Source organism: Stenella coeruleoalba, assembly GCF_951394435.1.
Source record: "Stenella coeruleoalba genome assembly, chromosome: 3".
Lineage (NCBI taxonomy): Eukaryota > Metazoa > Chordata > Mammalia > Artiodactyla > Delphinidae > Stenella > Stenella coeruleoalba.
In genome coordinates, this window is record NC_137148.1 from 94,518,326 (window position 1) to 94,662,504 (window position 144,179).

General features: G+C 37.8%; 4 protein-coding genes across 5 annotated transcripts in view; 1 reads left to right on the forward strand and 3 right to left on the reverse strand.

Moving 5' to 3' along the window:
* Positions 1-2,275, reverse strand: part of LOC307184863 (uncharacterized protein) — a gene marked incomplete at its 5' end in the record, with an annotated part of 9,506 nt that extends 7,231 nt beyond the window's left edge. Inside the window, one exon of the mRNA XM_079918634.1 lies at positions 2,228-2,275. Within this exon, the coding sequence (XP_079774760.1) occupies positions 2,228-2,275 (48 nt within the window). The remainder of the gene's footprint in view (positions 1-2,227) is intronic.
* Positions 2,276-8,382: 6,107 nt separating this feature from the next.
* CDO1 (cysteine dioxygenase type 1) lies at positions 8,383-20,857 on the reverse strand. The gene is made up of 6 exons (XM_079917403.1): positions 20,588-20,857; positions 20,245-20,450; positions 16,892-16,969; positions 15,140-15,294; positions 9,986-10,155; positions 8,383-9,117 (listed from the first exon to the last, which is right to left on the reverse strand). The coding sequence occupies exons 2-6, from the start codon at positions 20,412-20,414 to the stop codon at positions 9,088-9,090; spliced, it is 603 nt and encodes a 200-aa protein (XP_079773529.1). The 5' UTR covers positions 20,415-20,450; positions 20,588-20,857; the 3' UTR covers positions 8,383-9,087.
* Positions 20,858-27,085: 6,228 nt separating this feature from the next.
* Positions 27,086-46,402, reverse strand: ATG12 (autophagy related 12; the record flags this gene model as incomplete). Of its 2 annotated transcripts, XM_079918579.1 has the most annotated exons (4): positions 46,014-46,391; positions 37,575-37,711; positions 29,098-29,160; positions 27,086-28,436 (listed from the first exon to the last, which is right to left on the reverse strand). In XM_079918579.1, the coding sequence occupies exons 1-4, from the start codon at positions 46,174-46,176 to the stop codon at positions 28,377-28,379; spliced, it is 423 nt and encodes a 140-aa protein (XP_079774705.1). In that variant the 5' UTR covers positions 46,177-46,391. The 2 variants fall into 2 exon arrangements, with proteins under 2 accessions (XP_079774705.1, XP_079774706.1); XM_079918580.1 differs by lacking the exons at positions 27,086-28,436; positions 37,575-37,711 and having other exon boundaries at positions 29,099-29,160; positions 46,014-46,402.
* A 73-nt stretch (positions 46,403-46,475) lies between these two features.
* AP3S1 (adaptor related protein complex 3 subunit sigma 1) lies at positions 46,476-116,549 on the forward strand. The gene is given in 7 exon segments (XM_079918578.1): positions 46,476-46,751; positions 70,890-70,981; positions 74,328-74,439; positions 90,548-90,619; positions 106,242-106,349; positions 115,831-115,924; positions 115,927-116,549. Coding segments are annotated over 7 exon segments (576 nt in total). The 5' UTR covers positions 46,476-46,682; the 3' UTR covers positions 115,956-116,549.
* Positions 116,550-144,179: the final 27,630 nt, after the last annotated feature.

The window sequence follows — 144,179 nt, forward strand, 5'->3', positions numbered from 1 at the left end:
ATATTTCAATCATATTTTTTCCCAAATTTCTATTGTCCTCAAAGTTTCTAAAAATACCAGGGTATCCAATAACACTTATTTATCTTCTACCTGACAAAGATTTGAAGGCTTCCCATGATTCACACGTTATACGTGGTAGTTAACTACCGTATTTGTTGATGATGATGCGCATTTTGAATCTCTGATAAGTGCCTGTTGTCTGCCAGGGACAAAAAATGACCACTGTATAAGATGCCATAATGAGGAGGTGCATATTTTCAGAAGGAGGAGAAACTAAGCGCATCTCTCAGCTCTATAGTCAAGCGCATCTCTCAGCTCTATAGTCGGCAGACACCCACCTGATCCCTGTGAAACAGGAGGGAGGGGGGCAGGGCACAACCCTTTGTGAATTACAGAGCTGTCGTGGATATGACGGAAACTAGTTAGAACCTACAAGACCCAAGGTGGTGGAAGATTCAACTCCCAGCAGACCTTGAGCCTCATTATATGCTCACTGTAATACATTAACATATGCTAAAGGACATGCCCACCAGCGCCAAGACAGTTCCATGGCCGACCATAAAAGGCCAAAAAGTAGGTGGTGACCTAATTGCTGGAAATCCCGGCCCCTTCCCTGAAATAGTTGGAATAATCCTCCTATGAAATCACCCAACCCATGAAAACTAACCGCCCTATATTTCGGGGTCTCTCGCCTTCTGAGATGGCCCACTTCTTACACTATTTGTGCTCTTTTGCTCATGATTTGGGTCTTTTCTGAGTTAGAAACCTAGGCGTTCATAGCAGTTTCTTGCCCCAGGGTCCTGGACTACAAGTCTATGAATCTGAACCTAGCTTGAAAGAAAATCCTTTTGACTCAGCATTCAGGTCACAGCAGCCAGGCTCTTATCCAACACCAGAAGCTGTATTACTTTATTTTTCTGTGAATCAAATTAATTCCAACTCTTGGCCAATATTCTACCGTACTGGTGGGAAACTCACTTTTAGGTTTTTATTGGAGGCAGCTCCTTCCCCCACTCAGGATTACACAAGAATTCAGGAAGCTTATGTGCCACTGAGAAAGTAAATACTTCTAGCTTTCAGTTTATCCTTGTAGTCACTGATAGTCTTATTGCTTAAAGCTGTATTGTCCCTGGAAAGATCCTGCTCCGTGCTAGTGATCAGAGTCTAGCCTTCCTAAGGGCACCATAGATCCACTCTTTTCAAAATACTCCCAGGGAATGGGGCACAAGCCCTTCAAAAAGGAACCATGTCCTTTTCCATTCAGCTACCATCCACAGTCCCCACCATACCCAACTCCTGAACATTCTCCATAGTCTCTTCAATCAGCTTAGACTTTAGGCTGTTGGGAAAAAAATAAAATAAAAAAGCCCAGGACAGGTTGTTCTGAAGTCACTTCTTTATCCCCTGAGGCAAGAGAACTCAAAGGCAGACACAGTCAGAAAAAAAAAAACCAAACTCAATGGCCCATATTCTTTCCGATTTCTGTAAAGTAGCAAAAATAAGACACAAATTATATTCTGAAAAAAAAATTGTCTTCCTACAACTCGATATAATATGAATTAGCTGGGCCCATTGAAGAGGACTCTGTCTTAGGGGCTGTCCAATGCCTCAAGAGTCTGTTATCTGGTAGTAGAACAAACACAAACAAATTCCTATAACCTAGAGCAGAATGTGGTAAATGCTATGCTGAAGAAAAACTAATCAGTTGATCTAAGGAAGAAATGAAAAATTTTATTTGAGCCAAATATGAGGATTATAACCTGGAAACAGCATCTCAGAAAGCTCAGAGAACTGTTCCACCCTTTAGAAGTGAAGGCACAGGGACTTCCCTGGTGGCACAGTGGTTAAGAATCCGCCTGCCAATGCAGGGGACACGGGTTCGAGCCCTGGTCCGGGAAGATCCCACATGCCGCGGAGCAACTAAGCCCGTGAGTCACAACTACTGAGCCTGCTTTCCAGAGGCCGTGAGCCACAACTACTGAGCCCGCGTGCCACACCTACTGAAGCCCATGCACTCCAGGGCCTGTGCTTCGCAACAAAAGAAGCCACAGCAATGAGAAGCACGCGCACCTCAAGGAGGAGTAGCCCCCGCTCACCACTAGAGAAAGCCCACATGCAGCAACGAAGACCCAACACAGCCAAAAGTAAGTAAATAAAATAAATAAATTTATTAAAAAAGAAAAGTGAAGGCACAGTTAGATAAGTTTTTTGAGACAGAGGGCTGTACTTTAAATGTTGTATTATCGAGTTTACACAATCCAGATCTAAGCCTCATCGTGGCCTCTTATAAGATCAAGAAGAAATGTTATCTTTTCAGTTGTCTTGTTGATGTTAGGAGAATGTTGCTCTTTATAGTTGAGCAGGCATTTCTGCCGACGGGGGAGGTTTGGCTGATACATAATGCAGATACACAATGCACAGTAGCGGGGAAAGAGGAGGCCAAAGGGCAGAGAAAATTCTTTCTGTTAAAATTTTGCTTGACTTGCCATAAAATGTGAACTTGATTTCACAGCTACAAGAAAGTGAAAATGAAATTCTATGGAAGCCCAAAGATGGAGAGATTTCCTCTCACTGGGGTACTTCTGAAGGAATTGGTATTTGAGCTGGGCCTGAGAGAAGGAAGAGTTGCTGTTACCCTCAGAAGGGAGGGTACTGGGACAGACCTCATTTTAGGCAGGAGACAGGAAAACAAAGTCAGTGAGGTAGGAAAGTGTTATTTGGCCAGAGCGCAGGGAAGCCTAAGATCTGAATGGAAAATCTGGCTCAGCTTGGGTGGGGAAGGGGGCAGTTAGAGCAGGAGACGGGCAGGAGATATATGAGGTGTGGTCCCAGCAGGAGCTGGAATGCAGTTCTAACAGACTTATGCAGTCATATAGATTTAGGAATGAACATTAAGAGAAGGATTTGAGGGCTTCCCTGGTGGCGCAGTGGTTGGGAGTCCGCCTGCCAATGAACGGGACGCGGGTTCGAGCCCCGGTCCGGGAAGATCCCACATGCCGCAGAGCGGCTGGGCCCGTGAGCCATGGCCGCTGAGCCTGAGCGTCTGGAGCCTGTGCTCCTCAACAGGAGAGGCCACAACAGTGAGAGGCCCACGTACCACCAAAAAAAAAAAAAAGAGAAGGATTTGAGTAACTCACAACAGCAATGCCAAGACCCCAACTCCTCAGTCTGATTTTATACAGGCCGGGTAGGAGTGATGGGGTAGTGTTGTTGCTGGGAGACCATGGTCTACCAACTCCTAATAAGCCCTGAAGAGAAATGCCTGATCCTACCTCTTAGTGACTTTCTGGTCACTTTAGAATATGACAGTTTTGACACCTTTTGTTTTCAACTTTAGGATTTAGCTATATTCTGGGACAATGAAAAACACCCACTTGCCTCCTATAACATAAAGCTGTACTTCTGGTGGAAAAATGTTATTCATGGGTCAGAACTGATGAAGGATATTTCCTTATTGGAGGTTTCCTTGGTTCCTTATGGTTTCACTCATAAATCTATCTGTAAATTCCTGTCTTTGGAGTGATGGGGTAGGATACAAGTTTCATTAGTAAGTGAAAGAAAAACAGCTAGAGTTGAATCGTTTAAATTAGTGTTATCATGGGTGAAAATGTGATGGTTGCTATGATCTTTCATTCATTCCTTCATTCATTAACTCAACAACTATCTGTTGACCTCCCAAGTAGTAAACACCTGTTGATTTTATCTGCCTAGCCTCTAGTCTCCCCTTTCCCCTTTCTTCTCATAACAGAATTCTGATTTCCCTTGGTGACCTTGCCCCCCACACTAATCCATTTCATTTGGTAGAACCGGTTCCATCCCTGAGTCCAGAGACAAACAGATGACTCAGGCCAGGGCTGAGCTCATATCCTGCTGTCCATAGCGACTTGGTCAGGGATGGGAATATGAGGCAAATCAGAGCCCACATAGCTAAATCCATAAACGTCTATGGAAAGATTGTACCCTTATTCTGCCAAAATTGAAATGGACATTGTAAGCCTGGAGATATTGGGAATCACCTTACACCACAAGGGTAGACTTCAGAGTCAGGAGTGCGGAGAGCAAGGTAAGAGTCCTGAAAAGCTGTTTGAAGCTTTTGACTCCCTTGCCTGAGGACTCCCTGGACTTGACAGTTACATGAGCTCATTTTGTTCAAGTCAGTTGGGTCACATGTTGTCACTTGCAATTGAGTGAGTCCTAGTCAAAACAACCTCGAATACTGGTCTGGTGCCATGGGGTATAACTATGAACATAGTCCCAAAGATTATAACCTGTGCTCTTTCAAATAAGTAGGAATAAAGCACAGCTCGCTCCCAACCTTTGCTGACAGAATAATTAACTGGATCCACCTGGGGAAAATACAACTCTTTACTGTCCCGTTCAGCCTGAGTACCTCCTGAGTATTTATTTTTTAACTATGAAGTCAGGAACCAGTTGACAGATTTCAGACAGGAAAGCCACAGAATCACCACTGCGTTGTTCACTTTCTGTCCCCGCTTAGTTGTTTTTCTCTTCTGCCAAAGGTCCAACGTGTTCCGGGCAGAACCAACATCTATTTTGGTTTTCCCGTTGCCTAGCATTGTGTCCTTGGGTAAACTATTTTATCTACATCTGCCTACATGTCCCCATCTCTGAAATGGGGAGGGGAGAAATAATATCCCTGTCTCACTTTAAAGGATTTCTCTGAAGTGACAATAACATTTTTCTATATATGCAAAAATCCAATAACAGTGAAAGGATATTTTAACAGTCCAGGCAAACCTTGTCTTTATTTTGAATTGGCTGAATAGCCTTAGATATAGTGGTATATGCCGTCAAATATTTAGCAGACTCTCTTGACGTAGAGAATTACATACTTTGATTTGTAGTATTGACAGATTGCCACAATGTAACTATTCCCATTATGGCCAATTTTAATCTACCAATCAGCTTGTGAGATTCCTCAATATCAGCTCCCACGGGGCTGTGTGAACCCGGCCCGGCACGATGCTGCTCTGGGACAGCGGTTAACCCTAACCTCACCTGCCTCATTTTCCTCACGTATCAAAAGATTTGTTTGACAATATGCTCACTCAAGTACGTTTCATCTTCGTGATTCCATGCTGGCACTATATTTATCAGTTAGATGAATCCTGCATAGACTCATTATAATCATACTTTCATTCACTGAAAGGTGCATCATAGTGATCTATTGCTGTAATGACACTTTTTTTCTTATGACATGTCCAGGAGGGCTCTTGGCATGGAAGGCTAATCAATGTTCAATTGCATTAGATTACTTTCTAGCTCTATATTTCTCCCCTTCATGTGCAAGGAATTTTTCTGGTTGCACTTTTAGGTAAATATACATGCCACTGCATCATATGATATACAGATTTAAATATGTCAAGCAGATGACCGTCTCCTTGTATAAGTATATCCCTCAGACTACTGCCTTAGGCTTAAGTCAGTGCTCAAAATCACATTCAGCAGATCTCAGTCTCTGAGATTCTTTACATCTCTTTGTGAATTACTTAAGAAATAAACAAAATGCCCCTCATTAAGCAACCTGAGGCATGTTTTCAAATAGCACATAAAGCCATCACATCCTCAATCATTCAAAAAGGTCAGTGACAAAAGCAAACAAAAACCAAATGTCAGGAACGCATCAGCTTTCGTATGGAGCATGGGCAGAATCCTAAATTGATCATTAGTTGTCTCACGAACACAGGGCTTTCCTATTTGTGATAAGTAATCTCTGTGAGTGTCAAGCTTCTGACAGTTGGAGGCTTCAAGAGAACACATTTGACCAATGAATAGGTGGAAGTGGCTGAATTGAAGTGATGACATCAGGTGACAGCTTCTGCACTCAAGTGGTCCTCTCCGGCCAGGGCAGCTTGCCATGACCTTCCACTATTACCTCATTTTTGGGGGCTGAGTTATCTTGGTCATTTTGTAATAAAGACATGTCAACTGATATTTGTGAAATGACGTCACATACATGGTTATTCATTGCAGAATTGTTTGTAACTGTTGAAGGTTGGAAATCACGTCAAAGTCCATCAATAGAGGACTGGTGGACTAAACTATGATACATTCATACAGTGTAATACCACGCAGCCAGCCATCAGTACAAAAGAATGAGTTAACTGTTTGTATTCGGATATGGAAAGATCTTATAAGTGCACCATATGGACTTTAGAATGCTACCCTGTGTAAACAATGGGGAAAAGTAAATGAGGAAACACAAGAGAGTGGTAATATAGGTTAGGTTACATGGAGAGAGGAAAACTGAGAGCCTGGGGATTGGATGAAAAAGATACTTTTCACCACAATGCCTTTCATATCGTTTGTATTCTCTATGATAGGAAGTCTTATCTATTCCAGCACACACACACACACACACACACACACACACACACACACACACTTTTCTCACACATACACTTTCTTTAAAGAAATAACTTATTGTGGGAAAATACACGTTTACTATTTTAATTATTCATAAATGCCCAATTCAGTCATATCAGACACATTCACGATGCTGTGTACCCACCATCACTGTCTATACCCAAATCATTTTCTTCAACCCCAACAGAAACTCTGGACCTGTTAAACCGTAACTCCCATTTCCCCTTACCCCTTAGCCTCTAGTAACCTCTAGGCTACCTTTTTTTCTCTACGAATTGACCTTTTCTACATATCTTGTATAAGTAGAATCATATATTATTTGTCCTTCCGTGTCTGGCTCATTTCAGTATCCCACATACACTTTTCAAGAAAACATCTATCAACTAGGTAAAGTTGTGAAAGTCTGCAATGTCTTTAGAGAGAACTGACCTTGTGAAATGTGTAGATATGTCTCAGACAAGGTTGCACCAGCGTCTGCTGATTCCTAGAAACCTCACTGTAACTTTTAAAAGGTTAGCTAGTAGCCCAGCTTGCTAACACCTTCCTTGCTCAGAAAATGAAGTGAAACAGCCACCATTTGCCACGAGCCTTGGGAAAGCCTCACACATGGCAGAGCTCTTTAATTGGGGCCTAAAGGCCTTCACGGGGTCCAGGAATCTTTTCTGAAATTGTATGCAAATTTGTTGTGTGTGGGCCTTTCTGGAGAGTTCTTTAGCATTTGAGATTTCTAAGTGGTTGCAGTCAGAAAAAAAGACTAAGCACATTATTAAATGTAATGCTGTCCCTTCCCATGAAACACAGGTAACAGGCCTTCATTCATCAACCAGTTTGTCCAAGTATATGGTTAATGAACCCACACCAAAAGATAAGCCTCTGACATGAGCCTTGCACATGACACCATGAAGCTTCTGACTTCTGACCAATAGAGCTGTAGGAAAATAAGTTTGTGGTAGTGTTACAGCAGCAGTAGAAAACCAGTACAGTACCTAATTCACAAGGAAGTTTTCTGGAATTCAGTTTGTTAGTACATCTAAGCAACTTGTAACAATGCCTAGTATATTGTAAGTACTCAGTAAATGTTCACATCCTTCTCAAAGGTGAGAGGAAGCACAGGTATAATGATGTAAATAATTCTATGACATGGTATAAACACCACAATCAATGGCCTAACCAGAACCATCTTCAAAGGACTTTACTTTCTAATTAAGTTCCCAGAGATAATAAATTCCAAGATTACGACAGATATTCCTAAGAAAATTGCCTAAAGTGGGGGTAGCAAACTCAAATGCACATGTGGGCTTTGTAGGTAACATGAATAAGGGAAACAGGCAAGCTGGGGATTGCAGCAGATCAGGGAGGCGGCCCCGTCCAAGGGGCAGATCCCAGCCCCATTAAGTGATAGCAGTGAAAACGCAATGCAGGTTCAGTCTTGCCAGATACTTCAAAGTCCATTCCTTCTTCTGTGAAATCTCTGGTTTTTAACTGTTGGAATCCAATTCATATTTAAACATATACAGACCTCACACACAATTTTCAGGCTAAATTGATTGTCTATGAGCTGCCCTAGGGCCAGAGACCCTCGGGTTGGTATCTCTGGCCAGTTAGTGAACACATATAAAAGCCCCAAAAGGTAAGCTCCTTTTTTTTTTTTTTTTTGCGGTACGCGGGCCTCTCACTGTTGTAGCCTCTCCCGTTGCAGAGCACAGGCTCTGGAAGCGCAGGCTCAGCAGCCATGGCTCACAGGCCCAGCCGCTCCGCGGCATGTGGGATCTTCCCGGACTGGGGCACGAACCCGTGTCCCCTGCATTGGCAGGCGGACTCTCAACCACTGCACCACCAGGGAAGCCCGGTAAGCTCCTTTTGAATGCAGTTTTTGGCCTTCTTATATTCTTACATCATAAAAGCATCTTTTGCAGTGCTTTTGGTAGTCTGCATGAACCTAAGAAGCCGTGAATTATATGAAATTCTTATGTGAAAGAGAAAGACAACTTCAAATTATGTTCAAATCCACTTTTATTAAAATTATTTGGCAATTCTGGCAGCAGTACAAAGTTTTTGACCACTGGACACATTAGACATGAGTTTAGAATTTTGGTTTGTTGTGGGTTTGGGTACCTGTATTTTTCTAAATCTTCTGCCCTTCATTTCATTACCAAATGGCAAAGTGCCTTAAGTTTCTCTATCTACAATACCCTATTATTTATAGAACAGGAATTTGTAAAATAAGATTGAAAAAATAAAATGCACAGATTCAAAAACTTCTCTTCAAATATTAAGAACATACAAAGTATAATGAAGACATCTACATTTAGTCCTCCAAGTAACAAGGTGGGTGGTTTGATGTCTTGTTTTTATTTATTGCTAATTATAGTTCAGAGACCAGTGTTTCCAAAAACTATAAAAACCTTCATCCACATTCCCAGTATAGTTCCAATGGGTTTAGAGGGTACAATGAGTGGAGCACTTGATTTGGCCTTTAAAATCACAAGCCTTTTTATCTTTAGTGGGATTTTTTCTTCTACAGTAGCTCAGGGCACTATTTGCTTACTTAATGCCTTATAATTAGCATCTGCCTTATAGTAGATCTAAGTATTGGCCTTGTAAAGTATATTACTGGACAGCAAATGGAAGGAGGGCTTCCTGTCCAAGGCAAAACTTTCACCGGACCTTAAAGTAAAACCTCAGAGGGTCTGGGGCTCCTTAGTTGTTCTCCAGTGATCCTGAAGTTGTCTGTAAGAAAGAAAAAAAGAAAGCTGTGTAAGAATCTTTACACGAGACATTTCTGCTTGTTCTAAGTAGTCCTGCTTTTCTGGCAGTATATGAAAATCCACTGCATGGCAATGGAGCCCTGTTGTTTCCTTCCTGTGATAAGAGTATCTCTTGGGGCTCGTAATGCAGGAAATAAGCAGAGCAATCACTTGAGAAAATTCTGCCCTAGCTTCTTTCAAAGGCTGTACTTTCATAAGACTGATAAGGATGTTCAGTCTTTGTTTTCATGCATTGTGTATTTCTGGGCATTCCCATGACTAACTAAAGACCATTCCCCCAAATGGCCAATTTATTTCAGTGATAGAAGATCGCCACACCATATTATTGTTGGTTGCCATCACTACTCAAAGACAAAGCAGCTTGGCAATCAAAACAGGCAAGTTTCTTTATTTATTATTATCAGAATAGGGTCTCAACTTTGCAAAGGTTAACTGTGTAAGTTATTTGTGTTATCTCAGCAAACTGGAACTATGAACATTAAGTCATAGTAGTAGCAGTTTTATCAATATAGTTCTCACTCTTATTTCCCTAATAAATGAAGAGAAAATATTTTCTTTAGGAATAAGCATACAGTTTGAAATTTTGAATAAGCAATTCTTTGCATCTAATTTAAGTATTATTTTATAAATTGAAAATACAGTCTCCAAAGTTAAAGAAAATAATAGAATATAATGGGCCTTTTCTCCAAGTTAAGACTTATCTCAAGAATACTTAAAAATACTTAAAACTTAAGATATTTAAATAATACCTAGAACAAAAAAGCAATGCATCAGTGTAATGCTGCCAACCCACAAAGCATTTAAACACAGGAGAGAGAAATTATACTTACAAATGGAGTCCTGATTCCAAATTTGCTATGGAATGTCATGGTGACTTTGTTTTTATGTCCTGTTCTTTGATCAAAGGCATGGCACGTATCAAAAGGCGGACTGTACAAGTGAAGGCTCACGGCAGGTTCTGTATGGCTAATATTCTCTACTCGATGTAAGCCAATGGAATCTAAACAATATTGAAGAGGGATGGGTAGATGAAGGAGCTTAGATGCTAGCTGTAGGTAAAAATCTGGTCAATTGCCCAAGATCCTAAATCAACTGATACATATGAATTATTAAAAGTTAGTTAGAATTGAACTTCCAGTTAAAAATAGTAAATGACACGCATTCTGCTTTCTCCTAAAAACTTCCCTACAACTGCAGTAAAAGAATAAAAAAGACATCAACATACAAAGATAAAGGGAAAAGAAAAAATTTTTTTATTAAAGTTTAAAAAAAAATCTTTAAAAATTTGAAAGCTTAGAAGTAGATGGATGGCTTTGCAGAGGAGAGAAAGCTAAATCCTCAGCTACCCTTGGAGATGGCCAAGAAATAACCTGATTTATATCCTGAAACTAACAGCTCAGGAACTGGCAGCACATGTACTTCCTGAAATGGAGGTGAACATGGGCTATAAATACAAGAACTGGTTGAAGCCTATTTAAGTTTCGTCACAAAGCTTTTTCACCACCTCACCTTCCCTCCATCCCTGGTAGAAATCAGAGATCTATTCTCTAGAAAGAGTACAACAGATAAACTCAGGACTGGTGGATACCTGGTGAAAAACAGGTGACTTAAGTGAAAATTTACACACTGAGTGGTAAGATCTCCACTTTCTTCATCACATGGCTGCCAGAATGCTGCCAGACAGGAATTTCTTCTCCAGGCAGGAGATGGGAAGCAGCTTCTCTGAGAATCTGATCAGCTCAAGAAAAAAGTCCTGAGGATATCACCATTGATTGTTCCTCAAGGAAAAGATTTACCAGACGATCCTAGAGCGAAGTCCAGTTGACAAACACCATCCATGTTTGAAAGCTACCAATTAACTTTTTTGTCTCTGGCTTTTAAATATTAGCACATAGTCAAGGCCATCACACATGTGAGCAGAGCCTCTAGTATAAAAGAGGCCAGAGCAACCTGAAAAAAGGCAACATGAAATAGACACTACTCAAGAGAAGCCTTAAAAAAACAAAACCAAAAACTTATCATTAATATCTTCACAGAGCTAAGAGGAAGGGAATTCCCTAGCAGGCCAGTGGTTAGGATTTGGAGCTTTTACTGCTATGGCATGGGTTCAATCCCTGGTCAGGGAACTAAGATCCCTGCAAGCCACACAGCGTGGCCAAAAAAAAAAGAAAAAAAAAAAAAAAGAGATGAGGAAAATACTATATAAAAAGGACTAGAGAATAAAAAGAGGTTTTAGAAATATAAAGATGATAGCAGAAATAAAAATCTGAATAGAGGGGTTGGAAGAAAAAGCTGACAAAGACTCAAAGAAGAAAGGGCCAAAGATAGAACATAGGAAAGATTAAAAAAAAACCCCCAAACCCCATAAAACTAGAGGGCTAGTTCAGGAGGTTTAATATCTGATCAACAGTAGTTTCAGAAACAGAACAACAACAACAAAATCAAAGAAACAACTTGAGAATATTTTCTTGAATTGAAGGACATGAATTTCTAGATTGTAAGAACCTACTGAGCTTCCACCACAATGAGTGTCATGAAACAAACTGCATCACTGTGATACTGGGGACAGAGAAAAGACACCCAAAGAGAAGTCCCCAAAAGTTTCTAGAGAGAAAAAATAGGATTCATACATAGTAAGATTCAAAAATCAGAATGATACCAGGCTTTGAACAAGAAGAATGGAAACTGAAAGACAAAAGATTACCTTCATAGTTCTGAGAGAAAATGACTGCCACGTCATGACTTCATATCCAGCTAAATTATCTATCAAGTTGCAAGGGTTGTATATAGAGATTTTTAGATATCAGAGGTCTCAGAAATTTACTTTCCATGAACCCTTTCCCATAGGGCCGTTGGAGGATATGTTCCACCAAAACAAGGCCACGAACCTAAGACAAAGCAGACGAGACCAGGAAACAAGGGAATAAGCACCAGAAGAGAATAAAGGGAAAGCCTGGATGATGTGAGGGGACCACAGGATGAGCCCTAGCCAACCAATCCACACTGAAGGAAGTCAAAAGGCCTGGGGGAGACGCCTTCAAGAAGATCAAAATAAACAAAATACTTGATTTTTATAACTATGTTGATAAGAAATTTATATAGTAAGGAGAGAGTTGGAAGATTAATCAAGGAAGGAATTCAGTGTATTAGTGTAGTTAGTATAGGCACCTAATTTGGCCTTATGCTTTACGATCTAGCTCCATGAGCTTGCACGACAAAGAAGAGCAAAGCCCAGAAGCAGACGACTTTGGTTCTACTCCCAGCTAGACTGACTACCATTGAACAACTCAGAACTTCTTGGATCTTCTGTCTTCGTCATTTAAAAAAATGGGGCCTGGGCTTCCCTGGTGGCGCAGTGGTTGAGAGTCCGCCTGCCGATGCAGGGGACACGGGTTCGTGCCCCGGTCTGGGAAGATCCCACATGCTGCGGAGCGGCTGGGCCCGTGAGCCATGGCTGCTGAGCCTGCGCGTCCGGAGCCTGTGCTCCGCAACGGGAGAGGCCACAACAGTGAGAGGCCCGTGTACCGCAAAAAAAACAAAAAAAACAAAAACAAAAAATGGGGCCTAATGCTCAGATCTGCAAACTCTTTGATTCTATAGCCTACTGCTTTTATAATACACTGGCTTGCTTTTGAACAAAAGCTAAACATTCTGAAGAACTGACTGCCCTTTATACAAATAATTTTTTTTTCCTCCAATTGCACCTCCAATAGACCACCCAATGCAAGCAAAGATCCCACAAAAACAAGTCACCCATCCTTTAGAAGTCCCCAAAGCTCACGTCTGATCCCTAAATGTTAGTAATCCCAGCATTATTATTATGTCTTTGCCTCCTTTTCCTTTATGCCAATGATGTACTACTCTCTGTCACAGTAATATCGGACTTTTCTTGGTGATACTTAGGGATGCCAGCTTGGTTGAGGCAATGTTCACCTTCTGCCTATTACAATAAGTAACTTGATCTCCTTGCCCCACTCTCCCTTTCTTCCACCCTATGACGCATATTGCTACTGGATTAATCAAGATATTCCCGAACAAAATTCTGCTGGCCAAAGAAAGTTTTTACTTTAAGCTAGTCTTGGAGGCTAAGGCCCTGATCTTACTTTACTCTCCTACTACTCCTATCCAAGCCCATTCATCTTCCCCTCTGGCTAGACCGTTCTTGCATAGTCTTCATTCTTTGCAACGTTTGAATGAACAACGTTCTTTGAACATGGGTTGTGCCTTCACCCATGTTCTCTCTTGTACTTGAAACACCTTTCCCCCCTAATCACTAACCACATCTAGCCCTCCTCCTGCATCTGTAAAAAATCAAAGGTTACAAGTTGGTGGCTTCTGAGTAATGCATCTACAGAAATATTTCGCCTGTCCTATCGAGTATTTTACTGATTGGCAAAATTTCCCGTAACAATCAGAATTTCCCACCTCTATGGAAAAAGAAGTCAGGACGATCTCACTGGAGCTGGGTGACCACGTTGGCCCTTTAGACAGGGCAGCTTGCACACCAGTTCCCACAGCCTAGTTCCGGCCTGCATCACTCACTCACTTTACCTGCTTGGCTCCTATAGACTTTTGCATTGAAGACCCTTAAAAAAAAAATCTTAGGTGTTCTCCAAGAGCTAATGTAGCTTTATAATGACTCTATGACTCTAGCTGAAAGTTATTACTCTGAAAGGCTTTTGGCTTCTGAGCAGTACCAGCAATCTTGTTCTTAGAAATCTGGTGTGCCTGCTACATACAGCAACCCTCAAATAAGAGTCTCCTACCATCTGAGAAACTAACTCCTTTGTTATGTGAATGGGGGAAAAACTTCCTATACAATCTGACTTCTGTAACTGACTTGCATTCTTAAACTAACTGAACAAGTGTAGGCCAAGTATCAAGGCCAATACTGAACATTAAGATCTGAGAAGAAAGAACCTGCTTTGCCAGAAAAACCTCTGTAATATTTTATTTTATATAAGTGGGACAGCATCCCAACTAAGACTATGGGCTTTGGCATCAAATTCTTTGGGTTCAAATCCTGAGTGACCTTGGACAGGTTATTTAATCTTCCTATGTGTTGGCAATTTCATCTGTAAATGGGAATAATATAAAAAGTTATCTCAGGGCTTTCCTGGTGGTACAGTGGTTAAGAATCCGCCTACCAATGCAGGGGACACGGATTCGATCCCTGGTAGGGAAAGCTCCCACATGCCTCAGAGCAACTAAGCCCGTGCACCACCAACTACTGAGCCCATGTGCCTAGAGCCCGTGCTCCACAACAAGAGAAGCCACCACAATGAGAAGCCCACGCGCCGCAACTAGAGAAAGCTCGCACATAGCAATGAAGACCCAACGCAGCCAAAAATAAATTAATTAATTATAAAAAAAGTTATCTCATGGAAGCTTTAAGGAGCTTTTTGGAAAGTTACTAAGTCCTTTAGGAACACAGATGTTAATCACTGCCTCTACTGAAGAGCATTTGGCTCTCCCATACCACATTTAGAAGAAAGAATGAATTCTTTGTAAGAGATCTAGCAATCATTGCTAAATAATGTGCTTCAAAAAGCTTCTCTTGAGAATACTCTTTTTAAAGTAAGCTGTATGCACTTTAGTAAAACAGGGACTAGCTAGCATTCTTAATCAGTTCCGGAACATTTCTTTACATTTTCTAATGAAAGACTAACACTTCCAACTTGGCCTCACGCCTTTATTAAAAGACTCTACTTATGTAAATTCATGTTCGATTCTAACTGTCCTAAGACTTGGTAGGTAAATGACTCTTCGGTGGACACTAACCTGCATGCATATGTTTTTAATAAGTGATTCCAATCCACACGCAAAGCTTTAAAAAGACAAAACCCACTGCTTTTAGATCACTTCCTAAGCAGATGAAATCATGACTCCACGATCCAGGTTCTATTGCACACATATAAGCAAGCAATATTTCAAGTGGGAGCTCAAGGTTTTTCCCACTTGTTGTTAGAAAAATTGGATGTTACCGTTGATGTAGGCACACTGGTTTTCCCTCAAGATTCTTTCAGACTTCTTGATCATCTCATTGGATTTTTTGTCAGGCCAGGCAAATAATGTCTCCTTTAGATTTCCCTGCAGCATCTTCAGAAAGCAGTGGGAGTCAGTGTGATCGTGGATACTGCTATATATACACAAAATGACAACTAAACTCAGTAGATGGTCCAGAACCCACACTTGTAACAATCTGTCCAGAGCTTACAGCTGCCAACTGTCAATAGGACGTCTCCCAGGCCAATATCCATTTCAGCTGGAGTTTTAAATGTCGTCAATTTATAATTCAACATTGTTCAGGGCAAAGTAATAAAATACTACGTCTTCCATATCAATGCATATAAGGGGTACAGTTTTGACCCATACCCTTACAGAAGAACAATTCATCTTTTTAAACCTTGTTGTAATACTCCTTTGATAACAGAAACACAAAACCAGTAATCATTTATCTTCTCCAAAATATAGCTTTTAATAACTCAATTAAGCTGGGCTAGAACTTGACTTAAAAACTACATTACAGAAATTTTAGAGTGGATAAAAATCCTTTATCTGTAACTGCATCACATTGAGAAGATCACATAACAGTGTTTTTTCCCCAGGCTTTTTCTTTTTTCTCCTTCCTCTGGGGGACAAAAGGTATGCACATGTGTGTTAGCAGCCGAAAATTATACTATAAAGCATATGAAATGTTAATATTTTATACATTTAGAGTATCCTATCTGTGATTACCTCCCAGTATTGATGGGAGAAAAAAAGCAAATTGGATCTGAGGAAAGAATTTATTCCTATAATCTTAAATAGTATTTAAGTTTATTACGTAGTATTAGCTATAGGGTTGATTAAAAAATATGAACCTGCAATTACAACATGCTATATGCTATAGCATGTATTTCATATGTTGAATTCTGTTACCCCGTATATGTATCATGAGAACTTGTTTTCTAATTCACAGAGCCTTGTTCTACTCCTGACATATAATCTGCTTTCAAGAAATATTGAGAGAATGAAAACAACCTCATTCTATATGAGTAAGTAAATGCACTCTATAGACCTAACTTTCCAAAATCTTGTAAATTCATGTTTACTTTTTCCCACCAAAAATGGGTCTGGATTATTGGCTTTTTTTTTTTTTTTTTACCATTCTCAAGAGACTGAGAAGGATCTGCTTAAAGAGGTAACAATACTTGACTGGTAGTAAGACTTGCAAATGTATAAACTAAGGAAAAATTAAGGGACCAAGTTTCAAGAATTGGTATTAGTCTAAGTTGTCTTATCTTCTGTATACAGAAAATAAACAATTAGCTTGAAGTAGAAAGAAATTTTCTGAATTTGTGATTTGCTTTTCTAGCTCCAAATCTGGATGCTTTGGTCTTTGGTCCGACAATTGTTTACACACTTCAAAGCACCACAAAGGTCAAGTTTTAGCACAACTTCATAGAAAGTTTAACTCCACAGAACACAGAGAGAATAATTAAGCTGGTTACTTACCTCCACCTCCTTTGATTTACTACTCATTTGGGGGGAAGGTCTGTCATAATACATGGTATATGCTAATCCCCTCACGCTAATTCCCATGAGAATTTTTGCTGGGATTAGGGGACATTGTGAACAAATAATTACAACATGCGATTTGTTAGTGCTCACAAGGCACGTGGCCAGCCTGGCACTGTACTTTTCACATGCTGGAATAAACACTGAATAAATATCTGAATGAATAGTTGTATTACCTGCCATGTCCTTCGCCCCAACATAGAATCATGAGATTAAATTTTCCATTTCCTTGATCCACAAGATTTCGGGTATATCTGAAAAGAACGTTTTCAGAAGTTTGAATTTGGTCGATGAGACAAATGGAAAAATAAGTGTGTCATATAGTATCATTCATTTACAAATGCTAATATTTTTACCTAGAAGCAACTTTGAATGTGGTTGTCTAATTAGAAATCGAGCACAAATGAAAGCAAGTATTTTTTCACAGTTCATTTAGACATTTTTGTATTTTGAATCACTGTGTTTATAGCTGCTCAGTTCTAATTAATGGCACGAAAAAGGTAAGAGAAAAAAATTAAATTCCTTGAGTCTCCATGTGACAGCCTCAAACTGATAAAAAGAATAAAAATTTCTCACAGAAAGCATTTTCAAAGGGCACTACTGCTCTAGGCAAGAATGTTGGCTATTGTCTTTTTTCCCCCTCCCTGTAGCTAAACCAGAATTTGAGAAACAAGGTTCCATTAAATAGCTGTTCTAGAATTCTCCTTAGTCTTACTAGAGTCCAGACACAAGCGACATCCACGTTCAAAAGCATCATGATGAAACGTCCTCCACAAATAGAGCGGGCGTTGACCTAAGTACCAGAACAAAAGCGACTACACTTGGGAAGTAAAATAACACTCTAAACCTTTTACAATGAGGAGAAATTAGTAATTAGCCCCCAGAAATCCCAAACCAAAACAACCACATCCACACCATCCCCCACCCCCTCCAAAAAATCAACTTTAAAGTTTCTATTGGTCCCACAGGTACTCTTGACACCATCTAATTAACAAAGTTCGATAATTATACATTTAGACTAATTTTTTTTAAACTTTTTATTGGAGCATAGTTGCTTTACAATGCTGTGTTAGTTTCTACTGTACAGCAAAGTGGATCAGCTATACATATACATATATCCCCTCTTTTTGGATTTCCTTCCCATTTAGGTCACCACAGAGCATTGAGTAGAGTTCCCTGTGTTATACAGTAGGTTCTCATTAGTTATCTATTTTATACATGGTAGTGTATATATGTCAATCCCAATCTCCCAGTTCATCCCCCCCGCCTCCCGGCCCTTTCCCCCTTGGTATCCAGACGTTTGATCTCTACGATAGACTAATTTTTAAGGAAAGGAATCTTTATCCCTTTTGTTTGCTCACATGGTCATCTGTTCACTTATGTCCCACATGCCCCTTGCTCCCCTATGCTGGAGGCCAGGTGCTGGCAGAGTAGGGTCACTGAGAGAGTTGATTAGTAAGTGCTTTTTAGATATCAGTTATCCTTACTTTGGAGCCCTTTCAAGGACCTAGCAGGCAGCTGTGCACACAGCCTTTAATTCACAGTAAATGGTTCCTGTACCAGGGATCCTACTTTTCCCTCCTCCAGCCCTAGGGTCTTGCTTCTCTGGGGCTTCTTCCAGACAATTTACTGCTTGGCCCCCAGTGGAACATATTTTGTCTTGATTCTTCTGCACTGGCCTTCCCAAGGTCAGAGATCAGATTCCTTCACAGTACTAGGACACTTATTACATGCGCAAAATACTACCACATTGATTTCTGCTCTCCCATCTCCCTCCCTCCCTACTCCAACTGCCCGCCTAGGAATGCACCCATTATTTTACTGAGCTGTGCTTCAGAAACCCGTGGAACAGGTCAATCCCAAGGTTTCAAGTGGTTTAGAGCTTGTCAATCAAGATAAATTCAAGGCCCCTGGAAATGCCCTTGTTCTATAAAGTCCATACAGCATACCCTGCTTAATTAATTTCACTTGGTCAGTAATAAATCTAGGCAGGAGAAAACTATTATGGCCACCTTGTGTCTACAGGGGGTTTAGCAGTGGTTTAGAGTGTGGGCTCTAGAATAATGCTAATTTGAATCCTGGAGCCGCTAAGGAACATTAGTATGACCTTGTGCAGGTAATCCAACCTTTTCATTGCCTACTATTTCTCACCTGTAAAACAGGGATAAGAATGGTACCTATCTCAGAGCTGTTGTGAGGTTAGCAGTTAATACATGTGTCAAGTGATTGTAAGGGTACTAGAGCCCATAACAAGCCCTCAATTACTTGGAGCTAATGGCAAAATTACTCTGGTAGCTTTATGGGCAGCCACAGAAGGATAGGAACCAAAGGAATTTCCTAGAACCACTTGCAAGTGGAAAATAGGATCCTAAGTATTCACTTTTCTATTTCAGTTCCTAAAGTACAACTGAAACAGCCCTTGGCGACAAAACTTTACCAAACACACTGTATATGCTGACGTAAAGTGACTAACTGAAACGGCTTCAGGCTTCAAAGGAAAGCCTCATCTTTTCTTATTCTTCTCTTTCAACTATGCTCCTTTCCCTGACCTCATCACAACCAACCATTAAGACTGAAGCACTGGTTACCCTTCGGAAAAGAAACCCTCATTCTTCAGGGTGATTAAATTTTACTTCTCTCCCCAGAGGATTGGTAGGCTGTTTCATTTTTTATTTAATCTCTAAGCCAAGGCATCTCACTCAAGCACCTCTGAGGAGCAGGGGTCTCCAATTTACATTCCAGACCCTCAGATCTAAGGATAAGGAAAAGCATATTGCTTGGGGGCTGAAAGAAAAGCACTCGTTTATTTCGAGAACCTGACAGTGGGTTTAAATAAACCCCCAGCCCGGGGAGTCCAACTGGTTTGGGAGAGGGGGCATCATAAACTGAAAAACAGCAGCTGACAACCCCAAGTCGTTATTTTGTATTAACAAAAATGCTTGTTGGCAGACGCCTGCTTGCAAGCGACCGAGGGAGAAGTGATGGAGAATTGGTGTCGTTTAACTGCGTCCTCCACCGTCACCCTTTTCTCCGGACCGCTGTTGGAGTGCTCTCCTGAGAACACCCCGGTTAGTCCAGACAGCCAGAGTCTGAGGGCATCCAGCCACCGGGGTCTCCCCGCATCTCCTCCGTGTTCTAGGCTAGCGACGGCTCCGCTTGCGGGGCGCGGGGGTGCGGGTGGCAGAAGGAGTGGCCGTTCGGAAGCCGAGGGATTGATCAACAAGAAAAGAACAGAAAACTTGCACCGCTCGGTGGCCTCCCCTCTGGGAGCCTGACGCAGTCTCCTGCCAGTGGGACACGCCTTCGGCCCAAAGCACCGAACGCCCGCCCCGGTGTTCGCGGGCGAGGAGGCGCGGCGCTGGGGTGCGGGAGACGGCCGGGAGCACTGGGAGGGTGGGCGCTGCGGGCGCCGGGCGGCCTGCGCTCTCCGGGAGTCAAGACCCGCTCCCCACAAGCCCGCGCCGGCGCCCGCTCGGACTCAAGGGTCGGCGCCGGAGAGTCTCGGCGATCAGGGCGAAAGCACGCTCACCTGTACTGGTCGAACTTGGCGTACACTGCCCACTCGGCGGGGCTGCTCTCGTAGGCTTCCAAGACGGCCTGCACCTCCTCCACATTGACCTCCTCGCCGGCGAAGAGCTGGTGCAGGATGCGGATCAGATCGGCCAGGGTGCGTGGCTTTAGCACCTCGGTCCGCTCCATCCCTTGCGGACTGGCGGCGCGCGTCTCGCTGCTGGGCTGCGACGGAGGAGCTGAGTGAGCCGAGGAGCCGGGGGTGAGAGTTCCTAGCTGCTAGCCAGACAGTTACACACAGCCACGAAGCCCCCAAATGCACGAGTGCCACAGCGTAAAGAAACCCCCGCCAAGATACCCACCGTGGCGGATCAGAGTACGGGCCGCGCACACAAATCTGGACCAAACCTGCTAGGTTCAGCCTCCCCGGGCCCTTTTTAAGCTCTCGGAGTCACCGGGAATGTACCAACGTCCCTCGGAGGGTGGGGAGAAGCGGGGAGCGACCTGAGAAGGGTGGCAGAGGCGGCGAGAGCGTGCGGGAAAGGCCCACGCACACGGCCCCGGCTCCTTCGGCACCCCGGCCCTAGCAGAACCCTTCTCTCCCGGGTCCCGGTGCTCGCGGTGGGCTGCGCGCAATCTCTCCCCCACCGTAACATGCCGTCTTTCGGCCGCCCATCCCAACCCCTCTTCCCCCCTCCCCCGCTCCCTGAGGCTCCTCTGTGCTGCCTTGGTTTGCGACGCTAGGACGTCGACAGAAGGGGTCTGGAGAAGGGGCGCAGTACGCTGAGGAAGGACACGGACGCTTCCTTCCAAATGGAGCCGAGGGATTGATTTTGAACAGTTTACAAAGGCTGAGTATGGAGTCCACTCCCAAGGTGGAGAGCTTCTGTTCTGTCGATTGAAACCATCGATAACATGCTCCAAGGCTAGGTGAAAATAAGTCAAAGTCTTCTTTTAAAAAAATTTAAATGTGCTGTGCTTAAACTACAGCTTGACAAGGGAGGCTGGGGTCTAGAGCAACACTGGTGAAACAATAGAAGGCCGGGTATCCCTCTTTGATTTTTAAAATCAAACATTTCCTTTAAATATTGATAATATATCCAGGGCAAAGACCTGATGTGTCAAGTAATGGGTCAAAGAAATGCTGATTTTTTTTGATTCCTAATACAGTAATTTAAAGTGTTCTAATCAGATTATTTAAATCCTTCAATTCTAGGCTTGTGCCTGAAGTAGCCTACCGGTAATACACACAAGAAAATGCATTTCTATGTTGTGCGTAGCACGTAGCAGCTTTGAGATTAACACAAGTTAAGTATGAATGAAAATAAGGAAAAAGTGAAGGACAGAAGAAATGCCAGTAGAGATTCCTTCTTTCTCACTATAGATGGATTCAGGGTTATTAAAGGTCTAGACTTCTGGAAGACTGGTCTGTTTCTGCCAGACTTTGCTCCAAGGTATTTTTATGTATATACATATGTATGTATATGTGTATATACTGTATATATTTAAGTTTACTAGTGCCATCTGCAGTCTTAAACGTCCCTGATTAAACTGATTACACTAAAACTATTCTAACATTGTTCCAAAAGGGCTACTACAGGTACAAAGCACTCCAGAGGCCTACCTTTTGTGATGTAGAGGTGGTTAATTAAAGAATTATGGGACAGAGTAACTCGTACCCTTTTCATCATTTACTCATAATTTCTTTATTCTCGTCAGTGTTTTCTATTGAGTCTCTTAATTACTTCATTTCAGCTATTTTAATCCACAAATATTGGGAATGAACAACAAAAATCGAACACAAACTTTTCTGCATTTCATAGTGGATTACACTTCTCTAAATTTTTCAGACCGTTCATTTTCTACTTTCTCTGGCTCCTTCTGACATTCAGAGACCTCAAGGATCTTTCCTAATATAGCCATATTCACACATTCATATTCATTGCCTCTCTAACGCCCCCAACACAATTTCATTGACCCTTTCTGTGTGGATGTCTCCCACATCTCTCTAATCTCACATGCTGAGAGTAATCTCTAATACCTTTTAGCACCTCAAATGAAATATACCACATTTAAAACTCCTTTCAAACATGCTTTTCATTTCCTGGAGGTTCAATTTCCACAATGAGGCTATCCGAGCTCAAGAACCTTATCCACCACTGCCTACTCTTTCCTGCTTCATTCTCAAGCTCTTTCAACCAATAGCTAACTTTTTAAACCTCCAGAATATCTTTTATGTTTTTCCACCTTTCTATTCTTATTGCCACTCCACTCAAGCCTCTGTTCTAATTTTGGGTGGATTACTATGCTGGCCCTTCCCAGTACAGATCCTTTACTCACATCCACTAATTATACTTAAGTTCAGACTGGTTATGTTTCCTGGTCAGAAACTTTCAATAACTCTTATTTCCTACATACTAGGTTTGTCAACCTGGCATTTAAAATTCTCCATGTTTTGGCTCATTTCCTTTTTCATCTTTTATCTTTACTTTTCTTCTTTACCAAATGTCTTCCAGCCAGATTATATTAGTCACTATTCCTTGTGGTTACCAAATCCATTCTTCTGCTTTAAGCTTTTCCTTCTGCCTAGACACTAGAAAGACATTTCAATATGTCCAGATCCTACCTTAAGGTCTTAGCTCAAATGCTTTCCTCTCAAATAAGTTATATCTCCTCTTGAACAACTAAGGCAATAATCAGTATCTTTCTTATGGCACTTACCACTTTGCAGCAGGTATTGTAGTTACTTAGGCGGATTATCTTGACAGTGAGATGTTTGGGACAGGCTCCTTTTACATTTCATTTTTGTATTCCTTTCTCTACACCTAGTACACAGTGCCTTGCATATGCATGAATGGTGACTCCAGCAAAAACATACTGGTAATTGGCTAGAGTAATTCAACTGCTAGTTTTAAGGATCCCTGGGGCTGTGCGTTCAAATCCAGCAGACTAGACTTGTTTCTCTCAAGGTTTTTTTTTTTGTTTGTCTTTCTTTCTGGTTTCTCTGTAAAGAAAACCCATATTCTTCCCCACAGAATTGCACATTGTAACTTAACTACTGTCCCTCCCTCCCCCCAAAGTGACTGACATTACAGGCTCTATTAACATAAGTAGGATACCTAGATTCAGAGGTGGTAGTTCTACCGCACTCTGCATTGCCCATGTCAATGATCATCACATTTTAAGACAGATGTTGACATGTGATAGATATCCAGAGAAAGGAGTTAGAATTATTAGAGGTTCAGTAATATTGGTCTATCCATCCATCTGACACATTTTCACAAACATGTACTATATGCCTGGCACTGCTTACAAAACTTAAGTCTCTGCCCTCAGAGGGCATATGTTCTAATGGGGCTGGGGGTAGCTACCCCAACAAATACAGTATATATGGAGAAATGGACACATAGTACCGTATACAATACACGAAGGAGAAAAATAAAGCAGGAGAAAGAAGGTAGAAGGTGGTGAGGAGGTGTCATGTGATAGTTGAACAGGGACTGAAGGATGTTAGTGAGAAATGCAATTGTCTGGGGGAAGTTTCCAGATGGAGGAAATGGTAAGCACAAAAGCCCTGGGATGGGATCAAGTCTAGTGTTTGGATAATAACACAGATGAACACGGAGGTGGGTGGTAAGCTGTAGAAATGGGGACTTCAGATCACATAGGACAATGAAAGTCTTCAACTTTTACTCTGATATGGGAAGCCACTTGGGGATTTTGACCAGGGAGCAGATAAAGGGAAGCCAATTAGCTGGCTATTACAGTTCAAGTGAAAGATAATGGTGGCTTGGCTAGAGTGGGAGAATAGATGAAAAATGGCTGGATTCTGAACATGTTTTGGTAAAGATGTCAGGATTTGCTGATAGACTGGAAGTGGGTTAGAGAGGGATTAATAATTAGTTGAGCAACTGGAAGGAATGGATTTGCCATGATTAAGATAGTAGAAGACTTGGGAGAACTGAGGTGGGAAAGGGGGAAAAGATATGCCTCATAGATCTAGATATATAATAGAACTGGGAAGAAATAGTTTTAGGAGGAAGGCAGAGGGAAGAGAGTTCTATAAAGAATAAATCCATCTCAAAATGGATAGGGCTTTCCTTATGGCTATCACTAAGTAACCAATAAGTTTCAGGTATATCTGCTCCATATGAGAACATAGAAGGAACTATGATTTATAAGGATTCCTCTAACTCAAGATTCTAATCACACTCAATATACATACATGTTTTATCCTTCCTTCATCCATATCATATAAGAAAATACAGGAAATTCCCTGGAGGTTCAGTGGCTAGGACTCTGCGCTCTCACTGCCGAGAGCTTGGGTTCAATCACCGGTCAGGGAACTAAGATTCTACAAGCCGTGCAGCGCGGCCAAAAAAAAAAAAAAGACAGGTAAATCTAATATTTGGTATCAAATTTTATCTTTTTACTTTCTATTATTTCAAAAAATCAACTTAAAGTTTCAAGAATTATTTAAATTCGTACCTGACAATCTACCTTCCAATCAGAATGAAAGTTCCAGAACAGGAATCTTATATCTTATTCCAATGCTGAGGACATAGTAGGCACTCTATGTGAATAAACAAATGGAAATTTATAGTTTCAAGGCTTTTGAAAGAGATTGCCAAAATGTCCCCTAAAATTGTAGTACCAATTCACATTCCATTCACCAAGAATATGACAGGACTTATTTCCCCACAATGTTGCCAATACTGATAATTGTTTTAACTATTGATACTATGAAAGGTGATACTCAGCATTTCGTAGTTTTTACCTGTACTTTTTTTTTTTTTTGCGGTATGCGGGCCTCTCACTGTTATGGCCTCTCCCGTTGCGGAGCACAGGCTCCGGACGCGCAGGCTCAGCGGCCATGGCTCACCGGCCTAGCCACTCCGCGGCATGTGGGATCTTCCCGGACCGGGTCACGAACCCGTGTCCCCTGCATCGGCAGGCGGACTCTCAACCACTGAGCCACCAGGGAAGCCCTACCTGTACTTTTTATAACTAATGATTAGCACTTTTCATGCTTTATTAGCCACCTATATTTTTATTTTTTGGAATTACATTTTAATGTATTGTGCCCATTTTTCAGACGTTCTTTTTTCTTATCAACTGAAATGAGCTCTTCAATTATTGGACATCAAAACCCTGTCATATGTTGCAAACATTTTCATCTTCTGCCATACAAAAATTAAAAACATGCAAATTTCCTTTATTGCTGCTTTAAATCATTCTGCAAACCACATCCCACTCAATATATAATGAATTCCTGATTATACGTGCATAAGGAAATGTACTATTATGTGTGTGGGTACCAAATAAAAAACCCCCAAACATCCTATTTTCAGGGATATGACAATGATGAAAGTGTGTTGGACATGCTTGTAAGGGAGTAAGCGCAGTAACTGCTGTAATAGTGGTGGTTTGCTGTGTTCTTATGAGGGAGAGAGTATCTCCTCCTTGAGAGATTCAGATAAGCTTTAAGAAAGTTAAAAAATAAATTAGGCAGAGAGGTAGGATTTGCAGTGGGGAGGTGTAGGAAACAGAAAAACAAACAAACAATGCACGTTCAGGAAACGGCGAATAATCCAGTGTGGGTTGGACAATTTTGAAGGAAAATAGTATTTGTAAAAGTAAACCTGCTGGACTGTTTTCTGAATACTTTCCTTCCATTATGTGGTCTGTAGCTGAATTCCCTTAGTCCAGAAGCTTACTAAGTATATTACAATCCTTGGAAAATGAAGCAGAAGCTGCACAAAAGGTGATTTTCATTATCATACCTCTGAACACTGTACTTTCCCGCTTTGGGTTACACACAACTAAACTGGTTGACTAATGCTATATAATTTAAAAGCATGGTCTGCACTTCTCTTTGAGTTTTCTAATCTTATCAGAGTAGATGATATTAAAGGTCCCTTCAGGGTTAAAACTTCTACAGAAATCATAGATTCCAGGAAGTATTCAATCTTATTTTGATTCCAGATAAACATTCTTAGCTTACCTTACACCCTAAATATGGGGAACTCACTGTGAAGGCCTCGGCACAGGCAGCTTCAAAGACGCAAAGCACACTATTCTAACATTATATACACTGTATGTAGAATGGGTCATCTTTGCACAGTAAGATAAGGCGTGGCATTACTGATGTTGATTTTCTCATTCATAAATATGGAAAACTTAAAATATAACCTGAGGGTTTAGTCCCCCCCCAAGCTCATTTAAACCAGACATCTGCAAAAATATTTTGTGAATTGTGTTCTAAGTTCTAATAACCAAATAACTTATGGGATCCAGGCTTATGAGTAAATGTTGTATAGTCAGCACAGAATAATGTAACTACGGTTTTAAAAAGTATAAAGCCCTACATATTCTTAAAGGTTGTGAGTGAAAAAAACAAAGTATACATATTTAGCTAACCTCAGATTGAGTAAGTTAGTAAATTATTTAGATCAGAAAAGAATAATTAAGTTGATGACACAAATTCAAACTCAAGTAGTTTTGACTATTAAGGTAATAGTCTATCATTTGAAACCTTAGCAGCAAACATAAGATACACATAGGTTAAACACATTTTTCCCATCTGTTAAATATATATGCATATAAATATATTCATATCCTTCAGTAAACTGAAAAGAGCACAAAACTAGAGAACAGATCCTTTCCATATTCAACTTATTTGACCTGCAAATAACATTCTTTCCAGCTTTCAACATACATACTAATTTCTTACTTAGCCTTTACACAATTCAACCTGTATTATTTCAGTGTTAATACTAGCTGCATTAATTTGTTAAACAGGGACATCATTATAAGGGGACTTAGGAATTTGTTCTCGGGCAGAAAATGAGAACTGAACAGTGATTTCATCACCTTAAACTGAATTGTTCCTTAGCATCCCTTAATGATAATGTATGGCAGATCATTAACCATAAAGTACATTCTAGGACTTAAAGGACATAAACGTAGTTCAAAGTCCTTTGACAAAATCATACCATTCTCATCACCTTTGAAAATAAACACTTAGAATTCTTGTATACACCTTAGATCCTGTTTGAACATTCCATTCAATTTATTGGAATTTTTTAAAAAAATGCTGCATTACAAATACAATACAGAATGAAGAAAAAAGGCTGAATTTTATTTAAAGCAATTATCAGTTTAATAGCATCAGTAAAAAAATGGTACTTTTAGTCATGGCATGAAATACACATAAAATCTAGCTATTTTCCAATTATTCTTTGAGCATTTTCAAGCTGGAAAATACATTATAAAAAACTGAAAGATGCTGCCTTGTTTACTCATTGAGTGCTTTTGACACTAAAAATAAGAGAGAGTTTCATACCACAGTTATAACCACTGGGACTCAAGAATCATTAAAAGATAAGATTGAAAAGAGTCAGATGACTCATTTGTCCAAAATTTGTAAAATTCCTTGTTTCCCAATAAAAGTTAAACCGAAACCCCGAATTTTCTCTAGAGCAATCTTCCAGTGTGTCAACATGTGTGCTCTCTTGGCTAGATGTTTGCTAGAGATTAGCAGGAATAGCTATTGTCTTCTGGCAAAGAGGTAAAACCAAACTGCCTAACTCTTTCTGTCAGCTGGGTTGCCCTCTACTGGACTATGCAAGGTAATAAAGCCAGAAGGTCAATGCAACTTTGTTTCACAAGGTAACACTGTAGATAGAAATGTAAATGAGAAAAGGCAAAACACATACCTCAAACAAATTGCACTCCCCTGAATAAGCCCCAAAAGAATCCTTTAGTAAACTGACTTTTATGGTGGGGGGGAATCAGCAGAGTGCTAATTTTTCAAGTAAACAGTTTCAGTCATTTTGAGAAGTGGTACAAAAGCAGCTTTATATAATCTTAGTCTCCTTTTCAACACTTTGGAGGCAGCTCTGGAGCAATAGTTGTAGTAATGGGTAAACCCTAATGTCAATCTTTTATGCTGATTTGTGTTTTAATACAAATCACATTTTTGTGAGTCCATCTACTCTGTGGATATTTTAAATGTATAGACATGGGTCACAGTAGATGCATGCTGAAGAGATCACATCCACAAGTCTCTTGCCACAAGATCAAAACTTTTCAGAGCTGTTTGCTTTGTGAAGATTCATTTTAAGTTATCAATATCTTTTCCTCTGTAGCTCATCCCCATGCCTGAGATTTGCAGTAATGCAGGACCAGTTTACCATCACTGCCAAAACACTACAAAAAGAAAAACGGCAATAAATTAAACTCAATTTTTGTTATTCTTAGATGAAACTAAGAAAAAAAATGTTATACTGATCATAAACATCCTCATACATGTACATGTATCTATAAGGCTAGTTCTTTCAACAGATGCAAGCTACTATTGGACACATATTAGTAATCATAAATGTTTAATAAAACTTGTCCTTTAAGCACCGTCAGCATAGATAAGCAGACATTTTAACCTTGTCCCTTCTCTACATCCGACTATAATGTATGTACTATTTTCTAGTAATTGTGCTGTAAGGATGCTGAATAAAGTCATTCCTACATAGTCTCCTTTTCAATTTCTTGGAGGGAGATCTGGATTACTGATTATAAAAACAATGTAGAAGATACTACATGTAGGTAAAAAAGGAGATCTTACTTTCTGGTCATATTTCATAGTCATCTTCTGTTTGTGTTATTCATCATTTAATTCTTCAATCACTGTATAATCTATTGAGATCCAACTAAGTTCAAGGTGTTAGAGATATAACAGAGAACAAGAAAGTAATCTCTTTTCTTGATAGACAATTAAGAATGGCTTATCATCTCTTTAAATGATGTGAGTTAGTGATCATACTATACACAGATGAGCATATTCCATGAAGAAAATAAAGCAGTAATGTTTTACCTCATAGAGGGTTCCAACTTCCTGGTCTGGGGAGGGGGCAAAGGACTGATTCACATAAATAAACTGCAAGAAAGAAGAAAATTATGGTGATTCAGTTTTAATGGTATCCAGATTAATCTGCATTTTTCTGGGTGCCAATCAGCCAGCTATTTCAAATTATTTGTCTTCAGAACTGAAGAAAGCTTCCCTAAACCCCTTCTTTCTAATTCTCATAAATTAGTCGATTAGTGAGATCTTTATGAAGAGCATGTCTTTCCTCTGGAGGAATAACAGAATTTTTGTTCCCAGCTTTTTATAACTAAGAAACTTTTGTTTTTACAAACAGCTTTTGAAGGTTTATCCAAGAAATTACATTAGTAAAAATATCAAGTTTCTCATTTATTCATAATTAAAGACAGAATTTCTCCTAACAAAATTTTACACACACAGCCTCAAATAAAAACATCTAATAATTGAGATAGTTGGTGCATTTTTCTTGAGTAAATGACATGCACGGTTGGAGGTTTTTGACCATTACCACCTCTGAAAACTCAGGCTGGGTGAGACCTCTGTAAAGTCACTTGCAGCCAAATGAAGTAGCAAAAATGTAGCATAATTGAAACCTAATGTCCTTACAACCTTGTTTATTAAAGAATTCATTGTTCAATGTTTCAGTTTAGTCTGTTTCTACTGAAACATTTTTAGTACCTAAAAAATTCCTGAAGATACTGAAACAAAAGATCAGTGTCCAAGTGACTTCTGATAGTTTTCTTTTTAGAAAGCAAAACATTACTTGCAGGTTAACATATTCAATTTTCCTTGTCTACAATCAAATTTTAAGACAAATTTCCTGGGCTTCACATAGACCTTAAAAGTATCTATCAGAATAGTTAGGTGATAGATACTATTTGGGACATCAGCTAGAACAAGAATAAATATCACTTATATTTCTCCTTCAGGCAATACAGTGCAGTAATTCAGAGTAGGGGCTCTACTGAGATCTAATTTCGGCTATAAATACAAATAACTTTTCTCAAACTGTGTCCTTGTTTGTAAATATAGAAAATAACAGGACCTATACTTCTTGAAGCTGCTGGGAAAAATAAAACGAGACAGTACACATCAAGTGTAAGTGCTTGATATACATACTCAATAGACATTAGTTAGACTTATTAAATTATTTAAAAAAGTTCATGCTGGTGGCGCTTCCCTGGTGGCGCAGTGGTTGACAGTCCGCCTGCCGATGCAGGGGACACGGGTTTGTGCCCCGGTCCGGGAGGATTCCACATGCCACAGAGCGGCTGGGCCCGTGAGCCATGGCCCTGGGCATGCGTGTCCGGAGTCTGTGCTCCGCAACAGGAGAGGCCACAACAGTGAGAGGCCCGCGTACCGCAAAAAAAAAAAAAGTTCATGCTTAAATATCAACTCATTATTAAGGCTGAGTAAGGTTCTAACATAATTTCAGAAACAACTGAAATCAGTGTGCATTTTAATGTGAATTTCCTGTGATAAGGATATAATAATTTGTGTTTAGCTCCTGACAGTTTAACTATGAGTGAACATAGATTTTACTCTTTGGAACATTTTAAATTAGGAAAAGGGCTCTGGACAACAATTTAGTTTATTTCAGCAAACAATCCCTGAGTGTCTATTATGTGCTAGGAAACGCACAAGGTGTGGAATTATGAAGATTAATATGATCTCTCCCCTCAATAAGCAAACATACCTGAATAGATAAGAATATAGATAGGGAAAATGCATCTGACAAGGTCTGTAGCACAAAGATGGGGCATTAGTTTAGCCTAGGCTTTTGGTCAGGAGAGGCTTTCTGGAAAAAAAAAATGAGGAACAAATTAGGACTTAACTAGGTGCAGAGAGTAATAATTAGGACTCTGCAGGCAAAAGAAACAAAAATAAGATGTGAGTGTTGAGGGGACAGTACAGCAGATACAGTAGAGAACTATAAGAACCTGATGGAATTCTGTAACAGGAGTTAGCAACTGAAAGTGACTTTAATTTAAAAAAAGTAATTAAGGTAGTTTAAATGGAAGTTCCATGGAGGTAAAAATTTCAAAATACAATCTTCAGCTAAATGCTAGAGCTTAGGAGGATAAAATTTTAAAGAATGATGATTTCTTTTTAAATCACCAGTCTTTATATAGATGTCTCTTTAGTTATTTTGGTTGTTATAAACTTGAGATTTTGTAGGGAGGGTTCATGGGAACAGCATTCTCTTGAGTTCTTGCACACTGCTAACAGTTTTGTGCCCTGATTAAATGTCAGTTTTGTAGTATATAAAATCCTTATCTCACACTTTCTTTGTATCTTTGCTGCTCAGCTTTGACGGTAACCTAATTTCCTAAGCCATGTCCTTTTTCCCCTAGATGTCCAAAGGATTTTTCTTTTTATTTCACATCCAGTAATCTTACCAGAATGTGTCTCGGTGATTATTACACTGGGTTGGTATTCTCAGGATCTTGGTACATTTTTTTAATACGTAGTTTCAAATCTTTTTAGAAGAAATTTCCCTTGAATTATAATTTTAAGTATTTGTTTTGTTCCTTTGCTTTGGTTTTCTTCTTCAGGGACTCCTATTTCTCTGTTTACTCTCCTTTGTTTATACTCAGTATTTGTCATTTTCTCAAATTCTTTTTACATTTCATTCTACCTCCCGTCCCATCCCCGAGCCTGAGCAACCAGATGCTGTTTAACATTTTTTTTAAGTTAAAAAAATTTTTATACAATTTTTAAAGGTCACTTTCCATTTACAGTTATTACTAAATATTGGCTATGTTCCCCACGTTGTACAACACATCCTTCAGCCTATCTTGCATCCTTCAGTCTGTATATCCCACTCCTCCACCCCCATATTGTCCCCCTACCTCCAAACTGGAAACCACTAGTTTGTTCCCTATATCTGTGAGTCTGCTTCTTTTCTGTTATATTCACTAGTTTGTTGTATTTTTTAGATTCCGTGTAAAGTTATATCACACAGTATTTGTCTTTCTCTAACTCATTTCACTTAGCATAATGCCCTCCAAGTCCATCTATGTTGCTGCAAACGGCAAAATTTCTCTTTTCTTATGGCTGAGTAATATTCCATTTGTGTGTGTGTGTGTGTGTGTGTGTGTGTGTGTGTACGTACACATCTTCTATGCATTTATCTGTTGATAGATACTTAGGTTGCTTCCATATCTTGGCAGCTGTAAATAATGCTGCTATGAACACAGGGGTGCATGTATCTTTTCAAACAAGTTTTTTTGTTTTCTTCAGATGTATACCCAGGAGTGGAATTGCTGGGTCATAAGGTAGTTCGATCTTTAGTTTTTTGAGAAACGTCCATATTGTTTTCCACAGTGGCTGCACCAATTTACATTCCTACCAACAGTATACAAGGGTTCCCTTTTCTCCACATCCTTGCCAACATTTGTTATTTGTGTTCTTTTTGATGACAGCCATTCTGACAGGTGTGAGGTGGTATCTCACTGTGGTTCTGATTTGCATTTCCCTGATGATTACTGATGTTGAGGATCTTTTCATGTGCCTGTTGGCCATCTGCACTTCCTCTTTGGAAAAATGTCTTTTCAGTTCTTCTGCCCACCTTACAATTGGGTTGTTTGTTTTTTTGATGTTGAGTTGTATGAGCTGTTTATATATGTTGGATATTAATCCCTTATTGGTCATACCATTTGCAAATATATTCTCCCATTCAGTAGGTTGTATTTTTGTTTTGTGGATGGTTTCCTTTGCTATGCAAAAGCTTTTAATTAGGTCCCATTTGTTTGTTTTTGCTTTTATTTCCTTTATTCTAGAAGACTGACCCAAAAAAATGTTGCTGCAATTTATGTCAAAGAGTGTTCTGCCTATGTTTTCCTCTAGGAATTTTATAGTATCCGGTCTTATATTTAGGTCTTTAATATATTTTAAGTTTATTTTTGTGTATGGTGTTAGTGAATGTTCTAATTTCATTCTTTTACATGTAGCTGTCCAGTTTTCCCAGCACCACCTACTGAAGACACTGTCTTTTCTCCATTGTATATTCTTGTCCCCTTTGTAGTAGACTGCTTGACATAAGTGCGTGGGTTTATTTCTGGGCTCTCTATCCTGTTCCATTGATCTATGTATCTGTTTTTGTGCAATACCATACTGTTTTGATGACTGTAGCTTCACAGTATAGTCTGAAGGCAGGGAGTGTGATTCCTCCAGCTCTGTTCTTCTTTCTCAAGGTTGTTTTGGCTATTCAAGGTCTTTTATGTTTCCATATAAAATTTAAAAATATTTGTTTTAGTTCTGTGAAAAATGCCATTGGAAATTTTACAGAGATTGCATTGACTCTGTAGATTGCCTTGGGTAGCATAGTCATTTTAACAACACTGATTATTCCAATCCAAGAACACAGTATATCTTTCTGTTTGTGTTGTCTTCAATTTATTTCATTGGTTTCTTATAGTTTTCAGAGTATAGGTCTTTTACCTCCTTAGGTATCTTTATTCCTAGGTATATCTTTTTGATTTTGAAAATTCTTCTTTTTTCCTTCTATTTTTCTTCAGCCATTACCTGCTGTTTATTTGCTCTTATATTCCATCTAGTTTAGTCTCCATTTCTGAAATTTAACCTGTAATTCTTTTCCTGAGCTCTGTCACTTCGAGTTTTACTATTGCTGATTTATGTTGTTCTTTCGTGTCTTGTATCATCTTTCTTTTGACACTTGTTTTGACATAATAAATCAGTTACTGACCTGCGTGTAAGCACATTTTTCTCTGGCATGCTTTCATTGTCTTTAGGGATGTTACTCTGTTTATTTTGCTTCCTTATAACACTGTGCAGGATTTAACCTTGATACTTCTCTGTTGCTTACTTGTATATGAAATCAGTTTTCCTCAACTTTTAGAATGAAATGAGTTAGTGTAGTTTTGCTAACTCCACAGTGCTCCCTCTACTGTTGTTTTTTGTATAGTGTTGAACAATATTATTCTTTATTTTTATTATTCTTTATTTCTTTATTTTTCTTATTTTTATTATTGCTTTCTTTATTTTTATTTTATTTTTATTTCTTTCTTTATTTTTATTATTATTATTTTTTTTGCGGTAGATGGGCCTCTCACTGTTGTGGCCTCTCGTGTTACGGAACACAGGCTCTGGACACGCAGGCTCAGCAGCCATGGTTCATGGGCCCAGCCGCTCCGCGGCATGTGGGATCTTCCCAGACTGGGGCACAAACCTGCGTCCCCTGCATCGGCAGGGGGACTCTCAACCACTGCGCCACCAAGGAAGCCCCTCTTTCTTTGTTTTAACAATTAACATTTTATTTATTTATGGCTGCACTGGGTCTTCGTTGCTGCACGTGGGCTTTCTCTAGTTGCGGAGTACAGGCTCTAGGCATGCGGGCTTCAGTAGTTATGGCGCGTGGCCTCAGTAGTTGTGGCTCACAAGCTCTAGAGCACAGGCTCAGTAGTTGTGGTGCATGGGCTTAGTTGCTCTGTGGCATGTGGGATCTTTCCGGACCAGGGCTCAAAGCCATGTCCCCTGCACTGGCAGGAGGATTCTTAACCACTGCGCCACCAGGGAAGTGCCGGAGGTCTGCTTTCTGAGCTTTCCAGGTTGTTCCTCTCCATTTTGACCTGGTCCTTCTTTTTCCTTCCTTTCCCTGCTTAAATGTGTTTCACTTCCAGAAGTTCCTCTTCAGTGTGGGATCTTGTCTTGGAAGGGAGCCTGAGTCTGTTTTGAGAGTTCTCAGGGGCTAGACTGCTCCAGTCCCTTAAGTCCTCCTTATGCAGATATATTGTAATCGCCTGCTATTGGAGAGAATCAAACACTCTCAATTTCAGCTACTATTCTTAAATTAGCCCACTGTACTTTCCAGTGAATATCTGTTAGCTACTTCCAGGTTCTCCCTTTCTCAGTGCTATCAGATGCCAATCCTACTGTTTATTTTTTTTCAGCACTTTTGCTAACACGACGCAGATCCTGTGGTCATTGGTGGGTATTCCCACCAACTTGAATCTTAGGTTTCAGGATACTTGTCATCTAAGTTCTGTTATAACTATACTGATGATGGGGTTTTGGTTTTGCTTTCTAGTTGACTACATTTTTGTGGGAATTCATGCCTTCTGACACCACTGCTATCTTCCTAGAATCCCCAGCATTACTTTTTCTTTTGACATTCATTTTGTGAAAATAAGGTAGGGTACAGCTCTATGAAGCCAGAAGATGTGAGTTCTAGTTTAATCAGGAAAAGTGACAAAAAGACTACTTTTGTTTATGTTTCCTATTGCTTAAATGGGAAGAGATAATCAGATTTGCTACAAAGCTTTAAAGTTGGACCATGTGAAATTGCTAAGTTTTTTTTGGTTAAAATGATTGATTGATGGCAGTTTTACATGGTTCAACCTAATATATATTGACATCAACCAAGTCCTTTCAGATTACTGAATACAAGCAATACAAAATGTCAAAACTCTAACATTAACATAGAACACAGCATTCTTTCACCTTTTCTTCTATCCACAAATTTCTAAAAGTAATGCCTTAATTACTTGGTACTCCTCTGGTTACCTACCTCTCCAACTCTTCATGGTAGACAGTTAGTAGAGATAACCTCTGCTCATTTCTCTTAAGTGTATGTCCTCATTACCCTAACTTTTCCATTTAGACTTGGACTCTAGGCAAGGTCCTCTGCTCCTCAGGGGTTAGCTACCATATGCAAGTGGATGACACTATAATATCCTTGCCCATCTCTGAAATTTAATTAAATTCTATATAGCACTCTTATAAAACAGATCTTTTCTCATTCCGAGTGATCACAAACAGAGATGTTCACCTGTAAAACTCAAAAATCCCCATCACTTTTCCCTTACAACTTCCTTTGGAGGAATCCCTGGTTCTATGCTATCCTTACCTCAAATAACTTCTAGTGATTAACCTATCTTGCACTTACTTTTGTACCCATGACATGACACTTTTGTGAAAGCCACTTACAACCAAAACCTTAGATCAGAGTTGTTTCCAACTCTTCATTGACAAAAAGAAATAAATTCCAACACACCTCACTTTCATAAATAATAAATTCCAACACACCTCACTTTCATAAATAATCACCCAATCCTTACACATAACTGTATTTAAAAAATACTTAGTGATTCTTCAATTATCTATCCACATATACATTACCTGAGTTAACAATGACCAAGATTGTGGTCTGGAGATAAAGGCGTTCTATATATTAACATAACATGTGACAAAATGTCAAATACATGTAGACATTTAAATTTCTGTGGCCAAATACCAAATTAAGGGGCTTCCCTGGTGGCGCAGTGGTTTAGAGTCCGCCTGCCGATGCAGGGGACACGGGTTCGTGCCCTGGTCCAGGAGGATCCTACATGCTGCGGAGCGGCTGGGCCTGTGAGCCATGGCCACTGAACCTGCGCGTCCGGAGCCTGTGCTCCGCAACAGGAGAGGCCACAACAGTGAGAGGCCCATGTACCGCAAGAAAAAAAAAAAAGAAAAAAAAACCAAATTAAAAACCTGTGGCATTTAAAATTTTAATCCTAACAACTCACCATGAAATGCTTAACACGTATCATAATATGAAATAAGTACACCTGAACCTTAAAAACGAGGGGGTTGGGGCGCCCACACTGCACAGTCAAAAATCTGTGTATACAAGGCAGATTCAACCAACTGCAGGTTGTGTAGTAGTATAGTATGTATTTACTAAAAAAATCCACGGATAAGTGGACTGCTACAGTTCAAACTCATGTTGTTCAAGGGTCAACTGTATACCTCTTAGTTCTTCCACAGCACATGGCAAAGGTATACTGATTACCTTGAGAATGGGAAGGAAGCAACATTAATACCAAAACAAAGAAAACCCCAAAACCTTCTATACCGATATTCTATGATAGATCTTTCTGCATGGGCATTCAGTGACTTTTTGAGGAAAACAACCAATACGGTAGGTTAAAAAAAAAAAAGTCAGTCCACATTTAAAAGCAAATCTAAAATTCATTTCTTTTCAGGGTTCTCCAGAGAATCCTTCAATAAAGCACGGAAATTCCACTAACAAAAGAAATAAAAGGACATTACTGAAGTAACATATGTGGTTCCATATATATTTCTACATACAACAGTTATTCATTGTTGCCTAGGAACTACAGTACCCCCTCCATATCTATGGGTTCTGCATCCTCCCTCGGATTCATCCAAATGTGATGGAAAATATTTGGAGAAAAAAATTCCAGAAAGTTCCAAAAAGCAAAACTTTAATTTGCCGTGTACCAGCAACTATTTATGTAGCATTTACATTGTGTTAGGTATCATAAATGATCTAGAAATGATTTAAAGTATAAGGGAGAATGTGTACAGATTATATGCAAATATGCCATTTTATATAAGGAACCTGAGCATCTGTAAAGGATGCTCCTGAAATCCCCCTTGAATACTGAGAGACAAATGTTTTGTGAATTTTTGTAGGGAAATGATCACCATTGTTTTCTTACCAACTGTTCTGAAGCCACCAGTTTAAGGAACTTTTTGATGAAGTCAATGAGTCCCTGGATGGTTCGGGTTCGCTCTACAGCCCATTTCTTTGTTTTCATTATAGGAGTGTCTCCCACAGCCTTTAGCAGGATGTCAACTGTAAAGGAAAAAAAAATACAGTTGACACAATCAAAACAGGAATTAGGGGCATCAATGTCCACACAGTCGAAAATCCACCTATAACTTTACACTCAGCCCTCTGGATCCACAGTTCTATATTGCGGATTCAACCTACAACGGATTATGTAGTATTCTAGTACGTATTTATTGATAACAGTCCATGTGTAAGTAGACCTGCTTAGTTCAAACCCATGTTGTTCAATGGTAAACTATACTAACAAGTACACTGAAACATCTAACGAGAATGTGATATAAAATACTTCAGAAAAGTTAAACTTTCAATCAACATACAGTTTATGTATTTATGACACTGGAGGTATGCCTGAGATGACAAATGGAAGATATGAAGAGATTCACTTAGAAGAATTTCACCTTCATCAAAACATTTATTTTTATTGGAAAAAAAAAAGGTAAACCTAAATTTCCAACAAAGATGTTTAGCGGAGATTGGTTAAGTAAAGGATATTATACTCTATGGTAGGATGTATATACTGTAGTAAAGATATAAAGCACACACTCTGAACTCCCTGGGTTCAAAATCCTGGCTCTGCCACTTGCTAGGTATGTACACATATATATAGATAAGCTCTTTAACCTCTCTGTACCACAGTTTATTCACTTGTAAAATGAGGATAATAGCAGCAACCTGATAAGACTATTATGAAGATTAAGTGAATACATAAAAGTGTTTAGAACAGTACCAGATCATAACTCGCTTATTAAACCTTAAGATAATTTAGCTACCATTAAAGATACTATAAAAGCATATTTAATAGTATGAAAAAATTATCAAAAAATACTAAATATAAAGCAGCATAAGATTTCAATTTCATTAAAACCATCACAGGCACATATTCACATAAATGTGGAATATGCACCAAAATGATATTTCCCAGTAGGGATATTATAGGTGATAATCACTTGATTTTACTTGTGCTTTTTGTAACCACCAAGTTTTCTACAATAAACTTTTAAATAAAGGAAAACAATAAAAATTATTAAAAAGAAAATAGAAAAACTAGGGGCCAAAAAGGTTTCTGAGAAATCAGAGGTTTCAATAATTCAAAATACAAAGATGCAAACAGAAAGACTATGAATCTATCTCCTGAAGTTACTTCATCAAAAAGAATTAGAAAATATAAAGAACAACCAAATGGAATTGAAGAATACAATAACTGAAGAGAAAAGTGCACTAGAAGGAATCAACATTAAACTAAATGAGGCAGAAGAATGTATTAGTTCTGACAAAATACTGAAAATCACTGCCATCAAACAGAATAAAGAAAATAGAATGAAAAGAAATGAGGACAGTTTAAGAGACTTCTGGGACAACATCAAATGTGGTAATATTCACATTATATCCCAGAAGGAGAAGAGAGAGAGATCGGGCCTGAGAAAATACTTGAAGAGATAATAGCTGAAAATTTCCCTAACCTAGGGAAGCAGTCACCCAAGTCCAGGAAGTGCAGAGTCTCATACAGGATTGACCCACAGAGAAATACATCATGATACATTGTAATCAAAATGACAAAAATTAAAGGTAAAGAGAAAATATCAAAAGCAATATACAAGGGAACTCCCATTAGGCTATCAGCTGATTTTTCAGCAGAAACTCTTCATGTCAGAAGGGAGTGGCATGATATACTTAAAGTGATGAAAGAGAAAAACTTACAACCAAGAACACTCTACCCACCAAGGCTCTTGTTCAGATTTGATGGAGAAATCAAAAGCTTTACAGACAAGCAAAAGCTAGAAGAATTCAGCACCACCAAACCAGCTTTATAACAAATGCTAAAAGAACTTCTGTAGGTGGAAAATAAAAGGCCACAACTAGAAATGAGAAAATTATGATATGGAAAAGCTCACTGGTAAAGGCAAACATATAATAAAGGCAGGAAATCAGCCACGCACAAAGTTAGTAGGGAAGTTAAAAGACAAAATTCGTAAAATCATCTATATCCATAATAGTCAGTTAAAGGATACACAAAACAATTAGATGTAAAATATAGTATCAAAACAGTAATCATGATAGGAGAAGAGTACAAATGCAGGGTATCTAAAGTGCATTTGAAATTAAGAGATCAGCAACTTAAAACAAGCACGTACAGATATAGGCTCCTCATACAAAAACCTCATGTTAACTGCAAAACAAAAATCTATAATAGATACACAAAAAAGAAAAATGAATCCAAACATAATACTAAAGACAGTCGTCAAATCATAAGAGAAGAGAATAAAAGGGGGAAAAAAAGACCTACAAAGATAAATCCAAAATAATTAACAAAATGGCAATAGGAACATACATATCAATAATTACCTTAAGTGAAAACAGACTAAATGCTCCAACCAAAGATAGACTGGCTGAATGGATACAAAAACAAGACCTACCTACCTTGCTGCCTACCAGAGACACATTTCGGACCTAGACACACATACAGACAGAAAGTGTGGAGATGGAAAAAAGGTGTTCCACACAAATGGAACTCTAAAGAAAGCTGCAGTTGCAATATTTATATCAGACAAAATAGACTTTTAAATAAAGACTGTTACAAGAGACAAAGAAGGACACTATATAATAATGAAAGGATCAATCGAAGAAGATATAACAATTGTAAATATATATGCACCCAACACAGGAGCACCTCAATATATAAGGCAAATGTTAACAAACATAAAATGAGTAACTGACAGTAACACAACAATAGTGGGGGACTTTAACACCCCACTTACAACAATGGACAGATTATCCAGACAGAAAATCAATAAGGAAATACAGGCCTTAAACAACACATTAGGTTAGACAGTCTTAACTGATAGTTATAGAGCATTCCAACCGAAAGCAGCAGAATACACATTCTTTTCAAGTACACATGGAACATTCTCTAGGATAGATCACATGCTGCAACACAAAGCTAGCCTTGGTAAATTTAAGAAAACTGAATTCATATCAAGCATCTTCTCCGACCACAACATTACCAGGCTAGAAATCAACTACTAGAAAAAAACTGCAAAAAACACAAACACGTGGAAGCTAAACAATATGCTACTAAACAACCAATGGCTCACTGAAGAAATCAAAGAGGTAATTAAAAATACCCAGAGACAAATGAAACCAAACACACAATGATCTAAAACCTGTGGAACACAGCAAAAGCAGTTCTAAAAGGAAAGTTCATAGTGATACAAGCTTACCTCAGGAAAGAAGAAAAATCTCAGACAACTTAACCTTACATCTAAAGCAACTAGAGAAAGAACAAACAAAACCCAAAGTTAGTAGGACGAAAGAAATCATAAAGATTAGAGCAGAAATAAATGAAACAGAGACGAAGAAAACAACAGAAAAGATCAAAGAAACTAAAACCTGGTTCTTTGAAAAGATAAACAAAATTGATAAACCTTTAGTCAGACTCATCAAGAAAAAAAGGGAGAGGGCCCAAATTAATAAAATCAGAAATGAAAAAGTACAAGTTACAACAGACACCACAGAAATACAAAGGATCATAAGAGACTACTCTGAGCGACTATATGCCAATAAAATGGACAACCTAGAAGAAATGGATAAATTCTTAGAAAGTTACAATCTTCCAAGACTGAACCAGGAAGGAATAGAAAATATGAACAGACCAATTACCAATACTAAAATTGAATCAGTAATTTAAAAACTGCCAATAAACAGAAGTCCAGGACCAGATGGCTTCACAGGTGAATTCTACCAAATACTTAGAGAATAATTAACATGTATCCTTCTGAAACTATTCCAAAAAATTTCAGAGGAAGGAACACTTTCTAACTCATTCTATGAGGCCATCATCACCCTGATACCAAAACCAGAAAAAGACATCACAAAAAAAGAAAATTGTAGGCCAGTATCACCAATGAACATAGATGCAAAAGTCCTCAACAAAATACTAGCAAACTGATCCCTACAATACATGAAAAGGATCACACATCATGATCAAGTGGGATTTATCCCAGGGATGTAAGGAGTTTTCAATATCTGCAAATCAATCAATGTGATACAAAACTACTAGAACTCTTCAATGAATTTGGTTAAGTTGTTCAACACAAAATTAATGTACAGTAATCTGTTGCATTTCCTTTTTTTTAGGCTGCACTGTGAGGGATATGGGATCTTAGTTCCCTGGCCAGGGATCAAACTTGTGCTCCTGCACTGGGAGTGCAGAGTCTTAACCACTGGACCACCAGGGAAGTCCCATCTGTTGCATTTCTACACACTAACAAAATATCAGAAAGAGAAATCAAGGAAATAATCTCATTTACCATTGCATGAAAAAGAATAAATTACCTAGGAATAAACATACCTAAGGAGGCAAAAGACCTGTATTCCAAAAACTGTAAGACACTGATGAAAGAAATTGAAGACAACACAGATAGAAAGATATACTGTGTTCTTGGATTGGAATAATCAGTGTTGTTAAAATGACTATGCTACCCAAGGCAATCTACAGATTCAACGCAATCTCTATAAAATTTCCAATGGCATTTTTCACAGAATTAAAACAAATATTTTTAAATTTTATATGGAAACATAAAAGACCTTGAATAGCCAAAACAATCTTGAGAAAGAAGAACAGAGCTGGAGGAATCACACTCCCTGCCTTCAGACTATACTGTGAAGCTACAGTCATCAAAACAGTACAGTACTGGCACAAAAACAGATACATAGATCAATGCAACAGGATAGAGAGCCCAGAAATAAACCCAACGCACTTATGGTCAAGCAGTCTACTACAAAGGGGACAAGAATATACAATGGAGAAAAGACAGTGTCTTCAGTAGGTGGTGCTGGGAAAACTGGACAGCTACATGTAAAAGAATGAAATTAGAACATGCACTAACACCATACACAAAAATAAACTCAAAATATATTAAAGACCTAAATGTAAGACCGGATACTATAAAATTCCTAGACGAAAACACAGGCAGAACACTCTTGAAAATAAATTGCAGCAATATATATATATATATATATATATATATATTTTTTTTGGATTAGTGTCCTAGAGTTATGGAAATAAAAGTAAATGTAAACAAATGGTACCTAATGAAAGTTAAAAGCTTTGGCACAGTGAAAGAAACCATAAACAAAATGAAAAGACTGGGAGAAAATATTTGCAAATGATGCAACAGACAAGGGATTAATTTCCAAAATATACAAAGAGCTCTTACAGCTTAATATCAAAAAACAAACAACCCAAACAAAAAATGGGCAGAAGTCCTAAACAGACATTTCTCCAAAGAAGATATAGACAGCCAAAAGACACAGGAAAGATGCTGAATATTGTTAATTATTAGAGAAATGCAAATCAAAACTACAATGAAATATCACCTCACACCAGTCAGAATGGCCATCATTTAAAAGTCTACAAATAATAAACGCTGGAGAGGGTGTGGAGAAAAAGGAAGCCTCCTACACTGTTGGTGGGAATGTAAATTGCAGCCACTATGGAGAACAGTATGGAGGTTCCTTAAAAAACTAAAAACTAAAAATAGAGTTACCATAAAACCCTGCAATCCCACTCCTGGCCATATATCTGGAGAAAACCATGATCGAAAAGATATATGCACCCGAATGTTCATACCAGTACTATTTACAATAGCCAAGGCGTGGAAGAAACCTAAGTGTCCATCAACAGATGAATGGGTAAAGAGGATGTGGAATATCATTCAGCCATAAAAAGAATGAAATAATGCCACTGGCAGCAACATGGATGGACCTAGAGATCATCATATTAAGTGAAGTCAGAGAAAAACAATTACCACATGATATTACTTATATGCGGAATCTAAAAAATGGTACATATGAACTCATTTACAAAACAGAAATAGAGTCACAAACAGAAAACAAACTTATGGGGGGGATGCGGGGATAGATTAGGAGTTTGGTATTTATATATACACACTACTATATATAAAATAGGTAAACGACAAGGACCTGCTTATAGCACAGAGAACTATACTCACTATCTTGTAATAACGTAAAATGGAAAAGAATCTGATTAAGAAAATATACATATATGTATAACTGAATCACTTTGCTGTACACTTGAAACTAACACAACATTGTAAATTAACTATACTTCAATTTAAAAAAATTTAAAAAAAAGACATCCACAATCAAAGGAAACATCGAAAGCAGAGGTGTTCTGCTGCCCCCTAAAGTCAACTCTATTCTATTACAACCTTCCTGTCCCATTCCTTGGTATTAAAAATTGGGTCCCAATGAGGTTACTGAGATCAATTTACTGAAGTTTACCCCTGGAATGAAGCCATCTAGAACACATAATGCACAGTTTATCTTCCTACTAAAGTTTATCTCCCTTCTTCCATTTAGTAATCCTACCCTCAGTTATCTAAGCAAAAGAGATGAACTGGGAGATAGCTAAGGAGATTTTGGTTAACTCACCTTCCATACCTCCCTGTCCCTGTTCCTTCAATCCCCTGGGGCTATCAATCAGTCAACTGCAACTGGGCATTGCAGGAAAGTGAAGAAGAAAATAGTGAGTTGTACTACTGAAGAAGAGAGCGACAGCAAGAAGCTAGAGAAGGAAAAATATTTATTATGATTATAGCTGTACTTTATTATTAATTTTTTTAATTCTAAAGGTGATTTGTTTGTAGTTCTCCACTCTAGCTACACAGGAGACTCAACTGGGGGAACATGTATAAGAAAACAGATGTCTACATCAACTAAATCAGAATCTTCTGGAAATAGGGCCTCGGCACTGCTATGTTTAAAAGCTCCCTCAGGTGATCCTAAAGTGCCGCCATAACTAACAAGCTTGGTCAGCTTCAGTAATATGTAGATTAAACCAAAGGTGGAGCATATGAAATAGTTAAGCTTTTTCCATGAGAAAAGGTCCTCAAAAAAGGATGACAACTTCAGGGTAGACATTAAATAGCTAGAAAGTAAGTTTTCTATCACAGAGGCTAACTCAAATGCTCACAGGAGTCAGAAGGTGAAAATTCGATTTTTAAATGATAGTTAAAAATCATAAATTGTGCAGACTCAAGAAAACATGCCATATAACCTCAGGCCATATCTGGGAATGTGGGCCTTATTTTTTAGCCACAGTATTACACAGCAATCTTCAGGCTCAAGTATGTAGTTAATTGTTGACTAAGACTGCTAGATATTAAGACAAACTCTTTGAAAGTCTGTTTCTGCTTATAGTAAATTGCAAGGGAAAAAAGGGAACAACAGTACTGATTCACTTCGCTGTACAGCAGAAACTAACACAACATTGTTAACCAATTATACTCCAATAAGAAATAAAAAAAATCTCTAAAACTCATGGGATTCATCTGACGAACGAGTCTAGTAGTTACCTACAGAAATAATTATAGTTTTTTGTTTATCTATTGGTGAATAATGTGGAAATGACAGAAAAGATTTCCCCCAAGTGTAGAGGCAGTCTGACTTAAAAGGGGGACAGTGCTGGGAGAGACAATTATCCTCCACAGCAGCAGAAAGTGAAGATGGATGAAAGGGCATGATATCACTGAGCACAACATGAGAAAACGAATTCCTGATTTTCTCATAGGCAACTCTACATAGAGTGCTCCACTTAGGAATTACTGTATTTTACAATGGCGAATTAATTCTCAAGAAATAAAGGGTTGAGGACTAATTCTCAAGCAATAAAGGGTCCAGTTCAAGCAACGAAATGATTCATTTACAAAGATTCCAAAACGGTGTTTTTGTTTTTTTTTAAAAAAGGCGATGCCTCTGCCTTTAGTTTTCCCTTAGCAGTCTTCATACCGGGTAAAACCCCAGTTTTTTGGTCCAAGGTGTGAATTCACACTCATTTGGTATAAAAAACAGAGACCTAATCGGAAGGTGTGGATGCTAATTCAGATTTGCCATAGACCATCCTTATCAGCTAAAATCATTATTCAAATAATTAGATCCCGCGTTAAGTACTTGGAACTATCCAGATCCCACAGAGTTCCCACCTTCAAAGAGCTCTCAGTCTGGTCATTTCAAAGGAAGATAAGAGTACAGCGTAATAAATGCCGTGACATTCAAAAACTGGGTACCACACCGCGAAGGTGCGTCCAGAGATAGCTTTCTTTCGAGGCACTTAACTCAAACGTCTTAAAAGCCGAAAAGTATACTTCCTCTCTCCTGACTAGTCAAAAACCTCGTCTGGAACCGGCCCTCCTCTAAATTTTGTTTCTTTATTAGCCGCCATCCCTATTCGAAGACAACCTCAACCTCCCGTCTCTGCCCAGAGTGAAACTGCTCTGAAAATTACTTTTCTTCTTGGTGTCACCGGCAGGTTCTTCTGTTCCCGGAGAGACTGCAGCGGAAGAAGGGGGCTCCGGAGTGGCTGTTTCTGGGGAGACCTCCGTGGGTCCTTCACCTTCAGCAGCAATTGAGGGAGGAAGCTGCAGCGAAGACTCCGGTTCCTCAGCCATCTTGCTTGGAGGGAGGTGAGGGCGGAAGTGGTGGCTCAGCGCATACAGTGGGCGGGCTTTGCGCCGGAGAGCGGCGCTAGGGAGGTGCCGGAGTAGGGGCGGGGAGAACCCAAACCACCACTGAGAGTCGGAATTGCAGGTTGGTCCTCTGCGTCGAACCTGTTGCAGTCCCCTGACCGCTGATAGATCAACTACTGTTTCTCCGCCCCCCACAACAGCAAGTTTCCGGAAAAGGTCGGTAGGCAACGTCCCCGTGAGCCTCCCGGAGCGCAAGCGCCCCTATGCTTCGAGCTCCGGCCTGGAGCTGTTTCCGCTTCCCTCCGCGCCGACCCCGCCCAGGCCCCGCCCTATCCAAGCCCTGCCCCGCAGCTCCGGGGGGCGCGCGCGCGCGCGCGTGTGCGGGAGGGGGCGGGTGGGGAAGGATCGCCAGCGAGATCCCGAGGCGAGGCTCGCGCGCCCGCCCCCGCCCTGGCCCCCAGCTCCCACCCGGTCGGCCCGGCTCAGCCATGATCAAGGCGATCCTCATCTTTAACAACCACGGGAAGCCGCGGCTCTCCAAGTTCTACCAGCCCTACGTGAGTACCCCGCTGCAGCCGATTCGGGCTAGGGGGAGTCGTTGGCGGCCGGCGGCGCCCTCAGGACGACCCCCTCAAGCGCGCCGCGGCCCTTCTCGCGCCCCGGCCGTCTCGCGCTCCGGGCTGTCAGCCTCCCGGTGGGTGTGCCGGGTGCCCACCTCCCGCCGCGCTCCCTTCCTCCGACGTGGCTCTGCCCAGGTGGCTCCTCCGCCTGTCTGTGGGCTGGGTGGCTTCCCGGCTGCGCGGGCGAGGCCCTGGAGACTTCCCGGTGCGGGGCCGAAGCCAGTCGGTCAGCCGCAGCCCCCCTGCGCCCGCGAGCCCACCCGGCGCTCTCGCCGATCTGCAGCCCGCGGCTTCTGTTAGCAGCCGAGGGAAACGGCGCGGAGCCGGTAGGTCTCGCAGCTCCACCTCCGTGACTCCCAGCCTTTCCTGGTGGACTTCTTTCTCTTCTCCTGTGGACGGATGGGCTACTGTTTTTCGCTGCCATCCTGTCGTCACGCAGGAACTTTGGTTTTCTGCGTTTGGAGACATGCACGCTCAGTACAGTCTCTCCAGTAGGTTGCCTTACGGGATCTACTGCCCCTGTGACTTTCAGGTGTCTCCTTTTTAACGAAAAAGATAAGTGAGGACCTAACGTTTTTATGTGGCTTTTCCCCCAGTGGCTGCAATTTATCTACTCCTGCAATAACTGGCGAGGATTGTAGTTTGACCAGTTAGAACTGTGATGCTATACCTGAAAGTTACCATTTCAGCGGCTGGTTTGGCATTTTTCTACGTAAGGGAGTTTGTCCTAATTTATAGTTTTTCTTTCTCCTTACGAAGAATAGTAATATCTGTTAAACTCTTTTAGAAGTGTAAATATTGTTGAAAAATGCAGAAGATTTTAAGGTAGTGAAGGTAAGTAATTTATCAGTGTTTGAGGGAGGGTTACAGACAGATGTGCTTATCTGAGGGCAAAATTCACCACTATGTAGAACACAATATTAGGCTCTCAGTGGTGGGATTAATGTAGAGATAATACCTATTGCGTAGTATTGGGAATTTTGCTTAGAGCCAAAAAATGAGCTTTCAGCTAAATACTGAAAGTGTGCCAAGGCTAACACTTTTATGCAGATAAATCCCAGATGGAAATCATTCCTGCCGTTAAAAATTAAATGTGAAATGTCACTGCCTAAAATGATAATGCAGTCTGTGGAGGTGTTAGCTGAAGTGAGAAATCTTGAGCTCATTCCTCATTTCCTTAAGTAGTTTTGCTTTTGCTGGCGATAAAGAATATTTTCTACTACTCCTGTTTGGTTTTAGTGTAGCATAATTTAAATACTAATGCTCTAAGAATTCTACATCATTCTTTCATCCAGGATAAAATTCTAGTTGATTCTTCTGAGTGGAAAAAATCCCCTTGACTTTACATTGCTACCCATTTGCCTAAAATATAGTACTGTGCTAGCCTTTATTGAAGGAATCTTTCTTTTAGCCATTTTGCCTGTGCCATCCATTTGCAGTGTAGAAACAGTGTGTTCCAATGGTGAAACAATTTTAAAATGTGTTTTTCCATATCTCCACTTAATAACTAAGCACTAATCAAAGTAGAAGGTTTCATGGCTAATCTTTAATATCAGTGTAACTACTTCTGTAGTGTAGAATTTAACCACGTACAGAAAAATGTATTGAATTTGGAAATCCAGGAATACATCTTTCTCTTGTCCAACGATGGCAACAGAAATATCTTTTACCTTACTCAGTAGGTAGCAGTGAAGGTTAATGTGGGAAGAGACAGTTGTTGCAGCAGTGGCAGCTCTGGTGTCATTTATGGTCATTGCTACATTACAGTGTTTTGGGGGGGGGTAGGGAGCTAAGAGATGTAAAAAAGAAGAATCTAGTGGTTGCTGGACGTGTGGAAGTGGGGATGCTAGGAACTGTTACTGGTCTTTTATAAATTGAGTTTTGCTAACTGTGTATTTATTTTTGTCATTCAGGAATAATTTAAGATTATTTATTTATTTATATATTTGCTTTCTCTGATAGATCATAACCTGTTTGAGGGCAGAAATCTTTTTCATTCAGTCAATTCATTTATTCACTCTTTATTCCATTTGTTTGTCAGCAAATATTGATGTCATGCCTACCATGTGCAGGCAGTGTTTTAAAATTTGGAGGTGAACAAAGAGATAACTTCTGCTCTTTCAGCAGGGGCATAGACAAAGCTAATAGTAGAATATATACCATGCCGGATAATAATAAGTGCTGTGGGAAAAATAGAGCAGGGAAGGGTGATAGGGAATGCAAGGATGACACTTTAAAATAGGATAGTCAGGTAAGTTTTCACTGAGAAGATGATATTTGAGCAAAGACTTGAAGGAGGTGAGAAAGCCAGCCTTACAGGTATCTGGGGGAAGTTCTTTCCAGGCAGAGGGAGCAGCAGATGCAAAGGCCCTGAGGAGGGAATGCCTGTTTGAAGAACCTGTCTTATTGGAAGAATAGGTGCCAAGATGACTGGCCTGGCAAAAGCAGACTACGTAAGGAAAGAGGAGTTGGAAATGAAGTCTGCATGTACAGGGCATCAGAGTTTATTCTATTCTCACTGCCTGGAATGTCCTTCCCTTCTACTGCCAAATGTCTAGATTCCATGCTTAACTCAAACATCACTTAAGCATCCACTGAATCCTTTTATCTTGCCTAAAGACTTCTCTTGGTTCTTAGGATTTTATTTTTATCTTTATTATAGTATAATATTCTATTTCACATCCCAAAATTCCTTGGAGCATCCTATAGATTCCTTAAAGGAAGGTATCAGGTTTTAGATATACTTGTGTTACCCCCAGCAATCAACATTCAGCCTTGAATATAAAGAACTCCATACATTTTTGCTAAATGCATCCATCAGAGTTTCCTAGCTTGAGATGGAGTGTGGATTAGAAATGATTTCCTAAGGTTCCTTCCAACTCTTTTTTTTTGGCTGCGTTTGTCTTCATTGCTGCACGCTGGTTTTCTCTAGTTGCGGTGAGCTCGGGCTACTCTTTGTTGCTGTGTGCGGGCTTCTCATTGCGGTGGTTTCTCTTGTTGAGGAGTGTGGGCTCTAGGCGCGCAGGCTTCAGTAGTTGCAACGTGTGGGCTCAGTAGTTGCAGCGTGTAGGCTCAGTAGTTGTGGCTCGCGGGCTCTAGAGCGCAGGCTCGGTAGTTGTGGTCCATGGGCTCAGTTGCTCCGCGGCATGTGGGATCCTCCCAGACCAGGGCTCGAACCCATGTCCCCTGCATTGGCAGGTGGATTCTTAGCAACTGTGCCACCAAGAAGTTCCCCTTCCAACTCTTAAAATTCAGTCCTTTATTAACTAGAAGTTTTAAGAATCCATGCCTTTAGGACAGAAGTAATGATGAAATAGCTGTAACTGCAACTGTTTGTTTTTAGTTGAAAGAAGTCTTTAAGAAGTAGATATCCAATAATATTGACAGTTTTTAGTTTAATTTATTAAGGGATATCTAGGTGTGTGGCTGGGGTACCAGTTCTGTACTCTGATAGGATGCTGAGGTTTGAGTCCAACAATATTGATTTGACACTGAGGAGTTTGAAAACTGTTTAACCATTTGCGAACCAGTTTCCCTTACTGCATTGGATTTCCATTTCTTATTTATCCTCCCTCATGATACAACAATTTATATGTTCATCTTTACCCTTTAATAGTCCATATTTCCAGTTCCCGCTGTAATAGATTTTTAGGTTTGATTGTGCCTCCAACCTGCTGTTATGTGAGGGACATACGAAGTCACACCAGTTTTTCTAAACTGAAGTTTTTGATTCATTCTGCTAGAGTCAGACGTTAAGATTTCAAGGGTGGACTCAGAATGCATCCACTTTTTTTTTTTTTTTAACATCTTTATTGGAGTATAATTGCTTTACAATGGTATGTTAGTTTCTGCTTTACAACAAAGTGAATCAGTTATACATACACATATATCCCCATATCTCTTCCCTCTTGCATCTCCCTCCCTCCCACCCTCCCTATCCCACCCCTCTAGGTGGTCACAAAGCACCAAGCTGATTTCTGTGTGCTATGCGGCTGCTTCCCACTAACTATCTATTTTATATTTGGTAGTGTATATATGTCCATGCCACTCTCTCACTTTGTCCCAGCTTACCCTTCCCCCTCCCCATATCTTCAAGTCCATTCTCTAGTAGGTCTGCGTCTTTACTCCCATCTTGCCCCTAGGTTCTTCATGACCTTTTTTTTTTTCTTAGATTCCATATATATGTGTTAGCATATGGTATTTGTTTTTCTCTTTCTGACTTACTTCGCTCTGTATGGCAGACTCAAGGTCCATCCACCTCGCTACAAATAACTCAATTTCATTTCTTTTTATGGCTGAGTAATATTCCATTGTATGTATGTGCCACATCTTCTTTATCCATTCATCGGTTGATGGACAATTAGGTTGCTTCCATGTCCTGGCTATTGTAAATAGAGAGGCAATGAACATTGTGGTACATGACTCTTTTTGAATTATGGTTTTCTCAGGGTATATGCCCAGTAGTGGGATTGCTGGGTCATATGGTAGTTCTATTTTTAGTTTTTTAAGGAACCTCCATACTGTGCTCCATAGTGGCTGTATCAGTTTACATCAGAATGCATCCACTTTTGTTTTTACCTTCTGTATCCTTGAGCTATGACTGCAGAAGTTCAAATATTTTTCTTGGTTTGTTTCTTTAATTGATATTTAGCCATAGCAACTTGGCAACAGTAAACTTTAGTGTTTTTATATTTGCTTGGCAATATTTGTGTATTACTATAAATGACTAATGAGATTTATATTTCATAAGCCAGATATATATATATATATATATATATATATATATATATTGGCGGTACGCGGGCCTCTCACTGCTGTGGCCCCTCCCGTTGCGGAAAACAGGCTCCACACGCGCAGGCTCAGCGGCCAAGGCTCACAGGCCCAGCTGCTCCGCGGCATGTGGGATCCTCCCGGACCTGGGCACAAAGCCGCATCCCCTGCATCGGCAGGCGGACTCTCAACCACTGCGCCACCAGGGAAGCCCCACCAGATATATTTTTACATAGCCATCAAGCAAGGAAAAAAAAAGCTCTTGGGTTATGATTCTCATGTTATTAATGCACCATGGCATATCCTTTGGTGAATATCTGTAATAAAGTAAAAGTGTTTTTTTAATATTAATTGTCTTAGTTGTGTCTACACATATAAAAAATTGTGTATGTATAAGCATACACACAAAGTGCAACAAGAAAGTTTTCAAACTCTTACATACACGAGTTGTCTCAATATTCTTATAAACTATGTCTGATTATTAAGTTGTTTGTCAACCAAATGCAAGCCCTAGAAGGAACTCTCAGATTGTTCTTTCCTTTTTTTTTGAATGTATTTACATAAAAAATATAAAGTGTAAGTATGTATAACTTTTTTTCTTTTTAAAAAATCTTTAAGAAAGGTGCATTGGTGTTTACTGATGTCTTTTTTGGCAGCTATTAAGACAACGTGACAAGTGGGATACTTAAACTTATTTTTGTGATGGAGACGTAGTTGTCAACAGTTCTAAGTATTAATTAAGGTATTAACACATATTAACATATAGTATTTGACTTTTGTTAACAAGATAATTCAAAATGATTTGATTTCCTTCCATATGCGTTAGGATGCTTTTGGCTAGTAAGTTGGGTTTTATGTAACCTGACTCAAATTTGCTTAAAAAGAACTTTGTTAGGATACAGAATAGGAAGTGCAGACTAGTAGACAAACTACAAAATTATTTGATTCAGCAAATCAATGACTTCATCATAGATCCAGTTTCTTTCTCTTTCTCTGCCCTCCTCTTCACAAAAATTGATGTCCAAAGGCTGATTTCCTCCTTGAAATCAGTTGTAATCAATAAAATGCACAAGGAGAGAGTGATCTGTTCCTGTAATCCTGGGCTGTGTGTTTCCCTTCAGCCTGATTAGTTCTACCCAAGACCAGTAACAGCTTATACGAATGGGGATCCATCCACCCTTGCAGCTGAGGAGGGTGGAAACATGAAGAAAATTGGTATTCTGTTGGAAAGGTGGAAGAGAAGAGTGGATGTGGGTAGGCAAAGAAGTGTCCACTATTCTCTCTTCATTAGCTCACGTTATTTCTTTTGAATAGGTAGTTTTTTCCTCTGTAATTTTAGATTGCTTCTGAGGATGTTACTCTCAGGAATGGTTCTTGATAATACGTGGTTCTGAACATGTGCCACAAAAGATCTTACTTAGTTCAAGGTATTCCTTACACCAATGGATCATTGAAAAATTCAAATATAATCACAATTTTTCTGGGTAGTATGCTTGAAAACTTGCTTTAAAAAATTAAGTTTAATAAACCTGTTGAAAATTGTATTGAAAGGAAGAAATAAAATGTTCACGATTACAGTGATTTTTTTTTTTTGGTTTGGGGGAAAAGGTTATAAATAGGACAGTGTTATAGTTCATTCCTCTGCCTTTCAGGACTGAGAAAGGTCTTGTATAACGTGGCTGTATTATGTTTCTTTGGTAAAGTTGATTGTTCAATTATTTATTGTTTTAATTTTTAAATAAGTTTCTTTATTGTGATTACATGGAAAATATTTAAGTATTAAGTTAACTGGGGGACTTCTCTGGCAGTGCAGTGGTTAAGACTCCGCGCTGCCAATGCAGGGGGCACAGGTTCGATCCCTGGTTGGAGAACTAAGATCCTGCATGCCACATGGCATGGCCAAAGAAAAAAAAAGATCACTAGGGACATCCTTGATTTCACCACCCATTGATAACTATTGATAGTGTATTTCTTGTTTATTTTTTCTTAAATTTTTTCTTCCAGAATATTCCAATGAAGAGTATATACCTTTTAGACATTACTAACACAAAGAATGCATTGAAGCTGTTGTTGGATTTATGGAACATTTGTGGCTTTAAGATAACCAAATACCTGGTTAATGTCTGGCTGTTCTATTGTTAAATGTTTAAAAATACAATAGTGTATGTTAATTGCACTTTAATAATTTGCATGTATTTTTTTCTCTGTGTATATCTTTTTTTTTTTCCCCACATAGTTTAACTTCTGTAAGTAACCTGAGTGTATCAGGGCCCTTCCCTTTTTTGATCCCAAAGGGCAATATTTGCTCATTTTTGTTATAAAGTCAAAGAATTCATCCTTTAACACTTGCAGTTGTCCTTATGCTTTTTGGGGTATGGATTTCTTCACTGCTGCTGCTAAGCCGAGGTGATCCTGAGTTGTAGACCACCTCGAGGAGCCAGTCCCCTTCCAGTTTCTTGTTGTGTAAAACTCTCAAATTAGGATAAATTACACATTCAGCCCTATGAGCCTTCCTCTTACCAAATCCTTTGAACTGCAATATGGATAAACAACTTTATTTACTGAAGGATCAAGCAACGCTCAAGAATACTGCAGTGTAGGAGGAGTAAAGGCCGGTATACTAGCCATCAGGTGTTAAGTTCTTAAGTCTCCAAGGGGAGGCACATATGGACTTAGTCCTTTGAAAGTAGGAGTGGCCTTTTTGGATACTATCTGACCTGTCCATTGCACTCTCTATGCTCTCTTCCTCTGCCCATATTCCTTCAACAGATATCTATTTGTTGTTTGTATGCCCCTGTTCTAAGCACTGCTAATATTGTAATGAGTAAGACTGATGTCCTTCCTGCCCTATGAGTTTACATTCTAGTGATAGGAAATAGGCAACAAACGAATTATGTAACAACTGTGATTAGTCTATAAAAAAAATGAAACAGTGTAGGGGGCTAGAGAATGATGGAGGAGAGGCTATCTTAAATAAAATCATCAAGGAAAGCCTCTTTAAAAACCTGACATTTGAGAAGAGAACTGAATGAAGTGAGGGAGTGTTTGAGAACAGCTGAGAAAAGAATGTTTCAGGCAGAAAGAGGTTCAGGATCCCTCACATGGGTCTGAAATTTGTGTTGAGGAATAGCAAGAAGGCAAGTTGAGTGATCACAGGCAGGAGTGGCAAGAGATGAAGTCAGAGAGAAAGACAGGGACAGATCATGCCCATATGCCAAATCACACAGTCTCTTCGAATCTTTCAGTCTGATGACATCATCCCTAACATGCTCTCCACAAGAAGTGGTATTTCTCCTTGAATCCTACTTGTATTTTGCACAATTGAACAATGCCTCTGGCCTCTGCAGGAGAGTCAATGATGCTCAGTAATGAGACTCTGCTCAATTATTTTCTTCTCTACCTGGTTTGGAGAGGTAGGAGAGCTAACCCAGTGAATGAAGGTAAAAGTGAGTGCTCAATTCTGTGTAACCTCTATACTGATGAGACCAGTGGTCAAGCTGGTTTCGTTTCCTAAGTAACCTGTGAAGTAATACAACTCAAGAAAAAAAGTATTTATTTTTCCCAGACACCTCACAGCCTTGATTATAGATGAGCAAAGTTTATGTGAAGCCACTAAACCACCTCTAATATTGTGCGAAGCATCTACATCTGTCCTGCCTTGCTTCGAGCCTTGTAATTCAAGAATCAGTAACTGTCAAATCAAATCAAAGCTGTTCCCTTTGTTACCCAGAAGGAGAGGGCTCTTTATCTGTGTGTCAGACCCACTGAATTGTTTTGATTACTATGTGCTGTCTAATTAAGTGGGGAAGATTGCTAGTGTATCCCACCACACATATATTCTTCCATTTCCTGTCATCAATATATCTTAGTGTGATTGTTACAAAATAATATTTTTATGGTGCTAAAATATATGTAATGTGAAATTTACCATTTTAGGTAGTATATATAGCTCTGTGGCATTAAGTAAATTCTCAGTGTTGTGTAACCATCACTAACCCTCCATCTTCAGAACTTTTTCATCTTCCCCACTTGAAACTTTGTACACTGTTAAACACTTAACTCCCCATTCTCCCCTTCTCCCAGCCACTGGTAACCACCATTCTCCTTTCTGTCTCAATGAATTTGACTACTCTAGGAATCTCATGAAAGAGGAATTATACAATGTTTGTCCTTTTATGACTGGCTTATTTCACTTAGTATGATGTCTTCAAAAGTTTAACTATGTTGTCGAATGTGTCAAAAGTTTAACTATGTTGTCGAATGTGTCAAAATTTCATTCCTTTTTAAGGCTGAATAATATTCCATTGTATATATGTATGTGCCACACATTGTTTATCCATTTATCTGTTAGTGGATCCTTGGGTTGCTTCCACTTTCTGGCTCTTGTGAATAATGCTGCTATGAACACGGGTCATAGGATACATTTCTCTACTGACTAGTAACATTGAGCATCTTCTCATGTGTTTACTGATCATTTGTATAGCTTCTTTGGAGAAATGTCTGTTTAAGTACTTTGCCCACTTTATAATCTGGCTGTTTGATTTTTTGTTGTTGAGCTGTCCTTTATACATTCTGGATATCAATCCCTTATCAGATATATGATTTGCAAATATTTTCTCCCAATCAGTGGTTTGCTTTTTCACCCAAGGAATGGTATCTGTTTTCAAAGGATAGTGTCCTTTGATGCACAAAAGGTTTTAATTTTGGTGAGGTCCAACTTACCTTTTTTTTTTTTTCTCCTGTGCTTTTGGTGTTATATCCAGAAAATAATTTTTTAATGACCACATAATAGTTTGTTGTATAGTGTATCATAATTTATTTAACTAGACTTCTACTGTGGACTTTTGTTTTGAAAAATGTTTTTTTAAATGAAGATTGAATAAGAAAATACTTACAAAATCTGATGCATAATAAAGACTCAATACTTTACCTAAATAAATAATAACTTTGATTACTACTTTTATTATTATTACTTTTATTATTACTACTTCTTTCTAATTCCTATCCTTAGTTGGAAAATTATGTAACTTAGGGACTGTAGAACATTCCAGAGATTGTTCTCAGATACTCTATTTCCTCAAAATGAATTGTAGACCTTGTTTTGGAATGAACTTCCTTCTTATTACAAAATACAAAGTCCTTCAAGATTCTTCCAGAGAAGAGTTTCATTGAGAGATGTTTTAAGGAGAAAGCTAAAAAACTTGCCCAGCTTTTTTTTTTTTATTTTAAAGAATCACCTAACATTTAAAAAAAACTTTAAGATATAATTTATAATTCACATACTATAAAATTCACCCATTGAAAGTGTACAATTCAATGATTTTGTTTTTGGTAATCATGGTTGTGCAACTATCACCATAATCTAAGTTTAGAACATTTTCATCAAACCAAATGAAACCTCATACCCATTAATAGTCACTCCCCAATCTGTACTCCCCCCAGCCCCTGGCAACCACTGATCTATTTTCTGTGTCTTTAGATTTGCCTATTCTAGACATTTCATATAAATGAAATCATGAAATATGTAGTCTTTTGTGGTTGGCTGCTTTTCACTCAGCATGATGCTTTCAAGATTCCCTCATGTCACAGCACATATCAGTACTGCATTCTTCTTTATGGCCAAGTAATATTCCATTGTATAGATATACCACATTTGTTTATCCCTTTATCAGTTGATGGATGTTTGAATTGTTTCTAATTTTTGGCTACTATGAATAGTGCTGCTGTGAACATTCATGTACAAATTTTTCTGTGAACATATATTTTCACATCTTTTGGGTGTGTATCTAGGAATGGAATTGCTAGGTCATACAGTAACTTTGTTTATTAATTGTTTAAAGAACTACCAGACTGTTCTCCAGACTGTCTATTCCATTTTACATTCCCATCGGCAATGTATGAAGGTTCTAATTTCTCCATATCCTCATTAACTCTTTTTTTAAAAAAATATTTGTTTATTTATTTGGTTGTGCCAGGTCTTTATTGCAGCAGGTGGACTCCTTAGTTGCAGTTTACCGGCTCCTTAGTTGTGGCTTGCCAGCTGCTTAGTTGCAGCTCACGGGCTCCTTAGTTGCAGCATGCATGTGGGATCTAGTTCCCTGACCAAGGATTGAACCCAGGCCCCCTGCATTGGGAGCACGGAGTCTTCACCACTGCACCACCAGGGAAGTCCCTAATTAACTCTTGTTATTTTATTATATGTCTTTTTGATTCTAGCCATCCTGGTGAATGTCAAATGGTATCTCATTGTGATTTTGGTTTGTATTTTCCTAATGACACTGACAGTGAGCATCTTTTCATGTGCTTATTGACTGTTTGCATATCTTTGGAGAAGTCTTTTCAAATCCTTAGCTCATTTTTAAGTTGGGTTATATGTCTTTTTGTTATCGAGTTTGTAAGAGTTCTTCATATACTCTGGATGCAAGTACCTTACAGATGTATGATTTGTAAATATTTCTTCCTGTTTTGTTGTTTTCACTTTCCTGCTGATATCATTTGCAGTGCAAAGGTTTTTAATTTTGATGTCCAATTTATGTATTTTTTCCTTTGCCTGTGTTTTTTTGCACATCTAAGAAAGATTTGTCGAATCCAAGGTCATATAGGTTAGTACCTATAATTCCTTCCAAGAGTTTTGTAGTTTTCTTACACTTAGGTCTGTGATCCTTTTTGAGTAAGTTTTGTGCAGGGTGTGAGCTAGGGATTAATGTTATTTTTATGTATGTGGCTATTCAGTTTTCCTAGCACCATTTGTGGAAAAGACTATTCTTTTCCCATTGAATTGTCTAGATACCTTACTCCAACTTTCCTCCCCAAATTTTACTTTGTTTTTGAGTTTTCAGACCTTTCAGCTTCCACCACCGTTCAGGCTCTCTCTTTAAATATTTCAAATTCTCAGTCTATCACCTTCTCAGCTGTTTGTTATTTAAATTAAATAATAAGGTTTTTGCCACTGAAAGTGGGAAACATTTTAGTACGGTAGATGTTAATTTTAGAGTATTAATAATAGCTGTCATTTATTGAGTGCTTTCTTTCTTGTGCTAAGTATTTTTAACAGAGTTTTATACATTGTGGGGGAAAATGCCAGAGAGTTCAAAGAAATTTAATGAAATATCTGGGCACGTGTTAATATAATTTGTTGCAGGTGCCCTCTTCCCTGCTTGTTGTTTGGGATTTAAGGGTAGCCCCATGATGACTGTTTGTTCTTTATACACTCAGGCTAAAGTGAAGCCTACTCACATATATCAAGTCTTCAGCCAGACTTCCTACTTGGGAGAGGTCTGGCAAAAAAAACCCACTGAATTTTCTTTGCTGGGGCCTTCTCTTCTTCATGATTCCTAAATGTTGGAGTGCTCTGAGGCTTAGTTTTCAAACTTCTCTTCCTTTTAGGAAAAAGACAGTCCTCTTCCTTTTGCAAAATTAACTAATTATTATTCCTCATATATGCTGCTCACTTTCTTGATTCCATGCTTTGGCCCAAACTTTTCCTTCTGCCTCCAATATCATGTAACTTCACATTCCCTCTTCTCTGCATTTCTGAATTCTATCTGTTCTTTAAGGCCGTTCCTAGATATCTGTCACTTTTCTTTGAAAATAATCTTGCTGCTGAAAATCATTTGCTCCCCTTCTTATAGTATATTATTTGTGCTGTTCTTATGTCAGGGATTGCCCCCTTTTATTATAAAGACATGTATTTCTTTTTTGAAATATAAAAAAGGCAAGATATAGAACATGGAATAAAAATATTAAGTAGCTATATTCATTTTATTTCTTGCTTTAAGCTCTTTGGGAAAAGAAACTTTCTCTTTCATCTTGGTAATTCTTGATATTCCAACATTCAGTGGAGTGAAGAATGCATTTTTTTTTCTTTTATTGGCTGTATTGGGTCTTCGTTGCTGCTTGCGGGCTTTCTCTAGTTGCGGCGAGCAGGGGCTACTCTTCATTGCGGTGCACGGGCTTCTCATTGTGGTGGCTTCTTTTGTTGCGGAGCACAGGCTCTAGGCACGCAGGCTTCAGTAGTTGTGGCTCACGGGCTTAGTTGCTCCGCGGCATGTGGGATCTTCCCGGACCAGGGCTTGAACTTATGTCCCCTGCATTGGCAGGTGGATTCTTAACCACTACGCCACCAGGGAAGCCCGAATGAATGCATTTTAGAAAAAAATTCTTCGTGTTTGGGAGGGAGGGAAGAGGATAATGACATATTTACTGTTTGATTAGAGGAAAGTTTGGGTTTTAAAGTTGCCTTTTATGATATATGTGTAGGAACAAGGAAGAAACATAGGAAAAGATAAGGTTTAGTGGGATACTGAATTTTTAAAATTTAATTTTCAGTATGCATTAAGAAGTTTAAAATAATAAAAGTTGTTGCCTTTATGTAACTCTAGTTGTCTTTAGACTGATGTAATCCTGGAGTTGTGACGGACTCAGTATGTTTACCTTTGTTATGAAGCATAGTGTTAGGAAATCTGATCAGCCTGAGGCAAGCTCCAGGCTTCTTTATGAAAGCTGTTAAATTAAATTGATTTTTAAAGAAAGGGAAGTTGTGTTATGTAAGCAGAGACTTAATTTGTTTAATCTTAACTTAGACTGGTTATTTGATTAAAATTTCAAGACTTCTTACCAGTATTGATTTTCTTAGTTGAGTATTGCTTGGTATTTTAAGAAAGATGATTCCAGGTAGCAGTCTTGAAGTTCATATGAGAAATTCTTTTCACTGTTAAAATAGTGAAACATAATTAAGGTTTAGCATATTTAACCTGTTATTTGTTTATAAACAATAATATAATGCAAAAAGATAACTTTCCTTAAAATAAAACTCCTCTAAGACCTTTACACTATCATTAGAATTCTAACAAGGCCTGGAGGTAGATTTTCTAAAGTAAGTCAGTGTTAATCCATGCTTATTATGTGCCAGCTGTTGTTTTTAAGAGCTTTATATATATTAACTCAATCTTCACAACAACTCTGTGAGGTAGATACTGTTATTCTTGCTACAAATGAGGAAAACTCCGGCACAGAGAGGTTAAGTAACTTGCTCAAAGTCACCCAGTTAATATAGACCATAGTCAGGAATAAATCCCGATAGTCTGGTTGCAGAATCCATACTCTCCTCCCTCCCTTTTTTATTTTTAGCTTGCTTATCAAAGTTATACATTAGCATAGGTTAAAGAATATAATAGTTCTATAAGGTTTATAAGGTTTATAATGAAAAAACAACATGGTCTCATTTCTGCCTTCCCACAGGTACGTACTTTTATTTGATAACTCAATGATTATTACATGTCTCTAAATAACACGCTTGTTTTGTTGCCTGATTTTTCACTTGTGGGCGTGATCTGTTGACTTCTGCTATTGAAAATGATTATTTAACTCCTTTTCCACCCCTCCCGCCCAGCATCTGTATCCTACCAGTCCTTTCATAGTTACTTCATAATTTTGATTAGATCAGTATTTGGTGTTTACATTAATTTCTTGTGTAAACATCCTCAGCTGAACCATGTTGTAAACTGTGCTTAGTTTTTCCTTTCCTGACATTTCATTTTCCTTGCGGATACAGTCGCCTTTTCCTTTGATCAAGTTTTATTTACTTATCACTAATTCATGTCTTTGCCAGTTGTCTCAGTCATATACATCGTCTATCAGTTTCATGTTCCTGAAGAAATCCCTCCTGGAATCCTTTGACTAGGTCCAATCTGGACCTGTTTTATGGCAGTCATATTAGGATCTTTGTTATCTTAGGTATTCCTTTTGCCTATTCCTGTGTTGGATCCCTTGTTGCTTGATTTTTTTGGTTTATTACCTTACCATGGTGTAGCTTACAGGAGTTATCCTCCATTAACTTCTTGAGAAAGGTCATGGGAGGTAGATTTTTTTTGAGATCTTGCATGTCTGAAAACAGTATAACTTTACATTGACTGCCTGTAGAATTCTTGGTTAGAAATAACTTTTCCTCAGAATTTTGGTGGCATTGCTCTATTACCTTTTAGTTTCCAGTATTGTTATCGAAAAGCCTGATGCAATTCTGATTACCTGTTCTTTGTGTATGATCTGTTTTTACTGTCCAGAAAATATGTAGAGTCCTGTTTGTCAGCAATTTCTAAAGTTTCATAGACCCTGGCTCTGAGTCTGTTTTCATTAGTTGTGCTGGATCCTTGATGGGCTCTTTAATTCTGGAAGTTCTTGTTTTCTTTCCTTGAAAAATTTCTCAGTTTGCTCTCTTCTCTTTTTGAATCTCCTTTTATTCAGCATTCCTCTGGACTGTTGTCCTACTTTTGTTATCCTTTCTCTTCTATTTTCTGTCTTTCCGCCCTTTGGTCCTATTTTTTGAATGATTTTCTCACTTTATTTTCCATCCTTTCCCCCAAATTTTAAAATTTCTCTGTATATTTTTAATTTACGTGAACTCTTTTAAAAAATTTTCTGAATGTTACTGTTTTGTGTTATGCTGTTCCTGTTTCCTAGTTGGATTATCTTTTCTTATCTCTCTGGTATTAATGATATATACTTAAAATTTTTCTTCTTCCTACTTGGTTTGTTTCCTCTCAGTTGCTTTTCTCCCCTACTTTTGTCCTTAGCTTTTATGTTCGAGCTGTCTTCCGATGTCCACTAATCTTTGGTTGACTTCTGTGTAAAGATAGGATACTGAAAACTAATTGGAAACGCTGAATCCATGAGTAGAAGTTATCTGTATGAGCTTTACTTGAGACAGTGTGGCTAGGCAGTTTAGCTAGGGTAACAATTGCTGTAACAACAATCCCCCCAGTCTTAGTACCTTAACACAATAAAAGAATATTTCTCACTCACATAAAGTATAGTATTGGTGTTTCTGATCAGCCAGAACCTTCTTTGTGGGCATTTATTTGTCATACTTGAGATGATGTTAATGGAACTTCTGCATCTAGTTAACATGGAAGATTGTGCAGGAATTTTTATGAGTGAGGCTTAGATGGTACATTGTTTTCTTTAATTTATTTTATTTATTTATTTTTGGCTGCATTGGGTCTTCATTGCTGCATGCGGGCTTTCTTTAGTTGCAGCGAGCAGGGGCTACTCTTTGTTGCGGTGCGCAGGCTTCTCGTTGCGGTGGCTTCTCTTGTTGCAGAGCACAGGCTCTAGGCACACGGACTTCAGTAGTTGTGGCATGTGGGCTCAGTAGTTGTGGCTCACGGGCTCTAGAGCACAGGCTCAGTAGTTGTGGCACACGGGCTTAGTTGCTCCGCAGCATGTGGGATCTTCCCGGACCAGGGCTTGAACATGTGTCCCCTGCATTGGCAGGAGGATTCTTGACCACTGCGCCACCAGGGAAGCCCCTAGATGGTCTATTTTTTTTAAAAAAAAATTTATATTTTTAAAATTAAAAGAAGTTTTTTTTGAAGTATAGTTGATTTACAATTTTGTGCCAGTCTCTGCTGTACAGTGAAGTGACACAGTTAAACACATGTAGACATTCTTTTTCTTACATTCTTTTCCATTATGGTTTATCACAGGATATTGAATATAGTTCCCTGTGTTATACAGTAGGAGCTTGTTTATCCATTCTATATATAGTAGTTTATATCTGCTAATCCCAAACTCCCAGTACTTCCCTCCCCCACCCACCTCCCCCTTGGCAACCACAGGTCTGTTCTCTATGTCTGTGAAACTGTTTCTGATTTGTAGATAGGTTCATTTGTGCCATACTTTAGATTCTACATATAAGTGATATCATATGGTGATATCATATCATTTGTCTTTCTCTTTCTGACTTCACTTAGTATGATAATCTCTTGTTGCATCCATGTTGCTTCATATGGCATTATTTTGTTCTTTTTATGGCTATTTTTCCATTGTGTATATGTACCACATCTTCTTTATCCATTCATCTGTCCATGGACATTTAGGTTGTCTCCATGTTTGGGCTATTGTGAATAGTGCTGCTATAAACATACGGGCGCATGTATCTGTTTGACTTACAGTTTTGTCCAGGTATATGTCCAGGAGTGGGATTGTTGGATCATATGGTAATTCTATTTTTAGTTTACTGAGGAACCTCCGTACTGTTCTCCATAGTGGCTGCACCAGCTTATCAATACATTGGCACCAACACTATAGGAGGGTTCCTCTTTCTCCACACCCTCTCTAGCATTTGTTATTTGTAGACTTTTTAGTGATGGCCATTCTGACTGGTGTGAGGTGGTACTTCACTATAGTTTTGATTTGCATTTAAAGAAGACATACAGATGACCAGTAGGTACATGGACAGTGTATTTTTAACAACTGGCTCACCTGGGAGGAAAGAACTCTATTTTGTAGTATTGGCTACATGATGTAAGTACTCCATTATGGTCAGTTTCATGCTACCAGCATGATGTAGTGACATCATGTGACTGAATGCAGAAATGGGAAGAGATAACGCACTGTTGTTTTCAATTGTGCCAGCTCTGGTATACCACTGCAACTGCCTACCACATCACATTGTCCAAAACTGAGTTGTATGGCTCCCTTAAATTCAAGGGAGAGTGGAAAATATTCTTGAATTGTGTGCTTGGGAAGTAGAGTTTGGTGAACAGATAACAGTTTCTGCCGAAGTTGGAACCTCCAATGTCATTAACTTTAGATCTAGGTACAGTTCCTGGAGAAGTTTGTTCCAGGCTTTAGCCTGGAGGCTGACGAAGGCCTAACTGTAGGAATTCTGGAAACTGATTGAAGAAAAGGACTAGGGATTTCAACATCTGGCTTGTTGACATTTTCTTAACCCCCCTGTTTTCAGTATGGCCTGGTATTCACTTATACTGCTGCTCTAACAAATGACCACAAACTCAGTGACTTAAAAACAACACAAATTTGCAGGCATACCTCATTTTATTGCACTTTGCTTTATTGCACTTTACAGATACTGTATTTTTTACAGATTGAAGATTTGTGGCAGCCCTGCCTCGAGCCAAGTCTATTGACGCCATTTTTTCTAACAGCATTTGCTCACTTGTGCCTCTATGTCATATTTTGGTAATTCTCACAATATTTCAAAAGTTTTCATTATTATTATCTTTGTGACAGTGATCTGTGATAGTGATCATTGATGTTACTGTTGTAATTGTTTTGGAATGCCACGAACCACACACACATGAGAGCGAACCAAATGTGTGTGTTCTGACTGCTCCACTCACTAGCCAATCCCCTATCTCTCTCCCACTTCTTGGGCCTCCCTGTTCCCTGAGACACAGCAATATTGAAATTAGACAAGTTAATAATCTGAAGTGGTCTCTAAGTTCAAGTGAAAGGAGGAGTTGCATGTTTTTCACTTTAAATGAAAAGCAAGATATGATTAAGCTTAGTGAGGAAGGCATGTTGAAAGCTAAGGGAGGCTGAAAGCTTAGCCTCTTGCACCGGTTAGCCAAGCTGTGAATGCAAAGGAAAAGTTCTTGAAGGAAATTAAAAGTGCTACTGCAGTGAGCACACGGATGATAAGAAAGTGAAACAGCCTTATTGCTGATGTGAAGAAAGCTTAGTGGTCTGAATAAAAGGTCAAACCAGCCATAACGTTCCCTTAAGCCAAAGCCTAGTCCAGAGCAAGGTGCTAACTCTTCAACTCTATATGAAGGCTGAGAGAGGTGAGGATGCTGCAGAAGAAAAGTTTGAAGCTAGCAGAGGTTTAAGGAAAGAAGCCATCTCCATAACATGAAAGTGCAAGTTGAAGCATCAGATGCTGATGTAGAAACTACACTGAGTTGTCCCGAAGATCTAACTAAGATAATGAACGAAGGTGACTGTACTAAACAACAGATTTTCAGTGTAGACAAAAGAGCCTTCTGTTGGAAGAAGATGCCATCTAGGACGCGCCTGGCTTCAACGATTCAAAGGATAGGCTGACACTTTTGTTGGGGGCCAATGTAGCTGGTGACTTTGTTGAAGCCAGTGCTCATTTACCACTCCAAAAATCCTAGGGCTCTTAAGAATTATGCTGTTATTCTAAAATTGTGCTACTCTCCTTGTGTTCTATAAATGGAACAACAAAGCCAGATGACAGCACATCTATTTACAACATGGTCTACTGAATTTATTTTAAGCCCACTGTTGAGACCTACAGTCCAGAAAAAAAAAGATTCCTTTCAAAATATTACTGCTCATTGACAGTGCAGCTGGTTACCCAAGAGCTGTGATGGAGATGTACAGTGAGATTCATGTTATTTTCATGCTTGCTAATACAGTGTCCATTCTGCAGCCCACAGATCAAGGAGTCATTTTGACTTTCAACTCTTCTTCTTTAAGAAATACATTTTGTAAGGCTATAGCTGCCATAGATGGTGATTCCTCTGATGGATCTGAGCAAAGTCAGTTGAAAACCTGGGAAGGACTCACCATTCTAGATGCCAGTAAGAACGTTATGATTCATGAGAAGAGATCATAATATCAACATTCACAGGAGTTTGGAAGAAGTTGATTCCAGCCTTCATGGATGACTTGCAGGGGAGGGATTCAAGGCTTCAGTGGAGGAAGTAACTGTAGCTGTGGTGGAAATAGCAAGAGAACTAGAATTAGAAGCAGAGCCTGAAGATGTGACTGAATTGCTGCAGTCTCATGATAAAAAACTTGAGTGGATGAGGAGTTGCTTCTTAAGGATGACCAAAGAAGTGATTTCTTGAGATAGAATCTACTCCTGGTGAGGATTCTGTAAAGATTGTTGTTATGACAACAAAGGACTTAGAATAATTCATAAACTTAGTTGATAAAGTATTTGCAGGGTTTGAGAGGACTGACTCCAATTTTGAAAGAAGTTCTCCTGTGGGTAAAATGCTATCAAGCAGCATTGCATGATTCCTTCTTTATGAAAGGAAGAGTCCATCAATGAGGCAGACTTTACTGTTGTCATATTCTAAGAAATTGGCACAGTCACCCCAACCTTTAGCAGCCACCGTCCTGAGGAGTCAGCAGCCACTGAGGCAAGACCCTCCACCAGCAAAAAGATTATGATTCATGGAAAGCTCAGATGATAGTTAGCATTTTTTAACAATAAAGTATTTTTAAATTAAGGTATGTACATTTTTTTAGACATAATGCTGTTGCACACTTAGTAGACTACTGTATAGCTTAAACATAACATATACTCACTGGGAAACCAAAATATTCATGTGACTCCCTTTATTATATTTGCTTTATTGTGGTCTAGAACCAAACCTTCAGTATCTCCAAGGTTTGCCTTTATATACATCACATTTTATTTTCTTTACCCATCCATGGACACCGTTGGACACTTAGGTTGTTCCCATATATTGGCTATTGTGTATAATGTCCTAATGAACATGAGAGTGTTTTTATCTTTTCAAGTTAGTATTTTCATTTTCTTCAGATAAAAACTTGGAAGTGGAATTGCTGGGTCATGTGGTAGTTCTATTTTTAATTTTTTGAGGAACGTCCATACTGGTTTTCATAGCAGCTGCACCAATTTACATTCCCACCAACATACACAAGGGTTCCATTTTGTCCACCTCCTCGCCAATACTCATTATTTTTAGCATCTTTATAATAACCATTCTAATAGGTGTGAAGTGATACTTCATTGTGGTTTTAATTTGCATTTCCCTGATGATTAGTGGTGTTGAGCATCTTTTCATGTACCTTTTGGCCATCTGTATGTCTTCCTTGGAAAAATCTCTATTTAGATTTTCTGTCCTAATTGTTTAAATTGGAGTGCTTCTGTATTTTTGCTACTGAGTTGTATAAGTTCTTTATATATTTTGGATATTAACCTCTTATCAGATATACAATTTGCAGATATTTTCTTCCATTCAGCAGGTTACCTATTTGTTGATGGTTTTCTTTGCTATACAGAAACTTTTTAGTTTGATGTATTCCAGGTCTTATATTTTGCCAAGTCATTTTTCTATTGGGATGTTTATCTTTTTCTTACTGGCATTTAAGTGTTCTTTATGTATGCTAGCAACTATTCCTTTGTCAGTTTTTATGTATTACAGATATGTTTGTCATGTTTGTAGCTCTCTTAATTCTTTTTTCTGGTGTCATTTGAGCATTAAAAGTGCTTACTGGGCTTCCCTGGTGGCACAGTGGTTAAGAATCCTCCTGCCAATGCAGGGGGCACGGGTTTGAGCCCTGGTCTGGGAAGATCCCACATGCAGTGGAGCAACTGAAGCCTGCACGCCTAGAGCCCATGCTCCACAACAAGAGAAGCCACCGCAGTGAGAAGCCCATGCACCGCAACAAAGAGTAGCCCACACTTGCCACAACCAGAAAAAAATCCACACGCAGCAACAAATACCCAACGCAGCTAAAAATAAAATAAAATAAATAAATTTAAAAAGTTAAAAAAAAAAGTGCTTAGTTTTGATGTCATCACATTTGCCAACCTTTTCCTTTATGGTTATTGTTATTTGTGTCTTATTTGAAAGTCCAACACTATTACAATGTTATAAAGATATTCTTCTGTATTATATTTTTAAATTTTTGTAGCTTCACCATTGACATTTATTTTTAATCAATCTGGGATTGATTTTTGAGTACGTGAGAGCTAGAAGTTCATTGTATTAGAACAAAAAGAAAAATTTTTATCCTGGCACCATTTATGGAAATGCCCTTCCATCCTTGCTAATCTGCAGTGAGTATTCTGTTTTAAATTAAATAACTATATTTATATGTGGGTGTGTTTCTGGTTCCATCAGTCAATTTCCCTATTTCTGCACCAATATCTTGCCTTAATTACTGTGGCTTTACAACAATTCTTAATCTGGTCAGCAGGTCCTCTTATATTCCACTTGAGAGTGTCTTGTTATTCTAGTCCTCTGATTTCATATGTAAGTCATGAGAGGAGTCATATTTGGAGTCATAATCCCATTTTCAAGTTCTCCCCCTACACCCTTGTTGGGATTTTGATTAGAATTGCCTTAAGTCTTTGGAGCATTTTGGGGAGATTGAGTATCTTTATAATATTGAATCATTCAATCTGTAAGCATTGTAAATTTTTTATTTACTTAGGTATTCTTTAATTTTTTCTTTTAAAGTTTTACATTTTTCTCTTGCATTTTTAAATTGTTGTTTCCTTTATTCCTAGGCACTGCATGGTTTTTGATGGTATCTTTTTAAAATTATATTTTACAACTCATACTTGCAGAAGGTTAGAATGGCAGTAGAATTTTATATAATGTCTTTCTTGGTGTTCTTATTAAAACCTTTTACTAATTACAACACTTCTGTGTAAATTATGTTAGATTTTCTATGTGGAAAATCTTTTCATCTGTGACTGACAGTTTTGTTTCTTCCTTTGAAACTAATCCTTTGAAATTTGTTAATCATTTCCATGATTTTCTTTATAGTTTTATTTTTATCACCCCCAAATTTCTGTCACTACGTAATATTTAGTTTTGCCTGTTTTTGAATTTTATACTGGATGGAATGGAATGGAATGGAATGGAATGGAATGATTACATATCATTCTGGTACTTAACTTTTCCCCCTGCTGTAGAGTGAATTGTGTACCCCCCAAATCCACATGTTGAAGCCCTAACCCTCAATTTGATGGTGTTTGGGATTGGAACTTTGGGAGATAATTAGGTTTAGATGAGATTATGAGGGTGGGGACCTCATGATGTGATTAGTGCCCTTACCAGAAGAGGTACCAGAGAACCTGTTCTTGCTGTTTTTCCCCATAAGGACATGTAAGGACACAGAGAGAAGGTGGTTGTCTTCCAGCCAAGAAGAGATCACTCACCAGAACCCAACTATGCTGGCACCTCAGTCTTGAACCTTTAGCCTCCAGAATTGTGAGAAAATAAATTTCTGTTAGTTAAACCATCAGTCTATGGTATTTTTTTAATGGCAACTTGAGCTGTGGTAACTCTTTTTTTCCACAATAAACTTTTGAGAATCATTCATATTGATGGGTATAATATACTGACTTAATTTTTACTGCTTATAGGATTCTATTTTATAAGCATACCACGGGGACTTCCCTGTTGGCACGGTGGTTAAGAATCCGCCTGCTAATGCAGGGGACATGGGTTCGAGCCCTGGTCCGGGAAGATCCCACATATCGTGGAGCAACTAAGCCCGTGCACCACAACTACTGAGCCTGCGCTCTAGAGCCCACGAGCCACAACTACGGAAGCCCGCATGCCTAGAGCCCATGCTCCACAACAAGAGAAGCCACCGCAATGAGAAGCCCACGCACCGCAACACTCGCCGCAACTAGAGAAAGCTGCATGCAGCAACGAAGACCCAATGCAGCCAAAAATTAATTAATTAATTTTAAAAAAAGCGTACCATAATTTATATGTCGTTGGACATTTGGGTTGTTTTCAGCTTTTTGTTGTTGTTATGGTGCTTTTATGAACATTCTTCTTTGTGCTTCTTGGTATACAGGTTAAGAATTTATTATATATGTGTAGCTGGCCAATTTTCTATTGTTTTTGACCTTCAAAAACAATGGTTTCACTTGGGTTATCATTGTACCTAGGAGTGAGTGCTGGACTGTAAAACTTTTTGCCCAAGTGGTTATACCACTTACCTTCCCACTGGTAGGATGATTTTCTTTGACTCCACATCTTTGTCAACATTTGGTAGCGTCATAATTTTACATTTTTGCTAATATGGTACATGTGGAGTTATTTCATTGTTACTTTAACTTGTGTTTCACTTCATTACTAATGAGGTTTACCATCTTTTTATTTGTTTATGGACCATCATATTTTCTTTCCTGTGAAATTCTTGTTCATGATTTTGCCCAGTTTTCTATTGCAGTGTTTGAGAAGCTGACTCTTTTTTACTGGGATATGAATTGCTTGGTGAATTTAATAAATATTAGTGAATCAATTCTTAGTTTTAGGCAGCGCTTATATAAAAATGAGTAAGATGGATAGACTCTTACTTCAATTTGCATTTAAACTTACTTAATTGGAAGCTCCAAACTTCTGTACTTTCTTCCATTAAAATATAGATTAGCTACGTGAATTATTTATAACTTCATCTCTTTATTTCAATTTACTCATTTGTAAAACAACGGGCTTTGACTAGTTAATATCTAGTGTCCCTTTTACTAGTGTCTATAATTCATGTGTCTGATATTTTTCTTGTTGGTTTCTGAAGCTGAGAAATAAGTTTTAGTGAAGTGGTAAACTATATAAAGTGCTGATTTTTTGTTTTGTTTTTAATTTAAAAATGTTGGGTTTTGTTTCTTTTAAGGTATGATAGGTTAGTTCTCCAAGGACTGCGCTCTTAGATGAATTTCCCAGACAGATACTACTACCTTTTATTTTTTTAATTCTTATAATGCTGTTAAACCTAGAAATTAGATCCTAACATATATGAATTATTCTTTCTCAGAGTGAAGATACACAACAGCAAATCATCAGGGAGACATTCCATTTGGTATCTAAGAGAGATGAAAATGTTTGTAATTTCCTAGAAGGAGGATTGTAAGTAAAGCATTTCATGGACATTTCTAATCTTTGACTATATGAATAAAATATATACTGTTTAATCGTTTTATCTTAAAATTTCCTAATTTGATTAATTGGATTGGGGGAATTAACTACCATTTATCTTAACTATAAATCTAACTTAAATAATTTTTTGAAGATATTTAATCTTTTTCTTTTAAAAATTTATAAAGGCATTTTATATAAAGGTAATACATTCATATGGCAAAAATTCAAACATTACATGGAAGTATAAATTGTAGACCAAGTCTTCCTCCTCCAGCTTTAGTCCTTCTTCCCAGTTTCTTGTGTATCCTTCTAGAAAATTAATTTTGCACTAACATATAAAAGTATAACCTTAAAAATTTTTACTTACGGGATCACACATGTATGCTGGTTTTCGTGTTGCTTGTTTGCACTTATACTTTGAAAAACTCTGCATATAAACCCATCTAAAGCAAACTCATTCTTTTTAATGGCTACAGACTACTCCTTAGGGTGAATGGACCTGTTTTCCTAAGAATTTAGATAGCACCCTTTATTTTATATTATGAGCAATTCTGACGTCTGCTTTTCAAATATATGTGTGTGTCTAGATAGACAGATTCGAATTCAGCTAAGACTTTTCTATTTTTAAAATGAATAAATAAAAATTGCTTATGATTAGTTTGCCAACTATTTAAATAGTTTTAAATTAATGGGTTTCATGAAAATAATTTGTTCTCATATAGTTTCATAAACATTCCTTCCCGTGTTTATATGTTTAATTTCTTAACAAGATATTTCCTCAGTGACAATTCAAAAACTAAACTTTAGCTGAACCTCATTATGAATAATCAGAGATTAGTCTGAGAAACCTACACTTTTCTGTATTTTTAAGGTGTATGATGCATATTATGGAAAACAGTTTTCATAATACAGAATTCATTCTTACCTGACTATAAATTACTTTTTATCATGTAGAAAGTTTACTTGCATTTCTTGAAAGGTTATATCATACTGCTCTTAAATTTGCAAATACACACCTATGATTTGTAAATTTTGCTGTTAACTCGAGGCCTCCAATTTAATAGTTGAGACAGATGTACTTGCTTTCTGTTTTTGTATTTTAATTGTACTTTACTTATCTCTCTTAAACTGTAGTTGAGTTGTGTTTGCCATTACCATCGTTTTCCTTTATCTCAGCTCCTTAATCTTCTAACCTCATAGGAAATTAATCACCCAGCACAGCGCAAGAAATTGATTAGTCTAACCAGGGCACTGTTTGAACTAGGAAGTATGACTTGAGTTTGTAATTATTCTTTTCCAACCTTACAAAAAGTAGAAAGCAAATATTGCATCAGAGATGAGGCTACACATCTGGTTTAGTCCTAGTTTTTGTTACTAACAAGCTGGTTTTCTTGGTTAGGTCACTTAAATTCTTTGTACCTCAGTTTTCTCTTCTTATGTTAAATAAGATATTTGGACTAAGGATTTCTAAAATTCTGTAGCTTTTATGTCGTGTATTGCATTCTATACGAGAATTTGTATCAGTATTGTACTATAGTATAAAGATGAAATTATAACAAAACGTGTACTCATATTAATATTTTGTTTTCTTTTAATAACTTTAATTGCCTTTTTTTAATTTGCGGTATGCGGGCCTCTCACTGCTGTGGCCTCTCCTGTTGTGGAGCACAGGCTCCGGACACGCAGGCTCAGCAGCCATGGCTCACGGGCCCAGCCGCTCCGCGGCATGTGGGATCTTCCCGGACAGGGGCACGAACCCGTGTCCCTACATCAGCAGGCAGACTCTCAACCACTGCGCCACCAGGGAAGCCCTAATTGCCATTTTGAAACTTACAGTTTTCAAAAATTTGGTCTTCTTTTAAAGCAGATCCAAACAAAAATTTAAGATAATCACTAAATTGCAGATTCAGGATGAAGTAAAGTCTGCTGTTGCTGCTTTTGTCCCTTTTAAGGAACAGTTGCAGTGATAGTCTATAAATACAACTCAGAGAATCTTTAAAGTGCTTGTACATATTTTTAAATTGCATACCTTTTCTAGATAGTAGGAGTTTTTAATTCTTGTCAAAGATCATTTTCACTTTTGGTATTAGAGGATATAAAGTAATAAAAAATAATGAGTGTGTATGTAGAGAAGTTGTTTCTACAAAACTTGTGAATTTAGTATTACTTTTATTGAGTGACAAATAGGGACTTCCCTGGCAGTCCAGTGGTTAAGACTCCATGCTTCCACGGCCGGGGGCATGGGTTTGATCCCTGATCGGGAACTAAGATCCCGCATGCTGCCCAGCGCAGCCAAAAAAAAAAAAAAAGAAAGAAATAGGTGTTACTTTCCTTTGTCTTGTTTGAATGTTCAGTTAGCTCTGATTACACTTAGCCTTGATTTTTTTATGTTTCATTAGTGTTAAAGGGTCTTTTGAGAAGGTGAATGAATTGTTGTAAACTTAACTATGGAACAGTTAAATTGTATTTAGAAAAATAAAAGGTGTTTGTAATGATCCCTGAATTATTATTTTTAAAATGCTGAAATTCCAGTCAACATAAATAAAAATATTTGGCAAAAGGATTGAGTATCTCTTAGCTCAGTTTTCTTGCATTTATATTCCAAAACAAAATGTGTTTTTGGAGAAGATCTTGATGGTAAATATGTCCAAAACTTAAAAAGAAATGTCATTTTTTTTTCCTAGTTGATAATCAGTGTTAAGCTGTGTAACTTACTGTGACCTATGGAGTTAAATCTAGTAAGCTCTTAAAAATGCCCTATGATCTCATTTCTGCCTACTTCTCTGACCTAATTGCTTACTAATCTTTCATTGATCGCAGGCCTTCTTTTTCTTTCTTGAACACAGATATTTCGTTCTTGATGAAATTGCCTTTTTATTAGTTTACCTTTGCCTGAAATGCTCTTCTCTAAATTTTTTCATGGCACGTTCCTTATCATTAGATCTCAGCCTAAACATCAACTCTTTTAACACCCAATAGGAAGTAGCAAACCCATCAATGTGGCATCATCCTCTTTTGATTCTCTAGGTAGTCCCTTCCACTCTGATAATATTTTCTTTGTTTGTTTATTTCTCCTTACCCACTCTCAGTACCTGGCACATAGTAAGTACTCAGTAAATAATTGAATGAATGAATGAACTAATATTAAGCATCGGCATCTTTTACTTGACTTCTCTGAAGAAAACAACCATCTAGTTCACTTGAATGCTGTGTCATTAAATGTTACCTTTCTTTTTGTAGAAGGTTTTAAACAAATTGTCAGTTTTCTTGAACTAATGAAAATGTTTTTTATTTTGTAGCTATAACATTCCAATTGTTTTGTTTTGTCATTTAGATTAATTGGAGGATCTGACAACAAACTGATTTATAGACATTATGCAACATTATATTTTGTCTTCTGTGTGGATTCTTCAGAAAGTGAACTTGGCATTTTAGATCTAATTCAAGTAAGTTAACACTTGCCTCTTACTGTATTAAACAACAATTTTGGCATTTCAATTTTTTAAAACTTCTGTGTTCTAAATTTTCTAAAATGATGTTTTGTTTGGTAAGAAATAAGTGTTCCATAGTAGATGTTGGGTGGATAAAAGAGGGATGAGGGATGTAGCACAGAGTCATTTAATCTAATTAAGACTAACTGCAACTAATTTCCTCATGCCCTTTTTTCCTGTTCATGTAAGTCACACAAAAACCCCAACACTCGTAGGTCTTTTACCATATGTATCCAGATCTAACCCCCAAACTCACCCCTTTCTGTCTCCTGAAAATCTTTCATAATGGCCCTGGAACTCAAGGTCAGTCATCAGCAAATTTCTCCTTATCTTCAACCTCTTCTGTTAATATTATCTTCACCTTTTTTGCTGTAGGTTAAATCTGGCTTCCCTGATGAAACTACCTGCCACCCTCGCAAGCAGTAGCAGTCTTCTCTTTCGCTTTCTTCATGCCATTGAGTCTGGAGGGTGTTCTCTTTGCTTCTCATTACATTTTCCAGACCTTTTTCTCTTCTAAAACATCTCCAGACTTTATCTCATGTTCTCAAACTATACCTACTTCTACCAATCCAGTTGCAGTAATCTCTCATTCCCACTCCCTATTCATTGGAGATTTTGTCAAAAACTTTCAGTGGTCTGAGATTTTACTCTACCTGCAAGCTAACAAGTTTAACTACCACAGTTTCATGGATGCTGACAGAAGATGGGAGATTTCGGGGCCAGAAACAAAGGACTTTATTTCTGACAGCCAGAGCAATAGTCAAAGTGACAGCATTTGCTTACACTGGTTACTCAAGTCCCAGTTCCTAAAGTGTGACTTGATAAGGTGCAGGTAAGACCTGCACACACAGTAGATTGAGATATAGGAGAGGAAGCCCAAGCTTAGTGAACTGGAATCTTTTATAACGGACACGAAGCATATCTGCCCATGTCCTGGAGGAAGAGAATATCTTCCAAGCAAAGTATAGATAAACTTACCCTTTGCTTTGGAGGGAAACACTATCTATTTTCCAGGGCTGTTGGCTATACGAGCTTGCTTGAAAAGATAATCCACAATAAAGGCAGTCAGTACCTCTGTTCACATGGTGTGCAGGAATGGAACACCTATGGAGAATTGTCTCCTAACAGATTTTAGTTCTTAGTTCACTGACATTCACTCCAGTACTACTTGTGTTATAATTCTTGGTTATTTCAGCGTTCATGTGGATAGTTCATTCAGTACACTGGTATCTTCAAACTGGAATTCCTCTTCTCCAACGAATTTTGCCCATTACCCCACTTCACTGTTCATTTCTAGACCATGTCTTTATCCAGACTTAAGTCCCTCCATCATCTTAATTTCACAGTTTCCACTCTCTGCTACCATCTCTTATCTTTTCTTATCACAATTACTGTTACTCCAACAGTTCTTTGAGCCCATTGGGACCTTCAGTCCCTTTTTTTGTTGGGTTTTTTTTTTGAGGATAAAAATTTTTATTGACAGTTTTCTAGGTATAGTTGTACATTTTTGAACTGTTCAATGTTTATTAATAGATAAATGGCAGCTTTAGAAAAATAGACATGTTTATATCCAGAATCCTGTATTCTCTTCCTGTGTTCCTTATATCTTTTCAGTGTGTCTTTGGGACCTTCTGTCTTTTAAATCTATCTTCTCACTGTCCCTCATCCTCCTGATGTCTTACTCTCCTTGCCCAGCTTAAACTCCATGGTCAATCATGATAATCATAGGCTTGTATATACTCAGCTCTTTGCCTGAATCCACACACCTGAACATACGTAGAGAAAAAAAAGATAACCATACATGCTGGCCTCACTTTAAATTCATGATCTCTGACCTCAGTGATTCCTTAATGCTACCCAGTAATCACATTATATTTCCCTGGTCATTTCACTCTCCCACACTCCTAGACAACTGCTGATACATTCTCCTCCCCTCTCAAACCTGTAGCACTTCTAACATGTAGCTTCCAAGTTCACTAGGCAATCAGAAGGGAACTTCTACAGACTCTGTTATCTGTGTCCTTGTACTCTCTTCTATAAGAGATGAATGAACTTTGCTCTTGGCTAAGGCCAACTCACCCACTTATATACTAGTTTACTTCTTCCTCATTGCTCTAGCATTTTTCTCTCTTCAGTATCATTTTTTCCTCTCTTCTAGATCATTCCCACTAGTCTATAATATGTTAATATGTTCTTCCATCTTAAAAAAAAAAAATTCTGTCCCTACTTCCTTCTCCAGCCACTGCCTCATTTCTTTCCCTCTCTTTATAGCAAAACACTTTCTGTATGCAATGTCTCAAATTTTTCTTCTCCCATTCTTTCTTGAACACATTCTAATCAGGTTTTTCAGCTTTACTGTTGCTGAATCCAAAGGTTCTCATCAGTCCTCCTTTATTTGATTAAGATTGTTTATTACTCTCTTCTTCAAGAAATATCTTCTTCACTTGGCTTCTAGGATACCTGGTTTGCATCCTACTACTTTAGTTGCTCCATTTTAGTTTCTTGATCTCCCTTATGTCTTCTTCTTTGGCAAATCCTGTTGATTATGCAGAATCCACTTACTGCTCTCTGCACTGCCTCCACCTGGGTCCATGCCACCATCAGCTCTTGCCTGGACTATGTCAGTAGTTTTCTGACTGGTCTTCCTGCTTCCACTGTCCTTTCCTTTTTGTCTTTTCTTAGTAAAACAGCCGGAGTGATACTATTCAAATATGTTACATTTTATACTTTTCCATTTTGAGTTCTTCAATGGCTTCCCGTCTCACTAAGAGTAAAAGCCAAATTCCTTACAAATGACCCATGAGGCCTCACATGATCTGACTCCCCTTGCTGAACCCTACTACTTATCTTACTTCATTTTCTACTCTTTTCCCCTTTGCTCCATCGACACTGGCCTCCTTGTTCCTCAGATATACCAGCATACTTTTACCTCAGAGCTTTTGTATTTGCTGATCTTCCTACCTAGATTGTTCTCCCCTCATCGATTATTATTTTGATGCTGTTGCTGGTCTTAATGGTTATGATAGCATGGTTGTTATATCTTAGAAGGGAATTATATGGGGAGTTGTCAAAAAACAAATATCCTACATCATATCTGAAGTAAATTCTATCATGTATTTGTGGAAAATGGAAACTATGTCTTGTGTTTTGCAAAAGTTTTTAGCCATTATTATTTGAAATGTTGGTAATTTGTCTTGATATTAAATAAGATACAGAAAGAAGAATTTCAGGAGGATTTTCTTATTGTCCCGTTTCTAATGTAGGCTTGAACAGTTTTTATAAGAAGATCGCATTGAGTTATTACATGTTGATCTATCATGTCACAAAAAAAGAAACTTTCTGTAATTTACCTTACAAGGATGAATTCTGTCACTACCTTGAACATGTTGGAAGTTCTGTAGTTGCTGTCTTTCCCCGGTGGTTATTACAGATCATTAAATACTTAAGAGGGAGTGCTGAGCATGCATAAGTCAGGCACTTTAAAAACATTGGTTGAGTGAACAAAGAGGGAAGGGAGTACCTTATTGTTTCTGCTTCTGTTTCATGAAACAGCTATTCAGAGTTTACTTAGAACTGGTTTTCTTGCTTTGTCCATCCTCTAGTTTTGAGAAATGTAATAAAAGTGGAAAATTATAAATCAAGAGAGTTTAGACCAAAGCCTCTTGGTTTTGTATTTTCTTTAGGAAATGGGTCAAGAAAATTTAGTAAACATCAACATGTGATAACTAAACACAGTTTCATTTGTTTTTTTTTGAATGTTTGTATTTTACTTTTATTTACATTTCTAGAACTGTTTAAAATACAGAAAAACACAAAGGATAAAACAATAAATACCTATATTCCTATCATCCAGAATTAAAGCTTTTTAAAAACTTTTTTTGAATTTTTTTTATTTTTGAATTTTATCATTTTGGTTTTTTGAACATTAAAAATGATATAATTCAAATGATCATTAGAAGCTTATATTTTTATGCAGAGGTTTTGTGTTTCTAAGGTATGTATGTATTATCCCAGATTTGACTTTTTACCTTATATAAAATCTGAGAGAAGGAATTCTTAGTAAATTCCATGTGGGAATTATACTGGTATGTCACCAGGTTGAATAATCAGCTTCTGTTTTGTTTTCTTTTAATTCTTTGTTAGTTGGGAAAAAAAGGTGATCTTTTTTTGTTTCTGGTGTGTACTATTTTAATGTGATATTGATTACAATATAAGCTAGTTTCAGAGTTGATAGCTAGCCTTTTTTGAAGTCCTTTCTGTTATAGCATGTTGTCATTGGAAGTGTTAAAATATTTACAGAGTGAGAATAGAAGTTAATTAAATATTAATGTTGGTTGTTTGAGTTATTTATAAGCAGTCATATTGCCCTCAATTAAGTTAGTTGCCACGCTGATATGGAGGCATAAAAGTTCACTAGATAATTCCAAATTTTGTAACAGTTTTCTGTATCACATGTAGCAATTATATCAGCATCAGCCTTGTTCAGTTATAGTTAGGAAAAAATTGAGGACTAACAACTAAACTTATCTTTAGGTTTAGAAAGATATGTTTTGACCATGGTGTTAGAATATGTATATAACTTAGAACTGTTATGTATATAGCATTTGTCAGTACTACAGTACTGAGCGTTAGACTGAGTTTTGTGAAGTTATTTTACTTATTGCTATTAGTGTTAATTTAGTATGATACTGAGCAAGTCATTTAATGTTAATAGACCTTGCATTTTTCACCTGTAAAGTATGCCTGTTTCAGTATGCTGCCTATAGACCTCATGAGTTGTTAGAAATATCAGTGAATTAAAGCAAAGTAGTAGTGGTTAAAACCTTTCAGGCCCTTCTCTGTACTGGCTATATAACTTTGGGCAAGTTATTTAACCTCTTTGACCCTGATTTTGTTCATCTGCAAAGTGGAGGTAATAATAATAATACCAACTTATAGAACATGTGAAAGCATTAAAAAAAGATGGTATATGTGAAGCCTGTCGCTAAATGACTGACCTGAAGTAGTCAGTGGTTTTTAGGTAACATTATCGTTAAAGCATGTATTTTATAAGGAAGGCGTATAATTTCAGTAGTACACAAACTGAATTGGGTAAAGAAGTCCTTTTATTTTTCTTTTTCATTTTTACAAGAATTTGTGAATCTATTTATCCTATATGTTCTTTGATGGCTTTGAAGGAATTCTGCATTGTGATAGAATTATGTGATAAGAATAGGCTTAATTGAGGAAACTTGTAAGCCAAGAATACTTAAGAAAGATCCCCTGATCTTCCCACTATCTCATAGGAAGCTGCGCTGATGTAGATACTACTAAACATAGAATAATTTGCCAATAGAGGCCTCACCCCTCCCACTCCACATCATTGTTTTCTTTTATTACAAGAGTAGGCTCATTGAAAGCATCCTTGTCAGTGGGGTGGCATATACATTACTTAAGCTTTGAGCTATACACGTTTAGGTGCCACGTGTCTTTAAGAGTTGCCTGGGAAAACTCCCTGACCAGCTCTTGAGAACTGTGGGAAGTTGCAGCTCACCTATTGGAGGATTGAGTGGGATAAACCCCTGATCCCATGGAGAGATGAGTTCTGTTGCAGTTCCTCCTGCTGGAGAAAGAGAGAGCCCTGGCTCAATTTGTTTATTTTCCAGGCAATCCAGAGTGAATGCCCAGGATCATTTTAGGAAAATTCTATCGTGTTTACTACACCATACTGTGTTACCAGAGTATTAAAAACTTCTGTTTTTAATAATATTTGTTTCTTACATATGTAAGAAACCAAAAAATAGTTCTATAAACAATATGAATTGGACACTGTTAGAGTGATTCAGCATTCTTTTTTTAAAATTAATTTATTTTATTTATTTATTTTTGGTTGTATTGGGTCTTCATTGCTGCGTGTGGGCTTTCTCTAGTTGCGGCTAGCAGGGGCTACTCTTCGTTGCGGTGCGTGGTCTTCTCATTGCGGTGGCTTCTCTTGTTGCAGAGCACGAGCTCTAGGCACACAGGCTTCAGTAGTTGTGGCACACGGGCTCAGTAGTTGTGGCTCCTGGGCTCTAGAGCACAGGCTCAGTAGTTGTGGCGCACGGGCTTAGTTGCTCTGCAGCATGTGGGATCTTCCTGGACCAGGGCACGAACCCATGTCCCCTGCATTGGCAGGTGGATTCTTAACCACTGCGCCACCAGGGAAGCCCGATTCAGCACTCTTAAAATCCTTTTCCTATCTTATTTTCATTGTTGAAAAGTCTGATTTACAGTCATTGGAAATGTAATAATTCACTTTTCAGTTATTTACATTGCTTCTTCTTAATGATAAACCCAGGTAACAATTTGATGATACTTACCATTCTAATTTACATGTTCTTTTGACCTCTCAGCAGTCCTCTTGGGAGGCATTATTGTGTTTGGAGTTAGGTGGTATGGGTTTAAATATTGGCTATGTCATCTAACAGTTCTATATCTTTGAGCAAATTACTTAGTCTTATTCATCCCCAATTTTCTTGTCTGTAAATGTTGATATTCATACCTACCTTGCCAGCATTGTTATAAGAATTGGAGCTAATGTATATAAAGCAGTCAGCACAGGGCCTAGAAGATAGCAGACACATTGTTATTACTTACTTTATAGTGGTGAAGAAAGTATTTTTGAACTCAAGTACTTAAAGTCAGAATTTTGGAGCTAGAAGTAACTTAAAATTTATTTTTTTCCCCTTCAAAGTAGGTTTGAGAGAGTGAAAAACTCAGGTTATGTTGGTATTTTTCTTTGGTTTACGGTGAATTCCTTATTTCTCAGTGTAGAATAGTAGGTTTCAGGGAGGGATTGGATATAGAGGAGAAGAGTTCCTTTTGAGCTTGGTTTTTCAAAAATTTTTTTCTTTAAAAATTAAAAAAAAACTTTTCACATTGAAATTATTTCAGACTTAGAAAAGTGGCAAATATAATGCAAAGAATTTTTGCATACTGTATCTTCATCCAGATTCCTCAAATTTAACATCTTCCATAACCTCAAGTAGGTAATTAAAATCAGGAATTTTACATTGATAGAATACTATTATCTAATCTGTAGATCTTATTTAAAATTTGCCAGTTGTCCCATTAATGTAATTTTTCTTGTTTAGAGTTCAATTCAGGTTACATAGAGTGTTAGTTTTCTTATCTCCTAAGTTTCCTTTACTCGGTTATAGTTCTTCATCTGTCTTCCATTCATGTCTTTCTTACCTTGATCCTTTGAAGAGTATTAGACAATTATTATTATTATTTTTTTTTGTGGTACGCGGGCCTCTCACTGCTGTGGTCTCTCCCGTTGTGGAGCACAGGCTCCGGACGCGCAGGCTCAGCGGCCATGGCTCACGGGCCCAGCCGCTCCGCGGCATGTGGGATCCTCCCGGACCGGGGCACGAACCCATGTCCTTTGCATTGGCAGGCGGACTCTCAACCACTGCGCCACCAGGGAAGCCCATAGCCAGCTATTTTGTAGAGTATTCCTCAGTTTGGATTTGATGTTTCTTAATGATTAAATTCGGATTATGTATTTTCGAATATCACAAGTGATGTTATGTCCTTCTCAGTGCATCATATTCAGGAGATACATGATATCATTTTACCCCATTACTTGTGGTATTTATTCTGATTCCTTGGTTAATGAGGTGCCTGCCAGGTTTACCTACTTAAACTTCCATTTTCCCTTTGTGCTTAGAAGTATCTTATGGGGAATAATTTTGAGTATATAAATATCCTTTTTCTAATCATAATTTGGTCATTACTTTTAGCATCTGTTGATGATTCCTGCCTGAAAGAATTATTGTGGTGTTGGCCAAATAGTGATTTTCCCATCATGATTTCTATACTTATTAGTTGCTATTCTGTAAGGAAAAGCTAAGATTTTTATTCATTTTATTTTGTTTTAAGTCTGTTCAAGATACCAATTGTACCGTATTCAATTATACACAAGAGAATATCTTTCAAGGCCAAATACCATTAAAAAAATCAACTTTTGCTTGGAAGTTTAAATGGAGTTCTAACAATTGATGTCAATATGAGTTTTTTAAATGTTCTTGGAGTAGCTTCTGTGCACCAAAAGAAATAATGCAGAGGCTACTTTCATTTTCTAAATTAATATTTGATACATTAGCCTTATAAATTCAAAACCCTACTTCTTCCTTAGATGTCTAAATCCAACATACAAATCATATTAAGTCACTTTAATGGAGAGACTACAATGTAATTAAATTTCCTATAGTACAAGAAGTCTTTGCACAATACTGTTGTTAATTTGGGTGATAAAAGTATGGACAGTTAAAATTTTTGTTTTACACTTTTATGTATTTTCTAAATTTTCTGAATAATCACCTCTTACTACATTAAAAATAAAAGATGATTTTTGTTGTTGTTGGAGGGAGTATCTCTAGTGAATAAGAGTGTGGGTTCTGCCATGAGACTTTCTGGATTTTAGTGAGGACTCTCCTACCTAACTGCTAGTAGTTAGTTAACTTTGTACTTTAACTTACTCTTCTGCAGATGGTTGATAAAAAGTACCTGCCTTATGGGATTACTGTGAAGGATTAAACAAAATAATCTATTTAAAGCACTTGGAACAATAACAGTGCCATAATAGTGTATACTCAATAAGTGCTATTATCATTGTTAGCTTTTAAATTTTTAAAAAAATAGAAAGAAATAAATCACACAATATGAATCATTGAGTTCTTTAAGAACTCTTAAAGAATCATTATGACATCAATATAGAAGACAGATAGTCCTTTCATCAACTCTTAATTTTTTCATATTGAAGTCAAGAGTTTAATATGTTTAAATTAACTGGTACATAATAAATGCACAATAAATGTCTCTATTTTTACTGTTAGAAAAATATCCGTCCTCATTGGCATATTAGTGTCTAGGTCAGGTTTAGTGGAAATCCAGTTCAGAATCCAGTCATAGGCTAGCCCGAGTGCTACTTACACACCTTAAACACCATACATTAAAGATTCTGAATATTATATGCAACAGTGCTGTATTCATAGTTGTTCTTCAAAGCTAATTAATCTGATTTTAAGTTCAGTCTGTGTTCCCTAGCTTTCTTGGTACATTTTTAGTCGTATTTTTTGATTCCTTACTTAAGCTAAGCCAGTATCTCTCTAGAACATCTTGCTGCTGACTGAAAAACAATTTTTTTAGATCTCTTGGCATATTCCTAAATTTATGCCTTCTATTCTTGGGCTTAAGACTTTTCCTGTCTTATAACATGTCAGTTTAACATTTACGTATGTTATTTAATATTATAGATGAGAAACAGTAAGAGCAATTCCTCCTGAAATTTAACAGAATTCCCCAAACCCAGAAAAAAAAATTTTTTTTTCCCCTAGAAACTCTAAAGGAGAGTCTGCCAAATAAGTGATATTGCTTAAGGATATTTTTGTGGCATTTATTTTATCTAGTGCACATTTTTATTTTTGCATCTGTGTATAGTATCATAATACTAGCTAAAATATATTGAGTACTTTTTTGGTGAGATACTACTGTTCTAAGCCATTTATATTTATTATTTAATCACTAAAACAACTCTATGGCATAGGCACTATTATTATACCCAAATGAGGCTTAGAATTAAATAACTTGCCCTAGATCTCATAGTCAGAGGCAAAGCTGGAATTTTAGTAGAGTACTAAGTACTCTTAAGTACTAAGCTGCTTTGGAATAGATTCCTGTTACCCTTTGTGATCCAGGCATATAAATTTGTAATTAAAGATAAAGGAAACACAAGGAAGTTTTGTTGATAGAAGGGCACAGGGAAGGGAGACTCTGTTTATATGTGGATATGGCATTTTTCTGAATATCTCTATCTTTTATATTTACTTTTGGAAAACTATGTAATTATTAAAATGAAGGAAAACTTAAAATATTATTCTTAATAAATTAAAAGTAATTTTTCTTCCACCAGCCTTTGAATTCCCAAGGCCAGAGATTAATGAGTAGCTACTTAGTAGATAACAGTTATATTGAAATTGACTTTAAACTTTTATCATTTAAAAATAAAACACAAGAGGGTGCCATGTACCATGTTACTTCTAGTTTTTTAGTCTTTTTATCTTTCTCTTTGTGAAATATAATGCAACAGCAGTTTTATTATTTTTGGGTTCTCCTGGCTAGAACCCCCAAGGCCCATTAATTTGTTTTTCTTAATTTCTTAACTTCAGTTTGTAGATTATTAGTTTTGTATTGACCTGGTCCATGTAACGAATCAGCAGTGTATATCTACCTTGGGCTCTAGATTCTAATTACGTTAAGTAATTCTTGCTAACTCAAAAGAAAATTAATGGAGAGTTTTTTGAAGTGGGTTTTTAAGTTTTCATCCAAACTTAGCATTTGAATGCCTTAAATCTTAAGAATTCTTTCACTAAGTTAAGAACATGTAGTTGTAATGATATTTTGCTGCAGGGCACTTTTTTAAAAAGTATTTACATTTTTCATACTTGGTATTGTTCTGTTTTAAATATTGACAACCTTTTTTCTTTCTAAGTTAGTAAGCAAATCCCAAAAACTTGGACACCACAGTATGTAGTTACCTTGCTTTTATATCAGTGTTTATTAGTAGAATTAGAATTTTCTCTTTCTGTTTTAATTTTGTAATCATATGTTTTGAACAGCCAGGTAAATAGTACTGGCTTTTGTTTAGTTGATGTGTTTTGGGCAGTGTTCAGCACTTTATCTAAATTATTTAACTAAATCTTTAAGATAATCCAGAAAGGTAGATAGTTGTATAACTATTTTATAGTTCTGATATTTGGAGGAGTTAAGTGACGGTTAGGCTCACATAGCTAGGTAGTAGCTAAGGAGGAATTTGAAGTCAGGTCTTTGTGGTTTCCTCACTGCTTTGCTATACTGCCTCTATAGACAGCTCATATTTTTTGCACACTATAGTTCACCAGTGGCACATTCAATGCTACCAAGAAATTTTTTTCTCTCTTTGTCAGATATAGTCTATGTTCAGTGGGTTCCACTGATCCTTCATAAGTAATACATAAGTGAAGGGAAACTATTCAGACAGCATTTTCACCAAGATAGTCATCTTCTGATGGTTAAGAAAGAATGGCTACAGTATATGGGTAATCAAACCAGTGGATCTGGAAAAAGTAAACATGAAAAAATAAAGCCATACTGGAAACTTTATTCTGAATAGTAAGTTTAATAATAATTTTAAATTAAGAAAGACCACCTCGCACCACATACGAAAATTAATTCCAGATAGATTTGGTCCAAACATGCAAAATGAAACCATGAAGCTTTTGTTTTCTTCTGGGAGAATATCTTCCTGACCTTGCTATAGGCAAAAATTTCTTAAATTGGACCAAAAAAAAGATTAACCATAAAGGAAAAAAGCTGATAAGTTGGACTATATTGAAATTTAAAGCTTCTGTTCTTCCGAGAACATTATTAGGAGAATGAAAAGGCAAGTCAGAGTAGGAAAAGACATCTGTAATATGTGTGTATGACAGGACTGTATCTAGCTATGTAAAGAATTTCTATACATCAATAAGAAAAAGACAGGTAATGAGCAGAAGTCTTGAACAGAAAAATGAGCAGAAGTCTTGAATAGACATCATGAAAAAGGATATCGAAATGGTGGTCCATCTCTTTAGGCTTCAGGAAATACAAATGAATATCACAATGACAGACCACCACACACCCATAAGAATGACTAAAATTAAAAGATTGACAACATACAGGGCTGACAAGGATGTGGCACTATGGGAACTCCCATATACTATGATTTGGATTGTAAATTTTTTTTTTTTTTAATGGCTGTGCGACACGGCTTGCGGGATCTTAGTTCCCTGAGAGGGATCAAACCTGCACCCCCTACATTGGAAGCGTGGAGTCTTAACCGCTGGACTGCCAAGGAAGTCCCTGGATTGTAAATTTTTATAATTGCTTTGAAAATCTATTGAAAATCACTTTGAAAACCTATCTGCTCCATGGCCCAGTGATTCTACTCTAGGTATACATTCAGTAGATATGTGTATGTATGTTCACTAAAAGACTTATATAAGAATTAGTATCAGTACTAATTGTAATGGCCCCATGCCGGACCCGAATTTCTGTCAACCGGGGAATAGATAAATACATTGTGGTATATTTCTGCAATAGCACACTGTATAACAACAAGAATGAATGAACTGTTATACTAATATTATGTAACAAAATAAATAAATCTCACAAACAAATCAATGAATAGAAGAAGCCGCTCATATGGTTCCATACTGTATGATTCCATTTAAATACATGGTTGTCCCTTGGTATGGTAGTTGGTATCTGCTGGGAATTGGTTACAGGACCTGCTATGACCAGAATCCGTGGATGCTCAAGTCCCTTACAGTTGGCCTTCTGTATCTGTGGGTTCCGCATCCCTGGATTCAGCCAACCATGGGTAGTATAGTACTATATTTATTGAAAAAAACTTGTTTCTAAGCATGCGCGCAGCATTGGACCCACACAGCTCAAGCCCAGATTGTTCAAGGGTCAATAGTAGTTCAGAAATAGACAAAATATATCTTTAATGTTAGAAAGCAGGGTAGTTACCCTTGATGTTGATAGTTGCCTAATGGAGTATGAGCGGGCTTCTACAGTGCTGGTAATAGTCTAACACCTGAATATTAAGTGCTGGTTACACAGGTATACTTACTTTGTGAAAATTCATTAGGTTGTACATTGTTATGATTTGTGTACTTTTTTTTATTATTGAGGTACACTTGGCTTACAATATTACATTGGTTTCAGGTGTACAACATAGTGATTCACAATTTTTATAGACTATACTCCATTTAAAGTTATTATAAAATATTGGCTATTATAAAATATTGGCTATATTCCCTGTGCTGTATAATATATCCTTGTAGCTTATTAATTTTATACATAGTTGTTTGTACCTCTTAATCCCCTACTCCTATCTTTCCCCTCACCCTTCCCTCTTCCCACTGGTAACCACTAGTTTGTTATCTGTATCTGTGAGTCTGTTTCTGTTTTGTTAATAGTCATTCGTTTGTTTCATTTTTTAGATTCCACATGAAGGTGATAACAGACAGTATTTGTCTTTCTCTCTGACTTATTTCTCTATGCATAATACCCTCCATGTTGTTGGAACTGGCAACATTTCATTCTTTTTCATGGTTGAGTAGTATTCCTCTGTGTGTGTGTGTGTGTGTGTGTGTGTGTGTGTGTGTGTGTGTGTGTGTGTGTGTGTGTACCACGCCTTTATCCATTCATCTGTTGATGGACACTGAGGTTGCTTCCATATCTTGGCAGCTGTAAATAATGCTGCTATGAAAATTGGGGTACATGCATCTTTTCAAGTTAGTGTTTTTTTTTTTCTTCAGCTGTATACCCAGGAGTGGAATTGCTGGATGATATGGTAGTTCTGTTTTTAGTTTTTTGAGAAACCTCCATACTGTTTTTCACAGTGGCTGCGCCAATTTACATTCCTATGAACAGTATTGTGTACTTTTCTGTACATATGTTATACTTCAGTAAAAATTTACTGACGGACAGAACTTCAATGGTTTTGTTTCCTGTAACTTATTTAACTATGAGTTTATAAATGTATTCAGACCACTTCCATATTAGAGATACTGTGTCAAAAATAAATTCATCTTTCTCAATGGGAAAATTTTCTCTTTTGGACTCCTCAAGAAGTCAGTATTTGTTAAATGCTTATTCTTTGTTCAAGCAGCATTATCCCATTCTGTCCTCATAAAAAGAATATGTTATAAGAAGAAGAAAAGTGAGTCAGAATTAGAAATAGAATGAATAAAGTCATTTCACGGACCATGTCACCAAGACCTTGAGGAGAAATAGATGAAGTTGGGAGTTTGGATAGGTACTCAACAATATATATTTTCTACTTACCACATAATTGAAACAAACTAGGCACTCACTTGAGGATGACCTTTGTATGCCCCACACTTGGTCATCTTAATAACTTGCCTTGTCATAAATGAAACTATGTATAAAACTGTATATTCTTGGTTACTACTGATCTTTTATTTCTCCTAGTCTAAGTCAAGGATCAACAAATTACATCCTGCAGGTCAAATTCAGCCTGCTACCTATTTTTGTAAATAAAGTTTTATTGGAATAGAGCCATGCTCATTTGTTTATGTATTGTCTGTGACTGCTTTTGTGCTATACTGTATGACCCACAAAGCCCAAAATTAAAATCTTTACTCTCCAGCCCTTTGCAGAGAAAGTTTGCCAACCCTTGGTCTAAGACGATGTTGATCATGGTCATATAGTTAAATACATTGTTTCACCTGTCTTATTCATGTACATTGATGCCAGGAAGGAGCCTTGGATTGTGGATCTGTGTAAATTGGCCTCAGATTGGAGTAGTTATAGCAAGAAGCCTGTTGTTTAGATTTTACTCTGTCCGGTAGGATCACCTATGAATACAGTGACCATACATTTCAGTTTGCTTGGAACAGTCCTGGTTTACATCTGTTGTTCCAGGTTATTATTATAGTACAATAACATTGCATACTGTTATTATAATATAATAATTAATAGATGCTCTCTTTTACTCTTAATATCCCCCAGTTCGAATGATAAACTTATGGTCATTCTATCTGTGAAAATTCACTGAGAAGGGTAGTGGATACAGAAATAGTGATAGAATAGTGACAACTATGCAAAGTGGAACTTAAGAGATTAATTTTATTTATTTATTTTATTTTATTTTTTTGTGCTACGCGGACCTCTCACTGTTGTGGCCTCTCCCGTTGTGGAGCACAGGCTCTAGACGCGCAGGCTCAGTGGCCATGGTTCACGGGCCCAGCCGCTCCGCGGCATGTGGGATCTTCCCGGACCGGGGCACGAACCTGTGTCCCCTGCATCGGCAGGTGGACTCTCAACCACTGCGCCACCAGGGAAGCCCTAAGAGATTAATTTTTGAAAGTTTGTATCAGAGGTCCCCAAGACCATCTCAGTGATTTGCTAGGAATCACAGGACTCAGAAGTTGCTATGTTTATGGTTAGGGTTTATTACAGTGAAAGTATACAGAGTAAAACCATCAAAGGCACATGAAGGGAAGTATGGAGGAAACCAGGTGCAAGCTTCCAGGTGTTGTCCCTTTCTACTGGAGTCACACAAGATGTGCTTAATTCCCCCAGAAGTGATATGTGATGACATGTGCAAAGTGTTCCAAACTAGGCAACTCACCCTAGCCTGGTTTCCAGGATTTTTATTGGGGGTCAGTCACATAGGCCTGTGACACCTCCATGACTGACCTTGGTTACTTAAGCTCCAGAACCTCAGAGAAAAAATACGTTCATTGAAAATCACACTGTTAGCATAAACTGTCTGCTCACACTGGTACAGTGTGGCCCAGGGCCTCAAGCATGCAGAAATACTCTTATCAGACAGAACTTTCCAAGGGCTCAGAGCTCAGTTCCCAGGAACTAGCCAAAGGCTCGTCTGAAAACAGGCCATTTTGGGGAACGTATAGGGGTTGAACAACCCAGGCTTACTGAGTTAACCCTTTCCCACACAAGGTCGTACAAGGTATTTGAACCAGAGTTTGAATCCAGGTAAGTCAGATTCCAGAGTCTGTGCTCTTTCCATAAGTTTAATTTTTAGTGATCTTTTATACTGATTTGCTAATTAAAAATTATTGCCTATATTAGATGTAGTTGAGACTTGGACTGTGCCCATCTAGCTTGATAGATACTTATGACAAGCTTTCTTTTTTCCTCATATGAAGATAGGGAGCCTGATTTGAGTATTTTCCAGTATTTTTGTAAGTAATGGTGCTAACAATTTTTAGGTCTTAGTAATTTTCAGTGAAGTTTATTTTGTTTATTGTATTTCATTTATTAATGTATTGAAAAATAGTTTAGATGTACAGGCTATAATTATTCCTTTTGCACTTAATACAGTTTTTAATTTAAAAAAGAGAAATGTGATAATAGAGTTAGAAGTTTTACTTCACAATTAAGAATTGTCTGCCTTATAGGTAATAGATTTGAATGAACTTATTCAGTTCTCAAAAGCTTTTAACCTTTTTTTTCTTTTCTTTAGGTATTTGTGGAAACATTAGACAAGTGTTTTGAAAACGTCTGTGAACTGGATTTAATTTTCCATGTAGACAAGGTACAGTTTCTACATTATCAAATTTTCTGAGTTTTTTATCTTAGAAAAAAATGTTAATTTGTCAAAGTAAAAATAGATTTAGTGAATAATACTGTTTTTATTCCTTTATTCAATTCATACGTATATTTACTGTGAGCCAGGCATTGTGCTTAGTGAAGAAGGTTCAGACCATGGCCTTAGAGGAATTCACATCTAGAGGAGGACAGTGGGAATGGAGGAAATTATATTTAAACTGGATTTTTTTAGGGATTAGTAGATATTTCACAGACAGAAAAGGAGAGGATGACTCTACAGACAGAGATATAAAATACATGCTTTTTGTGAGGGGAGGATTTTATATTGCTCATGAGGCCTTAAAGTACCTTTAGTGACATGGATTTTGGGCTTCGTTCTGAAGCAATTTAGTTTTTTAAAACAAGTTTCTATTAACATTATCGTTGCTTTGTTTGTTCATTTTTTGCGGGGGCAAGATAATTGTTTTTTTCTGTGTTAAGGATGTTGGATTGGTAGGTGGGAGATTAAAGTCAAGGAAATCAATTAGAAGTCTATTGCAGTAGTCCAGAAAGAAATGAACTAAGGCAGTAGAGTAGGGATGAAAGAAAGTATATAATTGATAGGACTTGATGGCTTATTGAAAGGAGGTGAGAGAAAGGAAGAATGACTGAAATTCTCTAGCCAGTATTACTGGGTATTGGGGATAGGAAATTTACGAGGAAGAGATTCCACTTTTAGTATATATAGATTTTTTTTTTCTCTATAAGTTCATATAATGTAACAGACTGTTTTGAATGGTTAAGCCATTGAATTAAATTGTCTGGAAATAATCTGAAAATTTTGGCAAAAAATTGTGATTTTTAAAAATCAGCTTTATTGAAGTGTAATTTACACACATGAAAATTCAGTGGCTTTAAGCATACATTTGCCTAAGTTTTGGCACGTGCATTTAGTTATGTAACCAGTACCACAATCAAGATACAGCACAAGGAATGCATTATATTATTTGTGAACATCAAAAGAATACATTTACTATTAGCTCGTCCTTTAGATCATATTTCTCATTTACTAAATGATTTAATTTCATATATTGACTCATTTTGGATATAGAACTTAAACTTGATATTTTTAAGAGAATTATTTTAGTTTTCTACTGCTTTTCTCTATTATCTGTCTTATGCTATTTGCACTTACAAAGACTCCTGTTATTTTTAGGCATTAAGGTTCACAATATTCTAAAATATGCTTTGATACATGGTTAAAATGTTTAAAATTCTATTTTTAAAATGACTGCTCAAAGATCACTAGCTTACATGTTGCATCTAGCAATTTTTTGAGAAAATTGAAGATTCTATTGTAAAATATTGTAGCAAGAGTAAAGTTGTCACATTTGTAGCAGAGAATAAAAGTTTTCCTTAATAGGAAAATTAAGCTCTACATATATACAACTTCCATACATGATACACAGTGTTTTTAAAACTTCTATTTTATGTAAATATATGTTCATTTTAGAAAAATCAGAAAATATAAATAAGAGGAGAATAAATAGCCGCTATCTCAATTTCAGAGATTGCCTAGTATTAAAAGATAAACTGAGGCACACTAAAAATTTTAAGAGTTTATTTGAGTAAAAATTGATTCAAATTGGTCAGCACCAAACCGGAAGTGGTTAGGAATATTCCGCTGACAGGAGCTAGGGGAAAGACGTTTATAGAGAAGAGGCAGAAGCAAAGCAAGGGAATTATCTGATTGGCTATTGCTTAAGCACCTGTATTATTTGGGAAAGCCAAGGTGGCTGTTTGTGATTGGTTGCTCTTAGGTGTTGATTTCTTAACCTTGAGGCATTTTAGGCTGAGGTTGTGCTTTGCTTATGTATTAGAGCCGCCTCAGTCTAATTGCCTCCTTTTTTTTTTTTTTTTTTGCAGTATGTGGGCCTCTCACTGCTGTGGCCTCTCCCGTTGCGGAGCACAGGCTCCGGACGCGCAGGCTCAGCGGCCATGGCTCACGGGCCTAGCCGCTCCGCAGCATGTGGGATCTTCCCGGACCGGGGCACGAACCCGTGTCCCCTGCATCGGCAGGTGGACTCGCAACCACTGCGCCACCAGGGAAGCCCTCGCCTCCTTTTTTTAATTAACACTAGTGTTAACATTTTAGAGTATGTGTAGTTCTAGACTTTTTTGTACAAATGAGTACTGAAACAAATATGTCTTTAAAAAAATCAAAAATAGGATCACATATGTAGTCTGTATAGCCTGTTCATTTCACACAACAGTGTATCACTGTTTTGAAACCTGCCAGAATTAGCTGGCCTAAACTCTTGTTTTAATTTTTTTTCAATGCAATGAGAAAAAAGCTTCAGTATAACAAGAGTTAGAGACCAGTAAAATAGACATTTCCTGTCCCTGTACTCTCTGTCTAAAACAATGCTAGTCTTGTTTTCAGCCCTTCTATGAAAGTAGGCTTGTTTTCAACTTTCAAGCAGCCCTGGACCTTCCAACAGTCAGAGATCTCCTAAATAGCTCAACTCATTTCTTCCTAGGAGCAAATACAGAGTTTTGTACACAATCCTCTGTGTGCTGTTATACTACACTTGGATAGAGGGAAGGAGGAAGTTGTAAAGAATACCCCTTTTGTTATCAGTCAGGATGGGCTAGTTTATGCTGCAGTAACAATATCAGAGTATTTCTAATTTACACAGTATGTTTATCATGTCCCACATGCTGTCAGTCTGGAATCCATGGTGACAAAGCTGCCGGTATCTGGAAAATCATCAGTTTTTATGTCAGAGAGAAAAGAGTTTTCATGGGTAAATTTATCTGCTTTTCAAACTATCACACATGATAGTTTTGCCAAATGTTTGGCCACTACAAGCATGGATCACTAACTTTCTAGCCTCCGATATAATTTCCATGTGGCCTACTGCCCAACCCCTAAGTCAATGTCTTTTCCTTTATTGTGATTGTTATCAGTTTCTCATTACAAACCTTCAAGTACTAATTTGTGTATCAGTCACATAAGCTAATATTTGTAGTCACCCTGAAGTAGTGGAACAGCACCCCCTGCCCAAAATTGATTTGGATGTAGAGACTGAAGATACCACATGTACACCAAGAGGATCTGATCTGAAAAGGTTTATCGTTCACATAATAAGCTTTTGGGGGGAAAACAAGGAACAGCGACTATCTTGGGGTTTTATGTGGTTAGGGGGTAGGGCTGGGTTGAGGGTTTCCACATGCAGGCCAGGCAGGTCTTATGTAATTTAAACTTCCTGCCAGTGCAAAGGAAGGAGCACCTGGACTTTATCAGTTTGCCCACATGTGGGCAGAAGAGGAAGGGAGAACAGTGGGATTTGAAAGCTGTCAGCAGGCAGGCATCAAAAATGGAGTCAGACTCTTTATTACAGCTAAGTTATGCTGTGGTAATAACACCTAAAATATGAGTAACTTGGTTTATTTCTTATACTGCATGGCCACTGTGGGTTTGCTGGGAAGGTCTGCATATTTGCGCAACTGTGTTACCTGCCCATTTCCTGAACACTGTGGCTTTAATTGGGCAGCCCCAGGTTGTCACCACTACTGCAGCACAGCATCAAATCCCAGGGCAAAGATGAAAGAGCTAAAGATTTATAAAGAGCTTGGTTTGGAGCATGTATGACATGTATGGACAGCTATAAAAGTGCTCTGTCTACTCCTCCCTGCATTCCCCCCATCCCCCAGAAGATCAGGCTAAGGGAGATCTGATTGGAGGCCTCAGTGTCTTTCCTACCCTCCAGGCCAGGAGAATGAAGAATTAAGAGTGAGAGTGGAGAGGTTTCCTCTAGCCCGGTCCCTCTTAAGGAGTTTGATAGCCTATCCTTAAACCACAGGACACAGAGTGAGAATCTCCTTTTCCTTTCACCACCTGAAGAAATCTAACCATTAAGAGTATCTCAGCAACCACACCTAGGTACCAGTGAGCCGACAGAGAAAAAAGAATGCCATCTCAACAGAGAGACGAGGAACAGGCTGAACAATCAGAACATATGCTCCGTGAAAAAGAACTACCACAGGAGATCAGTGAACACTTGAAATTTTAAAATGGTAAAAAGTGCTTAAGGAGATGCAATTCGAAAAGGTCTTCCTGGGGCTTAAAAATGTGTTTTCAAACTATAGAGTTTAAAGAAGAGAATGGTCACAGTTGAGGCTTGAATTACAGATAGAAGATGAATGCAGGAAATAATCTCAAAGCATATAATTGAAAGATTAAGAGATAGAAAACATGAAGGAAAAGGTAAGAGAATATGAAGTATTTAGCATGCATTATAAAAGTATTTTGAAGCTGTTATCCACCTGGGGGAAAGGAGAGTAGGGAATAACAGAGCATTTAGTAGGAAAACAAGGCATCTCAGTGGTAGAAAGACTTGATATTTTACAAATAAGAAAAAGTCATATTTGATTAAAAGAGCAAGGAAAGGGATAGTTTTCATTAATAAAAATTATAAACAGTAGAATCTCTGATTTAAAAGGGGGAAATAATATAAATAAAATCTGATCAAGACAACCAACTTTGGGGGAAAGGAAAATTATTTAAAATAAATGTATTATTCAGTATAGTAAGTGTGAATTGAATGAAACAATCCATTAAAAGTTAGAGATGATGCGTTTAAAAAGGTACAGCTTTGGGGCTTCCCTGGTGGCGCAGTGGTTGAGAGTCCACCTGCCAATGCAGGGGACATGGATTCGTGCCCCGGTCCGGGAGGATCCTACATGCTGCAGAGTGGCTGGGCCCGTGAGCCATGGCCGCTGAGCCTGCGCGTCCGGAGCCTGTGCTCCGCAACGGGAGAGGCCACAACAGTGAGAGGCCTGCATACCGCAAAAAAAAAAAAAAAAAAAGTACAGCTTATATAGGAAAGACAGGATAAATTCTAGAGTATTCCCTTTATTAACCAGTTTCCATAACATTTGGTTCCCTAGCAGTCACCAGAAGTGATCATTGAATTTCTTTTTTAGTACCCTTGTGACATACGAATTTTAACATAATTGATTTGTTTTAATCCACTGTGGATATTATTCTTTTTGATGCTCAAATTGCCCTATCTTTGGCCAGTGGGGGAACCCCTTCACGTTGTCTTCTGGGTTCTTTTGACATGACCCCTCTCCCCCTCCATGGACTTCGATAGATGCTTTGTGTTCTGGTACAACTAGATGTTCCAGATTCACTTTATTTATTTCTGGCTCTAGATATGTTATCAGTCATTCCTTCTAGGAGCCCTGATTTTTTTTTTTTTTAAAGTGGGAAATGGTATGGAGAAGCCATAGTCTGGATGGAGGTGCTTGTAATTATGAGGTTGATCATTGTTTCTCCACCTTTTCTATGGGCAGAGCGTCTTATATATTTTTTGCCTTAGCCCTCATGTTAGTGTTCTCTCTGTAAGGTTCCTTTTAGTGGATGATGATGTATAGAAATGACAGTCCTAGCAACATGTATGCTAGTTGGTAGAGGTGTGATTATTACTTCTGGTTCTCAGAGAACCAAGCTAGGAAATAGATGTATGTACACACACACACACACACACCCCTGCCTATTTCTATATCTTTATATATATTAAAAATCATTGAGTTCTTCTTAATACCCCAGCGTCTAGTGCAACACTACAGAATTTATTCTAGCCTTCATCTTTTCCATATCTGCACTTTGCTTCTCTGACAGTGAGAGATTATTCTCATTCCTATTATTTGTATTATTGTTGATGCATTTACTTAATTTGCTTAATCCTTCCTTTCTATAACCCAGCTCCTGGCTGGGCCATTCAAAGCCAGACATGCCGGGCTTCACCCTCACCTGCCAGCACTAGTCAAATGCTTGGCACCCCTCTTCTACTGAGCAAGTTGTTAGAAAGTCAAACCTGATAAAAAAAATTGCAGTAAATAAAAGTACTTCTTAAAAACTTAGATGATTTGAAAAAGAAATTAATGAAATTTCTAGAAGAGAAAAATGTCAAAATTAAAATTTTCAGTGGATGGGTTTAAACATAAACATATCTGAGTAAATAGAAAGGTAGAATACATTGTCCATAATGCAGCATAAAAGGACAAGAAAGCCTGAAAATGTGAAATACAGTTTACAGGTCAGGGAAGATAGAGCAAGAAATATCTAATGAAAAAGAGAGAAAGAACGAGGCATATTCAATATCTGAGTATCTAATGGCTGAGAATTTTTCAGAATTAATGGAAGATGCCAATCCACAGATAAAAGAATCACAAGCAGAATAAATAAAAGGAAATCTACACATAGACTAATGATAGTAAAATTGAATAGCAGAGAGAGAGCTCTTAAAATCATCCAGAAATAAAAGACGTATTACTTTCACAAGAGCAGTGGTCAGGCTGGGAAGTGACTTCTCAACAGCAACCACAGAAGTTAGAAGATGTTGTGTTGAAAGAAAGTAACTGTCAACTGTAGTTCTAAAATTAGCAAAACCATCTTTCAAGATTATGGGTGAAATAAAAACATTATTTGAGAAATAATGAGGAAATTTGCAACCAGCAAGCCTTTGGACTAAATGAAATTCTAAAGAGGGCAATTTACACAGAAAGAAATCTGAAATATAAGGAGTGAGTTGAAGAGGGAAGAAGCAAAGAAAGAAGTAAATTTATGGGTAAGGATAAAAGAACATTGACTCTTAAAGTACTTATGAGATTAAAATGAAAAAAAAATTGTAGCATTAAAATATAAGTCAATAATAACACAGAAGCCAGGAGTATTCTAAGGTCTTTTTTTTTTTTTTTTTTTTTGCGGTATTCAGGCCTCTCACTGTTGTGGCCTCTCCCGTTGCGGAGCACAGGCTCCGGACACACAGGCTCAGTGGCCATGGCTCACGGGCCCAGCTGCTCTGCGGCATGTGGGATCTTCCCGGACCGGGGCACGAACCCGTGTCCCCTGCGTCAGCAGGCGGACTCTCAACCACTGCGCCACCAGGGAAGCCCCTAAGGTCTTTTAATGAGCATCCATGACCCTTATGATAAGCAGCCTTTAAAAAGGATTTCTGTATAATCAACCCAAAATATAGAATAGCAAGTAGAACAGCTTTCTAGTTTTTCAGGCTTGAATATTTTGAATTTTCCAATTTGAAACATTCATATTCAGTGTGAGTATAAAATGCATTGTGCAACAAAATACAATTACTCTTACCTATTACTCTATTTATTTTTGTTTTCTGTTTGGCCACACAGCACGGCTTTTGGGATCTTAGTTCCCCAATCGGAGATTAAACCTGTGCCCCTGCAGTGGAAGCGCTGCATCCTAACCACTGGATCACCAGGGAATTCCTTTACCTGTTGCTTTAAATTACTATACCACTGTTGCTTTCCATTGGTCAGCAATTAACAAATGTCTCATTATTAGTAGTATATTATAGTATGTTAAAGTATGTTATATACTTAACCTTTCTATTTTGTCTTGAAAATTTTATCAAAATTTTGATGGCTAACAAAATATACTCTTAATTCCTTTCAAAATTACTCACAAAATTGTCATACTTTAGACTTCTCTTTCATGATATAATATTAAAGAAGAGAGAAGTTTGTGTGGGGATTATGCTCTTTAGCAGGAGAACCTGCTCAACTGCATCAATCTCAAGATATTATCCACATACCTAGAACTGATTATTTCCTTAGCAAACACTTTCTTCAGGTTAATGATATTATCAAGTGAAAGTTTTGTTTTGTTTTGATTTTTTGGCTGTGTTCGTTGCTGCATGCGGGTTTTCTCTAGTTGCAGCGAGTGGGGTCTACTCTTCGTTGTGGTGCGCGGGCTTCTCACTGCAGTGGCTTCTCTTAGTTGTGGAGCACGGGCTCTAGGTGCACAGGCTTCAGTAGTTGCAGCACACAGGCTCAGTAGTTGTGACTCGCTGGCTCTAGAGCTCAGGCTCAGTAGTTGTGGTGCAAGGGCTTAGTTGCTCCGGATTCTTAACCACTGTGCCACCAGAGAAGTCCCCAGGTGAAAGTTTTGATTTATATAACACTTTGATATGTCAGCTATCCTGTTGGAGAATAATTATACAAAAATTTAATATATTTTTAGATTTAATGAAGTTCTGATAAATATATTTTGAGAGGATGTATTTCTGAAGCTAAGCTTTTTTTTTTAAATGTTGGTAGTGACTCCAGTAAAACCCAAAGACATACATTTTCTTACTTAAATTTTTTCATTATATCTTTTATTTATAAATACCCATAGAGCTAAAGCATGACAAGAAAATATCATACTTCGTTGATTCTAAAATGCTGATTTTCTTTCACATTTTAACATTTTTGAGATCAGTATGCATTTACAATTCTATAGCTTGCCATAATTTTTTTTTTTTTTCACTTTTTCTGGTAGTTACATTTTATTTTTTAAATTTATTTTCTTTTCCCGCATTGGGTCTTCGTTGCTGCACACAGACTTTCTGTAGTTGCAGCAAGTGGGGGCTACTCTTTGTTGTGGTGCACGGGCTTCTCCTTGCCGTGGCTTCTCTTGTTACGGAGCATGGGCTCTAGGTACGCGGGCTTCAGTAGTTGTGGCACGAGGGCTCAGTAGTTGTGGTTAATGGGCTCTAGAGCGCAGGCTCAGTAGTTGTGGTGCACAGGTTTAGTTGCTCCATGGTATGTGGGATCTTTCCAGACCACGGCTCGAACCGTGTCCCCTGCGTTGGCAGACAGGTTCTTAACCACTGTGCCACCAGGAAAGTCCCTAGAGCAGTGGAGTAGGTCGCTCTGTCCTCCTACTGCTCTGGCAGCAGCAGGTGGGTGGGAGGCAGGCATCTGAAGACCCCATGCGTACCTCGCCCCCAACAGCCCTCTGCTTGGCCGCTACCCTGGCGGGGTTGAGGCAGCGGGGCTGGCTGCTTGTCATAATTTAATTGTCAGCACTTTTCCTTTTCAGTGGTATGTAAAGTAATGATGTTTTTTATGATCAGTTGTACTTACATTTGAAGAAATATCAAAACGTGAAGTGAGGTTTAGACCATTTAGAATTATAAATACAGGTATTAATAGATTACTTGAGGTACATTATTTAAATTTTTATTAGAAAATACATGTCTTAACATTTTATTATCAAATTAGTAAGACTATGACCCACAGGTACATAAATGGAAATTTGCTAACATATTTAAAATAATGTGTCATTTCATCAAAATCGGCTATTTTCTTAATAATAAAAAAAATCATTTCTTACAGTATTACGGTCTTTAGAGTAGACTTATAACTCTGCTTTGCCTCCCCTTCAACTCCTTTTAAAACTCCTGTTCAGTTTTCTTTTTCAAGAGGAGAAGAGGGAGGTGTTCCTTGCAAAACACATTTTACAAAATATTTATTGAGTGCTTAACACTTTGCAGGGTTATGTGAAGAATATGTTCTTACCCCAGTCCTCAAGTAATTGTTTTAGGAAGATGTGTGGTGTCTGTCTGCCTGTGTCTGTGTTTGTCTGTCTCACAGACACACACCATTAACATTACAGTGTTATTCATATATTTTATTATTTTTAAATTACAATAATAATACTTAAATTTCTTGAAACAAAGAAGTCAAATAGTACTGAAGGCTATATGATTAAACATGAAAGTTCTTCTTACCTTGTCCCCTTCCTTATACCTATTCACCACTACCCCACTTCCCTGAAGTAATTTCTCTTAATAGTTTGTCTAGGTAGGCTTCCAGACTTTCTTTCTATATGTTTCCAAAGATATGCATAGTTCTCTTGGTTCAGTGAGTGATAAAGCATGTTTTTATTTCACGTAATGTTCTATGCCTTGCTTTATTGACTTCATCTCTCTTTAGATCCTTCCATATCAATACATATGTATCAGCTTTATTCTTAAGTGAAATATTGTGTAGAACGTATATGCCGTATTTTACTTGACCACCCCTGTAGTAAGATATTAACGTAGTCAAATTAAAAGATGTTTGGTGCAAAGGACCTCATTTCTAGCATAAGTTATAGTAAAGTAGCTTTATGCTTTGAAAACAAGTGACAATCCATAGAAAGGGCTCTATGTAATTTGACTTCCTTTCATTTTTTGTTTTTAGATGCTTGCTTCTGCCTGGTTGACCTGTAACTGTTAAAAAGTGAAATGTAGGACTTCCCTGGTGATCCAGTGGTTGACTCCATGCTTCCAATGCAGGGAGGGTGGGTGCGATCCCTAGTCGGGGAACTAAGATCCCACATGCTGTGCAGTGTGACAAAAAAAAAAACAAAAAAAAAACAGTGAAATGTGTTTGATTTAATCTTCATTTACTCTCCAGTGATTACGTAGGCTTTACACAACTAAGATGCTGCTGTCTGTAAGCACTGTATATAAATATTTAATAAATATGGTTTACTGATGGGGTAGTTAGACTAAGTACAAAAAATGCCGTGTTCTTTTAACCTGTGAATTTTAAGATAATTGAGATAAATGATTTTGAAGAAAGAAGTGTTGGCATCTAATATTTATTAGATGCCAACTATGTGCATTATAATATTTTGTAAATAATGATAAAATAATATAGAGACCACTTAATCTTATATGTTACAGTAGTTTTAAGCCAAAGTCTCAGGTTCTGCATTGACACATAGAAAGACTTATTGTTTAACACATGTAAAAAGTGGCATGCTTCTCTTATCACTAACAAATATTCAACACCTTTGAGCTACCTCTTAAATAACTTAAATAGGTACATGGCCATTACCTTTAATATTGTTCCTCTGAATGATCTCTCTTACTCTTTAGGAAGGTTTTTTTTTTTAAGCAATATATGCTAGTGTTAAAAGTTTTCAAAACAAATAAACAAACAAACAAACAAAAACTATGAAAGAAAGCTAAGTCTCCTTTCTTCCTCAGTCCTCCAGTCCCATTCTTTAGGCAACTACTATCTATTAAAAAATATTTGCAGCACATTATATAGCTATTGGAATGGTCAAAATCCAGAATACTGACAACGCCAAATGCTGGTAAGGATGTGAAGCAACAGGAATTCTCATTCATTTCTGGTGTGAATGCAAAATGATACAGTCACTTTGGAAGACAGTTTGGTGATACCTTAAAAAACTAAACATACTCTTATCATGCAATCCAGCAATCGTGCTCCGTGGTATTTACCCAAAAGAGTTGAAAACTTATGTCTATACAAAAGCCTGCACATGGATGTTTATAGCAACTCTTTTCATAGTTGCCAAAACTTTAAAGCAACCAAGATGTCCTTCAGTAGGTAAATGGATAAACAAGCTGTGTTATATTCAGTCAATGGAATTTTATTCAGTGCTAAAAATAAATGAACTATCAAACTATGAAAAGACATTGAGGAACCTTAAAATGCATATTACTAAGTGCAAGAAACCAATCAGAAAAGGCTATGTACTGTGTGATTCCAACTATATGACATTCTGGAAAAGGTAAAACTATGCATATACTGAAAAGATTAGTGGTTGTCAGGCTTGGGGAGGGAGGGGGATGAGTGAATAGGTGGAGCATAGAGGATATTTAGGATACTCTGTGTGATACCATAATGATAGATATATATCATATTTATCCAAACCCATAGAATGTACACCACCAAAAGAGAGCTCTTGAGGTAGACTATGACTTTGGGTGGTTATGATGTGTCAGTGTAGGTTCATCAGTTGTAATATATTTACCACTCTGGGTAAGCTGTGCATGTCAGAGGCCAGGCTGTATGTATGGGAAAGTTTCTGTATCTTCCTCTTAATTTTGTTGTGAACCTAAAACTGCTCTTAAAACAATAAAGTCTTTTTTTTTTTCTAATTATTTTCGTGCCTTTCCAGAATTTTTCTGGGTATATCCAAGTGTGTGTATGTGTGCAGTTTTTTTAGTATACCTCAGTGGGACCATATTATAGATATCGTTCTGTCCCTCTCATTTGTTCATTTAATAACTTATCAATATTTCTGAGGAACCTGTATATTTCTCACTTTTAGGTGTGTGATAATAGTGTAGATTCACCATTTTAGTTTTGTATTTTTCTTTGCTCTTACCAGCAGTTTCATTGATCATTCTTATTCTTGTACATATATCTGGCTCCAGTAACTTTTATTATTTTATTAACTCATAATGCTCATTTTCTCTTGCCTCTAACTTTCAATTCAGTCGGTTTTTTTGTCATTCTTTTTTTTTCCCCATTTAACATCTTTATTGGAGTATAATTGCTTTACAATGGTGTGTTAGTTTCTGCTTTATAACAAAGTGAATCAGTTATACATATACATATATCCCCATATCTCTTCCCTCTTGCGTCTCCCTCCCTCCCACCCTCCCTATCCCACCCCTCTAGGTGGTCACAAAGCACCAACAATTCAATCTTTATTTTCTTGTAGAACTGTGGGAATAATGTGTACAATGTGATCTCATTTGTGTACATTAGATATATACACATATAACAAGTATATGCGTAACAAGTTTTCTGGAAGGGTATATAAGATACAATTAACTGTGATTATCTTTAGAGGGACCTAATAACAGAAGCAGAGGATGGTAGAGACTATTTTTATATATAAGTTTCTGTATGGCTTATATTGTGATTTAAAAAAAATAAAAATGTAATTTAGAAGTTACAGTCTATGTCCAGAAGAAAAAGGCAAAAATACACTGTTAGTGTGGTATTTGCCACTTTTTAAACACTTAAATACCTATAAAAATTCATAAGAGAGAGTGAAAACTCGTTGAACTTTTAGGTGAACATCAAAGCAGTTTAGTAGATGAGTTGTATTATAAGCATATTGTTACCCTTTTATTTCCATAAAAATCTGTTTTAAGTAAAATTTATAAAACAAAATACTGAAATATGTCAACCATATGAGTTAGGGCTAAGCTAAAAGCAGACCTTTATCATCCTCTTTCTCATATTAAGTCTGCCAAAAATTCTTCTCAATTCTTGGAATATGAATTTTTCTATCAATAGACATGTTCACCTTCTTAATTTCCCCTCCACATGTGACATACCTTACTTTGGACACCATAACCTGAATAGTATTGGAGTAGCCTTCCAATTAATAGTTCTCATTCCCACGATGTTTATCTCCTTAAATTTCTTATTTATTTATTTAAATTTATTTTTTTAATTTATTTTTGGCTGCATTGGGTCTTCATTGCTGTGCATGGGCTTTCTCTAGTTGCAGCGAGCAGGGCCTACTCTTTGTTGCAGTGTGCGGGCATCTCATTGTGGTGGCTTCTCTTTGTTGTGGAGCATGGGCTCTAGGCATGCAGGCTTCAGTAGTTGTGGCATATGGGCTCAGTAGTTGTGGCTTGCAGACTCAGTAGTTGTGGTACACAGGCTTAGCTGCTCTGAGGCATGTGGGATATTCCCGGACCAGGGCTCAAACCCGTGTACCCTGTATTGGCAAGCGGATTCTTAACCACTGTGCCACGAGGGAAGCCCTCTCCTTAAATTTCTACATAACGTATTGTACCTCCTCACTGAGAATACACTCTTTAGGCATTTATTATCTTTATAATAAGTGAGATTATGTTTAAGAATTTAGCTCACAGGCCCTTCAATTCTATTTTCTGTCTCTTCTGGATCTGAACTGGCTTTCATAGGAATTATTTTTACTTTAAGGACAAATTTACATACATTTCTTAGAATTTCTTACATACGACCCACATTTGTAGGCTGCTCATATTTTGTTACCTCTAAAGTTGGTAGATATTTCAGTATTACTGAAATCTGTAGTTTCCACCAATCTAGTGCTTGTGTTCTGAGATGTTTCGAAAGGCAATAGTACAATGTATATGTAGGGATGAACCCATAAGAAAGCCTGAGCAAAACGGGGGTGGTGGAGTTGTTACACTTCTATCAGCATATAAGTCATGCTATTGCATAAGAATTTGTTTTAAAAAGAAAAGAGGGGGGCTTCCCTGGTGGCGCAGTGGTTGAGAGTCCGCCTGCCAATGCAGGGGACACGGGTTCGTGCCCCGGTCTGGGAGAATCCCACATGTGGAGCGGCTGGGCCGCTGAGCCTGCGCGTCCGGAGCCTGTGCTCCGCAATGGGAGAGGCCGCAACAGTGAGAGGCCCGCATAACACACACACACAAAAAAGAGGAATTTCGACTTCTAAAACAGAAGTTTTAATGAATCTCTGTCCCCTGGCCGTGGCCTTTCTTTCTGAACACTTTTTATGCATATAGTACCTATTACCTATTATAAGGTAATTTTATTTTATCACCTAGTTATCTTCTTGACCTTTAATTGAATTTTCATAGATTATGATTTGCTGTATCAATTTCATTTATTATTGTTAACAGAAGAAAGCAAAGTATTGGACTTAGATCACTCAGATTTAGGTTTGAGTCATTGATTTGCCACATATTAGCTTATGCGTCTTGAGTGAGCTGGTTTATTCTCTCAGCTGTAACAAAGGTTAATGTGAGAATTAAATCAGATACTGTAAGTGCAGCATCAAAACAGAGTTTTAATAAATGGTACCTAGTAACAGAAAAGATAGTAGTAGAAGTGATGATATTTAGCACTATTGTTTAAAACAATTGTAGCTTCTGGTTTTGTTTGCTAAGGAAAAGTAATTTCTGTAATTCTTCAAAATTGGTATGTGAGGTGTCCATCTTTCCAAAATGAAACATCAATAAATAATAGGAATTTTAAAAATCATGAGTACATTTGCATGAAATCTTAAAAAGGAATGAAAATCAAACAGTATAATTATATATTTAATTTTTAAAAGTTTTTGTTTAAAATACCTATTAGTTTTTTTTTTTAAGCACCTATTAGGTATTTCACTTGAATTTATTTAATCCTTATGATAATTCTATGAGGTACCCATACTATTTCTACCTCTCTTTTACAGATAAGATAACAGAGAGGTCAAGTAACTAACTTCTGAAGGGTATATAACTAATAAGTGATAGAGTCAGTATTTATACCTTTCTAATTTCAGAGTCTCCATTCTTAATGCTGCCACATTACTTTTTAGAAATTATAGCACAGTATACTCTTCTGTGACACTCCAGCTTTGACTTGGTGATTTTTGATCCAGTAAAATACCTTATGACAAAACACCTGGGTTATAGTTTTTCTCCCCAATGGAAAATGTTGTTTTTTGTCATTGTAAGACGTATTTGATCATAAAAAATCTGAGTAATTAGATATATAGAGAGGGCTTTGGGGTAAAAGCATTATTAAAGTACCTGTAATATAAAGAAACTTTTACTTCATTTTAAATCTAGAGCTTGTAGGAATGCCACATAGCCTCATTGAGTACCTTGAGCATAAAACAACTTAATAATTACTGACTAAGAATCAGGTATAAAAGGCCCTTATGGGTCATTTTTTTTTTTTAGCATTAATCCTGATACTATAATGGTAGCTAATGTTTATTGATTATTTACTTTGTTTTGGGCACTTCCATGGTCACTGACCTCACTTAATCTTTTCATCAGTCTATGAAGGAGGTACTATTATTATCTCTGTTTTACAGCTCATTAAACTAAGATTTAAAGAGGTTTGTATAATTGCCTAAGGCTTCACAGTAGTGACATAAGTGTATTATGAGTCTCCACTCCAAATTATTTTTGTTTTACAGCTCATAAAACAGCAGTATTTGAAAGAAAAATTACTGGGATCATGAAACATTCTTATAGTGAATTTTCTTTCTTTAGGTTCACAATATTCTTGCAGAAATGGTGATGGGGGGAATGGTATTGGAGACCAACATGAATGAGATTGTTACACAAATTGATGCACAAAATAAACTGGAGAAATCTGAGGTAAGAATGGAAAGTGCTTTAGTTGATGAAGGTAGTAAGCATGATCATAAATTATGCATGATTTGTAGCTTTCACTGTTTGTCCTTCAGTATCACCCTTTAGGTACAGCTGGTATGCTTATTCAATTTTAAAAAGAAGTGGAATATACACATTTTAGTATGTTAAATGTTCTGTGACCACTATCCACCAAATAGTTTTGTGTATTCTTTTAGCCACAGTCGTAATTGCTTTGGGTAATGAATAAAATTCCCAATTCTTGTTGCTTAAAAAAGAAATTATGAATAATGCAATCAATATTTGTCATTAAACCTTAGTCATTAATTATCAAGGAAGTCTTAGAACTGGTTTTCTAAAGATATATAAATTTAGTGTTTTATAAAACTATTTCTGCAAAAGGAAAGGAGAGAAAATGGAATTCTCATAAGGAAGTAGTGTTATAATGGGTGCTTAGTAGTCCTGAGTGCACATTGAAAAAAGAAATTCAGTGCTCTAATCTTTTAATTCTGGATCCTTCCCAAAGGTCACTGACAAGTTAGCTAAATCATACATTCCATATAATGATACACGTATTCATGGCTTTTATTGCATTCTAGAAGAGAAAGATTTGGTTAGTTATATATAGCTAACTTTGTGCTGCTAAATTGAGTGAATGAGGACCAACCAGCAGTTTTGCCTTTTGTAAAACTCTACTTTAGAATTATATGACTCTTCCCTCAATAACAAGGCTGAATATCAGTAACAGGTGCTGTAGCTGAGCCTCTCAAATTTACATGATTTTGGTTGTTTCTTATTGCTATACAGAAATTTAGAAAGATGAATAGTCTTGATATCTCATTCAATACTACACATGTTTGAGGATACTCTTACCTTTGGTATTTATAGTCATAATGCAGAAAACTAATTTTATTTATAATTATTAGTACAGTTATTTGGTTGACCTAAAGTAAATATTACTATAAAAGCAGAAAGATATTAAAAATATGCTAGCATTAATTTACAACAGGTGAGTTCTGAAGAATTTTTATCTTGTTGGCTTTTCAAAAGATCAGCTTAAAATGCTGTGCTCATTGGAATGGAATGAAACACAAGATGGTGGATAAATCTGAAATCTGAGGATTAGAAACAGTTGAAGTTTTGTATAAAAACATTTTCCAATGTTCTGTTTTAAATTAAAATAGTCCTTAATTTCTCTTTATCTCAAGTTATCATCCTCCTTGGTTTCCCAAAGGAGAGGGTTGTAATGGGGAAGAGCTTAAAATTATGACTCTTTTTAAGTAATTGTATATATTTTGTGTGTTCTACAGCCAATTTTTAAAATACTGATTTTTGAACAGGAAAAACAGATTAATAGATTAGATTTCTATTATCTAATAGAATAGATTAGATTTCTATTATCTAATAGAATAGATTTCTCTAGATTAATAGAGAAAATTTTGTTTTAGGACAAGGAAAAGGGCTAAGAATATTATTTAGTAGAGTTGGCTTGCAGTGTATTGTTCAATAGGGCAAAAGGTTTACCATAAACACTAAGCTATAGTTTTTAAAGTCTTAAAATGATAACTTGAAATTTATGTCTGTTAAACTTTGCTTTACAAAACTATATGGTTATAGATTTTAAATGCCAAGAGACAGACAGTGATACAATCCATTAATAATTAGTCTGAAATGAGTGGATATGTGGTAATTTGTGAATTCCATGTAATCATCTGTAAAAATATATCGACCTCTTGTCTGGAATTATCACATTTCCAGGTATTTAACTCCTTTCCATTGGTGGTGCCCTTCCTCCCACCTGCCCACCTTTTCCTCCTTAGGTTTGCTATATATAATATTGACAGAAGTCATGAAGGACCTGTAATAATTACAAAATGGATATTTGCGTTTTGATTGTCCAGTAAAACTTTGTTAATGAGCCAGTTTTTTTTAATCTATAAAGAACAGTAAAATAAAGAATTTACATTTTTAGTGGAAATAGTTATAAGAACATTATAACTTAAGGTCCTTTAACAGAAACATGCTATTTAAACGTGCTATTTAAAATGGTTTTGAATACTGGTGAATATTTGTTTTTCATCCACTGATTGTCTTTTAACATGTATAATCAATTGTTATCTGCTACCAAATTAGTTTTTCTTTTTCTTCTTTACAAAAAAAGTATGTTTTAAATCTGATTGATAAACTAACATATGTTTATCAAGTGTTTCTCTATATGTGATGTCTGCTAATATTTTCCTCATAAAGTAGGATTTTGAGTCACGGTGAAGCCATATAGTTCTGATCATACCTTAAGAAATTGTGTTTAAATAATGTTGATTTTATGTAATTTTTCAGCAATTTTCATATATTTTAAGTATGTTTGGAAGGCTACCAGCTTTATTCCAGACGCAGTGAAATGTCAAGAGTTTTCATATGGGTTCCTTTTCCATGTTATTTAAACTGGTTATATCTACCAAATATCTGACTGCAGAATAATCCAAAATTATTTGAGAGCAAGCTATAAGCTTTTATTAATCTTACTCTTACAAAATTTTAGTTAAAATGTATTATGTAAGCAAAAAGCTACAAAGCAAATCTTAAAGTTCAGAATACCATGATTGATGAAAAGACCTGTTTATCATGTTTTAAAAATTAATTTAAGTAATGTTTAGAATATCATTTATCTTTTAAGAAGCCTGGATATAATTAAGATACAGCTTTTAAAATATAACATGGATGTATCGAGTCGCCTTTACTTTGTCAGAAATCAAAGATTTTATTATTTTATCTTAAAAGTAGTATATTTCTGGTAACAGTCAAAAGTGAACCAGTTTAATTCCCATTACCTAGACAGGTAGAAGCAAAGATCACCCAGATCTTTAAAGAGACGAGAAGCAAAGATATGCTCTGAATATATTTTCATCTATCCTGCTTTGATAGATAAATGGTTTACTATAACATTGGGATCTTGGAAAAGGAGGATTTAAGCTGGGAGGTTGGTGGGATTTGGGGGAAGTGTAAGAGGCACTCAGGAATCTGCCTAGGAGTAAAAGGACTCCCTGGGGGTGGAGGTAGAGGGGTGGGGTTGGGGAGACTTGTTAGCCTTTATGTATTTCATGTGATTTTCAAGATGAATAAATGGGTCTGAATTTAGTCACTACTTTTTAAAAGTCAGTCCTCTTTTTTCCGAACATCCTGATCTTTCTAGCTCTTTCCATTCTTCTCTCTTACAGACCTTTATCTTTCAATCTCCCAGACAGGACAGGTAGACAAGGTATTGCTGACTTTGAGAAAAATGTATTTTAACAAAGGGAAAGCAAAATGATGTCAAAGGCAATTAATTATTTAGGCCAGACTCAAAAATTCTTTGTGTTAATGAACCCATATAGTCCCTGTAGCCTATTTTCCATTCTAGTTTCTCCTTGTAGTTTATTCATCTTTTATTGGACTTAGTGTATTTTACTAGTATATCATTGATGTCATGTTTGTTCTGTTTTGTGTGCCTGCATTGTAAAAGGAAAGTTTAAGTTTTTTTGTTCTTTTTTTTTTAAACATTGTCATTTAACTGACAAATTACATTTGTAGAAATGACAATTTACTTTGTATGTAAATCAGAGTTTATTTTTAGCATCATATGGCAGAACCTTAATTTAACTCTCACAGATTTTTTTCCCCCATGTTTCTAAATTAGGATTCTAACATAAAATTGTATGCTGGGTTTTGGAAGCTGTGAATTTAAAAACCAAAAGCTGAACCTTTAGAGATTAGCATACAAAGTGGGAACCGTAAAGGCTTAGGACAGTGACTGTTAAATAGTCCCCCTCCCCCGACCTAATGGTTTTCAGTTCCAAAGTCTTAACAATTGCTTTTGCAGTTTTGACAACAGGTGAATATTAGAAGTAGCCAACAAAAAGTAAGATCAGAAATCTTCTAAAATAGAAATAAATACTCTAAAACATGGAATTAAATATATTGACCAAAATAAAATGTATTTTAACTGTAGCAACCTTCTGATATCCAAACATATCATAGTAAGACTCAGTAAGGTATTGTAAACCCTGAAAATTTTTACAAACCATATTGGCAAAAATTGGAAATGTTTTAAATAGACTCCAAGCCGTACAAAACTAAATTTTGTCTGCTAGTTCCTGTGCATTTTTCACACCATAAGTTACCTGTGTGAATTACTCTTTAAACATTTCCATGTAGAGATGGCGATGAACAACTTTTTTGTACAAAACCATTTCAAGAAAATGAAAATGTTCATATACTTCCATTTAAAAATTTCAAAATGAAAATACTTTATTGAGTGCCATGCAAGGAAAAAAATGTGTAAACTTAACAAGTTAGATTAACCACTTTAGTAATTAGAAAAATGCCACTGGGAATTTGGCATTGCTTTTTAGACACTAAATTACTACTTTCTGGATGTGTTTAAGAAGCAGCAACATACAGGTAGCTTTACAGTTTCTTATCCCGAGTTAGTGGGCTATGTATCATGAAGCTAGGGACACCACTTTTGGACCCTGGATCTGTATTACTTTATCCTGGGAATTGAAAATACGTAATGGTCTCATTTACTCCATTGATCTCAATCACTGCCAGTTTCTATGTTCCAGTCTTCAATTTATGTTAAATTGCTTTTTCTACCAAAGAACCATCAATCACTTAGGTCTTATAACTTCCATCACTAGAACTAGTAATTTGCTTTTTTTTTTTTAATCAAGTATCTATTTTCAAAGAATAGAGAAAAAAAAAAGCAGCCCTAAGATACAGATATTGGAAAGTCAGCTTGTGAGTTGGTTCTGCCCCTCTACTTTGACACACAGTTACTCTCTTATTCAAAATTATGATGAGGACCCTTGAGGTCACTTGTAAGGGTCAAAACTATTTATATTAAATCCATAAATGACATCGGTCTGCTATACTTATTTCACACAGATAAATCCTATGCTAGAAATTAAAACTGTAATTTAAGATTACATAAAATGACTAGTACTGAAAGGTTTAAAAAATTTTAAATATTCTCATTTTGATAAAAATTTTCATAAAATGCCATAGTTCTTGCTTACTAGAGGACCGTCATCAGCATTTCTAATCTGTTTATAATTGCAGTATTAAAGCACTGCCTTTAAAGCAAAGAGCAAGCCTGTCCCCAGTTTAAAAGTTATTCTGCCTTAAATTCAGAAATTAAAATATTGACATTTTCTATTCTGCTCAAAGCATGCTTTCAAAACCTGCCATTATTTTGTTAATGATTTTGAGTCTGAAACCATTTAATACTGTGTTTATTAATGTTGATGTTCTTTCACTTTGCTGTTAGGTCAAAATTATGAATGTGCATATAGCAACTTCCAGCAGGATGGGTGGGTAAAGGTTTTAGTATGTACAAATTATTTCAACTACCATCTTATTATGCTATATATCAAGCTTGAAAAAATATTTTAAGATGGTAGGAAATTTTATGTGTTAGATGAAGTAAATATCTAGGTTCTTTCCTTTTCCCTTGGAGAAAGCTAATTGCTTATTGCATGAGGAAAAGGGAGTCTTCAGATTCTTTGAAATATGTTTTAGTAATGCTGCTTTTTCAGTTTCGCTTGCACATATTTTGTTTATTTTTGGGTCTGGCAATTTAAAAACAAAATCAAAACCAAATCATATCCATCCATTACTATCTTTGTGATTCAAGTGCTTGAAATTTCTGAGAGTATGTCTGTATAAGTCTTCTGTTTGGCCTCATTTTGGTATACTTGCAGACTTCATTTTGTTTTCTTTCTCTTAATTCTGTTAATTTATTTAATCTCATGGGAGAGAAAACATGACCATTCTTTTATATGCTGTACTTCATTCTTCCATCCGATTCATACTCTTAACTGCTTTGGATTCATGTATTTGTTTTTGTTAGTGGAGTTGCTGCAGTTTACCTGCCATGGTGGTGCTCAAGTATAACAACATAGATGGAAACAAGTTATTTCTCCAGTAGGGTTTCATTCTTTTTATTTCTCCTTTATGTCAACTGTGTAATCTTAAATCTATAAGAACTATGCTGTACTGTCAGAAGTATCTTATTTTTACATTTTAAATTGTACATACCACTAACAAGTCAGGTAAACTTAATTTCTGTAAATTTTAGTGTTCAAAAAAATTGTGTTTAATGAAAGTTATCTTGTTTTGAGTATATCCTACTAAAAAAAATCTTAACTAAGATGAAAATTCCTTTATACCTTTGTGTTGGCAAACTGATTTCCTAATGGCAAATTACCTCTTTTACATTTTATTCTTTAATAAAAATGTTTCAGACTTCACATTCATGGAAGTCTGAAACTGAAATGTGTTTTATAGCAGTTCTGGTGTTAACTACCTGAGTGACATGAAGTCTTTTTTTTTTTAAGCCCTGAGTTTTTGTATGTAAACATTGACAGCTCATTTAAGCATTTGAATAGCGATCAACAGTCCTTCTCATATTTTTCTTTACATTTTATATTCTAAAGAATCTTATTTCTTAAAATGTTAGTTTAATTAAAACTTAATTGAAGTACACATTACAATTTTTAAATTTACTATCATTTAAATTTGTTACATAACTACACAAAAGTATTGAACATGCTTGAGAAATAATTTGATTCTCTTGATTCATTTGCGTGTTCTGAGTAGTTACCATCCTTTGCATGTCTATGGCTTGCTGCTTATGTTTAGAGAAATTGTAGTTTGTTGACTTAGAAACTTCTTTTGGTTTTACATAATATGAATTTGGCACATGTATGCTATTGAAATCAATTGCTATATTGACTTTATGTATTCTCATTAGCAGCTAACAGTCAACACCATCTGTGGTCACAAAGAAGCGACTTAATCTAATGACATTTAACAGGATGAAATTTTATTCTTTAGTTTAGCTGCTCATGGTACAGGGTATTATGGAAAAGAAGGCTTCTTGACAATGACATTTAATACTAAGAAAAGTATTTTTACTACTTATAAATGTTAACCATAGCATCCAGTAAAACAGACAGATGGACGCACACATACACACCCTACCTTTTCTCTCTTTTTCTCAATAATAAAATCCTCTAATAATTCATGCCTTTTAAAATGTTTATAGTTAAATACCTTGTCATTACTTTTCGATAGCCTACTCATAATTAGCACCCTGTATAGAAATTCCAAAGTAGCAATAGTGGCAAATTGATTTTTTAATTAGAAAAATTATAAAATCCTTCTACTGGAAAAATGATACTTAGTTCCAGGTTATCTGTAAGTTTGTAAAATAATTTTTGTTCCCTTGGCAAACAACATACTTCCTAGCAAAAGGAAGCTCTTTGAATTAGAGTCTTCTCTGATCCTAAACCATTCTAAATTTTGGGAGCTAAACACTGAACTTGAAAAGATCAAGTTAAAGATCCTTTTGAATATGATTCATGCTACCCTAAATAATATTCATCTATATCTCCAACATCTTTTGGGGGGCAGTTGGAGAGAGGTAGGGTATAACAAAAACTGCGTTGCTTCAGGTAGGTATAAATGTAGAGGTCAGTCAAATTTTTAGTTACACATCAAAAACAACTACACTCCATTAAATTATAAAAATTGAATTCTCCAACCCTATTCAGTCTTTAATTGGGTATGGAGTTTTTCATCCATATCACCCTTATCATTGCCTGTGTGGACTATATATTATTAAATACTATTTTACTGATTTTTCTATTATTTCCAATTCTAACTTGATAATCTATGGCTTTTATTTCATTGCTTAACAATGTTTGTATCCTTTATTCAGCAAATAGTTTACACTGGCCTATTTTGTATCAGTCAAGATTTTTCTCAGGTAACAGCTTTATTATTATTTTTTTTTTAATTAACAAAAGAGGTAGGATTACATGAGAGAAAAAAACTAAATTACAAAAAGGGACATTAAAACTAATCTTTCTGATTACATGGACACTGTCTCATATATGTAATCTAAGCAAAGTAGAAGATTTGTTTTTGTTACTTAATTGCTTTTGTGCAAGATAATGTATGACACCGAATTCACATGTGTTTGTTGGCTTTATTACATAACCTGAATAAAAATTGATGAAATCTAATTGGTATATAAATTAAAACATAAAAATATGAAGACTGTTGATATAGCTATTTGAGAAAAGTGATATATATGCATTTTTCTTTCTTTCTTTCTTTCTTTTTTTTTTGCGGTACGCGGGCCTCTCAACTGCTGTGGCCTCTCCCGTTGCGGAGCACAGGCTCCCGACGCGCCGGCTCAGCGGCCATGGCTCACGGGCCCAGCCGCTCCGCGGCATGTGGGATCTTCCCGGACTCGGGCACGAACCCGTGTCCCCTGCATCGGCAGGCGGACTCTCAACCACTGCGCCACCAGGGAAGCCCCATTTTTCTTTATTTTTAAGCATATTTTCTCTCAAAATTATTTCACAAATTATAAATTTTCCAACTAAGATGAAAGCCAAATATTGTACACTAATGGTATTGGAAATTTTAGAATTCATTTATTTATATATATCCTACCTTTTGCATTTATGCTCTTCTTTCTCTAAATTTGTATATTATAAACTGAACATATGTTGAATCTACTTTATATGACAAAATTTTTTTAATCATTATATTTTTACTAATTCATTGAAGGGTTGGATTGATCCTCTTCTTGCAGTTTCATTTTTAGGCAGAACCATTCTCTTTGGATTGAGGCTTCACTTTATTATGTTTTTTTAATCTTTATTGAATTTGTTACAATATTGCTTCTGTTTTATGTTTTGGTTTTTTGGCTGCGAGGCATGTGGGATCTTAGCTCCCCGACCAGGGATCAAACCCGCACCCCCTGCATTGGAAGGCAAAGTCTTAACCACTGGACCACCAGGGAAGTCCTGAAGCTTCACTTTAAAAACCTGATTTTTTTTTTTAAATGTCCTAGAACTTTCCTAGAAAAGTTTAGAAGAGCCTCTACAATTTTAAAAAATAATTTTTAAAAACTTCATTGTTTTGAAATGTTTTAAGGGTTTAGCCCTAAGAAACTAAACGAACATGATTTACTACTTTCAGTTTTTATTTCACAGCATATATTAACAATAAATGACAGTTGAAAAGCAAAAACCCAAAATCTATCACAGTTGTTGCAAGAGATGTCTAATAAGGAAGCTAATGTAAAATATGCTTTATGCTTATATCATAAGTCAGTTAAATCAAAATATAGGTGAAGATCTAGCTTTGTCATTTGAATATTGTGTGTGATGTTTCCGTAGCACAGGTTAATTTGTATTTAAATCTTTACATTGTTATCATTGCATGTATTCACTGTATTTTTTAAGGTGTCAACTGTTTTCTCTTTATAGATTAGTATTTCAAAGTAACCATTCCATACCAATCCAAACTACCATCTGGTCTCTAAGCTTGTTTTATGAAACTCTTTTATCATTGTCCTCCAGCTTTAGTGTTTTTTGATGGGCTACACCTGAGCTGTACATTTTCTTTTTCTTTTATTTGCTTCTGTATACAGGCTGGCTTAGCGGGAGCTCCAGCCCGTGCTGTATCAGCTGTAAAGAATATGAATCTTCCTGAGATCCCAAGAAATATTAACATTGGTGACATCAGTATAAAAGTGCCAAACCTGCCCTCTTTTAAATAAAAAATTTAAAAGGCCACTCCCAGGTAAAATCCGGGGGAAATGTCATCTAAGTTTACCATGCAGTTGTTTACCAAAAATAGAGGAGGAGAGGCTTAACTTTTGCTCTTGGATTTAAGTCAAGGTACTGTATAGAAGTTATGTAAAATCAGTATGGAAGTTCATTGTTGCTTTTCTTGTTCAGTGATTTTGAAGAATTTGAGTAGTTACAGTGTGATTTTTTTTCTTTATTTTCTAAACTGCATTCCTATGGCCACCTAAGGCATGCCTCTATGTATTGGCTACTACAGTATTTTGAAAAGTGTTTGAGACATTTCTTTAAATTATGTATAACCCAAAATGTTGGTGTTTTGTATGGATCACAAATACAGCATTCCTTAATTCTTTCTGTTATTTGTCAGAATTGTTATTTAAAGAACGAAGTATGTATTGCATGAAAACATTATGACCTTTTTCTCTTAGTTTAAATAAACTCCAAGGTAACTGGACTTCTAAAGCACCGTTCTGTTTGCCTGGTATCTACTTTAGCAATAATTTTTTTTATGACCCTCTGACTCAACGAAGTAAATAAAAATATATTTTATCACTGTTAAGCAGCTGTTAATGTTGATTTATTTAATTTATACTTATATTTTTAATATTCAGAACCTCATTATTCTAAAACTCAATTATTTCACAAGTCAAGAGTAGTGTATCTCATAGTATATTGTGTAGGATGAGATCTGGAGTGGGAGATGACAAATCTTTTTCTAAAATCCATATTGAGAAATTGCAAAATCTGTTTTATACACATAGGTTTAAGTCTTGCATCTGATCCCTTCTTGCTGAGATGATGAAAAATAATTTCATAGCAAATACTTAGTTGCTTTTGAACACAAAACCCTTTGGGGCCCCACTTGTTTCATCCCAAAGTCAAAACTTTCTTAAGTCCTAATACTCTCATATTCTGGTTTCTCATAATTTGCCCACATTTTCTTATTTAATCTTATCTTGGGATCCATGAGTGGGATTCTTCTTCCAGTTAGACTAAGGTTTTCCTTCTAGTTCTAGTCCTCCCTCCCCAAATATTATTTTTTGAAACATTTCCTTAGATGTGTGGCATGTATGAATTTTACTCCAAGCTCTGGGGTGTAAGAAAAGTCACTATTTTTTCTAAATAAAATTAATCTGACTCTAAGCCCCATCCTACTGAGGCAACAGGAAACTCAGTCTGTGATTATTGGGATTTCCATCAGTTCAGAGACGTATAAAAGTCCTAGAGGAAGGTTGTGCAAAGCAGAACATGCAGGGAGGTCCCTGGTCTTCAGTCATTTGAATGTGCCAGGTGAACAAGTCCCTGTCCTCATGGACATATATGCAGTACCACACTTTTCTCTTTTCCCTTTTTTTGGGGGGTGGGGGTGGATTATGGAAAGATTTAAGTTTTGATTTGGTTAGAACGTACCAAAATTAGGGAAACTTCTGGGCCGGATCATACTCTAACCTCAAGAAATAGTCAAAAGGGTTTCATCTTTTACTATATTCTAGTATGAAAAAGAAAACCCAGTCATGTGCAAATGACAGAAGTAGGCAAGTCATAGGAAACGAAATCTCAGTGACCACTAAATATGTAGAGATGCTTAATCTCACTAGTAGCCAGGGAATGCAAGTTTAAAGGACAATTAGATTTTATTTTCCCTTGTCATATTAGCAAAAATTAGAAGGGGTGACAGTATCCAGTGTTGGAGAGGACGTGAGGAATAAGAACTGTCATACATTGCCCGTGGGAATGTAATTTACTGTAACTTAAAAAAAAAAAAGAATATGCCAAGTTCTGTGAAAATTTTTAAAAATCAAAAATACACATATCATACATACGCTGTGACTCACTTTGGGAACTCTCTATTCTCTTAGCATTCCTGGGTATCTTTATATACAAAGGTAATTATTTCATCAACTTTTTAAAACAAAATAATAATAAACTGGAGATATCTTAAATGCCCACCAGTAAGGAAATGTTGAATAAATTATTGTAACTACCACACTAGTTGTAATAGCAAAAGACTGGAATGACCCAAATGTCCATTAGAAGGAGATTGGTTGAAAAGCTGGATTACATCCACATTATGGAGTCCTATGAAGCTATCAAAATGAAAACTATCTCTCTGTATTGCTGAAAGTTGATCCCTAGAATAAAATGTTAAGTGAAAAAAAATCAAGATGGAAAAAAGTATATTGATGGTGTGTGTATTAGTCAGGGTTCTCCAGAACCAGTAGTAGTAGTAGTAGTAGTAGTAGTAGTAGTAGTAGTAGTAGTAGTAGTAGTAGTAGTAGTAGTAGTATGTGTGTGTGTGTGTAATGAGATTGACATTTAACTCAGTAGACTGAGTAAAGCAGATTGCCCTTCTTAATGTGGGTGGGCCTCATCCAATCAGTGGAAGGCCTGCATAGAATAAAAGGGCTGACCCTCATCCAAGTGAGAAAGAATTCCTCCTGCCTGACTGCCTTCAAACTGGGATGTTGGCTTTTTCCTGCCTTCAGTCTTGAACTGAAACATGGGTTCATCCTGTGTATCAAACCTGCCAGCCTTCAGACTGGAACTATACCATCAGCTCTCCTGGTTTTCCAGCCTTCAGATCTGGACTGGAACTCCATCTTAGGCTCTCTGGGTCTCCAGCTTGTCAACTCACCCTGCAGACCTTGAGACTTATAAGCTTCCATAATCACAGGGGCGCATTCTTTATAATAAATCTTTTTAAATAAAATCATCAAGTTGGTGATTTTGTTTAAATAAGAGATTTATTATAAAACTCAAAAGTCTGAAGGCAGGAAAGTGCCAACGTCCTAGCTTGAAGGCAGTCAGTCAGGAGGAATTTCTCATACTTGGACAGAGGTCAGCCTTTTAATTCTATTCATGCCTTCAACTGTGTGAGGCCCATCCACATTATGGAGGGCAATCTGCTTTACTCAGTTTACTGATTTAAATGTTACTGTCAACCAAAAACACCCTCACAGAAACACCCAGAATGTTTGACCTAATGTCTGGGCACGCATGTGCCCCAGTCAAGTTGACACACAAAGTTAACCATCACAGTATTCTACCAGTTATCTAAGAAAAAGGGAGAGTGAGTGGTGTGTGTGTTGTGTGTACTTCTAAATGAAAGGATAAACCATATATATATACACACATACATACATACACATATATACAACATATATATTATATATATCGTGAGAAGGAGGAAACGGCAGAAATGTGGGGATAGAAGCTAGACTTCTTGGAATGTACCTTGTTTTGAAACCTTGTAAATATTTTAAGTAATTAGTAATCAAACTTAAATTTTAAAAAAGTAACCCCTAAAAATTAAAAAGCAAAGCAGATAAATTGAAATATGTGATGAGTTGGTGGCATAATCACCCAAAGGGGAACTGCTTCACATGACTTTAAAACTCTTGACTGTACACCACTAAAGACTAAAAGACCTTCCCTGCCCACCCCCCAAATTAAATTGTTTTCTGTAATCCTGGTATTGGTGATATTTTAAAATTCCAAGGCTGTGCATGTGGACTCCGGGGTAAAGCAGAGGAGAAGGTGCCTCGGTGCCTGGAGTGGATGCTCTGGCATGCATCCTTTAGGACTGAAGCACTCATTTCCTCAGCTGCTGGCAGTGTTGGTGGCTAAGAGCACTCAGCTGAGTTGCTGAGAGTTGCCACCAGCTGAAGGGAGCTACTTCGCCTGAAGTCACGACTCCTCAACAAAGACATCCTACATCCAAGTTATAAAAGCCCAACCCACTTGGCTGACGCAGGACAACTCGGAAAGGCCATCCCAGCTCCAGTGCTACCCATGGGATCAGCTAAAGCCTTTGTCATGACTACATTGCAGTTTAACTCTTCCCTCTGCCTCATCCTACTTCCTTTAGATTTCAGGCTTTGAGCCCAATGGCATATCACAGTGATTAGCTTGCATCCAAATCACTGTCTCAGTCTGGTTTTCAGGGAAGCCCATCTAAAACAGTTAGAGCCAAGAATGGTCTGAGGAAGCAGATTCCAAAATGAGATTTTGGAGCTAGACCACCCACTGGCAGGCTGGCAACAGAAGACCATGTTACTGGTGGCAGGTGGAGCATGGTTCACCACTAGCGTGCCATAGCAGTGTAATTGTTGAAACTTTCACTGATGGTGAACTGGGAATGCCTTGGTAGGGACAGTGTCTCAGGCATTTGAGAAATATAAGAGAACTAGTAATTATGAAGAGTATGGAATTGGATGACTGTTCTTACAGGCATTCATTCCATTAGAGAAATGCTGAGGGTGATTAATTACCAAGTAAAGGCTATGTATGAAGACCAGAAGGGCTTCTTAACAACGTATAAAAAGACTTTCATCTCTTGCAGCTGGAGGACAGAAAAAGCTGAGGATCAGGCCCAGGCCTTAACTGTAAGATTGGCAAAGTTCAAGAGAAGATTGGATTCCAGCCTCATCATGTCTGCTAAGCCAAGGTCAGGGCAAAAGTCTTGGATACGGACCTATAGAAGTAGCCCACTTCTTCCCGTTAAGCTACCAGTCAGTCCCTTCCTCCTCCTTGCTTGGAGAGGATGCAGAAGCTTCTGCCTTGCAGGTTAACATGCACCCTCCTCAGGATTTGCCTCCCCTGCTCTGATCACCAAGCCAGTCGGGTCGAGACACAACATAATTGGGCCAGGGAAGTGCTAGGGCTGCCAAAGTTGTTGCAGAACCTTGCCAAAATAAACCTGGAAGAGCCAAGAGAATATATTTGGGCCTGGATCCTGAGGGTTCTGGCTTAAGGGGGAAGGAACATAAAGCTGGATGAGGGAGAGTGTTTTATATGTAAGCTCTCCAATGAGAGAACATTTAACACTGGCGGGGACCTGAGGAGACAGTGCTGACACACTGCTAGGGTAGTTCTTGGAAGCTTGGAGAAAGGCTGAGCCACTACACTTGGCCCAGCTAAGTGAAGTATAACAGAACCTCCAAGCAGACAAGGGGAAGAAAAGATTACAAACCTTAGAGAAGTGTGTGGGCTAAAGTGAATATACTGTGTAAGGCAAGACAGCCTGGAAGTTCCTCCATTTACCAAAGCAGTAAGGAATATGTCACTTTATAGGGACACTGGCATCATTTAGGAACTCAGTAGTGACTTCTTCTGAAGGCCAGGACTTAATAGTAGGAAATGCTGCCACAGACCTGGGTGCCCTGATAACAGTGGGGATGATGAGATCGTGAAATAATAGATGCCAGGTTGTGGCACTTAACCAGGAGGTGCATAGTGGGTTAATTATCTTAATGAACTGCAGGGTCAGAGTGGCAACCAAAGATCCTGATCCACAGTGAGCTATAGAGATGGTTAATGGAACGAAGCTTCGGTAGATACAAGGTAGATGGTCAGCCAGTAAGGGCGTTGCCCAATCTAGATAATCTAAAGAAGTAAAAAATGGATGATCAGGAGGTTGAGAGCAGCCACCACAATAAAGTCATTACTTTTGTTCCAGTTTCTGGTCCTGAGCCAGTTCTCAGACCCAGAACTCATTGATTGACAGAAGGACCAAGTCTCCAGGAGGAAGGACCCTGCACACCATGGCAAGTGCATAATATTAATGATTTTTCAACTACTTCCTTAAAGGGACTTATTTACTTGGATAACCATACACTGGGAAATGGAAAATACCCAATGTTTTGAGGATTTTGGAGCACAGTTTCCAAGCTGACACTGTTAACTAGGGACCAAATATCATCATTTGGTCCCTGCCCCCATTACAGTGGGAGCATATGGGGGCTAGGTAATAAATTTAGTCCTGGCCCAGATATAGCTCATAGTGAGTCTGCCAGGTCTGCAAATCCACCTATTGGTCATTTTTCCCCATACCCAAATATAACTGGCATGGACAGTTATCTGTGGCATAAGAGCTATTATAGAAAGAAAGACTTAAGTGGAAGCTTTGCAATTGCCCCCATACTCACAGCCAAGATAGGAAATAAATAATGATATTGCGTCTTGGGGAGGAGAGAGATTAGTATGACACTTAAAGACCTAAAAGATTTTAAAATGGTGGCCTCCATCACATACCCATTTATTGACCAGTTCCCTACAGGTGGATCCTGGAGGGTGACAGTGGACTACTGCAAACTGGACCAAGTTGTAGCTCTAATTGTAGGTGTTGTACCAGATGTGGTATCTTTGTTAGAGAAGATTAACAAGGCCTCAGATAGATGGTATATGGCCATTGATCTGGTAAATGCCGCCTTCTCCATCCCTGTTAGGTGGGAGGACCAGAAAGTTCACATTATGGATACACAGCAGTGTACTATGAATATTAACTCGCCCTCAGAACATAACATAGTCAGAAAGGATCTGGGTCGTCTGGATATACTATGACATTGGTCCACATTTTGGTAACATTGTGTTACTTGAACTGGATGAACAAGGAGTTGCAAGCACATCGAAGCCTTTGGTAAGATACATGCCCTCCATGGGTGGATGGTAAGCCCTGTGAAGATTCAGGGCCCTGCCACATCAGTGAAGTTTTTAGGGATCCGATGATCTAGGATATGCCAACCTATCCCTTTCAAAGTAAAAAACAAAGTATTGTATTTCACAGCTCCCCCACTCAGAAGCAAACACAGAGGTTGGTGGGAGTCTTCAGGTTCTGGGGGCAGCCTATTTTGTACTGGGAACACTATTCCAACCAATTCATACAAACAGCTTCTAGATTTGAGTGAGACCCAGAGCAGGAAAGGGATCTGCAGCAGGTCCAGCCTGCAATGTAAGTGTCCCTCCCCCTTGAACCATACTCCCTGACAGACCCAATGATATCAGAGCTGTTAGTTATGGCAGAAGATGCCATGTGCTGCTTATGGCATGCCCCAGTTGAACAATTACAACATAAACCCCATTGCAGTCAGACAATGCCACCTGTAGTGGAAAACTACACGTAATTTGAAAAACAGTTCCTCGGGTACTCCTGGGCCCTGGTTGAGACAAGCATCTGATCATAGAAGTGATCATACATCCAGAACTGAGCTGGGTTCTGTCAGAGTCACAAAATCATAAGGTTTGGCAGAACTAGCAACAATCTGTAGTAAGATGCAAGTGATAACATGGGAAAGAATGGAGCCAGAGGGCATAAGTAAGCTGCACAACTCCTGATTCCAATTTCATTCTCCACTGTTGACCACTGCCTCTCCTTCAGCTCCAGGGAAAGATAATAGTGTGGAGAAATCCAGTGGGCAGAACTTTGGGTTATATACGTGGGCATCCACTCTGTGTGAAGATAAAAGTGGCCCAAGGACTCACAGGCAATACCTAATGACTTGGTTGGTTAGCCAAAGTCTTGGAAGGAGAAAGATTGGAAGATCGAGGACAAGGTTTGGGGAAGAGGCATTTGGATAGACCTATATAGGAATAAGCATGAAAATATGAAGATTTTTGAATCATGTGTTACCTATAGAAGTCATCTGAAGAGACACTATACTGCCAAATAGAATGACTCAGCACAGTGTTATTGTGCTTCTGTTATTGGCCTCAGTGTTGACACAATGGGAGCTGGAATGGAGTATCCAGGGATTGAGGGCTACACGTGGGCCCAGCAGCATGAACTCCTACTCATCAAGGCTGATTTAGCTACTGCTTGTGTCAAATGTCCTAACTACCAGTAACAGAGACCAATGCTGAGACCCTGATACAGCACCTTCCCTTGAGGAGACCAAGCAGCCACTTGGTGGCAAGCATTTAATTTTGGGCCCCTTCGATTTTAGAAAGGGGAGTGAATTAATCCTGATCGAATTGACACATATTCTGGATATGAGCTTTTGTTTCTTGGCTGCATGACCTCAACCAACATCGCTATGGAAGGATTTACAAAGGGTTTGATCAACCTACATGGGAGCCCACATAGCATCACAAAGACCAAGGAATCTACCTTCCAGTAAAGGAAGTGCTGCAATGAATGCAGAACCATGAGATGAACTGACCTTGTTATATGCTGCCCAACTGAAGCTGCTGGAGTGATAGGGAGAGTAATGGTCTTTTAAAAAGGCGTACCTGAGGCACTAGGTGCCTGAATTGACAACCGTTATATGGTGCTCTGTTCCCAACAAGTAGACCACAGGGGTCCAGGCACCAAGGGGTAGAAGTAGGAGTGGCTCGACTTACACCACTCCCAGTGACCCCCCAGGGGAATTTGTGTCACAAACTCTAGGATCTATGGTACAGAGGTCTTGGATCCCAGAAATGCTTCCTCCAGGGGTGCAACAAGAGTTGTATTCACCTTTAATCTACAGCAGCCCTCCATTCATTTCAAGATGCTCATATCAAAAGATCTTGTTGGCAAGGAAAAGAGTCCTTATCCTCCATTCCTCCATAGCTTATTGAAGTCTGACCAAAATAAGTGTCTTTCAGAGCACCAAAAATAATAGCTGTCATGACTCGTGTAGTGAAAATCACAGCTATTTGGGAGATAGGTTTCATTAGGACTCTGTTGCTGGTGTTGCAGCTGCTGACTTAGCACAGCTCACTCAGTGTGATTCCAAAATCAGATGTTAAAATATATATATATATTGTGTGTGGAGAGGGAGAGAGAGATCAAACTGAAGAGTAACCAGTTATTGCAGGTGAAGAAGAGGTGTGGTTACTACCCATGTAAGATCACAGAAATTGGAGAACATAATTTCTATGTCAGAATTACCTTCTGTAATAGATCGATACCTAAGAATTGATAGGGAGTGACGTCAGCATCATAGCAACGTAAGATGTTGCTGTTTTCTCTCCCCGCTTTTTAGCAATTAATTAGACATCTCTCCATGAACAAAAGTGCCTCGTGGGGAGCTGTGGGACCTACTACCTTACACCAAGGAACCTGGGAGGACTTTCACCTACTTGTGCTTCCAAAAATAGACAAACAGACATGGTAAGGGCTGCAGACCCAAGGGAGTCAGCAAGCCTGCCCCACAACCTGCTCACTCCAGTAGGGGAAAAACTTGGAGAGTACTGGCCTATTCAGATACCCAGGAGCAAGAGGATTTTGTACAAGTACAGCCTGCCTGAGGGGAGATACCAGTACACCATAAAGACGGGAAGGATAAGAGTTTGTACACAGTGGAGAGGAAGGAACTCTCCCAGAGCCCCCTTCCCCATGCAGGGCAATGCCTACATAGGGCTAAGCTGTCAAGTATTGGTGACCTCTCCTGTGGAGGAGGTGGAAAGATGTGAGTGAGTACCTAGCTAGCCCAGTTTTGTGGGTTACAGCCAGAGAAACCCATTTCTCTCCAGCAGCACCCAGGGTACTGAGGTGGGACCTCCATGACTGGGGAGAGGAAGATAAAGGGAAGGAAACAGATAAGAATATCAAAAGGCATTAAGGAGGTTCCTGCTGACTACTTCAGCACTTCAGCAGGAAGTCACCCTCAAGCTTTCGGGATTATCCCACTGGAAAATCCTACCACTGGGTCCATGGGCACCCCCATCACCTGGAGTGCTAAACCCACACTCCTACCCGTGCCCCTCCTCCCCCCACCATTCTGTGGATGGATCCTTATGGGTGCTCCAGAGTACAGAGATGAGAGAGCAGGTCCAGTAATCAGAGTGCTCTTAGAAAAATGGACCAGGGAGAAACTACAAACTAGAGCTGTAGCACCACCTTCTGGAAGACATAAGAGGTTTTCAGCAGTCAGCCTGATGAGTTATAAGAGTAAGAAAAGATATAAAATCTTAAGAATTCTGCCACCTCAAGAGGGAACAGGAGAGTTGAGCAGGTCTACCCTCAAAAGTTGAGGAAACCCCAGATATAGCAGCACCAGTGATCACTGCCCCATCTGAAGGCAACCAATAAAGATTTAAGGAGTTGTCTTCTACTTCAGATGGAAAAACAGCAACACAAAAATATAAGGAACCTGAAAAACCAAGAAAACATTTCACCCCTAAAATGAATAATTCTCCAACAACTGAGCTCACAGCTAGGGAAAACTGATCTAGCTGATAAAGAATTCAGAATAGCTGTTTGAAGAAATTCAGTGAACTACAAGAAAACACAGAAAGATAGTTCAGTGATATTAGAGGGAAAATACATGAACAAACAAAATGAAATCTTGACCAAAGAGATACAAATCATAAAAAACAACCAAACAGAAATTCTGGAGCAGGAGAGTGAATGAAAAGATTACAATAAAGAGCATGGGTAGCAGACTAGATGGAAAATAGAATTAGTGACTTAGAAGGTAGGAATTTAGAAATAAAGTGAACAAAGAAATATAATGGAAGTGAACAAAGAAATATAATAAAAAAGAGCAAAGAAGTGAACAAAGAAATATAATAAAAAAGAGCAAAGAAAGCCTGAATGATCTATGGAACTCAATCAAAGGGCAAATATTAGAATAGTAAGTGTTTCAGAAGGAGAAGAGATAGAGAAGGGGACAGAGTTTATTTAAAGAAGTAATAGCTGGAAACTTCCCAAATGTGGGGAACGACTTGGACATCCATGTTCATAAAGCTAGTAGATCACCAATTTACAAATGTAGGCATAAACAGAAGGAAAAAAGAAACTGGAAATACAAAACAACCAAAAAGAAATCATTAGAATGGCAATAGTAAGTCTTTACATATCTTTAATTACTCTAAGTGTAAATGAATTGAATTCACCAAGCAAAAGACACAGAGTAGCTGAATGGATAAAAACACAAGACCCAACTTTATGCTGCCTACAGGAGACTCACTTCAGCTTTCAGGACACACATAGGCTCAAAGTAAAGGGATGGAAGAAGATACAAGGAGAAACTCAAAAGAAGTAGAATAGCCATAGTTATATCAGACAAAGCAGGCTTTAAGCCAAAAACTGTAACAAGAGACAGGGTCATTATATAATGATAAAGGTGTCAATACATCAAGAAGATATAGCAGTCATAAATATACACACCAAACACTGGAGCACCTAGATATATTAACCAAATACTAAAAGGTCTGAAGGGAGAAAGAGACAACAAATGCAATAATAGATGTCAATACCCCACTTTCAGCAGTGGCTAGATCATCCAGACAGAAAATCAACAAGGAAATGTTGGAATTGAACCATATTTTAGACCAAATGGACCTAACAGACATATATAGAACATTCCATCCAGCAGCAGAAAATACATTCTGGTAAGTTCACACAGAACATTCTCCAGATAAATCATGTGAAAGGACAAAAACAAGTCTTGGCAAATTTAAGAAGATTGAAATCATACCAACTATTTTTCCAACCACAGTGGTATAAAATTAGAAATCAATAACAAAAGGAAAGCTGGAAAATCTACAAAACAACAATCTACAAAAATCTACTAAACAACACACTTCTGAACAACCAATGGGTCGAAGGAGAAATCAAAAGGGAAATAAAAAAATATCTTGAAACAAACAAAAAAGGAAACACAACATACCAAAACCTATGGGATGCTGCAAAAGCAGTACTGAGAGGGAAGTTTATAGCAAGAAATGCATACATTAAGAAATTAGAAAGATCTCAAATAAATAACCTAACTTTACATCTCAAAGCACTAGAAAAAAAAGCAAACTAATCTTAAAGTTAACAGAAGGAAGGAAATAATAAAACCAGAGTGGAAATAAATAAACACCAGAAAAAAACAATAGGAAAGATCAATGAAACTAAGTACTGGCTTTTGAAAAAGATAAAATGTACAAACCTTTAACTACACTAAAGAAACCTTTAGCTAGACTAAGAAAAAAAAAAAGAGAGAAGACGCAAATAAGTTAAAATCAGAAATGCAAGAGCAGATGTTACAACTGATACTACAGAAATACAAAAGGTCATAAGAGACTACTATGAACAATTATATGCCAACAAATTAGACAGCCTAGATAAATTCCTAGAAACACATGCCTTCCAAGACTGAATCAGGAAGAAATAGAAAATCTGAATGGCCCAATTACTAGTAATGAAACTGAGTTAGTAAAAACAAAACAAAATGAAACAAACAAAACAAAACAAAAACCCTCCCAACAAACAAAACTCCAGTACTGGAGGGCTTCACAGAGGAATTCTACCAAATATTTAAAGAAGTCCTAACACCTATTCTTCTCAAACTATTCCAAAAAATTGAAGAGGAGGGAGCACTTCCAGACTCATTACATGAGGACAGCATTACCCTGATACCAAAGCCAGATAAGGACACTACAAGAAAAGAAAACTATAGATCATTATTTCTGATGAATATAAATACAAAAATTCTCAACAGAATATTAGCAAAGTGAATTCATGAACACACTGAAAGGATTATACACATGACCAAGTAAGATTCATCCCCCTAGGATGTGAGGATGGTTCAACATACGTAATTCAATAAATGTCTTACACCACATTAATAGAATGAAAGATTAAAATCACATGATCATCTCAATAAATGCAGAGAAAGCACTTGACAAAATACATCTTTTCATGGTAAACACCCTCAACAGATTGGTTATAGAAGGTACATACTTCAGCATAATCAAGACTATATGACAAATCCACAGGTAACATTATAATATTATACTCAATGGGGAAAAATTGAAAGCTTTTCTTCTAAGATCAGGAACAAAACAAGTATATCCACTCTCACCTCTCTTGTTCAGTATAGTACTGGAAGTCCTAGCTAGAGCAATTAAGCAAGATAAAGAAAGAAAAGTCATCCAAATCAGAAAGGAAGAAGTAAAATTGACATTATTTGCAGATTATATGATTTTATATATAGAAAATCACAGAGACTCTATGAAAAAATTGTTGGGACTAATCAACAAAGTCAGTTAAGTTGCAGGATGTAAGATTAACATACAGAAATCAGGTGCATTTCTATAAACTAAAAATCTAAAGAGCTGAGAAAGAAATGAAAATTGTCCCTTTTACAATAGCTTCAAAAACAATAAAATGCCTAGGAATAAATTTAATCAAGGAAGTCAAAGATTTGTAGAATGAAAACTCCAAGACTTTGTTGAAGGAAACTGAAGAAGACACAAACAATTGGAAGTTTGTGGATTGGAAAAATTAAAATTGTTAAAAAGTCATCTATGTTCTGACTGTTTATTTTTCACCATTGCTAGAGTATAGTGCACTTTGATTTACTTTTATGTCACTAATTAGCATCTTTTTTATTTTTCTTGGCAGTGTTGGATCTTTGTTGCTGCACGTGGGCTTTTTCTCTAGTTGTGGCAAGTGGGGACTACTCTTCGTTGCGGTGCGTGGGCTTCTCATCGCAGTGGCTTCTCTTGTTGCAGAGCACGGGCTCTAGGCGCACGGGCTTCAGTAGTTGTGGCTCACGGGCTCTAGAGTGCAGGTTCAGTAGTTGTGGCGCACAGGCTTAGTTGCTCTGCGGCATGTGGGATCTTCCCGGACCGGGGTACGAACCCGTGTCCCCTGCATTGGCAGGAAGATTCTCAACCACTGTGCCACCAGGGAAGTCCCAGAATCTTTTCATTTCAACTTGAAGAATCCTTTCAGCATTTCTTATAAGGCAGGTCTAGTGGTGATGAATTCCCTCAGTTTTTGTTTGTCTGGGAAAGTATTTCTCCTTCGTATCTGAAGGGTAACCCCTGGATAAAGTATTCTTGGCTGGCAATTTTTACCTTTCAGCTCTTTGAATATGTATTTCACTCTCTCCTGTCCTGTAGCATTTCTGCTGAGAAATATGCTGATAGCCTAGTGGGAGTTCCTTTGTAGGTTACTTTCTTTTTTCCCCCTGGCTGCCTTTAAGATTCTATCTTTATCATTGATTTTTGACAATTTCGTTATAATGTATCTTGGGAAGTTATTTTTGCATTGAGATAATAGGGTGTTCTATTAGCTTCTTGGACTTGTATGTCCAATTCCTTCCCCAGGGGTTGGACATTCTCAGCTCTTATTTCTCTAAATACACTCTCTGCTCCCTCCTTCCACTCTTCTCCTTCTGGTAGACCAATTATTCTTTTATTTGTTTTTCTCATCATATCTCATAGTTCTCATAGGGTTTCTTTACTTTAAAAAAATCTTAGTTTGTCTTTACTCTTCTGATTCATTTCTACGTTTCTATCCTGTGGGTCGCTAATTCCTCTTTGATCTTTCTGCATCTTTTCCTAAATTCTCTAATGTATTCTTTATCAGATTCATTGACTTTTTCAGCTCTGGAATTTTTGTCTGGTTCTTTTTTAAAATGTCCGTCTCGTTGGTAAGTAACTCCTTCTATTCATTCATTTTACTCCTGAGTTCATTTAATTGCCTTTCTGAGTTTTCTTGTAGCTCATTGAATCTCTTCATAACAGCTGTTTTGAATTTTTTATCAATTACATTGCAGTATTCTGTGCCTTTGGGTTCAGTTGCTAGAGAATTATTGTTCTTTTTGTTATACCATATTACCATGATTTATCTTAGTGATGAAATGTGCCTCTGCTGTTGCATTTGAAATACCACACACCTTTCTTTACTTTGTTCAGTTTAACAGATGGGCAATTAGAAACTTCTGTTTTCCACACGGTGGCGCCGTTGGTCAAGCTTTTGGCTCCCTTTACCTGAACTAGCTCTGGGGTTGCACTTGGGAGCACCTGGTTAAAACAAACAAACTGGCATGGAAAAAGCTAGCAGCAGAGTAGGGTGTAGTGTGGGCTTAGCCCCTGGGGCTTTCTGGGTGCCCATTGCCCAGTAGGAAGTTCCTCAAGTTGGGGTTGAACCTCCTGCTGAAATCTTGAAGCCGGCAGCAGGGCACTTGTTCCTTTAATGGTCTTTGATATACTTGTCTGCCTCTTTTCCTTTCCTCCCCTCCACCCCCCTCAGTTACAGAGGTTTTTCCTCAGAAATCCATGCTGCTGGAGAGAAACAGATCCATCCTCCTGTGACCTGTGCAGCCCAGTGGTCAGTCACACACACCCTTTTGCTCCACCTCCTCTGTGAGGGAAGTCACTATTGCTACTGCTGGGAAAGCCCAGAGCATGTCATGTCACCCTGGGGAAGGAGGGCTGACTTCTTGAGATTCTCCTTCTCCTCTGCCTCCAAACTGGTCTCTCTCCTGGTCCAACGACATGCCTGATTCTCCTGCTAGCCTGTCTGGACTTCCACAAATTCTCTGTCTCCCTTGCATGTCTGCCTTGTTTTGCATTCACTAGTCTCCCCTCCCCTCCCCCACCCCACCCTCTGTGTTCTGCTGTAATGTGAAGAAGCGCGTTTGTTTGGTTGTGAATAACTAATTTGTTGCAAATAAAAGGGGAAAGAAAAAAGGGACAACTCATGCCACCATGATGCTGACATCAACCCCCAATCCCAAAGCCATTCACAGATTCAACTCAATCCCTATTAAAGTTCTAATGACATTTTCCACAGAAATAGAAAAAAAAAAATCCTAAAAGTTGAGTGGAATCACAAAAGACCGAAGCAATCATGAGAAAGAAGAACAAAAGCAGAGGCATCACACTTCCAGATTTCAAACTGTATTACAAAACTATAGTAATTAACAGTATGGTACTGACATAAAAATAGACACATAGACCAATGCAACAGAATCAAGAGCCCATAAATAAAGCCGTGCATGTACAGTCAACTAATATTTGACCGGGGAGCCAAGAAAAACCAGTGGGGAAAGGACAGTCTCTTCAACAAATGGTGCTGGCAAAACTGGATAAGCACATGCAGAAAAATGAAACTGGACCCTTTCTCCAACCACTCACAAAAATTAAAATGGATTAAAGACTTAAACATAAGACCTGATATTATAAAATTCCTAGAAGAAAACACAGGGAATAAGCTCCTCAGTGTTGGTCTTGGCAATGGTTTTTGATACCAAAAGCACAAACAACAAAAGTGATAATTGACAAGTGGGACTACAACAAATTTTAAAGCTTCTGCACAGCAAAAGAAACAATCAGCAAAATGAAAAGGCAACCTACAGGATAAGAGAAAATATTTTCAAACTACATATCAGGTAAGGGGTTAATATCCAAAATATATAAAGAATTTATACAACTAAATAACAACAAAAAAAAAAAACCTGATTAAAAAATGAGTAGAAGAACATTAAGTATACATTTTTCCAAAGAAGACATCCAGATAGCCAACAGGTACATGAAAAGATGCTCAGCATCACTAATCATCAGGGAAATGCAAATCAAAACCACAATGAGGGAGAAAGTGGCCAAGATGGCAGAGTAGAAGGACCCTAAGCTCACCTTCTCTCATGAGCTCACCAAAATCACAACAATCTGCAGAACAACCATCAATGAAAAAGTCTGAAACCTACCAGAAAAGATCTACAACTAAAGATATAAAGAAGGAACCACAGCAAGACCAGTAGGAGGGGCAGACTAACAATATAATCAAATCCCATATAACCCCCACCCCGCAACCCAGTGGGACAGCCACAAACTGGAGAATAATTATATTTCAGAGGATCTCCCACAGGAGTGAGGGTTCTAAGCCCCACATCAGGCCACCCCCAGCCCGGGGGTCCGGGGCTCTGGAAGAGGATCCCCCAGAGCATTTGGCTTCAAAGGCCAGCAGGGCTTGATTGCAGGAGCTCCACAGGATTGGGGGAAATAGAGACTTCACTCTTAAAACGCATGCACAGAATCTCATTCACACCAGGACCAAAGGCAAAAGCAGTAATTTCATAGGAATCTGGGCCAGATCTACCTGGTGGTCTTGGAGGGTCTCCTGGGGAGGCAGGGGGGGCGGCTGTGGCCCACCCTGTGGGCACAGGCACTGGTGGCAGATATATCAATAGTGGTTATCTGCATGAACTCCCCTCGAGGCTGACATCTTGCTTGGATCTAGCACCAAGATCTGGCCCCATCCAACAGCCTGTAGGCTCCAGTGCTGGGACACCTCAGGCCAAACAATTAACATCCTATAGACCGAAACTGCAAAGGCAGGCCAGACATTACCCTGGGACCAGCTGGCCCCTGACCCTTGGGTGACAAGAGGAGAGTGCACTGCTGGGATGCATAGGACATCTCCTACAGAGGGACACTTCTCCAAGGTAGAGAAACATAACCTGCCATGTACATAAAAATACAAATAGAAATTTAGACAAAATGAGGCAATGGAGGAGTATGTTCCAGACAAACGAACAAGATAAAACCCCAGAAGAAGAACTAAGTGAAATGGACATAAGCAATCTACCTGAGACATATAGATCAGTGGAACAGGATAGAAAACCCAGAAATAAACCCATGCACTTATGGTCAGTTAATCTACAACGAAGAAGGTAAGAATATACACTGGAGAAAAGACAGTCTCTTCAATAAGTCGTGCTGGGAAAACTGGATAGCCACATGTAAAAGAGTGAAATTAGAACATTCTCTAACACCATATACAAAAACAAACTCAAAATGGATTAAAGACCTAAATGTAAGACCAAATAATAAAACTCCTAGAGGAAAACATAGGCAGAACACTCTTAGACATAAATTGTAGCAATAGTTTTTTGGATCCCTCTCCTAGAGTAATGGAAATAAAAACAAAAATAAAGAAATGGGACCTAATTAAACTTAAAAGTTCTGCACACAAAAGAAACCATAAATAAAATGAAAAGACAACCTACAGAATGGGAGAAAATATTTGCAAACAATGCTACTGACAAGGGATTAATTTCCAAAATATACAAACAGCTCATACAGCTTAATATCAGAAAAACAAACAACTCAATCAAAAAATGGGCAGAAGACCTAAACAGACATTTCTCCAAAGAAGACATACAGATGGCCAACAGGCACATGAAAAGTTGCTCAATATCGCTAATTATTAGAGAAATGCAAATCAAAACTACAGTGAAATATCACCTTACACCAGCCAGAATGGTTATCATCAAAAAATCTATGAACGATAAATACTGAAGAGGGTGCGGAGACAAGGGAACCCTCCTACACTGTTGATGGGCATGCAAATTAATGCAGCCACTGTGGAGAATAAACAGTATGGAGGTTCCTTAAAAAACAAAAAATAGAGTTATCATATGATCCAGCAATCCCACTCCTGGGCATATATCCAGAAGAGATGAAAACTCTGATTCAAAAAGATACATACTCCCCAATGTTCATAGCAGCACTGTTTATAATAACCAAGACATGGAAGCAACCTAAGTGTCCATTGACAGATGAATGGATTAAGAAGATGTGGCATATATATATACACATATGTACACACACACACATACACACACACACACAATGGAATATTACTTGGCCATAGAAATGAATGAAATAATGCCATTTGCAGCAACATGGATGGACCTAGAAATTATTATACTAAGTGAAGTAAGTCAGACAAAGACAAGAATCATGTGATATATATATATAAAACTGAATCACTTTACTGTACATCTGAAACTAACACAACATTGTAAATTAACTATACTTCAATTAAAAAAAGAGGTTAAAGAAAACCACAATGAGTTATCAACTCACATCTGTTAGAATGGCTGTCATCAAGAAGACAAGAGGTTAAGTGTTGGTGAGAGTGTGGGAAAAAATAATACACATACACACACACAATTATTCAGCCACAAGAAAGAAGGGAACCCTGCCATTTGCAGCCACATGGATCTTGAGGTATTATGCTAAGTGTGATAGGTCAGACAGAGAAAGACAAATACTAGGTATATCACCTGAATATGGAATCTAAAAAAAGCTGAATTCATAAAAACAGAGAAAATGGTGGTTACCGGTGCACGGTCTCAAGGCGTGCGGGTTTCAGTAGTTGTGGTTCATGGCAACTAAGCCCATGCGCCACAACTACTGAGCCTGTGCTCTAGAGCCCGCGTGACACAACTACTGAAGCCTGTGCACCTAGAGCCCATGCTCCGCCACAAGAGAAGCCACCGCGATGAGAAGCCTGCGCGCCGCAACGTAGAGTAGCCCCCACTCGCAGCAACTAGAGGAAGCCCGTGCGCAGCAACAAAGACCCAACACAGCCAAAAAACACACAGATGCACACACACACACAAAAAAACATGTTTTTGCTCCGGCGGAGGAAATACCTACAAGTACAGAAGGAGCCTGGCTGGCTAGTAAAGAATATTTTTCACTTTCAAGGGTCTGTTCTGCTTGGAACACTGCCTTCTGGAACTTTCTCTTTTGGACACCTTCCTTAACTATTCAAGCTCCTGAATTTTGGTTTGCTAAGACCTCCTGGCTACTATTCCAACCTCCCCTGGGGTTGGGTAAAGGCTGCATATTGCAACACAGAAATTAAGATCAGAGTATTTTCCACAGTAAAGCTATCTTAGTTTCAGAAGGCAGGAATTCTAATTATTATGTATAAATCCCTCTTTGTAATGTATCATCCACTTCCTGGAGTTTATTTTTATAAGTGCTTTCATGTTTCTATGGAACAAGAAGAGACAATAATACTCCAGCCACGGAACCATTTGTTCTAGAATTAACAATACATGTGGTATTTTTTTCCCTAAAGACCACCCCAAATATGAAGGCTAAAATAGATTATTTTCACAATCCACCATTTACACTAAGCACAACCACTCCCTTCTCTATGTGTGTCACCACTGACCTCTATCCCAATGAGCTGGCCCTGTGAATGTGGCCTGGGCCTCCCTTAGAAAGTTAACCACTATTGGCTTTAATTAGATGTCCTTTCCTAAATATATGGTGTATTTTATACCAGTTCCTTATAGAAACAACAGAAGGTAGTTATTGACTGTTCCTTCTACCCTTAAGCTGCTTTCTGGTGCCCCACCATGGAACTTATAGAATTAGGGACACTTAAATTATGTTTAGAGTGAAAAACTTCTTAAACAGCTTTATAATGTGGAAGTCATTATCTTTTCAACTTTCAGTAGACCAATGCTAATTGTGTCCCATTCAGATGATTTTCAAATGTACTTTAACTCTGACTGTAGTAAAATCTAATAAAGCATAAAGATGACCAGATGAGGTACTTTGTAGTTTGGAAAGTTTGAAACAATTTGCAGGTGTGGCTCTTTAATTCACTGAGAGCAGCAGCCTGGAACAAGCCGCTGTGTGCCTAGAAGATCTCGTGCACATTTCACCAGTCACTGCTTTCCATTAATAAACTCTTCTAAATGCAGCTGTCATTTATCCCAAGCTGCTATGGTCTGAATGTGTCCCCCGCAAAACTCACATGTTGAAATCTAACCCCACCCCGCGCCATCTCCCGCAAGGTGATGTTATCGGGAGATGGTCCCTTTGAGAGGCACTTAGATCATAAAGGTGGAGCCTTCATGAGTGGGATCAGTGCCTTTATAGAGGAGGCTCCGCAGGGCTTGCTCTCCTCTTCCGCCATGGGAGGATACAACGGAAAGTCTGAAACCCGGAAGAGGAACCCCTCACTCCACCATACTGGCACTTTGATTCAGACTCCCAGCCTCCAGAACAGCGAGAAATACATTACTGTTGTTTATAAGCTACCAGTTTGCGGTATTTGTTACAGCAGCCCAAATGGACTAAAACATAAACGTAATTCACAAGAGTTTGTGAATGTTTTATGCCAGGTAGGAAAGGCATAATTTTGGACCACAGGACATGGTAAGGGAGAATAGGCCTGGAAAGGGCTTCAAAAGAGACTGACACAGCTGGTTTGGACACAGCTGACTAAGATGCAACCGGAGCTTGGTTTCTCAGCCTCAGCACTATTGGCATGCGGGGCTGGATAATACATTGTTGTGAGGGCTGTCCTGTGCATTGAAGACTGATTATCAGTATCACCCCTGGCCTCCACCCACTTGGTGCCAGTAGCTGCCTTTCTCCCAACTGTAACAGCAAAAATGTCTCCAGACACTGTCCAGTGTCCCCTGGGCTGCAAAATCACCCTCAGTTGAGAACCATTGAAGTAGGAAATTCGTTCAGAGTTCCAGAGAAAAACTTTGCACTGTCTGTAGTCTGTTTAGGTCCCTGATGGCAGTGGCACCAACTATGAGCTACTAAGAAGCATTTGTCATATGCTGTCAAGAGGTTGACCTTTAAAGCCCATCTCAGTTGAGTTCCAGTCTACCCTTCTTAGGTGGTGGTCTCTTCCCTGAACACCACAGTGTTTTCCAAGATACTCATTAGGAGATTATGAAATCTATTTAGTGGGTCCCAACCAGCATTTAAAAAAACAAAAGGAAGAAGAAGAATGGAATGGAATAAAATAGTACAGAAAATGTCAGGGTAATACTTTAGGGAATAAATATTTCTTTGTAAAACTTTGGATTATATATATAACTGTGAATCCTTGCTCATATTGGATATTAATGTAAAATGTATTTCTTACCAAGAGTTGGCAGTCAAAAGAGTTTGAGAATCCCTATTCTATTTAATATATCCCTTGGACATACACTTCTCTCCTAATGTGCAGTGTATTAGTGTCTCACTAATGCTGTAACAAATTACCACAACTTAAGGGATTAAAACACAAAGTTTATTCTCTTACAGTCTGGGAGGTCAGAAATCCGAAATCAGTTTCGCAGCACTAAAGTCAAAGTGTTGGCAGGGTAAGAACTTCAGTCCTATAACTGCAAGGAACTGAATTCTGCCAGCGGTGAGCTTAGAAGAGGATTGTGAGCCTCAGATGTGATAGCAACCCAGACTGAAATGTTGACTGCAGCCTTGTGGGACCCTGAATCGAGGACTCCTTCAAGCTGTGCCTGGACTCCAGACCCATGGAAACTGTGAGTTATAAACTGATGTTTTAACTTCCTAAGATGGCACTGATCTGTTATGTAGCAAAAGGAAACTAATAGAGGCATTCAAAGGATTCACTAGAGCAAAAATATAAACTATGCTGATATAGTACATGGATATTAATATTAAAATTATGTGATTTTATATAATACTATGGAAGAATCTCAAATGAATTTTTGCTAAGTGAAATAAACCAGACCCAAAAGGCTGCCTGCTATATGACATTTTGAAGAAGACAAAACTATAGGGATGACGAACAGATCAGTGGTTAACAAAGATTGGGGAGAAGGGAAGAGTGTTGACTATAAAGGGACACAGGAGGGAACTTGCGGGGTGAGTGAACTGTTCTGTATCATGACTGTGGTGATAGATACACATCTCTATATATTTGTCAAAATCCATGGAACTGCACATCACAGACAGTGACTTTTACTCTGTACAAATTTAAACATCAAATTTTTAAACTAAGTAAATTACAAATCCTTACTTGGAGCTGCTTGCCCTGGAAGAGTTTTTCCCCTAGTTGGACAATAGGAGAGGCCAAAGAGAACTCTTTGTCCTAGGACTGGAGCCACCACCATGGGACTTAGCCTAGAAGTTGTGGAGAAGGTGGCTTCCTTGTCTTGTCCTCTGAACACTTCGGTCCCACTCATGGAGCCAGGGTCCAGTCAAAATGATCAAATCTAATGTAGGGCCTGGTAAAGTTACTGAATGTCGAAGATAAGCAGAATTGCTAGGAAAAGTGAGTTAAGTAGAAGAAGAGAAAAAAATCAGGTTGGCTTTATATTTCTCCGTAGTTGCAATATTTTAAAAATGTATGGTAATGGACTAGACTTGGAGACGTTAGTATGGACTCATGTTTGTCGTAATATAGAGACAGATGGATGCATATAGAAATATAGATATATGTATATACACTGGGTAGTATACACAGAAATATTTCTTTACTCTGAGAGGGTCTAGAAGAAGAGAAAAGGAAAGAAGTGCTAAACCCCAGTGGCAAAGAGCACACCCAGCACCCAGATCTTGGTTTCTAAATACCATTCTTCAGTAAAGGGGAACAGGACTCACTGGAGAAATGGCTGATCCTAGGGCTGGGACAGGGAATATACAAGATGAACCTGGAGCATCTTGTGGTGCCAGAAAGCAAGGAAATGCTCAAAAAACAAGACAATGGATGTATGTCAAAGGGACTCACGGGCTATCCGAAAGAGCTCTCAATGGCCAAAGCTGAAATATTTTGAGCAACAAACTAAATAATGTAGTATTGGATTATAACCCAAAGTATAAAATAAATATCTTTGAATCCATATTGACACAAATAAATGAGTAGGTAAATAAATAAGAACAGACAAATCTCCTGTACAAAAGAATTTCAAGGGAATTTCTTGGCGGTCCAGTAGTTAGGACTACGTGCTTCCACTGCAGGGGGCCCAGGTTCGATCCCTGGTTGGGAAATTAAGATCCCGCATGCTGTACAGTGCAGCCAAAAAAGAAAAAGAATTTCAAATAATTTATGTAGGTGCTATACTCTGAAATCAATACAGCATAACACTCTAACCCTTAAATATGGGCTGCCTATAGTGACTTCCATCCAAAGAGTACAGTATGGAAAGGAGGACAGGAGTGGAAAAATCTGACAAACACTGCCACAAGTGTACAATCAAGTTTAACATCATCAGCGATGAGTCATGTTGATAGCATGTACCCTGGACATGTTGCGGTGAGAGTGGCACTTTACCTTTGCAGTCTACCTCCCAAGCACCCTAACCCTAATCACGAGAACAAGATCAGAAAACCCAAATTGAGGGCCAGGCTACAAAGTATCCTGACCTGTATTCTTCAGAACTCTCAAGTTCACCAAAAACAAGAAAAATCTGAGAAACTGTCACAGGCCAGAGGAGCTTGAGGAGAAGCGATGACTTAATGCAATGTGGTATCCTAGATGAGATCCTGGGGCAGAAAAAGGACATGAATTTAAAACTAAGGAAATTTGAATAAAGTATGGACTTTAGTTAATAATAATGTTCATTAGTCTTGACAAATTAGTTCATTAGTTTTGACCAATGTATTGTTGGGGCCCAGGGCAGGCTGCCCCAAAATATGCCTCAATGGCATATTGATTGTTTTGAACTAAAGTTACTTGAGAAGCAGCTGGTGAAAAAAAATATTTTAAAAAACCCACTCTGACCCTGCTCTTTCCTGCTGAAAGCAGGAAATAAATCTCCCAAGTGAAGGTATCCTCCCTGTATCAGGAGGATAGAAAGCATCCTTATCACCAGTTAGGGAATTCAAGGCTAAGAAAGCTGTATAAACAGTGTTCCTTCTCCATTAGTCTGCTACCCCAAGCATGAGCCCCTTTGTTTTGTTAAACCTTCACAAATAATTGTTTCTTTGTCTAAAAATGATATATAAACAGCTTGCTTTCGTCACTTTGGGGATTCCATTTCTACAAGAACTCCATGTGTAAGAACTAAATTGTTTTTTTCTCCTGTTTTATCTGTCTTGTGTCAATTTAATTACTAGACCAGCCAAAAGAACTCAAAAGAGAGGTAGGCGGGAGATTTCCCCCTCACTGACAGTATCCTTCTAATGTAGGATATTAGCAGTGGGGACAACTGGACGCCGAGTATAAGGGAACCCTCTATACAACCGTTGCTACTTTTCTGTAAATTTAAAGCTATTCTAAAATTTAAAAATACATTTAAAAAATCCAAAAGCATGTATAGTGTGATTTTCTTTCCTTCTTTTCTTCTTTCCATCCATCCAACCATATATCCATCTGTTCTTCCATCAATTCTTCTCTCTGTATTTGTACATAGAGTGTTGCCTGTAATGCTGTCCACCACATTTTTGTTTTTCCTGCAGGGTATGAGTCCCTTTTTTTAAAAAAAAATTGAAGTAAAGTTGATTTACAATGTTGTGTTAGTTTTGGGTGTATAGCAAGTGATTCAGGTATATATATATATACACACACAAATATATTTGTGTGTATATGTGTATATACACACACATATATACGTATTCTTTTTCAGATTCTTTTTCATTATCAGTTATTACAAGATATTGAATATAGTTCCCTGTGCTATACAGTAGGTCCTTGTTGTTTATCTGTTTTATATATAGTAGTGTGTATAGTGGTGTGTATCTATTTTATATATAGTAGTTAATCCCAGACTCCTTATTTATCCCTCCCACTCCTTTCCCTTTGGTACTATGATTGTTTTCTATGTCTGTGAGTCTGTTTCTGTTTTGTAAATAAGTTAATCTGTATCATTTTTTAGATTCCACCAATAAGTGATATCATATGATATTTGTCTGACTTGCTTCACTTAATATGATAATCTCTAGGTCCGTCCATGTTGCTGCAAATGGCACTATTTTGTGTCATTCTTTTTTATGGCTGAGTAATATTCCATTATATATATATACCACATCTTCTTTATCCATTCATCTAACCTAAGTGTCAATGAACACTTCGGTTGCTTCCATGTCTTGGCTATTGTAAACAGTGCTGCTATGAACATTGGGGTACATATATCTTTTCAGATGAGAGTTTTCATCTTTCCCAGATGTATGCCCAGGAGTGGAATTGCTGGATCATATGGTGACTCTATTTTTAGTTTTTTAAGGAACCTCCATACTGTTCTCCATAGTGGCTGTATCAATTTACATTCCCACCAACAGTGTAGGAGGGTTCCCTTTTCTCCACACCCTCTCCAGCATTTATTATTTGTAGACTTTTTGATGACAGCCATTCTGACCAGTGTACCACATTTTAAAAAACTGAAATATAGTTGACTTAAAATATTATATTGGTTTCAGGTATACACCACAGTAATTTGATATTTTATAGATTACACTCCATATAAAAAGTTGCTATAAAGTATTGGTTGTATTCCCTGTGCTATACATTACATCCTTGTAATAGCTATTTTATACCTAGTAGTTTGTACCTTTTAACCCCCCTCACCATTTTGCCCCTCTCCCCCACCCCTCTTCCCTCTGGAAACCACTGTATCTATGAGGCTGTATATATAATTCTCTGTATCTGTGAGTCTATTTCTGTTTTGTTGTATTTGTTCATTTGTTTTATTTTTTAGATCCCCCATAAGTAAAAACATACAGTATTTGAATTTCTCTCTCTGACTTATTTCACTAAGCATAATACCTTCCAGGCCCATCCATGTTGTTACAAATGGCAAAATTTTGTTCTTTTTTTGGTTGAGTAATATTCCATTGTGTGTATGTATATGTGTGTGTATATATATATATATATATATATATATATATATGTGTGTGTGTGTGTGTGTGTGTGTGTGTGTGTTTATATGTATGTCACTTCTTTATCCATTCATCTGTTGATAGACACTTAGGTTGCTTCCATATCTTGCCTATTACAAATAATGCTTCTATGAACATGGGAGTGCATATACCTTTTTTTGAATTAGTGTTTTCATTTTCTCTGGATAAATACCCAGGAGTGGAATTGTTGGATTGTATGGTATTTCTATTTTCAAATTTTGAGGAACTTCCATACTGTTTTCCATCATGGCTGCACCAATTTACATTCTCACCAACAGTGCACAAGGGTTTGTCCACCACATTTTAAGGATTATTGTATCTGACTAGTGAAAATTGTGGTGATGTTCTGAACTGCTTGAATTACTTAATAATCGTGTTATTCCTATCAAAATATTAAAGTCACTATGTTTTTTTAAGTGGAGTTGGAGAGAGACGTGCCAATCCTCAAGAACTTGATAATATTCTAGTTATGATAGGAACCAACATACGTTTTCATTTTGTAAGAATTTACAGGATATTTGGCCCAAGAGAGAGCTTGCTAAATTACCATAATCCATCAGTACATTTAAATGTCGTTAGTTATATAATCTTAAAAAAAATAGCATGTTTTAAATTTTTTTCCTGTGGAAACTCCCACCAAAAAAAAAAAAAAGAAAAGAAAGGATCCTAATTGTGTGATATTGCTTTTAAGATACATGTCTTTTACAGTCAGCCACTACAGGGGGGAGGAATGCTCAACTGTTCCCACTTCAATCCAGTAGAGCTCATTTCTTCTGTAGCCAAGAAGTAAAGCATATCTAAAAGCGAACAATGCATTTAATCCAGAGTAGAGCTCTGCCTAATAGGAGAGGTAGGGCTGGGATCATACAAATAATTATTTCAGGTGAATATAATTGCAATAAGGAGTTGATTGTGAATAAATGAAGACAAAACTTGAGAAGAATCACTTGACTTTTTTCTCCCTATCCCCCAAAACAGAAAAGACAGCCAAATCTCTCAATTTCTAAAATTTAATGTTATTTGGAGGTAGGTTCTAAAACCTTAAAATTTTAGCACTGGAAGAAGTATTCAATAAACAGAAAAATATTCAAAGTCACTGAGTCTAACCCCTTCATGTTGCAGATGAGGAACAGAGGATCTGCACGCTCAGTTTTAAGGAAACCTGATAAACACAATTCTGTTTACGAAACAAATAAATCAGGAGGTGATACTAACTTTACAAAATGATCTAATGCAGTATTCCTTTAAATGTGTTCCCCATATATTCTTAAAGTATTTTTCAACTTATAAAAATGGAATTTACCCACAACCTTTAGGAATTCATGTAAATTTAGCAAATACACAGTCCTGGAATGTCTTCTGTGTACAAGGCTCTGTGCTAGGCACCACAAGCAGTGTAGCAACAGACCCCAGCTCCACTGTGAAGTAATAGGAGTTCTTGAGGAAAACATATATCCTGGAAACTGACGCTCCTCAGTAAACACAGAAAACGGAAACATTTTTCAGAAATCATCAGAGTCCAGTGACAAGCAGCGACCACCCCAGTCTGAGTCTCACTTCCATTCCCTTGTGCCCTCATCTTCCTCCCCAGCTTTCTCCCCATCACTGCTTTCTGTATACCAGGCCAAGAGCCCACAAACATCTGGCTAGAGCAAATCAAGTGTTTACTTAGGTAGATTTCTGAGGAAATAAACCAACCTACACAGAAATGAACTAGAAAGGAGAAAATATTAAAATTCTTCTAAATCTTTTACTCTTCAGTTGGCCTTCATTTTGGAGTTCTACTTTTTGGTAGGTATGTGTCTTAGTGCTTTAATTCACCCAGATAACTGAAGTTGATACATTCTGGGTTTAAACATGAGTCTGCTGTTTGTCTTCTTAGAAGGAGTATGTTAAGATTTGACTAGAAGTGTTAAAGCCTACCTAAGTATCAGTCAACACTCTTCTGTAGGCTCCACCCTGGAGAAGGTATTTGCCTGTAGACAGTCACAGGTTGACAGAGCTCTTGGAGAATTTTTAACCAATAGTACAACTCTAGGACTAGGACTAAAATGAAAAGGAAACATAATTTAATCCTTTGTTTATAGCAGCGACACAGCCGTGTGCGCCTCAGTGTTATAATTTGTAAAGCGTTGATAATTGGGGTAGAGATGATAAAAGTAAAGCGTTACTTATACCACACCAGTGTCATCCCTGAGGCAGTTATGGTAATGGAAGGATCCAGACAGATCCAACAGGAGTTTCATGGAGATTCAATTCAAATGTTTAGAAAACACCTAGATACGTTTCTAAATAA

Coding starts and splice junctions, on each gene's coding strand:
- CDO1 (XM_079917403.1), bottom strand. CDS start 20,414: ATGGAGCGGACCGAGGTGCTAAAGCCACGCACCCTGGCCGATCTGATC. Junction 15,295..16,891: donor TGGGGCGAAGGACATGGCAG/GTAATACAACTA, acceptor GTGTATATATAG/CAGTATCCACGATCACACTG. Junction 9,118..9,985: donor TTGGAATCAGGACTCCATTT/GTAAGTATAATT, acceptor TCTTTCTTACAG/ACAACTTCAGGATCACTGGA.